Source organism: Pantherophis guttatus, chromosome 6, assembly GCF_059756535.1.
Source record: "Pantherophis guttatus breed Tessera chromosome 6, ASM5975653v1, whole genome shotgun sequence".
Classification (NCBI taxonomy): domain Eukaryota; kingdom Metazoa; phylum Chordata; class Lepidosauria; order Squamata; family Colubridae; genus Pantherophis; species Pantherophis guttatus.
Window position 1 is genome coordinate 33,471,518 of NC_142068.1, and position 144,179 is coordinate 33,615,696.

At 36.7% G+C, this 144,179-nt stretch overlaps 4 protein-coding genes across 5 annotated transcripts; all 4 read left to right on the forward strand.

Annotated features, from left to right (window-relative positions):
- The first annotated feature begins 4,233 nt into the window (after positions 1-4,233).
- Positions 4,234-35,107, forward strand: SERPINE2 (serpin family E member 2). The gene is made up of 9 exons (XM_034439406.3): positions 4,234-4,287; positions 21,615-21,889; positions 23,340-23,567; positions 24,056-24,253; positions 25,444-25,642; positions 25,730-25,830; positions 27,402-27,488; positions 28,515-28,598; positions 32,658-35,107. The coding sequence occupies exons 2-9, from the start codon at positions 21,634-21,636 to the stop codon at positions 32,693-32,695; spliced, it is 1,191 nt and encodes a 396-aa protein (XP_034295297.2). The 5' UTR covers positions 4,234-4,287; positions 21,615-21,633; the 3' UTR covers positions 32,696-35,107.
- A 5,436-nt stretch (positions 35,108-40,543) lies between these two features.
- Positions 40,544-68,925, forward strand: WDFY1 (WD repeat and FYVE domain containing 1). The gene is made up of 12 exons (XM_034439407.2): positions 40,544-41,003; positions 44,138-44,205; positions 44,361-44,434; positions 46,634-46,688; positions 47,702-47,852; positions 50,003-50,115; positions 54,888-55,014; positions 56,640-56,745; positions 57,413-57,514; positions 58,103-58,233; positions 63,816-63,924; positions 66,438-68,925. Exons 1-12 carry the CDS (start codon positions 40,867-40,869, stop codon positions 66,495-66,497), a joined length of 1,233 nt encoding a protein of 410 aa, XP_034295298.1. The 5' UTR covers positions 40,544-40,866; the 3' UTR covers positions 66,498-68,925.
- A 3,012-nt stretch (positions 68,926-71,937) lies between these two features.
- On the forward strand, positions 71,938-89,976 carry AP1S3 (adaptor related protein complex 1 subunit sigma 3). Of its 2 annotated transcripts, none has more exons than XM_034439408.2 (5): positions 71,938-72,065; positions 83,405-83,583; positions 84,904-85,012; positions 86,223-86,360; positions 89,541-89,976. In XM_034439408.2, the coding sequence occupies exons 1-5, from the start codon at positions 72,063-72,065 to the stop codon at positions 89,574-89,576; spliced, it is 465 nt and encodes a 154-aa protein (XP_034295299.1). In that variant the 5' UTR covers positions 71,938-72,062; the 3' UTR covers positions 89,577-89,976. The 2 variants fall into 2 exon arrangements, with proteins under 2 accessions (XP_034295299.1, XP_087728797.1); XM_087872671.1 differs by lacking the exon at positions 71,938-72,065 and adding an exon at positions 72,068-72,684.
- A 37,048-nt stretch (positions 89,977-127,024) lies between these two features.
- On the forward strand, positions 127,025-133,831 carry SCG2 (secretogranin II). Its single transcript, XM_034439409.2, has 2 exons — positions 127,025-127,162; positions 131,352-133,831. Exon 2 carries the CDS (start codon positions 131,366-131,368, stop codon positions 133,172-133,174), a length of 1,809 nt encoding a protein of 602 aa, XP_034295300.1. The 5' UTR covers positions 127,025-127,162; positions 131,352-131,365; the 3' UTR covers positions 133,175-133,831.
- The last annotated feature ends 10,348 nt before the right edge of the window (positions 133,832-144,179 follow it).

The following is a 144,179-nucleotide window of genomic DNA, read 5'->3' on the forward strand; positions in this document are numbered from 1 at the left end:
GGATACATTTAGCAATTTTATCAGTATTTCTTATTAGTCTCCCATCCAAATACTAACCAAATCTAAACCTGCTTTGTTGCTGAGATCAACTAAGGTTGATTAGAAAGAAGTTACAAGGAAACTGATGACCCCTAACAAGCCTAACCCTAACCCATTGCACAGAAAGGAACAGCAAACTCAGAGGATAAATCCTAATGGGCTTCCGGTCAGGGAATGAAATGAACCTTAGTGCACGACTGACATTGCTGGTCCCTGAGATTAGCTTTGATGTGGTAGAATACATACCTTGCACTCAGCATGTCCTAAATTTAATATCAGGCATTTTCAGCTAATTGTCAAAATAAGGTACTTGAAATTCTAAAGCAGCACGGCCGCTTAATGTAGATAAAGTAAAGGTTATAAGACAATTCCTGTGTTTCTAAAAATGCAGCTATTGGCTTTCACTTATTAACTTAAACATTGCAATACTGAATCAAATTGAGCCAACAAATGATTTGATATTTCAAAGCAACACAAATAAGCAGAGCTTCATACAACCAATATGTAGATGATGTCCTCAGGGTAACTAAACATTCTGAAAAGCCTCTTTTGGTATGTTCCCAACTGAGAGTTCCTTTACTCCCACATCGGAACAAATTTCTTTGGGGGTTTTCATGACAGTTGTTCCTGAACAATTGGCATTGATTGACTTCAGTTCCTGCTTTAAAATAGAAGAAACTCAACAATTCTGTAGTACCTCACAGCTGATAAATATCCAGTCTCTATTTCTGCTCAGTAAAGTGCAGTTTAACACAGAAAAAATTACATCTCGCCAGATCTTAAAATGTCAACCAAAACTCTTTTGTTGCTGATGTAAATGCAGGTAGGAAAGATTGCAGGGTCTTTTCGCCAATAACATTTTTGTCCAACGGTAATTTTTTTTTTAATTTTCTTCGTTGTTCCCTTTTATACCAAAAGGTTAAGCTAATGCCACCTCATTGCTGCACTTCTTGAATTTAAAGACATACTGGCCAAATGACTGACTCTAGAATAGGATTCTGCCCTTCAATGGGGTGTTTTGCTTTAACAAAGGGGTGAACAAAGCAACCTTATAAAGCTGCTCTATGATTCACGGGGCTCTAACTTTTAACAGAAAAATGACACATTCATTGCCTGTCCTTCCTTGCTTTACTTTTCTTCATTATTTGCAAAGGCTGCATGCAAGGCTCTTAGGGCTGTTCTAAATAATGGAGAACATGATAAGGAGGCTGCAAAACATCTCCTCAAGAAGGAACATGTTGCTTCTTCATCTCAACAAAAACAAAATCAAAGTCACCTTATCCTGGATATATATGAATGATATCAAAAAAGTATATAAAACCAATCCAAAAGATGTGCCTCTTGGCAACAATGCAGAAGCAGCTCCAAACCTGCACAGCATTAACTGGGTTTGAGAGCTAAGTTGATTTTTTTCTGGCTCTGCATGGCTAATTTGATGCCAGAGCGAAGCTAATTTTTCCCCCCTTTTGCAGTATTGCAATTCTGCTGACCTTGTTGATGGTTTATTCTCCTCTTGGTAGGAACTCTTGAATCACCCTATGTCTGGGTGTCAAGGCAACCATTATCATTGGGGCTCAGGACCCTCATTCTGGTGACTGGTGGTAGCATTGTTTCTTCCCCCCACTCCTCTTTCCAGCTGCCATAGCAGTTGGCAACTATGGTTACAATACAGAGAGAAGTGCTTGATTACTAAAATGCTGACATGCTATTTTTTTCATTTGTTGCAGATTTCAAGCTCTTCATAGCAACCTTTCTGGGCAAGGGAAGCAGTGGAGTGGCTGGTTGAGCGTGTCTGAAAAAATGTACGCAACATGGGTGCAGGGAATACAAGTACTGTGTCGTGGAGGTCTTAGAGGCCTTATACACATTGCATTACGTGGTTCATTTTAAGTGAGCAACGATGGTTACTTGTTGCATTAATGAATTGCAACTAGCTTGGGAATCCTGTAGTTAGCAACTCTTTCCTTCTGTTTTGCATACCAGAATCACAGGAATCACAGTCTCTGTTAAGGCTCAGCTTCAAGCAATATACTTTAAATTCTGCTTGGTAAGAACAAATGAAAATTCAAGCTGTAATTTTAGGTCTAATAATGAATTCAAGTAACGAGATTTTTTATTTATTTATTTGTTGTATTTGTTGTGGGAAGCAACGACTCTTGATCACTTCTTTCAACAGATAGAAGGTGGGATTGAATTTTCCAGTCCAACACATATAGCAATGCAATGCAGTATGCACAGAAGTGTAGAAATTTTACTTTTCTCAATTACCTTCCCTTGGAAGGATTTTCAGAGGGTTACCTATTAATATTTGATAGAGGACTCAGATTTGTAGTGGATGAGGCTAGAGTCAAAAATGGGTAGTCTCTATTTCTATTATGACAATCTTATTTGCCTTGTCTAGCTAAACTCGAATAACCAATTATGACATATGCATGACACACACATGACCTTTATTTGTATTTGTATTTGTATTTATTAGATTTATATACCGCCCTTCTCCCGAAGGACTCAGGGCGGTGAACAGCCAGATAAAACACATAACAATATATAAAATTTAAAAACAATTTAAAACATATTAAATGAATTTGGCCCTTACGCATTAAAATATCCCCCTTTTTAAAAAACGAATTAAAATTAGCAATTAAAAGAGTTAGGCCAGCCCAGCTTGTTGGAATAAAAAAGTCTTAAGGGCGCAGCGGAAAATGCGTACATCTGGAATCCTCCATATCTCCGGGGGGAGTTCGTTCCAAAGGGCAGGTGCCCCCACAGAGAAGGGGGCCGCCAGCCAACACTGCTTGACCGACGGCACCCTGAGGAGCCCCTCTCTGTGGGAGCGTACTGGCCGGTGGGAGGCTATCGGTGGCAGAAGACGGTCTCATAAATACCCAGGTCCTAAGCCATGGAGCGCTCTAAAGGTGGTAACCAATACCTTGAAGCGCACTTGGAAGACCACCGGAAGCCAGTGCAGCTCGCGCAGGAGAGGTGTTACATGGGAGCTCCATGACGCTCCCATAACCACCCGCGCGGCTGCATTCTGGACCAGTTGAAGCCTCCGGGTGCTCTTCAAGGGGAGCCCCATGTAGAGAGCATTACAGTAGTCCAGGCGAGAAGTGACGAGGGCATGAGTGACCGTGCATAAGGAGTCCCGATCCAGAAAGGGACGCAACTGGCGAATCAGGCGGACCTGATAAAAAGCCACCTTTGCGTGGCTTAGCGCGCTTGCATGCATCACACCTTCCTGGCTTATTTTGTTTCTGCTTAGTATGACTGCAGCTGTTCCCTGTATACCCAAACAACATTATTCATACACACAAGGGAAGTTTATCTCTCATATGCCTAGTTCTACTTTCATTAGGTATGTTTACCAATTGCGGAGTCAACCCAACCCAACCAAAACCTCAACAGGAAAACCTTTTAACCGTTACTGAGCAGCTGGCCAAGTTATGCTGCTGGGGAGAAAAGGGAAATCGGGAGAGCATGGAAGAAACGGCGTATCTTGCATCTTGGACGGGTGTAGGACGTAACGACAGCATTGTGTGGCTGTAGGGCCATTCATTTAAAACATCGTTAAGATCACTTGAGGTTTTGGGTGTTTTGTTTTGTTTTTAAAGATACGGGTGCTATCTCTTTATTTTTTCAAAGGTATAGTTGCTATCGGTGAAAGCAAACTATAATTACTTCTCAAACCCATCCTGAAAACCGGGCGAGGCAAGAATTCCGCCTGTAAGCGAAACAGAGCAGAGCCACACCAACAAGAGCTAAGTGGCTCTGGCGCCGGCGCCCAAAGCCGCCCTCTTGCTTTCTCTCTTGGGTGGAAGTGGGGGGGGGGGAGGCGGCGAAGGGAGAGCCAACGGCGGCCGTGCTTTCGGGACGGGGAGGGCTGCTGGCTTGGAAAGGGAATCGGGACCAGCGAGATTTTTTTTTCCCCTCCTCCTTTTTCTTTTTTCTTTTTCTCCCCCCCCCTCCCCCCTTTTTCGTTTTTTGGCGGCGCGATCTGGTGCGGAAGAAAGTGAAAGCCTGGAACGCGGCGGAGAAAGTCGAGCGGAGGAGGCGGAGGTTGCGGAGAGGGGCGAGGGAGAGCGAGGACGAGAAGTGGGCGCCGCCTGGTCGCTTCTGCGCGCTCTCGAGCTCGACCGCGGCGGGATAAATGCCGGATTCGGGGCGGCTCGCTTTAGTCGCTGAGCCGAGCGGTGGGAGGACGAGGCGGAGCTGCAGCAGCTTTTTTTTCTCCGGCCGCTTAGAGGCGAGGTAGGTCTCAAGCGGGAGCGTTTTGCCTTTTCCAGGGATGAGTCTCCGGGGAAGCGAGTTTCCAAAGCGCGCGCCTTTTTTCCTCCCTCTCCTCCCTTCTTTTGTTTCTTCCTCTGGCTCTAAGGGGATTTCTCTCCTCCCTCCGGCTTCCATATGGGCGGGATTGGCCTGCTTCCTTTCCCTTTCTTCCTTTCCACCCCACCCTCCCTGGGGTCTCCCCAAAGGCCCCCCACCCGCGCACTCACCGCTCTTCTTTGCCCCGGCTGCCCGTAGCTGGGAAGAGAGGCTGGTTCAAATTCTTGCCTGCCGGATGACAACTCTGAGTCTGTTAAGACTGGCCGCCAGCACAAATGGGCCGAAAATGTAATGGTGGGGACAAAATTTGAGTTTGCGGAACATAATCACTCTTGGGTTTGAAAAGTTTTTTTTTGTGTGTGTGCGCGCACCGAAGTGTGTTTCTCACGCACTTTGGGGAGTTAAATTTGCAGTTTTCGAACAAGGCAGTGAGCCTCCCTCTGATGGAACAGAGGGGGATGTTGGCTACTGCGAACCGTTTGAGGCTGGTAAGCAAGAAGGCAAGCAAGTAATTCTTAATTTCGGCCCAGGGCCAGCATAAAAGCAAGGATAAAAACAAAGCAAAACGATTTATACAACAGCACAGAAAACGCTCTGTGTTCTGATTACTTTCTGCCTATGGGTGTAACGTACTATTTTAATTCTAAACTAACAACACGTAGAATTTGAGCTAAGAAGTAAAGGTAAAGGTTCCCCTCGCACATATGTGCTAGTCGTTCCCGACTCTATCTCCGTCTCAAAGCCAAAGAGCCAATGCTGTCTGAAGACCAGTGGTCATTTGGCCGGCATGACTAAACGCCAAAGGCGCCCGAAACGCTGTTACCTTCCCACTGAAGGTGGTCCCTCTTTTTCTACTTGAATTTTTTACGTGCTAGGTTGGCAGAAGCTGGGACAAGTAAGGGGAACTCACCCTGTTACGCGGCACTAGAGATTCGAACCTCTGAACTGCCAACCTTTCGATGGACAAGCTCTTAGCAATTTGAGCTAAGAATAATTTAAAAATGAATAGTAAAATCCTGGTATTTTTTATACTGGAGACTTTGTCCGATCCATAGACAGAGCTAAATGGCAGGAGTCTGGAAAATATTATCCTTGGAAGTTGTTAGTTCCTGCCTAGATTTAGTAGCTGTATGGAAGAATTTAGCAGCAGCCAAAGAAATAGATCTGTCTGGTCCAAGAGGAAGATTTGCATGTAAAAAGCATCTCTGTGTGCAGGGGGATTTGTTATATCAGGGCAAATAAGAGGAACCCTGGAATCCCTGTATGTATATCCAGCAGCATCTACATCACAAAGACACAATCAGAAACCACAGGATATTTACTTATATACCACATAGACAGAATATACCTGCCATCAAGTACAGGGAAAGCAGAGCATTAACCCTTAAACATTAAATTACTAAGTGATTTAGTGCAATTACCTGTAGTTCAAAACTTCCTCAACTTGGAAACAAATGGAATTTATATATCCCGCAGGTCTGAGTGAAGAAGATCAACTTAAGAAAACCTCTGGATAGTTGATACTGATCTAGTTGTTTTTCTGTGTCCAATGGGTTCTGGGTACCTTTTTAGTATGCTTTTAATCTAGGAATAGGAGAACTTCCTCAGAGACTCAATACACTTGTAGCTTTTCAAGTAGATCCCTTCTCCATATTGCATTAAAATGATCTGTCAGAGAGGTCAAGTCTATGAGCAGAAATTTACCTATAGTCAATAAATGAAAAGCTGAATATTTATTTCAATCTTATTTACACCGGTCTTCTGGAGAACTACATTTGAGACACCGGGTGGAAATTTGAATGATACTTTGTAGAATTTTAGATATCAGTTTTTGAGTAGTTCCCATAGGGCCTAGCTGAGAACCATTGAGGCGCTGAGAGCACATCTGGGCATAGAATAACTTTAAAGCATCAAGGATTAGTATGGCATCCCTTGATCAATGGAAAATTTGATATGGCTGCATTCTAGACTACATGGTCTGAATGAGCCCTTCTCTCATCAGAGACTTGAAAAGTGCTTCTAAGAGGTATTTGAAAATATTGGTTTGCTCAACTTTGTGATCATTTAACAAGAATACTAGGACTTTCTCTTTGTTACACAATTATTCCTAATTCTTCAATAAATGTTTCTGGCCAGTCCAACAATTTTGTTTTCAGATGTTTGGTGTACAGATGATCTTTTATAAACTAATTGGATGGTCATTCAATTTTCTTCCCACTGTTATAGTGTTTATTATTGCTGTGCCCCAATGTTCTGGGACTTTTGCAATAAAAAAGGGTGACTGATACTGGGTCTACCATTCTAAGTTCTTACAGTTCTGCTATTAGGTTATCATTGCTTGGGGCGTTTTATGGTTTAGATTGCTAAACTTATTTTTTTAATTTCTGGAGTTGTTACTGGTAGCTATCGGGAAGAGATATTCAGATCAATTTGATTTGGCTTTTTATTTATGTGTTAAGAGAACTAAAATATGTCTCTCGGATCTTAAATGGAGTTGTAAAAATGGGGCAAAGTGGATGTTTTAATGATGGAGTTGCCAGAGTGGAGTGGAGTTTCCTGCTTGAGTGGCTACTATCAGAAAGTTCTGACCGTTTCCCTTGTCTTCCCATAAAGCAATTGCTTATAATGCCTTCTCTGCATTCTTACATTGCTAATAGGACATGGCTGCAGAGTATTCCTGATATTTATTAAAAAGCCAAATCAAGCCTTCCTTTGCTTCCAGGCAATGTAAATCAAACTAGCAATTTGATTGAAATACCTTTTGGGACTGAGGATGATCCAGGAATAGGCTGGAGTCACTGAAGTAGATTAGAGCAGTGGCAAATAATTGACTCACCTGAACTGTTAGTTCTTATAATTTTGATGTGCTGACTCAGAATTTCAGATTTTAGTATGTGTTTCTTCCTGTTATGATAATCAACTTAATCCAAGTAGAGTAGAGTCCATTTTATTCCATAGTTACAAGGCTTAGGACAAGAAATTTGTCAGGTACCTGGAAGATTAAAATTCCCAGGAAATGATCACTGTCAGGCCAGCTCAGTATGTAAGAGCTCTGTATGAAGGGTATTGTAGTTTATGAAACTCCATAATCTATTAGGAAAGGTCTCAATGCCAGTCCTGTGGGAAAATTCTGTGAGATAGTCAGTGGGTATTGAGCAAGTCACCAAGGTTAGATTCAGTTTGTAGAAAACTTAAAACAAGCAGAGCCTACAGCATCTTTGGACTGATGAAGAACTGGGGTCAGTAATTGCTGTCAATGCATCCGATTTGGCAACTGGGAAAATATATAGCTTTATTCAATTGCAACAGGTAACAAATGAATATAAGCAGAGACCTATTGGATTGAATGGCTGGCCCATCTAATCCATCTGTCTGTTCTCAGAGTGGCCAACCAAACTGTACAAGGAAACCCACAAATCTCCCAACAAAAGGTCTTTACAGGTAGCCATGGTGACATCAAGGCTTTCTTTCCTGTGACTTTCAGGAATTGGTCCAACCCCTTTTTTTTTTTAAGCCAGCCAGGCTGATAGCTCTACATCTCATGGTAGCAGATTCCAAAGTTTAATTATATGTTGTTTTAAAAAATTTTTGTTCTTCCAGGATTCAATTTTATTGGTTGAACTCAATTCTACTAATCCGGGAAGGGGAAATTAACTTCTCAGCTATTTTATCCATACCATACAAACTTTTGTACTCTTTAACTCTCTCATTCATTAATTTCTATATTTAAAAAAATCTCAAATTTTACACTTTTTCCTCTTAGGGAGGTTGCTCTAGCCTCCTTGGTCATCTTTGTTGAAGTCTGAACCCTCTATAATTCAGCAAATTTATCTAAGTCCACAAACAAATCTAATCAATCAATCAATCAATCAATCAATCTCCACCATATCCTTTTTGAAACGCAGTGACAGAAATGCCCACAATATTCCAGCTGTGACCTAACAATTCATTAGATAGAAATAAACTGTATTCACAAGTAATGCTGAACCATAATTTGGTTAATCACTATGAAAATATAGAAATATGATTGTATTGATCATATACACCAGAACATAACCTGTGTACCAAATCTTGGTGTTGCCATTGGATTTATTAGATGTCATCTGTATGTTTTGCCTTTTCACAATTTGATCCTGTGCATCTCTTCACTTTGCTAAATCAGAACACTCTTGAAAATAAATGCAGATTATTAGTTTCCACAATAATGTTTGCAATCTCATCTTCCAGTGTGTATTTACTTGCCCTGTTCCATTTTTATTACATTTCTGCAATTGGGAAGAACTTAACCTGATCTGGTAGCAAGAGTTTGCTTATTTCTTCATCTGAATACCCCTGTGATTTGTTGTAAGTGAGGAACATCAAGGGTCTATGCAGGCTCATGTGGGACACAGGTTATGATATCAGCATCCTAAAAGTCACAATTCCTATTCCTATTGCAACAATGAATCTCCCACATTGCAGCAATTCTTCCTGGCTCGGATTTAGTCATGCTGAGTGCTGGTTTTTTAATAGCAGAGCAATAGCATTTAGGCATATCTATCCCTTCCCAGTGCTTTACAGCTCTCTCTAAGTAGTTTACAGAGTCAGCATATTGCTCCCAACAATCTGGATCCTCATTTTACCAACCTCAGAAGGATGGAAGTCTGAGTCAACCTTGAGCTGGTCAGGATCAAAGGAATCGAACTCTTGGCAGTAAGCAGAGTTACCCTGCAATACTGCATTCTAACCACTGTGATACCACAGACTTTCTCCAAATGACTCCAATTTCTAGTAGAAATCCTATTGCGTACTTAAAGTTGTTTTAATAAATTAATGAATAAAGCTATTACATGGTAGACTTGGTTTCTCTCAATCCCTCTAACAACACCTCTAAACACAGAGTAGTTTTCTTGGTATTGGACTTTCTTAAGATACATTTAGAATAAAGCAGATGTTTGTAGCCTTAATATTATTATGTCTCTGGAAGTTCCATGTGGTACTTAGTATCACAGAATGAAAAATGCGTTGTAATTATATGTCCCGTGATGGAGAACCTATGGCATGCGAGCCGTTTCCCCAGTTCAGCTCCGCTGTGCATGTGAGTGGGCCTCCCTCTGGCCAGCTGGTTTTGGGTCTCTGCCATGCATGCATGTGCGGGGTGCATGCACGTGCAGGGTGCATGTGGGGGAGCGTGCACATGTGCGGGGGCAGGGCACGTGCGGGGGCTGCACATGCATGGGGGGCACATGTGCATGGGCAGGGCACATGCAGGGAGCCATGCACACACGCACAGGGAATGCATGCACATTGCATTTTGGGGGTTCAGGCGCACATGCTTTGGCCACTTAGTCCAGAAAAGGTTAGCCATCACTGATATAGTCTAATCTGTTTATATAAGCATCTTTGTATGATTTTAAAACATCTTAAAAAGACATGTTAAAAATTACTATTTGCATAGAATGCTAAGTAATTGGAAAATTGTTTATTTGCAAATAGTTTTATCGGTTGTAGTGTTTGAGTTTGATAATAAGCATTGTACTACTGAATCTAAGTATATGTTGGGAAAGTTATCAACTTGAGAGAATAGAAAACAATGCTTGAATACTAATACCTGAAGTTTGAAATATTTGTATTTAGTTTCTAAAAAAACATGCCAATAATTTGTGTGTGCTTCTCAAACAGAAAAACACAAGCTAATTACATTGTGGTTAAGAATTTAAGCTTACCTAAAATGTAATACTTGAAAACAACATCTTGAAGGCACAGCAAATGCTGACACATGTCAATGTGGGTTGAATGCATTTTTCTTAATCAGGTATGGGAGTACATTTGTGCCAAATGGAGTCACTTTTTTTTTCTACTTGTCTCTTTAGATTTCTCACCTGTACTGAACTGAGTGACTTTTCTGTCAGTGGGAATTTAAACAATCGGAAATGGGATGAACCTTTTGTTCACTCCATTCTGGAAGTGGAATGTCTATCCTAGTTAAAGCTTGCCAAAGCATTTGGCTCTCTAATGAGTAGTTGCTGTCAACATCCTTTCAGAAACTGCTCGGAATTAAGAATTAGGTCAGTGACAAAATACATGCTCTGGAAACAGAACATTTCTCCCCAAAAGAGGTTTACAGTCCATCTGAATAATTCAAGATAATATGAACAAATGATAGGCATGAATTAAAACAAGTAAAATTTATTTACAATTTGTTCAAAACTTTGTGTATATTTTGGCCCCAAAATAAAGATTTAAGCAAATTTGTTGAACTTTATAGGTTCTTTGTCATACCCCTTGTATTTGTGGACAGTAATGTATTAACTTTGGTAGCCTAACAGAAGTCTGGGTGAATGTTTTGAAAGTTTCAGTAATTTTAAATGAATAAATACATTGGAATACCTTGAGAACTAAAAATGTAGCCTTTATAAAATGTAAAGTATTATGCACAGTATTATTCTAACTTCTGGATTTAACTCTGTACTCAATTTTAATTAAGTATATTACATTGTAGGTAACTGTGTCTTATAAAACATAAACCTATAGTCTTGATGTGCCAAACACAAAGTTCTGTAGGTATTATCTTAGTGATAATCAATGAATTCTTACAAGTAGCAAATAGATTACTACAGCATATTAATTAAATAAGTATGGTATTCTTACTAGTTAATTCTAAATTATCATTAACAGATCACTGCCAAAAAAGCAGAGTATTTCATAGGATAGTGCATAATTAAATAGATGAATATATGTGTCCCAGGATAATGTTGCAGGATCCAATTTGGGTCGGTTAACAGGACCAAGGTTTAGTCTTCTGAGCTGTTAGACAGCCACATATAAATATCACACAGAATAGTCCAAAGGACACACTCTGCCAGAGAGAAATTCCCTGAGGATAGTCTTCAGCACAAGTCTGAAAGCTCGGAAGACTAAATCTCTGGTTCTGGTGATCAACCCAGACTGGATCCTGCAACAATTAAACAGCGTGATGATAGTGGAACGTGTTTGAGGAAATGAAGACTTAAGTGATTAATATTTCTGAATATGTAAAAGGGATATAATTTGTGCTACAACAGCAATGCTGTATATGGTAAAGTACAATTTAGGTTGGCACCTTTTTTTTCTCTTCCTAAAAAAAACATGTTGAGATGTCTGTATTACCTGTGACTACAAGTTAACCCCATCCTGATGTTCTGCTCCATATCTTAAAAATACTGGCCCAAGTTGTCCATGATTATGCTGGCTCAGGATGATGATAGCCCTTCTGAAGAATAGTAGAGAGGACTGGTCTGATTGGATTTTTTTTTGTAAGCAGTAAATGAGCACTTTAGAATATTTTGGATAAAGTAATTTATCACTAATTAACCAGAACAGTGGAATTTGTTCTAGTAAATGGAGAAACAATAATTTTTATTTTAAAAGATTCTAAGTATTTAATACGTGTCTTCATCTGCAAGTAAGTGCACCCTCTGCTGTCTATAAATTGAATAAAAGAAGAAATCTTAGCTCTTCTGATCTGTTCTGACTTTTGTCTATTTCAAGGCCAATTACAATGAGTAGAGAGAAAAGCTGATAACTTCCAGGGAGAGAGGGGAGATTGTTACCCACCCAAAACAGAAGAAAAACATAAAGTAAGTCTGTAGAAAGTGCATGTAAAGGTTTCAGACGGCTGTAAAAAAAAGAGGAAGAGGAACACAATCAGACTTGCAAGATAATGTTCCAACAACAATCCCAATAAAAGGAATCTATAGTCTTCCATGAAGTTTACAGTATTTCTTGATCTACTCTATTCCTATCAAGGAATATTTTTATAGCAATCTTGTATGAGTTCTAAATTTAAATTAATTAACGTTAAATTAATAAAAAGCCTAAACTTTAAAGTTACACAAAATAAAATATATTAAAAAATAAAAGATGAAGTGCAAAATTTATTTTATAGGTAATAATGTATAAAAAAGAATTATGCATAAAAGTAGAAACCAACACCTCAGGACACAGATTTTGTTTCATTTTCTTCCACATTCTCTTCTTTCTTTCTTTCTTTCTTTCTTTCTTTCTTTCTTTCTTTCTTTCTTTCTTTCTTTCTTTCTTTCCTTCCTTCCTTCCTTCCTTCCTTCCTTCCTTCCTTCCTTCCCTTTCTTTCTCTTCTCCCTCCCTCCCTCCCTCTCTCTCTCTTTCTCTTTAACAAATACTTTATCTCTCTGCAGAAGAGGAGAGGCTTCTAGGATCTGATTTTGTATGTACCTCAGAACATTTCTATTGCTGATATGTGTATTGTGTATTAAAAATGTTTGTAGTCTCCTTGAGCAAGATGCATGTCTGTGTTTGCAGCTAACAGTTTACTGAGTAGGGAGTACAGTATTTTCATTTCACTCAGCATACAATGTAAAAATAAATAAGATCTTATCTATTATCAGGTATAAGTATGATTGAGCCTGGGAAACTAGCATATTGGTGAACCTGGTGAGTTGCATTGAATTGAGCTGTTGACTTTTCGTGCAGTTGTGCACACTACTGAAGTTATCCTACACATTTGCTAAGAGTAAACTTAAGAAACTCCCACATTATATACTCAGTTTTTAATATTTGATCTTACTATGGAGTCTTTGCTTATTAATCCTCTTGCTGAATTCCAACAAGCAGCTAATATACTTGAAAATGTAGTTTTACTACTATATGTGAGAAGGTACATCAAAAGTCTATGTCAGAAAGGATGAACTGATGCCACATGCAATTTCTTTCGTTTACAAGATGTTCTACAGATGGCAGCTCCCACCGGCACGCTTGGCTAAAATGTTTCCAAATTTGTCCCCAATGTGTTGAAAATGAAAGTCGCAAAAGGGGTCATATTATCACCTCTGGTGGTCTTGTAGAAGGGCGCAACATTACTGGCAAGATATCAAGACAATGATTGAAGAAATAACCAAACAGAAGATCGAAATGAAACCGGAATTCTTCTTCTTATTTGGAATGATCACACCACAATATACTAAAGAGATAAAATATCTTATTATTCATGTTTTGACAGCGGCACGTATAGCGTACGCTCAAAACTGGAAATCCGAACAATTACCAACAGAAGAAAAAATAATTGCGAAAATAACAGAATGTGCAGAAACAGACAGACTTACAAAGGAATTACAAGAGAAAGATGATACCGATTACTATTTAGTCTGGCAAAGATGGTACTCCTGGGTAGAGGGAAAGAAAGGACTAATAAAATAATGCTTTTTAAACAGTTAGAAGGATTTCTAGAAAGTTATATAAATGTAATTGATATTTTCATACAGAACAAAATCTAAAAATAGAGTATAAACTTAAGACTTAGATATGCATAAAGGTGTAAATAAGTAAATATAAATATGTACAGTGAAAAACAGGTGAAATAGAAAACAACCACCGATGCAACAGCTTCCAGAAGTCAGTCAGTGGACTGAGTTAGTGTTGGTTTGTTTTTGTTATTTTGGTTTTTTTTTCCTTTTTTGTATTGTCTTAATGCATTCATGTCTGTATGTATTTTTGTTACATGTTTTTGTTTAACTTATAAAACCTTAATTAAAAAAAAAAGTAAGGGAAAGGTTTTGGGAAACTTGTCCTTACCTGCTGACTTTGCATAGAGTAGGCTGGCATCACCAAAGTTAGCAAGAGCCAGGACCAGGATAGGTTTGCAGTCTCCCAATGGCCAGTGGATTGGGGCAAAGGTCCAGCCCACAGTCTGGGTTTCAATGGCCAAGGATGGATGGCATCCATCCTTGGCCCAAATGTATCTGAGCTTTTACCGTTGCTGTCCTGTTTTGGGGTTTGCAAAACTTTCTGCTCCTTGTCTGCTTCCTTTATGGACCTATTTGGATGGTGGGCCTCCCAGGCTTCCCTCATCCATGAGGACCTCATGTTCACTTAATGACCCCTGGATTCCTCAATTTTTATTATTACAGTCTTAGACCAGAAACAAATAAAAGCACTTAGTATATATACATATATACTTAAGAATTCTAGTATAAAATAATAAATGACAACTAAATCTATAATAAAATCCAGTGTCCATTATACATGGTCTGACTATACAATAGTTGCAATCCCTAAACTGTGTGGCCCATTGCGGGTTCAACACTAAAAGGGAAATGACTAAGCAGTGCAAGAATTAGCCACAATTGTTATATACATCGCTATGGTGAAGAAGACACGTATTTGCGACAAATCCCCAGTGCTGCTGCGCAGAATCTGGCCACCTGTACTTTAGTTATGGACTGTTCATCCTTAAGTAGCCACTGAAGATAGGTAATGTTGGAGTGGCCAGGATACCTTGCAGTTATTGGCAAAATATATTTTTTCCTAATCTCCATATAAAAGGAACATCTAAGGAGCATGTGACTTACAGTCTATACCTTTCCTGAGCCACATGGACAGAGTTTTTCCCTGAATGGTATTCTTTTATACTTGCCATACAGAATGGCCGATGGAAGTGGATGGCACTGTGCAAGTGCAAATGCTTTTTGGTGGTTTTCTGATTCCAACTGACTAAGATAGCTGGCAGGAGCAACAGCACATCTAGTGGCATCTGGAGCCAGAAACAACGGAGCTTTCCCTAAGTCCGTCTGCCCCTCGATGTCATCCACCCTTTGTCGCAAGGTTTGTCTTGCTAGATCATAGTCCACTCAAGATGTATTAAAGCTGGGGAGAAACCTAATTTGGCAAGGTTGGACTCAACAGCCTTAATCCATGATGAAGAGAATTTGTCTTGGAGGATTAATGGAGCAAGACCTTGTGGAAAGAACTTAAGCTTTAAGCTTTAACTAAAACTTAAGCTTTAGCCAGAGATTTAAGGATGCTATATAGATTCTTGCTTCGACTTTTATCAATCTCTCCAGGCGCAGAAGTGCATTTGAGACACAACGTGGCATCTGAAGAATTGATCTAATGAATTTGGATTGAACTATTTCTAATGATGTAAAACATGAAGCTGACAGTCTGAGCAAGGTCCCTAAAGGAGCTGAGCTAGTGACTGGCCACAAAAAGCTTAATAGCAGCAGGGACATAGTTTCCTCCCTATGTGCGGAAAAAATTAAGAATGGTGCTCGCTGATCTTTGGCCCAAGGCAGCTGCATATTCTCCATGTGCTTTTCTTGAACCATTGGCCTGAATGACCACCCCCAGGTATTTTGAAGGCGGTTAGCTGCTCTATTTTGTGGCCATTTAGATACCATGAATAAAGTTTTGGCCTTTTTGCAAAGGCCATGATCTTTGTTTTCTCATAATTTATGTCCAGTTTATTGTAATTACAGTACTGGAGAAGGGCTTGCAAGGCTCTTTTAAGGCCTACTGGTGTCCTGGAAAGAATCACAGCATTATCTGCATGGAGCAGGAGGGCGATGCTTCGGTCACCTATTTTTTGGGGGGATGATTTGGTTTGTTTAGCCATTTTACCATGTCATTTATGTAAAGTTGAAAAGCAGGGAGGCCAAAATGCACCCCTGCTTAACCCCCCTTTGAGTTTCAACTGACTTTGAGAGGAACCCTTGCATATTACACCTCACCTTAAGGGACGTTTTAGTTTGTAGGGCGCATAATAGATGAAGAAGCCTGAGATCAATTGAGGTAGCTTCCAGCTTCTCCCATAGCTCAGTCCTAGTAACTGTATCAAAGGCTGCATTGAGAGCTATAAAACTGGCATATAATGATATGGGTCTATTTGAGATGCATTTTTCAATCAGGTGAAGAACTAAGCACTGATCGGTGGATCCCTGGGTTCCTGTAACAGTGGTAATCAGGTAGAGCAGGGGGTAGGGATAATGAAGAAGGCTATCTCACTTAATGGTTGTGACTACTTGTAATGGCCAGGCTCCGTTATCGTCATAGGTTGAGAGTGACCTGTATTTCACTTTTTAAAAAATGTTCTTCTTCCTATATCTCATACTTTATCATACTTTATCATTCAGTCCTAATTAGCAAATGTCTCTTAATAGCTGTGAGAAATAGTAATCTGTATTTTAATCTAATTTTTTTTAAAAAAAATGAATTTGTATGTATTGCCTTCTTTAAGAAATAAAGCCAGAGAAATTTCTCCCCACTTACAAACAAATCCTTAAAGCCTCATCACTCAGTCCTGATCAAAAGGAAATCCTGCTAACAGCTACCAGAAACCACAAAATACACATTTTAACTTTGATTAAGCTCACTTTGAAGATCACTTTTAAAAAACTTTGATCCCATCAACAAATATCCTACAACTCCTAATCATTTTCTACATCTCCTTTCAGGAAGAGCTTCTTTTTTGTTTTCTCTCAAAAACGGTTTCCTTGTTTTCACATATTCTTTTTGTAAATCCAGGATAAGAAAGCTTTCCAAGCCACTCTTCTGATTTATTATTTGTATAATTATTAAGGTACCATCTGGTTTTATCTGTAAATCCATTTTTTTGGCATCTTTTTCCATAGCACTCTTATACTTGGCATTTTAAAGTCTATCTTCAGATCCACAGTATCTTTTTCATGTTATTTTTGTAATTTAAACTCCAATTTGAATCCTCATTCAAATCAATCTCAGCCTCCGTTTTATCCAACAAAAATCTGTTAGTCTTCCATGTACAGCCAGCTATGCTGGCTGGAGAATTCTGGGAGTTGAAGTCCACAAGTCTTAAAGCTGCCAAGCTTGAAGATCCCTCTTCTACAGTCAATAATATAGTGCTCCATTGTATTAATTGGTCTTTTCTCCTTTAATTATAATTTAAGTATAATTGTTTCTCCCTCCAGGACAGCCTTCAAATCTGCTCTTATCATCTGTTTATTTTTCCAATCAACAAAACTTTCCCACGGGAGAATTTCTGACAATTAAATTTAGAAACTTCATTAATTATTATATACATTTTTAAACAGCCCACAAAAAATATTCTTTCAAGTTCATCTAGCGTCTTGACTTTTCAAAATCAACATTTTAATTTCCCCTTTGTTGTTTCTCCAAAAATAAAGCTTTTCTTTTTAATGCTTAAAGTTACATGGTACTTCTTTCATCGGGAGTGGAGGGGTGGGGAAAGAGAGTTTTTTCCAAGCAACATAATGAAACCTGCCCTTTGGAAGGTTCTTAACTTCAATTAATAAGCAGCTTCCTAAAATAGTTAAGAAAAAAAATAAGTGAAGCCAGTGACTTTTTGAAAGGTGCTGAACTATACTTTAGGCACAATGATTCCGCCACTCCCACCCCAACAATTGGAACTCTTAAACTTGCTGGTAATTTGCTGATCCTTGACTGAATAAATAAATATTTGAACCTGTTGGAAATTGTTATTTTATTATCTCCTTGCAAGCGATTACGTATGGAGCAAATTTTTGGGTGATCCATGTCATCTCTTTAATCCGGACACGAGTACCGAGAAGCTGATCCACTCACTGGGTCTTAATTTCACCAGTTGTTGGCTCTGTAAAAGGCAGAGCTGTGTTCAGTTCGCCATTGCTCTCCCTGGAAATCCTTCCACCGTACATATTTGATCTGGGCATTCTTTCTTATTTTTCGTAACTTAGATGTAAATTATTCTTACTTTAACAATTAGAATTGTTTGTATCTTCTGGGGATGAGATTTGTTGGACCAGGATTAATTTGAAAACTGCTCTGTTATCTTGTTGTTAATTGCTAATAGATTTCATTCTGGTTCAAGTAGAGTTCATCCTTTTGACAGATCTGTATTACTTTAAAATATTAAGCAATGTTTCACAAATTTACTTCTCCTTGATGTAAGATCATTAACTCAGCCATGCATAAGTACTGTTTAGCTCTGCTTATTAATCGACCCTGAGAAGGAATAGATAGAATTTTAATGAAAGCCATGTTTTATTATAAATGTAGGCAACTTTTCTAAAAGATAAATTTTTAAGATTAAATATTCTTGACTATGTCCTATTTAGGTGCTTATGTGAAACAAATTGTTGCATTGCCATCTAGTCCTGGAAAGCAGCTGTCCATTTATAGTACAATATGTTCCAGAACCTTCTTTAACCTGCTGCTTCAGTGTTGGATTATATTTCTCATCATCCCAGGCTGAGTGAAGGTGTTTCATTGTACATTTGAATTGTTTTATTATTTTGTGTGTATTTCACCTACTATAAGCTGTCCCAGCATAATCTGGTTCTTTTACACATCATACACATTTTAAAAATAAAAGGAATTAGGAATTTTAAATTTTAGAATAAGAAAACAATTCCTAGAATATTTTTATGGCTGTTATATAACTATTTGTGAAAGGCATTTAGAAATTGCTGCCTTATTAACAGTAGCCTTTTAAATAGAAAAGCTGATCCATGGGCTTCTACGAAAGCTTACTGTAAATGTTGAAATCTTTTCTCAATAAGCTATGAACCAATTTTATTTTTTTCCAGCCCAACAGAATGTGGACTGAAATTTTGTTAAAACTTGGTAGTTTTATCTCTCAGTAAGTGAACTCTATGAAAGAACATATTGGGGCAAATTTGATAAGGCAGGATAAAGAGTTTGAAAATGGACCAGATCATTGTGGGGGCTGTGGAGAAAAACACTGCTTCCCCCATCCATCCTTATATGAGAGGCGTTTGGGCAGCTGCTTAAAATGTTTGCAGCTGCTCCTTTCTAAACCCTCCCACCTGCAAGACATGTGACTCAGAGCAGACCATATGCAGCCTGTCCCCTGCTTCCCAGTGCACACTATTATGTAAACTCACTGAGATGCAACACAAAGGAAAAGAAGAAATACTATCACAGGTGCAACACATTTTCCCCTCACACAAGAAACTACAGATGCTTTTGTGGCCATTGCAGATAGAGGGATTGAAAAGCGCTCTAAAAGACATGCTCTGTGTGCTTATCCTGTTTTCTTTATTTTTTTTCCAACCAAATGAATTTTGGGAAGAAATTATCCAAAAGGCATTAGAATGCTGTCTAACTGCCTATGTATGCTGCCATTATCTCCATTGTAAACTCTCCTTTTCAAACATATGATCCAGAATGAAGCATGCACCGTCGCTCCCCGTGATTCCCAAGGTACACTTAATGTACAAACACATAGATGCAACTGGAAGACAGAGAAGGAACATATCCATATACACAGTAACATACATATACCATCTTCACATACAATGACATGTATGCACATCGTGATTAGTCTCCTGAGATAAAATTGCATGCTCAAACATCTCTTGTTACTTCATTAGTTTGAATGGTAGAACTCATAGATGCCTTTTGATTGATCAGGCATAACTGATGATAAGGTTGGAAACAGTTCTAGAAGCCATGCTCTGCATACTTGAATTTTCTTTTTTAACTTTGGAGAACTGGATATTGCTTTAGAAATGCCTACCTACCATCTTTTAAGGAAATATTAGCATATGCACTGAAAAAGAAATAAAGCATTATTGTTTTGTATAGCATGAGCTTGCTTTAGACAAATGTCGCTCTCCACAGGAGATGGTTAATTCAAAAATGTGAAAAGGAAATAAAATCTGAGCAGCATTTCAATAGTATAGTGTTCCGTTGTATTAATGGGCATAAGCTTGTAATATTATTTATTTCATAATAAGTTATATAGCAAGTTTAAGTTAAATTAATAATCTAAATACATAATTGTATTTGAATTACATTGTGTAAAATTGTCGAGCAATGTTCACTGAAATGCAAATGACAAAGCAGGAAAGCAAGAGCTAAACTGTGAAGTCTTCACAGTTCTTCCTATTATATCTATTCTGCTAAAGGAATTGTGAACTAGTTAATTGAATAATGATTCCAGCTTATTAAAAAGCTGTGATTTTTTTTCTAGATGAACTAAAAACCTGTATTTACTGAAAAAAGAGTACTTTTTGAACCCCTTCTGATCAAATGTATTGGCGGCTTTCTAATTTCTAGATTGTTTTATTCCTTTAAAATTAAAATATAAGGATGAAAAAGTACATATTATAGCTAAAGGAGGTGCTTTTTGGAACATGTTAGTATCAAGAAAGCATTTGTTTTTAAAGTATTAAGACAGCTATGTCCCTTGCGACACTTGTGCTCTATGTTAAAAACTATCTCTGCCTTTATTGAGTAATCCTGATTTTTCATCGACTTCCAGGTCCTAATCAAAGTCCTAGCCCTTTAATTCCAGTACATCACTTACATCAGGAATTTTCCTATAAAAATTGACTCCATCCATTTGATCCAATTATCCTGAGAGTTCCTGCTTAGAAACCTTCCTTATGTAATTAATGGGAGTTAGTCAAAGGTAATAGGCCTTGTCCATGATAGCCACTGTACTATTGCACAAGGTCACCAAAGAGATTCAAACAGTGCCTTACCTACTCACTTTCTGGAAGTTTGTAACTATTGGGATGATATTGTACAGCAATATTTTCTCAACCTCAAAAACTTTCCCACCCAGCATGCCATCTGGAAAATCCAGGGAGTTGAAGTCGACACATCTTAAAGTTGCTGAGATTGAGAAAATAGTGTTGTAGAGTGACTGCCAGTGAAAGAAATTTCTGTGGGGAATAAGTGTCAGAGCAGTTTTGCAAATGAAGTGTTTGCCTTAACATATCAGAGAGAGGGGAGCTTTGTTTGCACAGCATTTAGATTATCCTCTTAGAATACTCAAGGTGTTATCTCTATTAGGATACTTATAGAAATTTTTATGCCTACTAAAGCATGATGTGAGTGAAAAAGCCTTTAAACAAAAGATCTTAAGTTTTTTCCTGCTCTAAATTATTCATTTTGTTTCAATTTCTTAACATCTCCTGTTCTGAGAACATATACAAATGGATGCCTGTCCTTGATCAGTGTTGCTTATTGACTGCAAAATCAAATTTTATCCTTTGAACAATACCCAGAAAAGCAAGAGAAGAAGATTAAAGAATGTACAGTGTTTATGTAACCAATGTCCCTAAAGATAACCCACCATGTTTCCAGTGCATTCAGGCTAAAGGGATGAAAGTGCTTCAACATTTGATTTATTCTGTATCGAGTCTTGAAGTTCAGAAATAAAATAAGATTTTCTCAGATTTTATTCTAGGCAGCAAAAAATGAGTAGAATTAAGATACGATTAAATTAATAGACAAATTATGACCTCAGAACTGTAAAAATGCTTTTCCTAATAAAGGATGTTCTTAGAAGCAAGTATAAAAAGTTGCATACTTTAAAATATATTCTGATTAACTGTATTGTTAAATGTATTGTTCAGCATGGGATCATAGTACTATGGGCCATAGTAGTTAGGAGTTTTAGAAGAAGTATCTGCACACCAGACTCACATGCTTCGTGTAATTTCATGTCATATACATTCTTTGTTCTTTTTCAGGTTATTCTAGATTGGAACCATGTATTGGCATTTTCCTCTCCTCTTTGCTGCCTTGACATCAACCTATGTGTGCTTTCCTCAAAACCATTTGTCACTAGAGGAATTGGGATCGGACATTGGAATCCAAGTTTTCAATCAGCTGGTCAAAACCAGAGCTGGTGATAATGTTGTGGTTTCTCCGCATGGAATTGCATCAGTACTTGGGATGCTTCAGCTAGGAGCTGACGGCAAGACAAAGAAGCAGCTGACTACAGTGATGAGATACAGTGTAAACGGTCAGTGGTTTTGATCTATTATTTCAAGATATGGGCTTTTTGTATTGATTTCTGAAATAAATTCATCTTTGCCATAACTCTTCCATAAGCACGCAAAGAAATCTGTAGGAAAATAGTGGTTACTGTTGCGCAGTACATTAAGCAGTTATCATGTCCTAATGCATACTAAGTAGATGACAGTGAAGCATTATCTCTCATACCAGAAGGCATTCTTGGCTCCAGTGTTTGGCACAAATGCTAAGCACAGTAAATCTAACAAAAACTGATTTCTTGATTCCAGAATAAGCAGGATTGAATTTCATTGCCAAAAGCACAAAATGCCACCTGCCTCTTGCTCCTGATGTAGGATGCATACATATCCGTGTGAGCATTTGCATGATATTTATAAAATATTATTGTGCTTCTGGCAATTTAACAGTATCATCTGCCTGTTGGAGAGAGGAGGGGAGCAGTTGTCATATCAAACTTTACAGAGTTCTACTTTTCTAAGTTCCACATCCTTGTTGTTTTTGCGATCCAGAAACTTTCCCTTTAATGTTTTGCATTGCAGCTTAACAAGAAGACCACCAGCTTGTTACCGATTGCTTCAATGACTAATAACTATGTAGTGATCTTTTTGTTTACTAAATGCCCTTTTCAAACTTGAGGACTTTATTACCTAATGAAATATGTGAGCAGAGAAATAAAACAATGGTTTAAGTACTCCAACATACACACTCACTCACACACACACACACACACACATAGTGATTTTCCCTCCATTTCTCCTGCAGATCCAATCTGTTCAGTGTATTTGATTATGTGGGACAGAGGCTTCAATCCCTTAAAAGACTGTAGCTTTAGTTATCACATTTGTATCAGATTAATCCACTGTTTAAGGATTCTAGATTGTGAGTTCTAATTCCACTTTAGGCATGAAAGCCAACTGGGTGACTTTGGGCCAATCAACTCAACCCACCTCACAGGGTCATTGTTGTGGGGGGAAAGAGAAGGAAAAAAAGATTATGTATGTTCACTGCCTTGAGTTATTTATAAAGTAATAAAGGTGGGATAAAAGAAAAATCTAAATAAATAAAATTCTAGTAAAAAAAAATCAAGTTAGATTCTGAAAACCAAGCATGCTCTTAATTGACTTCTCTAACCCAAATAATTATTGGTTTTATATATCTCCCTTATTCATTTATGTTCATTTAGTTCATTTATAAAATAATTCATTTTATAATTGTTTTGGTTTCATTTTAAAATAAAACCAAAACAATCGTACAATAAAACAGATCAGGAGCAAAATCTCATATAAAGAGAAGTGAAAACTTGAGTGATATGACTGTGCCACATAATCTTCTAATGATGGTGAGCAAACTATAAATGAGAAGGCCTTTTAGCCACTGAATGCTTCTAATTGTTAAATGTGTGTCTGTATTTATACTCACTTCATTTGTCTTTCAATTAGGAGTTGGTAAAGTATTGAAGAAGATAAACAAAGCTATTGTCTCAAGGAAGAATAAGGATATTGTTAAAATTGCAAATATAGTTTTTGCGAACAGCGGGCTGAAAATGGAAGCATCTTTTGTTTCTAGAAACAATGAAGTGTTTCAGTGCCCTGTCAAAAATATAAATTTCAAAGATCCGAATGCTGCTTCCGACGCTATGAACCAGTGGGTCAAAAATAAAACTGAGGGTATGTGATAATTTTCTTTTTCTCACTCTCCTGTTTCTTCTCTACTTTAACTTGTCTCTTTTCCCCAATGCTAACATTTTGGTTTCGAGCATTGTGAAGTGCAGTGGTGGGAGCCTATGGGTTTAATAACCGGTTCACTGAGTGCGCATGCGCAGTTTTGACAAGAGTCACCTTCTGCATTCCAGCTGGTGAGGAAAACAGCTGACGCACGCCAAACCACTCTGCCATGCCAATCAGTTGGGCTTTGAAAACAGAAATATAGGCGAATATAACACACGAGTGGATGGGTGGGCCCACTCAGAGCTAATGGTTTGCCTGAACCGGTGCGAACTGGTAGAATCCCACCACTGGTGTAGTGGCATAAGAATATAGTTCACCATGTGATTCCTCTTAAGTTGCTTCAGTTTTTACTTAATATAATAGCATGTTAAAATATGTCCTTTATTTTCTACTTTTGAATTGAGGTTGGGTTTTGTCTTTTTGTTTAGGTATGATCGACAGTGTCCTAACCGCAGATGATATTGACAGTGCTCTGACCAGACTAGTAGTGATAAATGCAGTATATTTTAAGGGATTATGGAGGTCCCGATTTCAACCTGAAAACACAAAAAAGCGAACATTCAATGAAGGTGATGGAAAGACTTACCAAGTGCCTATGCTGGCTCAGTTGTCAGTTTTCCGATGTGGTACGTTTAATAACATTTTAAAATTCTGAAATTTACCCTCCTTTACAATTCTATAAACTAAGATTAAGTAAAAATTTTAGTGGGACAGTGCAGATCATTTAGAAAAGAGTTTCACAAATCTACCCAAGAAAGTGTTCCTCAAAAAATCAAGGTAATCACATATTTTAAGCTTACACATCCATTTGGAGTCTTCTCTTATCTCCTCAGCATCTTTGAACATTACAAAGACACTGGCTTTGTTATGAAACATGTATCCCCGACATCAATTCCTGTATACATTGTCATGAAAGAATGGAGAATGTATAAGTTATTATTTTCAGTAGGGGATCTAGTGCTAAAGCTTTTTCCAACTGCATAGTCATTGGCTATATACAAGTAGATCAAAACTTTTGACTAAAGTCATACTAAACATTATAATAATACAGGTAGTCCTCAACTTACAACAGTTAATTTAGTGACTGTTCAAGGGTACAACCATTTGTGACACCTGCAACCATTGCAGCATCCCTGTGGTAATGTGATCAAGATCCAGACACCTAGTAACTGAGTCATATTTATGACGGTTGCTGTGTCTTGGGGTCATGTGATTACCTTTTATGACCTTCTGACAAGTAAAGTCAATGGGAAAGCCAGATTCACTTAACAATCCTGTTACAACTGCAGTGGTTCAGTTAACAACTGTGGCAAGAAAGGTGGTAAATTGGAGCAAAGTTCACTTGACAAATGTCTCACTTAGCAACAGAAATTGTGGGCTCAATTGTGGTCGTAAGTCGAAGACTACCTCTAGTCTAATTCTGTAAATATCTGGGTTCTTCCTGGTGGTAGCTTTAGTTTCTGATCATGTAGGCCAATTTGAAGAGTAAATTGGCCTTGATTAGCATAGTTGGCATGTTAGTCTGTGGTACTGAAACCAATTAAACAGTCTGACACTGCTGATTTAAAATGTCCCAATTAGGTTCTCTTAGGCTTGAGTCAAGAAAATGGTTTCCTCCTCCATTCCATTCTTAGATTTTACCATCTGCATTTCATGTCCATTTAATTTTGTCAAAATACAAAGAATTTTTGTATAAAAGTAGTATTTATATTGGTCCCCCTCCTCTACCCACACCTGTAGGCTGACTGAGAATAACACTACATGATTCCAATCCGTATATGTTTTAAGGTATTTTTATTTATTTCCTGTTTTATAGGCACAACAAGCACTCCTAATGACTTGTGGTATAATACTATAGAATTGCCATATCACGGTGAAAGTATCAGCATGTTGATTGCTTTGCCTGCACAAAGTTCAACTCCCTTGTCGGCTATTATTCCTCACATTAGCACAAAAACGATACAGAGCTGGATGACAACTATGGTTCAAAAGAGGGTACAGGTCATTTTGCCCAAGTATGTAATTTTTTCTTATTTTAATGGAAAAAAATACGATTGCTAGTTTTACAAGCAGTCTCATTACATTTGATATGGCTCCCCTAGGTTTACAGCAGAAGCAGAAACAGATTTAAAAGAACCTCTCAAGGAGCTTGGCATTCGAGATATGTTTGTTCAATCAAAGGCAAACTTTGCAAAAATAACAAGTGAGTCACCATCTATTGCTCTTGTTTATGCCTTCGGGAATTACAGATAAATAGAACATTGATGCTTTGACTTTATACATATTCTTGAAAATGAACTTGAAAAGGAAACCTAGGGTGCTACATTATTTCCCATCACATAGGTCTCCATATGTTGAACCACAGCCTTTATTTTTATTGATTATTGGTTGTGCTGATTGGGGCTAGTGAGAATTACAGTTCAAGAGTCTGAAGAATATTAGGCTACATAAGACTGGTGTATGGTCAGAGGTGTATGTTTTTTCTATGTTCTGTGTTTGGTTTATATCAGTAATGTGGAAAATCTGATTTATAAAAAGAGAAAACATGCTAGTTTTGTATACCTGACTCTTTAGACAAAAAATTAGGCAACCTCATTTTAGCCTAGTTCAGCCCTGAGATCCATTCATTTATTATCTATCAAATTTATATAACTGCTCATCTCACCTATTGGTGGTACATAATAATTATGAGGCAAAATTGTTTCTCAACAGTGCATGAACCCATAAAGTCGGGTTGAATGAACTATGGTTGGAAAGCTGATACTGATTTCTGCTACATGCATATATTTCTTTAATTCTGGTTATGAAACTATGTCAAAATTGTAGTTATGTAACATATTGATTATGATAGTTCTGAATGGTAATGGTAAATAGAAGCTGTGGTGGTGCAATATTAGAATGTAGTATGGCAGGCTAACTCTGCCTACTGCCAGTTTGATCCTGATAAAGGAGAATATTTGTAGCTCAGGATTGTCATGAGGGATCTCTTTATTGATAGGTAACACTAGGTAACACTGATGATGTTACCTAGTTTGAGTGATAAAACATCTCCAAGAAAAATAAGCAAGCTGAGGGAGCACCAAGGACCCCTCAGTTCGATCCTCACCGGTTCAAAGTTGATTCAGCCTTCTGTCCTTCCAATGAAGATAAAATGAGGAACCAGTTTGTTGGGAGCAATAGGCTGACTCTGTAAACTTCTCAGAGAATGCTGTAAAGCAGCAGTCCTCAACCTTTCCAGCAGTGGCTGTCATGGGGAGGGATGATTTCGCTTGTGCGCCTGCCACTTGCACAAATGGAGCTTCATGCACTCACTCACCGCTTGCATGGACCGGTTCAAATTAAATAAAAATAAAATAAATTGAATAATTTTAAAAAAAAATAATTCATTCTGCCTGGAACTTGGATCCATTCATACATACTTCGAGTGTTTGAGTAAACAAATATACGGTAGTAAGTGGTTAATACCGCTTGATCACTGGTGCATGTAATTGCTTTGTCTTGCCCTACAATAAAATGTTTTAATGTTTTAATTTGTACTGATTCATATCACATGAATATTATCATTTGAACTTTTTATTAGATAAAAAGATAACAATATCTGTAATAAATAAAATCAGAACCACATGTGAAATATTTCGATATCAATGGAAGTCACATGTATGAAATCAGATTTTCGTTAACTTCTGTTGCTCTGGGATTTCTTATAATTGAAAATGAAATTGCTTTTTGAAGGAATGATACATTCACACATGTATGTTATGATTGACCCCATAGGATCAGAAAACATTTATGTATCTCAGCTCTTGCAAAAAGCAAAAATAGAAGTAACTGAAGATGGAACCAAAGCTTCTGCAGCAACAAGTAAGTATTTGTTTGATCTAAATCACCAAAAAGTTCTACAAATACTGAAATAGCATTAAAAAGCTATATTTTAATCCATTCCAAAAAGCTCCCCTCACTTTTTTAAAAGCCTGGTGAATTTATTCTTATATAAAGCAAAAATTAATAAAGAGGCATTTGGAATTTGGCCTGAACAATGTAATATAGCATATTATTTCCTAAATATTACAATCAGACCAAAATACAATTTAAGGATTCCGTGTTTAATTCTGCCAACAAAAGAAACTTCACTGGATCCTAGCCAACAATTCTGATTTAAATTGTTCTCCACAGAGCTGTGATATAACCATGTATGCAGATCTGAGCACTAAAATATAGTAATTTAGAACTTAATACTGTATTTCGTAACATCTCTACTTGTAATACTTTTTAAAGTAATGATGTATATTGATTTAGAAAACATTTTGCTGTCTAACTTGGCAGAGGTAACTTAATTATACGTACAAACAAAATAGTCGGTATATTATACTGAAATCTTAAATGTTACATATTTGCTTCATACTTACAAAAACATTGGTTGTACTTATATAATCTTTTTATATAATATAATCTTTTTAAAATATGCATTGTTAAAAGATCTGTATTCAGTATCAAAAGCATGTATGACACTGTCCTGTTTTTCCTGTTAAAATTTTCATGTTCTTCCTTGGAGCCTTTTGGAATACATGAATTTTATCCATTTATAATTAAATATTGATATTTGAATTTGAATTTGAATATGGCCCTTAGAACACTGTACAAAATTAAACAAATGTGACTGGCGGGGGGGGGGGAACTGTTTTTGCTAAAACTAGACCATTTACATTATTCTCTTTGTTGATAAGATCTGTTTTAACTGAGAAAAAAATAATTTATTTTTTAAAAAGTATTTTTCTAACTCATTGGATTTTTTTTATCTAACTTGTAAAAAGATAAATTAAGTTCATATGGTAGTGATTCAGAGCAAAGAGCAAGTAATCATTCATATTTTTGTTCTGTTTTGTCTAGCTGCAATTGTAACAGCTCGGTCATCACCTCCTTGGTTTGTAGTGGATCGACCATTTTTATTCTTCATACGGCACAACCCTACAGGTAATTCTATGTCACACATTTTTTATATATTAGCTAAATTCAGACAGCATTCCTCCATAGAGAGACCTGAAGCTCAAAAACATTTCAGACTTGCTTCCGTGTCTTTCAAAATAAGGTTCCCAAACTCCCTTTTTCTTTATTGTTAATAAGAAATGTCTTTTCTTGACAGCAACAGAATAATCTGCAGCTGTGCAGGATTTAAACACTTAGGGGTTGTTGCCAGGAACAAATAGATTCTGTGTTTCATTAGTGTATTTCTTAGCTAATCTACATATTATGATGCATGCTTTGAAATAAAATGCCAACTCTTTGCTGAGTTCTGGCATCAATTCCCAGATATGGGCAGCTTAGGACATCAAAGGCACATTATGCAACTCTGAAGATGCACAGTGGCCAATTGTCAACCACACATCTCAGAGCTTTGATCCATTTCTCATTGATATTCTAAACTAAACATAAGCCAGCTGCTAGGGAAGCCACCGTTTTCCCCTCCAAATATGATTCGGAAGGGGACTCAAATAAAAGTACATTTTAACAATAATCACAAAAAATACATTCAGTGGTTTATCGTTCTTTCTTCCCCTCTCCCACAAATTCATATACAGTAAAGAGTTAAAGTTAAACAAATTAACTTTATTAACAAATAAAGTTAAATCTGCTTTAAAGTAGTATTTTAATTATGATATGATTAGACATACTTAGGAACATACTGTACTTATTCAGTGACAGAAAATTTGTGAACTCTTTAGAGCTATCCATACTCTGCAATAGTCTGATCTACAAAGCAATGAGTTTCATCTTAATCCTCTTAATAGATATATTTGGGTTAAACAGACACCACAAAAAACTGGAGTGTGATGTCTGAATTGAATGAAGTGAATATCCGATGTCTTTGTTGAAAAAAGTATATGATTTAGTTGACCTGATCAAAATAAATGAGAACCACTCTGAGACCACATTGTGTAAACCAGGGCTGTCAAACTCGTGGTGTCATGTCATCACATGATGTATCGTGACTTTTTGCCCCTTCGCTAAACCAGGGGTGGGTGTGGCAAACACGTGATGCATCCGGCCCGTGGACTGTGAGTTTGACACCCCTGATGTAAACCACAGTTGTTGGACATTTCAGTGTCACTCTATTGTTTTCAGAGTTCTTTGTGATGTACTTTTGAGTGGCTAATCATGGAAGTCCTTGGATCTCTATACCTCACACATATATTCTACAGATGTGTGAGACAGAGAGAATTAATGAATGGAGGAATTAGAAATTAATTGTGGCTCTTTATATACAGTAGATCCACCATAGAACATATTTACTGCCTTGTTGCTTTGCTTCTACCTTGGAGAAAAAATACTCTCCTCCCATTCTTTGTGCCCTTAAAATCTATCTATTTATTAATACTACCTTTGCATTAATCAAGACAAATAGAAAACTGTTCAATAGTTAATTATCTTTATTAGTATTACCATTATCAGGATATTGAAGATGAGTTTGCAATGCTTTTAGTTCTTGTCATTCCTGTTTATTTATCACCAGTATATTCAGTTCTCGTTAATATGCAATTAACAAGAGCCTTGGTAGTACAGTGATCTAAGAGTAGTAGTAAGAGCCTTGGTAGTACAGTGGTCTAAGGCACCCTGTTATTAAGCTGGTTATTAAGACCAGATGCCTGCAATTACTGCAAGTTCAAATCTCACCAAGGCTCAAGGTTGACTCAGCCTTCCATCCTTTCTAAGGTAGGTAAATTGAGGACCCAGTTGTGGGGGCAATAAGCTGACTTTGTATAAATATACAAAAGAATGAAGGCTATTGCTTAGCGCATTGTAAGCCACCCTGAGTCTCCGGAGAAGGGCGGCATATAAATCAAATTTTTTTTTAAAAAAACAAGTCCTTAATAAATCTGCAAGGTTTATTTATTAGGAAGTTGTTGTGAAATGTAATTTGCCAGCAGGAAGGAAAGACCATGAAGCATTAAGAATGTGTTTAGATATGAACAAACTAGCATCATAGTACAGTTTAAAGAGTGAAGAAAGCAAAAGAGACAAAACACCTAAAACTTGGATAATAAATCGGTGATAGTAAGATAACCAGATGGCCATATTATTACCCACAAAACTTCATACATTTGGGAAGTGAAGATACAAAAAAAAGAGAGGTTAATATAATTAATATAATATAATAAATATTATAATATAATATAATATAATATAATATAATATAATATAATATAATATAATATAATATAATATAATATAATATAATATAATATAATATAATATAATATGTAGTCACATTCCTGGAGTGCAGTTGTGATAGGACTGATTTTGTGCTATTAAGTCAGCTTAAACTCCCAGTAACCATGTATATTTTTCTGATGACAGTCTGTTATTAACCTGGTCCCAGAATTACAACAGAACACCCTTTAGTTAATCATACAACTAAACTGGTTTTTTATCTCTTTAAGTCTAGGCTTCTGCTCTCATATTGTCCTAGCTTTTGCTCTCTTCATTCATAGTCATTTTTTTTCTTGTTCCAACTGTTCCATTGTTGGAACTGATTCCCTATGAAGTGTCCACCCTTAACATGAAACTGAAGTGAGGCATAGCAGCCTCCTACCTATAGTTGTGTTCTTATTTACAGACTGTTTCTTTAGCCATTTTATTATTGTGAGCAAACTAAACTAATCCATCTACTTTGTACATTTCTATACTAATGCTGCATGTATTTAGTAAATCTCAATAAAAGAACAAGGCATAGAAAAAGACTAAAAATAAATTACCCTATTAATGTAACACTAAAAGTGTACTGTAAATCCAGTTTATCTAGTGGTTAAGGAACTGGGCTATAAAGCAAGAGATTGTGAGTTCAAGTGCCAACTTGGCCATGAACACTAGCTGGGTGACCTTCAGCCAGTCACTCTTTCTTAGCCTAACCCACATCACAGGGTTGTTGTGGGGAAAATAGGAGGAAAGTGTGTTGGTGAATATGCTTCAAATTATTTATAAAAATAATAAAGGTGGAATATATAAATACATAAATAATAAAGTCAAATTTGAGAAATACATTCCTGCAACATTAGCATAAATGAGATGTTTGATCATTCTTAATCATAGCTTTGCATTCTGATATATTTAAAATAAAGACATTGAAAGGTACATTTTCCATTGGTTTTAGACAAATATTGAAGAGATTTTCAGCAACTAAGTTAACATAATAAATCTAAACATTAAAAAGATATTTAAGCCCTCAAGTAACTTATTAAAAACATTTAAACGTAGTAAGAAGTAGAGCGGCCATTTCCCATCTGCAAATATTTATGAGAAATTAAAGATTCATTTGTCAGCTATTTTCTTAATGGTCTTATTTTTTTTTCCCATGGTGAGCAGACACAAACGTTTAATGAATTTCCATGCCCTTGCAAAACATTTAGAAAAATATGTCCCTGATTTTGACATAAGCACAATTTTAAAAATTATCAAGAGTCATTAAAAAATAGACTCTTACTGGGATATTTGTTTTTAAATAAATTGTTCATTGAATTAAAAATATTTTACATGGTTTAAGGGCTTTTTTAATGAAATAAACTTAATAACAGATTGAAGTATTACAGTATTACAAGTATTATAAGTATTACAGACCTGTGGTGTCACAGTGGTTAGAATGCAGTACTGCAGGCTAACTCACTGCTCACTCCAGGAGTTCAATTCTAAGCAGCTCAAGGTTGACTCAGCCTTCCATTCTTCCAAGGTCAGTAAAATGAGGACCCAGATTGTTGGGGGCAATATGTCGACTCTGTAAACAGCTTAGAGAGATTTGTAAAGCACTGTGAAGCAGGCTTTAAGTCTAAGTGCTACTTGAATCTGCTTACAGTCAAATCGTAACGTTTCAAACACTTTGTAGACCTATGAAAATGTAACTGCTAACTGCTATCTAGTAGTTATATATTAATCAGTAACTTTAGAAATTGCTGTTTAGATAAAAACTTTGTCTTAAGGGTTTGTAACAACATTTTGTATATGTGAATTAATACAATTTCTGCAATAACATTTCTTGCTCAGGTGCTGTTTTGTTTATGGGACAAATCACCAAACCTTGAATAAAAGAAGAGATTCTTTCCTTCTGAAGAAAACTAAAGATTGATGCCTTTGTACGGTTTAAATATTTTTGTATCCCGTTTTTCAGCTATGAACTAGCTGTGGAAATGTTGGTCATCTAGTTTTTGAAAAAGAACCTTAAGTAGCTGGAATTCTTTATGGAAGAATAAAATGCCTTTTTGAAAACATTGTAAAGTTCCTTAAAACTACTGATTAGCTCTCTGTGCTAACAACTTTTGAAAATTTGTTGTTCTATTTCATATTGTCTTTAAACCCAGTTGAAATTAAAGGGACAAGTCTGATTTTGGTTTGCTTATGCCTTTCTACTACTACAGTTCAGTAGTTGGGTGAGGCATTTGCCATTAGAAAGCAATTGAAAGCTTTAGCATTTTTTTTTATTTTAGTTTGTGCATGTTGCTAAGATTTAAACAACTAATGTCCCAATTAATGCCTTTGCATTGGTGTAATGTCAACTTGTCATTGGTAGTATACACTTTCTATAGATTTAAATTTTATATTTTTTGTACAAAGGAAAATAAAATCATAATGAACAGTTGAATCTAGTGCAAGAGTCAAAATGATATCGGAGGGAAACAATTACTCACAATTCAGAATGTTGAAAGTAAACTGTTACTATGCTAAAATTTCCATGTGATAAAATAATTCCTGTAAGGAACGACCTGCATTTTGGAATACTTCTGTTAAGTAAATTTTCAAAATGTTCCATTCTGTCTGCATTTTAGTAATTCATTGTATTGTATTGGACAATAAGGGTGTGATGGCTCAGCGGTCAAAGATCCTGAACTTGTCAATTGGAAAGCTGACAGCCCAGGTTCAAGCTTCTAGAGCTGCACAACAGTGAGTTCCTGTGCTCCTGCCCACCTAGCAGTTTGAAAGCATGCAAATGTGAGTAGATTAATAGGTACCACATCAATAGGAAGATAACAACATTCCATGCACCTTTGGTATATATAGCCATGCTGGCAACATGACCACAGAAAATGTCTTCAGGCAATGCTGGTTCCTTCAGCCAAGAAACAGAGATAAGCACCATGCCCTAGAGTAGGATGCAATTAGACAGAGAAACCTTTACCTTTTTATTAGAGAATAATGTCATGTCAAGTATATTCCTGAAATATATTTGCATGCTACAAATATTTTAAACCAATATCTTCAGATATAGGAGAAACTGTCCATTATTGAAATAGCCCTAAAATCATTTTTAAAATATTAAAATTATTTTCCCCAACAATATAATTACCCTGGATAAAGCTCTGTTTTTTCCTTATGTCATGGAAAGAAGGTTACAACTTTTTCATCTATTGGAAAGTATTTTAATTGTTCCAGATAACATGTGCTTTGTATGTCCTTCTGATATGCTTCTCTTAAAAGATAATTTTGGTACAATTCAATGGAAGATTTTTGTAACAGCTTCCACATGGATATGTAGAATATTTTTCAGTGTCAGGCATAAATACTCCAGAAAGCTGAATGCGGAAAAAATGTAATACTGTGTATAAGCATGGACATCACTATTGGTTGTTAAATCAGTTGATTTTTCTAAAATGTATTCTATTCAACCCTATGATTTTTTAGGAACTCAATTGAAAAAAAAATGAATTAAAAGAAAAATCACATTCTGCCAATTTTCTACCATTAGAGTTTAAAAATGGTTCTATTGCCTGAAAATAACTGAAAACTTCTGTGTTAAATTGATGAATTTTATCTGTAGCATTAAAAAAATTATGTTCAGTGTAACTTTTATTTAACAATATTTATATATCACTTTATTGCAAGACTCTAATGATTCACAATAATTGAATAGTTCATAAAACCATTGTTACCTTAAAATTACCAAATACAAAAAATTCTACATAGACCAAATATAGCAGCTACAGTTCTTATCAAAGTATTATCTAGAATCCCAAGAAAGATACTGTAATAGTTTCATCTCTTTTGGAATACAAGGAAAGGGCAATCCCAATTTTTCCTTAGGGACCAAGGGAAAAGCGAGCCCACATCCTAAACCATCTGGGGAGAGAAAATCAGGAGCATACACACAAGGCAGGATAATTCTACTTTGAGGAGCCAATCCTGTAAAAATCGAGATCTTCAGCCATAGAGATGAAGCTGCTGGTACAGATTACTATATCATATGCTTGCTTACATGAAGTATTTTATATGTTTCTGATTGTCTTTATTGCTGCTTCACACTTTTCCTAATACTCATTAAACAAATGTTAGATCCAAAGCTATACAAATTTATTAGCAAATTGTGACATGATAAAGAATTAGACAATTACTTTCAAGATTTTTCTTGACCCTATTTTATGTCTGTGTTGAGTGTAGTAATTGATGGACTTTATTTACTCTTTGGGATAAGGTTTGGCAATAAAAATATTTGTGGAATGGAACCTGGAAACCAAATATTGTCTGCTTCCTTATAATTGCTGAAAAAATTCCAGTTGCTTTTGAAAATAAGAATTGTACATTAAAGTTAAAATTTACTTGATTAGAAGACTAACTCTTTCTACAAACACATAGAAAAGTGTCAGGAGCAGCTGTATAGTTTTATGCATTTGAGAACAAACTACAACTTGAGTTGCAGAATATTTGTCTTGGAAGGCTCAGTATCGTTATTCCTGGCAATTGTGAAAATGTACTATTCTGCTTTTGGATTTTCTGAATGCTTGCATATCTTTGCCAGTGAATCTTACCGGGGGCCCATGTGTGTTATAAAAGAAATGTGAAAAAAGAACACCAAAGTTTGGTGCTTTTTTCAAGTGTGCAAAAATAGAGAATATCCAGAAAGGGGTAATATCGTGTAGTATTCTCTCCTTAAGTCATCTTTTTTTTTCGTAATGATTCTTAGGAGAATTTAAAGTTGAGTTTGCTTTAATCTTCAGCAATTAATTGGACAAGTTCTAAAAACAGAAATATATCAAATCTACATTCAGACAATTCAGCCATCAGCAGACACACAGAAATAAACAATATCTATATAACTTTCAAATGAAACAATCAAAAGAGAAACAAAAAAAAAAACCTTAAACACCTCACCAGCAATCAACACAGAGAGATTAAGCACAACTCTTCTCTATTCACAGCAATGAACAGATTAATACCAAATGAACACCAGACCAACAATCAAGAAGCAAACAATACCACAATTAAGAAACTATCAACTCCAGACAAACAAGCTAACAGTAAATAACAGTCCAATCAAGGAACCACCAGCTCTCTTTCCACCAAGGATAGGGCAAGCCATTAGTATATAACATGAGAGCAAATCCTACTCCCTTACTAGCACTGACAATGTTACCAAGTTTCATAATGAAACATCTGCAAGGAAACAACCAGGTTCAAAGAGTCCACAAAAATGTATCTAGTAATAAAATTGGTCAAAAAGATTTTATATACCATTTCATTATTACAATATGACCAATTACATTCTCTTAAAAAAAAGAAATAAAGAAACAGTTGTATTAATTAATGCTTAAAATTTATATAATCACCCTTTCAATTGTTTATGCTAATAATTTACATTAGTATTTGGATTTAACAGAAGCTAATTAAGTGTTATGATGTATCAGTATCAAGGCCATTAATTTACAATGTGGTATTCTAAAACCATCTGTTTTTTATTATTTATTTCTATTGCCTTTAATAACAAAAAAGTTCTTTAATAAAAAAAAAGCCTGACATGTTTCTTTTACTTTTTTGCTAAAAGTACCTTTTTTATTGCATATGTTTGAGAATGATTATCTCCTGCTTATAAAGTTTAAAAATCATTCCTTCAAGAGGGCACAACTGTCCTACTGGTTGAATAACTTGTTTTCATACAGTACTGTAAAGCCAAAATAAAGTTTCAGCACCATCTTGTGGACAGATCACTACTCTAACAATGCAAAGAAATTTATGTTGCAGTATATTGTTGTCATTTCTACTCCAGGTAATCCTCTATTTACAACCATTTGTTTAGTGACTGTTCAAAATTACAGTGGCACTGAAAAAAGTGACTTATGACATTTTTCGTAACTATAATTATTATAGCACCCCCATGGTCACGTGACCAAAATTCAGATCCTTGACAACTGCTTCATACCAGTGGTGAAATCTAAAATTTGTTACTACCGGTTTTGTGGGCGTGGCTTGGTGGGGGTGGTGGTAATGTGAGTGGGTGGGCGTGGCCATTTTTTTTTTTACTTTTAAAACCATTTTTTCTACAACCTCTTTGGCGAAGAGGTTGTAAAAAAATGCTTTCAAAAGGTTCTGATGATCCCAGCTGAGCTGCCTGATCGTCAGAAACTTTTTTTCTTTTAAATGCCTCTGACGATCAGGTAACTCAGCTTGGATCGTCAGAGGCATTTAAAGAAAAAAAAGGGGGGGTTTCTTTTAAAAGCCTTTGAGGATCCCAGCTGAGCCACACAATCATCATAGGCTTTTTTTTTTAACTTTTAAAAGCATTTTTTCGGCCAAAGAGGTTGTAGAAAAAAATGCTTTTAAAAGTAAAAAAAAAGCCTCTGATGATTGTGTGGCTCAGCTCGGCATGGGGGGGTGCAGGGTTTTTTGCTACCGGTTCTCCGAACCATCAGCCTCCATCGCTACCGGATCGGGTGATCCGGTCCGAACCAGGAGCATTTCACCCCTGCTTCATACTAATGACAGTTGCAATTCCTGAGGTTATCTGATCACCTTTTGCAACCTTTTGACAAGCTAAGTCAATGGAGAAGCTAGATTCACTTAACAACTATGTTAATAACTTAACAACTGCAGTGATTCACTTAACAACTGCAGCAAGAAAGATAGTAAAATGGGGCATAATTCATTTAACAACTATCTCGCTTTATTGTTAAACAGAAATGTTGGACTCAATTGTGATCATAAGTTGAGAACTACTGTATTGAATTAATTGAACATCATTACAAATAATTACAAACATTAGAGTAAACACATTAGAGTTGATGTCTGTATAAAAAGATAAACACTTTATTTGTTTTACTTGAGCGTGCTATAATAGACTGGAAAAGTTAGCACTGAAATATTGTATTTGATATTAATTGCTATGATTTATGCACAAGTATTCTGACAGAAAACAGTGGAAAAGATAATAATGAAGGAAAGGCAATATGTTTTACTACTTTTCAAATATATGAGCGGTGTCTCAAACATAAAACACTTCTGTCCCAGAAGTAAATAAATACAATCAAAAGAAAAGAGAATTTGATTAAAGAGTAAATGAATTTTCCCTTCATTTCACAAGCAAACAAGGAGTGGGCATCTATTAGTGATGTTGTCATGGATCTCCTGTATTGGTAATGGCTGGCATTAGTAATGCTAAGTATAACTATCTTGCTGAAGTAAATTTGGCAGTGATTAGTTGAAGACAACTTGGGAACCTGCTGTACATTGCTTTGAGTTTTTCTCATTGTTACCTTACTTCCACCACCTGAAAGAACTACACAGCTAACCTTTCCCTTGGACTAAAAAAATCTAATCTTTGTTATACAATACAAATACAATCGTGTACAATATAATTCCTACGCAAAATAGTCTCTGAGGAAAATATTGCTTTTCACGAATGAAGGCGAATATACGTGTCCCAGGATAATATTGCTTCTCTTTATCCAGTTTTCTTCTACTACTTTTTGGGGGCTAGATTTTAAAATAACATTTTTTTCCTTGAAAAGGCTTGAGGGAAGTTCCACTGTGTAAATTTCCTTGGGAGAGCTAGGTTTGGCTCAGAGCCCTTTCTGCTCCTAGCTGGCTCAGTAAATGTGGGAAGGGTTTGTCCTGTAACTTCAAAGGCATATATTATTTTGCCCTCCCATTCTACAATAAAACTTTTGATGAAATCATTCCTTCTTTCCCTACTTAGATATGAACGCAACTGCCAATCAGCAAAGGAAAATATATTTTCCCCATCTGGTAACAGGCTCACTTTCACACATTGTTCAGCAGCTTCCTTTCCCAGTGCAGTTCTTCAACTCCCAACTGCTTTGCAATATAAATAAAGTTTTGCCAGCACAATTTTTTTTAATGTATACCTAATGATGGTTTTCATTAAATGCCCACATTACATTAAAGCGCACCAACAGAAATACAATAAAGTTTCAGTAATTCAAATTCATCATATTTAAATTAGGGATGATTAGGAAAAGTTCTCAGGAAAAGTTTAACAATGTGTTATTTAAATGTCTAAAATCTAAACATATTTTAAAATACATTTTAAAAATACATTTTAAAAATATTTTTTAAAAAATATATTTTTAAAAAAGCATAAATGATTCTTGATAATCATTTCAAAATTATTTTCTTTGTTAGGAAAAAATAATTTTGAAACTTTCTGTAAGATTTGTTCGTACTAAAGATTTGCTTATGATTAAAAAACAGAAGGCAACACAGGGCTCATCCGTAAGTTGGAACATATACTGATAGAGGTTTATTTATTATTTCAATTTCAAGGCCGCCTAACTCTGTGGTGACTCTGGCAGTTTACAGATAAAATTTTAAAGAAAATAAATACTATCAGTAGGAAAAAGAGTATATCCAATAAAAACTCAAAAAAAAAAAAAGAGCCAATAACCCTGAGGGCATGGGAAAACAAGCGGATCTTATGTGATTTACAAAAGATCACAAAAGACCTCAGGGGCAGCGGGAGGAAGACTATGGATATCATTACAAAGGGCTAGGAGTTTACAAAGGGCTTAGAAGGACAGGAAAGCCTGGAGAAACTTGCCCATGGGGTCAAGACTTTACAACTAACAACAACAACAAAAAAAAAGAAGTTTTCAGAAAAAGCCTGCTTCCTAGATCCCATAAAATGACCCTGCGTAACAAATGGGACCTGGAGTGTGTCTATTCTACCTGATCAGACAGGCAGGAATATATGAGGACACACAGTGGCGTAAGTATCAGGACTTTTGCTACGCATGGCTTTATAAGTGAAAACCAACTCCTTGAATTGCAGTCAAATGGCAACCAAGTACCGCTCCAAGGCAGCAGAAACACATGCCATGTATTGTGACACACCCATTACTATCCCTGCCACTGCATTCTGGACCAGTTAGAGTTTCTGGATAGTCTAAGGACGGCAGCCCCATGTAGAGCACTTCGCAGCAATCCAACTGAGAGGTAACCAAGTGACCGCCTGAAGAGCTGTGTATTAAAGCCCTTCAATTACTTGTTAGTAAGTACCAGCGTTTTCTGACCTTTTTTGGGGGGGGGTCTTTACTCCTCAGTATCCCCAGTAAAATATTTTTTGTCTTTTGTAGGCTGAGCTGGCTGGGAAATTCTGGGAGTTGAAGTCCACATATCTTCAAGCCGCTAAGGTTTATTCTACAGTCCAGGGGTCCCCAAACTTGGCAGGTTTAAGACTTGTGGACTTCAATTAATACAATGGAACACTATTTTATTTATTTAGTTCAATTTCTATGCCACCTTTCTCCAGAGACTCAGGGCGGCTTACAATGCATTTAAAAAAACCATTTTTTTTTAATTAAAAAAAAACACTATATTATTGACTATGGAACAGAGGTCTTCAAACTTGGCAGGTTTAAGACTTGTGGACTTCAATTAATACAATGGAACATTATATTATTGACTATAGAACAGAGATCTTCAAACTTGGCAGCTTTAAGACTTTGGACTTCAACTCCCAGAATTCTCCAGCCAGCATAGCTGGCTGGAGAATTCTAGGAGTTGAAGTCCACAAGTCTTAAAGCTGCCAAATTTGAAGATCTCTGTTCTGCACAAAAGGATTTTTTCCTGACAGCACATGCGGAAACGGTATAAAGACATTTGATCTATACCTCCTCCCATGTCTCTAACCCGATTATGAATTTCCGCCTACAAAACTGTTCAAATGAGCGACCTTCCGGCCGCGCTGGCCTTACCCTCCCCCCCCCACTTCCCCCATCTTATTTCTCCACCCAGCAGCGCCCCGCGGTTGCCTCCGTTATCCCCGGTCAATCTCGCCTTTCCTCTCCCCCCCCCACACACCCCCTCCCATCTCCGACTGCTTCCGGGGGCGGCGCTATTTCGGTCATTACGGAAAATGGCTGGCCGCTGAAGTCTTTCTTGGAGGCGCCGCTATTCCCACGATTAAGGGCCCCGCTTTCTTCAGGGCGGCTGCTCGGACTTTTTTTGCCGACCGCGGCCTGCTGTTGGCGAGATGGCGGCCGAGATTCACTCGCGGCCTCAGAGCAGCCGGCCGGTGCTGCTGAGCAAGATCGAGGGGCATCAGGACGCCGTCAGTGCCGCGCTCGTCATCCCCAAAGAGGACGGCATCATTACGGCCAGCGAGGACAGGTGAGGAAGGGGCGGCGGGGAGGGGAGGAAAGGCGCTTTTTCCGATAAGGGTCGCGCTGGGGTCGGCCGCCGCCGCCGCCGCTTCTTTCCGCCTTTCCCTCTCCGAGGAACGGGCGGGAAAACAACAACAACAAGAAGAAGAAACAACAACAACTCTCAGTCTTGTGCAAATTTTTAAGACCCCTGAGCTGGTTTTGGGGTCTTTGCTCCGAAGGGACCTTCCCTCTCCTGCGAAGCGGCATGCGACACACCCCCTTTTGGGGGGAAACGGACCATCCATCCATCCCACTTAGAGCCATTGCTCCCTTCCCATCTGGGTGGACTACCAGTCCCATCATCCTCCGCCAGCACAACCAAAGGAACATGTGGGGAATCGGGGGTTTACCAGGCATAGAAGTATTTAGGGCAAGAGGAAAAAAGCAAAGAAAAGGGAGGTTTCTTTTTCAGACAATTGAAAACACCTTCAACGGGCCGTATTTCATTGTTCCCGGCAGAGTTTGTTTCTTTGTTTATTTATTTATTTGTCAAGGACTATTAGGTAATGTATAAACATAGATTTGATACATAAAATAGGTACAAATAGAGGAAACATGGTAGGCACCCTGTAAAGTTTAGTTTACTTTATTGTCATTGCACATGGTACAACGAAATGAAATGCCGTCTACAGTGTAGATTATAACTATAAAAATAAAAACACAAAACATACTTCCTTTACATTCTATATGATTGAAATTGAAAACCCTATATTGCACTATACCGTGATAGATACAAATAGAGGAAACATGGTAGACACTCTGTAAAGTAAAGTTACTTTATTGTCATTGCACATGGTACAACGAAATTAAATGCCATCTACAGTGTACATTATAACTATAAAAATAAAAACACAAACATACATCCTTCTACATTCTATATAATTGAAATTAAAAACCTGATATTGCACTATACCATAGAATTCAATATGGTTATTTCCCTAGGATAGAAGCTGAAACACAGAGCAATGCTGGTCTGATGGGCTCCTATTATAAGTGGGAGCGAACTAATAGAGTTGCTTCTTTGCCATCATCCCCAAAGGGGGGGAAAAAGAGTTGGTCTTTAACTCTTTACTATCCCCAGACAGTGTTACTTACTTGATGGGAGTCGTAAACTGGTCTTGTGCTGCATCTATAGGATGGGAAGAAGGAGAGAAAGTTTGGCGTTAGTTATCACTCTGCCACTGAAGTATGTTCTTAGTACAATTTGCAAAACTTGAAAAACATCTGTATTGCAGAATGGTGCATTTTGATAGCATGTCAAGGAAAAGCTTTCTCTAAAACATTGAAAACATTCCACATGCATATTTTTTCCTATATTTTTGTCTCTTTAACATTGACTATAGGAAGAAAATACTAAGAAATAACAATGCGGTCTGGAGTAATATTTTCCAGGTTACTGCATAATGTGTGGTAAACTTTGCGATGAAAATATGCTTACAAAGCTATTCATAATACTTAGAATGATACTAACTGGAGTTTGCTTTATAATTAACTGTTATATTCCTTATTCCTGATTCTTAAATCAGAAAAGTTCTATTTTTATTAGAACTCCACATAACAAAAGGATATTTAATCTTTTTTCTCAGCCATGATTTTATTGTGCAGCTGGATTTATTTAAGCAGAATCTTATTTTGATTTAGTAGGGGCAGTATTAAAAACAGACCTTGTCTTGGAATGCTTGGCTGCCTCTTCTGTAAGATATAGGTTATCTTATAACAATATCTATTGACACTGGTTTGGGTAGCTATTAAAACTTGTTTTAATTTGTATGCAAAATACTTTGAGTTTACATGATCTGAAAAATTGTTCTTTAGATGTTTCTTTGAATGGTTCTTAAACATATGCATTTAAAATTCACAATAAAATTATAATTTTTAAGTAGCTAATAGAGTATTAGATATTATAGAGAAATTATCCTACAGAGTTCTTAAATAATTGGATAATGATCTTCTTCCTCAGACCAAAGAGTTAATTGTTAGTAGTTCCCCTTCAGGGAATACTACATCAGTTGTATTAATTACACTGAAGCTAGGGGAATAATGTGTATTTTTTTCAATGTGGATGAACTATGCTGGTGCCTTACTGTTTCAGTTCTTACTTCAAATAGGAATTGGAACCATGGAAGATTAAATTGGTTTTCATTACTAATGTTCATTGTTCGGTACTACAGAAACAGGTCAAGCACTGTGAGGTATAACACAATTTAAGGGTCCCCCTCCGAACATGTATATATCATTTCATTTGTCAGCTGAATGCTGAGGTGTAATTAATCACTATGTGTAAACTCTCAGTAGGTTAACTACTAGTTCATCTATTTACAAGCCTTTTAGAAGTTTATCTTCCAAAACGATCTTTGTAGCTTAGTCTTTGCTGTCAAGTGAACTTTGTTTTTATTATTGCTTTGATTCTTTTAATTTCTATATGCAGTAACAGCAATGCAAAAAAAAGTAAACCTGTGGCATTCCAGAAGACAATAGACTATAGCTCACAGCATTTCTCACCATTGATCATGCTGGTTGAGGCTATTGGGAAATCAAATCAACATTTAGAGAATCACAATGGCCAAACACTGACATGGAATATTAGGAATTGTATCTGTCTGTGCCCTTCTACTAGAGAAACAGAAATGGCAGCTCAAATGTTCTACAACCCTCTTATCTGCCCAAACTTTGAGATAACATCATACATTAATAGATTTGATGGGCAAGTGCGAGCTATAGTAGGGCAACAGGTATTAGAATGTCCTGATGTGAGCAAGAATTGATCACCATTTATCTCTCTTGCCCATTGCATTCAATATGTCATGTATTATTTTGTATTATGTGATGTCTTTTAATTGTACTCATCTCCCAGTTGCTTATGTGAGATGAGTGGCTATATAAATTTAAATTAATAACAAGGTGGGATTTAACATTTGCCATGTTCTCTCTTGCTATCAGAAATGTTATATTCCAGTAACTATACATATTCAAAATTCATTTGTCAAAACAATTTGGTATCAGAATAGTTTTTCCTACTGCATATCTTTTTTGGAAAACCAAATAGACTGACTGGGATAATAATTTTCCTAACATTTCTCCCCATATTTATATTTACAGGACGATTAGAGTATGGCTGAAGAGAGACAGTGGACAGTATTGGCCCAGCATCTACCATACAATGTCATGTAAGTGCACTTAGATTAGATTTTAATGAATTAGAATCAGAATTTTTATGATTTCACATTTGGTTATGTAAAACCATTTCTTTGCTATTGCTTTGATAGACAGAAATTCAATTCAGTATAATACTGACTTTACAAATCAACATTTCTTTGGGCAGCTCCTTGTTCAACTATGGCTTATCATCACGACAGCAGACGAATATTTGTAGGCCAAGATAATGGAGCTATTATGGTAAGCATTAATTTTTAATTGACTATACATTTAACTGCTGCTAAAATATTCACATTGCACATCAATATCTAGTATTCATCAATCCTAAGCTTTCAATGCAAATGTGTACAAATAAACTTTGATAATCATTGTTCAAGAACATTTTTTGAGATTCCCGCAATAACACATTATAGAATAGTGTGCTGATTTTGTGTAAATTAATTTGATGGCATCAGTAGCTCTAGAGCTAATTTACATGGCCTGTACTTGGTTTTCTGTTTAATGAAACATCCCTGAAGTTTTCCAGTAGAATCTAGAAAGTAGTTTTCTTTGAGGAGAATGCAGCTTTTAGTAATTTCATATTCAAATCTATGTATTAATATTGTAATAATTGTAAGGCCTTTCAGGATATTTTCTTAATTTCATAATTGAGTTTACAGCCTGATATTTGTGATTTCCCATCTAGACACTAACCAAGTTCAACCTTACTTAGCTTTGTAATATCACCCAAGGTTAGTTTGATGTCAAGTCTGTCTTATAGAGAGTAGTGTAATTTTTCACATGTCAGTTATTGTGCTGCGGGAGGCTATCAGGAAAAGAGTTAGATTAAAATTCTTTTCTTTGACATCTATTTCTGAAAATAGAAAGAATTCAATCTTTCTGTTATTATCAATATGTTGAATAGAATGTTGGTAGATTTTCTTTCTTTGTACTTTGGCATCCATCTCTTTTTAGGAACAGAGGTACAAAAGCTTCTACTTCCCATTACAGGTATTTTTAATGAAACAGTATCCCAATTGTATCTTCAGTTCATTTGGTGTGAAGTATGAGGTGCATCTTAAGCTCTGCTGCTTACCTAGTGTTTGTTTTAATTTGGTAAACTATGGAAATCAGTCATATTTACAAGAAATTTAAAATTGACTTTGCAGAAGGGAAAAAAGGAAATATTGTTAGTATTTCAGACCATGAACTACACAGTTTTTATCAGCTTTTATCATTTCTTTTCTTTCCTGACTTTCATGGTGAAACTAACATTCGTAGTTAGAAAAAATATGAAACAAGTCTGTATAGGAAGTCAGAATGCAGGCAAGGTAATTACTGTACTTTTAGGAATATACGACACACTTTTTCCCCCCTAAAAGAGGGTAGAAATATTGGTGCATCTTATACACCGAATACAGCCATTTTTGGCCTCCTGAAGACCACCCCACGCATCACGTTTTTTGCAAAAACAGAGGCTTTGGGAGGCCTGCAGAGTGCTCCTGTGGGCTGGGGAGGACAAAAACGTCCTCATTTTTGCAAAAAACAAACCCATTTTTCGCAAAAAAAGGGCGCGCAGAGGATTTGGGAGGCCTGCAGAGTGCTCCAGGGGGCCGGGGAAGGCAAAAACGTTTTTTTTCTTGCTTACTTCTTAGTCTGAAAAATACGGTATTCTCCAAAGCTCTGAGATGAATACATCGACAGAGCAAAGCTAATGTATTTAAAACAAGCAAAAAGTTCTAACTTAGCCTAAGAGGCAGCCATTTTTTCTGCATGGATATTTTTTTTAAAAAGTGAAGTTTCAGCATATGATTTTAGACATGCTTTGGAAATTTGTAGGAAGAGATCCCATATTAACTGAAGAACAAAAGTGACTTAATTATTCCTCATTATGAAGTCACAATTTCAATGGAGAAAATGTTTCCTACACAAATTTTGTTTGTTTTAATAGTTTATTTATTTATTTTTTTATTTTAAAGCAGCATAAAACATCTTTATAGTAAAATCTTATGCACTTCTGGCTGGAAATAAACTTCATTGATTGCAGTGAGACTTTTCTTTATAAAAGGGTAGAGGATTTCATTCTCAAAGTAAAAAAAAAAGAATGAAATATTGCTATTTTAATATAAAGGCCTTTCAAACATATTTAGAGAGTAGAACCATAGTATCCAAATACCATAAGACACTCTGTAGTCTTCTTGCCAAAGAGCATCCAAGAAATTTCTACCAGAAGAGCCACTCAGAACAAGTTTTTATCCCAATAGCCGAACTCATCTCTGTTTCCTAAATGAAAGTAGTCCAAACTTTGACATTTTAATTGCAAGCTGACAGAGGCTGTTATTCTTTCAGTAGGTGTCAGTGATTCTTACATTTCTGTTTGTTTTTGGTTGTGAAGGTATTTTTTTCTGGCATCAACAGGATTTCTAGATCATGTATCTTACTGTTTGCTTATGATTTCAGGAATTTCACATCTCAGAAGACTTTAATAAGATGAATTTTGTCAGGACTTATCCAGGTAATGAGACATATTTCTGCACATATGAGTAGCCTTCAATAATTTATATGGAATATTGATTTAATTTTAATTCACATGGATATTTTCATAAAATAAGTATTAAGTATATATATGAACCAACATTGGTTGAAGGATATGAACTATAACTGTAGAACCTAAAGTCAATGTAACTTTTATAATCCTGTAAACAATTCTCATATTCTTATGAAGGAGAATTTTTGTAGCACAGGATTGATTTTATCTAGTTTGGGTAATGAAATGTCTGCAAGTAAACAGTCAAAATCAGAGAACACAAAGGACCCACATTCTCTTATTCTATTTTCTTTCCTGTTACCAAATCACCTGCACAGCAAAATATCCTAAACATGTGTCAGGGCAGAATTCATGCAATTCTCATTTTGGCTTCATATGAAGGGAAATGAATTCCAGAACATTACTTTGTTTCCCCTACACGTAGTAGTAGTGATGGTGGTGATAGTAGTAGTAGTAGTAGTATATGCATATTTGTGTGCATATGTGCATGCACCCACAGATGAAACCGAACAATATGTTGCTCCATTCATAAACTCTTTTAACTGAAATGCCAACATAATATAAGACAATCCTGTTTGCAACTAAGCCATAGGTAAGAATGTGGCCTTGAGATAAGCCTTATATTAAAATAACATGACAGCTTTTATATAAAAATCGTTGGCTTTTCCCAAAACAAGAATTGTCTGATTTCAAACTAATTTTATAATGTCTTTTTCATAATGTTCTCTCTTCTTCTTGGTTTAATTATGCAATGTGGTGTAATTACAGTTAGGAATTCTCATCTATGCTTCTCTTTTGCATTAATGAAGGGTAATGTTTCATTTCCGTTTGAAGGAAATGAGTAGTGAGAGGAAAAAAATTAAATGAATTAATGCCTGGCGAATACTAAAGAAAGAGAACCAAATCTAGGCTTGATTACGTCAGTTCCATTTCATGTATAAATATTTTTGTGTCTGTGTTATAATTTCTTGTCTGTACAGCACACCAGAACAGAGTGTCAGCAATCACTTTTTGCTTGGAAGCAGAATGGGTGATTAGCACTGGCCATGATAAATCTGTCAGCTGGATGTGTACCAGAAGTGGAAATATGTTGGGAAGACACTATTTCACTTCCTGGGCATCTTGCCTACAGTATCCTTCAAAGTAGCTGTATCATAGCAGATGTGCAATTTCTTAAAGTTTGTTTAACCAGTCATAATGTTTTGCCGCATTTGTAATTCATGCTGTTTCTCTGTCAAGAAACTAATCACCTTTAAAAGTTTTTGCTATTACTGTAAATTGTAAAAGTATTATAAATGTTAGAGTATTAGCATAAGGAAATGCTGGAATTTGAGACTAACACATTATTTGCCACTTATGCTAAATAGACTTTTGATAAGTGGTAGGTGATACCTTTCTCAAATGATTTTGAGTAGAGGAATGCTTTCTATTAACTAGCCAACATTTCTTACTATTCCACATCCATTTTATTTAAATAAATGGATTGATGATATCACGGGACGGCTGTTGCTGATTCTACCAAGTCATCTTTATCTTCCTTTCTCAGCCCTAGCTGTTGCAGAAAAGAGCTGAAGAAAACTGATTTTGGAAGACAAAGAAGAACCTTCCATTGAAATGACTGAATAATACAACATTTAGTCAAGAAAATTGGGGACCTGTTTGTTGGGTGCTACATACTTGCTGTAGTTATTTTAATTAGTTATTTCAGTTGTGTGTGTGTGTGTGTGTGTGTGTGTGTGTGTGTGTGTGTGTGTATAGGCATAGGCTTTAGCAAAAATTAGTGTAATAATTGCCTTTTCTCTATGATATTCAAGCCTGTGAGCCCTTTTTTGCATCACCTGAAATAGTTCATAGCCAGACATTATTGTTTCAGAATGATGTCAAAAACTATTAGCATGGTTGCTAATCAGTTGGTTAAGGCAAGTTAAACAAATCTGATGTGTTCCAATATGGACAAATACATACATACATATACACACATATACACATACCGTATTTTTTGGAGTATAAGACGCACAAAAGAGGATGGAAGTCTTGGTGCATCTTATACACCGAATACAGCCATTTTTGATCTCCCGAAGCCCCGCCCCGCTCATCCCATTTTTGCAAAAAATGGGTCTGTCTTTTGCAAAAACAGTGTTTTTGCCCTCCCCCAAGCCCCAGGGGCACTCTGCAGGCCTCCCAAACCCTCTGCGTGCCCCGTTTTTTGCAAAAATGGGCCCGTTTTTGTGAAAAATGGGGTGCCCAGAGGGTTTGGAAGCCTGCAGAGTGTTCCTGGGGGCTGGGGAGGGAAAAAACCTTTTTTTTTCTTACTTACCTCTTCGAAATCTTGGTGCGTATTATACAACGGTGCGTCTTATAGTCCAAAAAACACGATATATATATATATATATATATATATATATATATATATATATATATATATATAAAAATAAATAAAGGCTGGGCAACAAGCTGACTTAAATGCATACGTTCTTGGTCTAGTCATGTTATGATCTATCCAATTTTATTTGGATTTATTTTGATTCATTAGATATATTGATCGGCCTGTAATGCTTGTTTGGGAAACCAGAAAGTTTTTAAATTACTTTTAATAAGAATAGGGCTAATGTGAGAAAATAAATGTGTAAAGAATTTTTAATATGATAGAAGATTGCTTTTCATGAAAATTTATTAGATTTATAGAATGGAAAAAGAGATGACTGTATAAGAGATGGTAACAAAATAAGTATATAGATTTAATTACATAATCAGTAAATATGGATTTTAGCTGAGAGGAAAGACATTTCTTAGGTGTGCTGTGAATCAGGATTTTTCCTCAGTCTTATCTGCCCCCACTTAGGCTGTATGCTCACTTGTATTTCTTCTTTCAATTCTCATCATGCTGTTTTTGCTGATATTCCACCTCCTGTATAGAAAGACTACTATTACCTACAGTACATGAGTGCAATTTTATATTTCTCTCTTTGTCTTTCTTCTGTCTTGTTTACAGGTGAACATTAAGCTGGACCTATGAAAACAAATTCTATCAGTGAAAAATATGCATGTTTTAGACCAGTTAACTGACAGTGATTTTTAGACAGCCATAATATTTTATTTATTTATTTATTTCAAAATAAAAGTAGACTCACTAATTCTTATCTGAGATTCTAAATGGACAGGTCTGGTTGCAGGTTACTAACTACTTTCAAGAAAATTAAAATACTTTTTATGGTCAGTCTTTTGCCTTCTGGAAATACTGAGACTTGAAAACATACTCCTTGACTTGGGATTGTATTAAGATATGACTTTGAAACCCAGCATGCCTTTATTGGAGACTACTCTGGACAGATTACTTTGTTGAAGTTAGAACAGACCACAAGTTCGGTGATCACAACTCTCAAGGGTCATGAAGGTAACTTGTTTTTCAATTGAATGAGGCTCGAATCTTTCTTTTTTTATATAAAATGAAACATTAGAGATGCAACTTGATCCTTAATGTTGGAGTGAGATATCCACTATTCTCCCTCAGTCAAATTATTGCCTCAGCTTGAAATTTTGTTCAGGTTAATGGAGGCTGATTCAAAAAATTTTAGTATTTGGCAATCATAACCCCATATCCAGTACATTTTTCCAGTATAGCATCAGGTCCATAACAGTGCATTCTAATGTTCAAGAGAAAGATTATCAAAAGATGAATAATGGTGGCCATACTTTCTCCATCTAGTATGTGGGTGGCATAGCTCATGCTGATCAAGGCAGTTGTCTCTTTATAATATCAAATGTACATTCCAAATGGGTTAAACATCATTCTGGTACTTAATCATGAAGATTTATAAAACTCTTTAAAAACTGCAGTATTTTCTCATAGTAATTATTGAAATTGTTAGTGGGCCCCCATGAGGAAATATAGCTTGAAATTTTAATTAAATATTTATTTTAATGTTTGATCAGGTTTTTAAAAAAAATTTTAAAAGCAATAAAATCTAACCAAGTCTAAAATGAGTATTTTATTGAACAACTTCAATAAAATCCTAATATACATAAACACATTGATATTAAAATGTTTTACATGTTTGCATAAAGCAAAGCAATGAATTAGCTCTCCTGTAAATTAGACATACAATCTTGAATCTTTAAAAACTTCTTACTAGATTTTATGCACTTGTTTTTCAAAGTAGGCAATAAATTTTGAATTACAACTTTGAAATGAATTTTCTTTCAAATGAAGGCAAAAAGGTGTGTGCCAGGATAATGTCTGGGTCAGTCATTGGGACCAGAGATTTAAGTCTTCCAACTTTCAGACTCATGCTAGACCCATCTTCAGAGAACTTCTCTTTTCCAGAATGGTAGAGAGAAGTTCCTTGAGGATGGGCTCCAGCAGAAATCCAAAAGCTCAGAAGGCCAAAAAACTGATCCTGATGACGACCCACATTGAATTCTTTTTAGATACAATTATGTCTTTTTTAATGTGTTTATCCTATAATATTTTTATCCAGTAATTATTAAAACAAATTCTTCAAATACATTTGTACAATGTTAAGTAATATTTTGATTATTTTTCACCCATTGGATAACCTTCTAAACTTGATACATGGACTTTATTCCCACTGCATATTTGTCAAGAATACTCAAATTAGGTTATTCATTATTATTTTTTTCCATTAATATTCTAAAATTCATCCTGAATCAGCTTGCAACTTTGAGTGGATTGTATCTTATACAATTATTATTTTTACTTAATTCATCAGATAGGATTTCCCCCTTTATCAGCCATTTTCTGACTTTCTTCAACACATTTAGCACATACTATTGTTTTTAGTAGCATTTCAGGCAGTTTCAAGGCAACTAAATCAAATACTGTTTTAAAACATGGCAAAATTTTGAATTTGATCTGAAGGTGAAAGAGCCTTCTTGGTTTTTACCACTAAGCCTTCTCCACTGTGTCTTGACCAATCTTTACAAGCAATCCTATGTTAGCAGTAATGAAGTCTGCATGTAATAAATGGATAAATGATGGAGATCGATCTGAGTCCAGTTGCGGTCATATTACCATTATCGGTTAAACTGAAACACAATACCCCAACTCATTCCTAATAATGATGTTCTCATACAAATCAAATTCAACTAAGAAATTCTTTTAGAGGCAGCATAATCCCAACCAGAACTGATTACATGTTGTTTGGCTTTCCACCAACAGTACTATTATCATGCCTGAATTATATTTTACTTTCCTAAAATTATCTATATTTTTTTCATTAGCTTCCCTGAATGATGTAGATAGAAACAAGATTACTTTTGTGTATCCCCATACTGATGACACTGTACCTAAGCCTGCTGTGGAATTCCATCAGTTGCTAATCCATACTAAAAACACACACAACCCTGTGAACTTTTATCTTCTTTGTAAAGAAAATGTTTTTCTTTATACAATTCATTACCATATTCAAACATTGATCCAAAATATCCGATTACTTATGTCAGATAAAAAGAGTATTCATATGTAATTGAAAAACATTGTTTTCTCCAAAAACAATTCTCATATTAATTTTTATTCAGTTAACTCTCCATTTTATCTTTGCTAACCTAACTGAGCTTCCTCTTGCAGCTCCCTACACCTTTTTTTAATGCTGGCTATCCCACAACAAAACAATTTGTTCTAGCTGGTGTTCTCTTATCCAGGGTTACCTGTTCTGCAACACACAAATACTTACTATACCATCCCAAACTTTATCTCATAACATACATATACATAAATCCAGCCAATTATGGTTTATTTTGGAACAATGTTTGTCAAGCCATGTCTCTATGTGTACGTGAATCCAGCCTTAGAACATTTACTTATTTTTCCCACAATCAAAGACTTGGATCTTTCAGCCATTCACTTACCACTCTGTAGTGACTTTTTTAAAGTTCTACATTTTAGTGGGATAGCAAATTTTTCCTTGAAGATCCAGAGAGGATGAAAGATACTTACAGGGGCTATGCGAACTGGAGTTAAGAAATCATGTGATTCTAAGTAATATTGAGCTGTATGATTACTGAGATAACTGCTCAAAAATTTACAAAACTAAATTTATAACAAGAATATTACTATTGGACAAGAAATATAAACCAATTTTGAACTGAACATTTTTAATTAAAAAGTTAAATGTCCAAAGAAAGCCAAAGTCTGCTTTCCATTATTTCAGAATACAGAACACAAAATAAATGGTTTAAATTACAGGACGGCAAATTTTGGTTGAATGTCAGAAAAAATTTATTTACAGTAGGAGCAGTTTGAGGTCACAATCACCAGTTAAGAGAAATAGGGGGCTATGTTCAAATGAAGCTAGATAGTATCTGTCTAGGATGCTTTACTTTGGATTCCTGCACTGAATGGCCAACCTCTTCCAGTTTAATTATCACTTCACTCTAAACTTTTCTTGTGTTTGAACTATATAAACACTAGATGTCAGACTTTCAAGTATTGAGTCTCAGCCTGTTTTCATGATAACTAATGTATTAATTTTTTATGTCAACTAGTCACCCAATTTTTACTGTATTATTAAATCCTAAATAAAGAGATTTTCTAATTTCTGGAGAATATTATTTCTTAAGACTGATACATAATACAGGAAGAGATTTACAAAGGATTCAGAAAATTTCTGGCATTCTTAAAAGGATTTCTTCCCCATCTCTTCTTTAACACCTTTTCTATTGTTTTCTTTTATTCATCTAATGCTAATCATCTTTATCAGATTTTTATTGCCATACACTGACATGTACCTTCTTGGGACAGTTAAATTTTTCTGCTCAGGTGGGATGAGCCACTACTTAGCACACAGAGATTGCAGAAGACTTGACTAAGGCAATCTACCAGTAAAATGCTATTCAGATACAGCTTCTGGTGTCAAATGTTGAGGCTCAACTACCCGGTACTGTGTTGCTGCACTGGCTGCTTTTCCTCTAAGGAGTTGGGAATACTTTATTTATAGTTTCCAGGTGCACTTCTGTCCAGGCCCTTGTTTCAGTTAAATCCTAGATGTGCAAACCAAGATCATATAATAATTTTCAAAATCCTTGGTACCTACTGGGTATCTTTTTTGAGTTGAGAGTCATGTGGAATGTTATCGTAAGCACTAATATAGGTTTAACAAATTTATAATTTAGAAAATGTAAATGTTCCCTTAACATAAGAAATAACCTTCCCAGTTTCTGAGTTTTCCCACATAATGCTTTGATAGATGAATATACTTTTATTTGTCTTATAGACACCCAGTTTGGTTAAAATGTATTAATTAGAACATTTATTTGTTTCTTTATACATAGTATACCTTGCTTTCCCCCCCCATGAGGCATAAGATAGTTTATATGGGTCTCTAGTTGTTAATTTCATAACAATTCTGTAGGGTTGATTATAGCAAATTGAAATGACTTCTGAATGACTTCATTTTAAATCACCTAATGATTTAATTAACACTAAGATTTTAAAGTTGAGTTTTCTTTATTTTAATTTGGCTCTCTAACCAACACAGCACTTGCTTCACTGTCTAACATTCTTCAGTTTATTAAAAAAGATAGGGGAAGGAATGAATCTTTGATAAGGCAACCATTGATCTTGCGTATGAAGGCACACTTCAACTTCTACCAACTTCTACTATTTCAATCCATTTGAAATGGATTGAGAGAAATTGTATCTTTGAGAAGTCTCCTTCTGCATTTTAGTTGATTTTTGGTTTTTTTTTTAATGGATATGCATGTTGCCACAAATGAACATTTGTGAAAGTCTATAATGTTAAAACATTCTATAATGTTTTAACTATAGAATTTTCAGTCATTTTCATTTTACCAGGAAGTAAACAATTTTTCCCATGACTACACTTAATTTGAAATTCAAAAATACTAAAATAGCTTAAGTTTAGCAGTTGAAGAAGATCGAGATCTCTGTTTTCTGTGAAGAATTCATTTTAAAAAATGTCCCCAAGATAAAAATACAATTTCAACATCGGCCTTTTTCTAATCAGGAAAGGAAAAAAATTCTCCACTTTGTGCTCTTTTCCTTTCAGCTGTTTCATTTTGCTACAATAAAAGTATCCTTTTAAGAGACAGATTGCCATAGGATTTCTGTTTTTATAAGTTCATCCAGCAAGTGTAATAGTCAACATTTCACCCTTCCCTTCTCTCCACCCTCACCCCATATATTAGGAAGTATTTCTTCTTTGTGGTGGGATCCTGTTCAGCGACTACTCTTCTCTGGAGCATCTGATAACAGCATAATCATGTGGGACATTGGTGGAAGAAGAGGTCGGACCCTACTTCTTCAAGGTCATCAGTATGTAGCCATTTTGTTTCCTAACGTGTATTAATTCTGATTAGCCTTTTGTATTACATAGGGATGAAAGATTTTATTTGGTTCTCTTTTCTGTCAGAGAAATCAACTAAGAATTTTGTATATTACTGTTTCTAAATGTGTTATTGCAGTATGCTGTTTTGATAATCTTCAAAAGCACATGAAGTTTGAGTAAAGATTTGAAATCTGATGCTTTAGATCTTTGTTTGTTTCTTAGTTTTACCTAGTTGTATCTTACACCTTAGTGCAGACACGTAGCATGCTGATAGAAAAGCATGAGACATATGCAAATAAATTGCAATGATCCAGAAAAATGCAGTAGATTTTTTCTGCAATTAAGGCATTTGCTGGTAGATGATACATGACAAAGACTTTTTATTATTTGTTAATTCCCCAAGTGTCAATAAAGGCTCTTGCTTCATTAGAGTCCTCTATCATTAAGAAACAGTGCAGTGCTAATGACCATCTTTTGCTCCCCCAAAAGACTAAATTTTGGAATTCTGTTTATGAAAAACCCTTCTTTTACAAAACACATTATCACCATTTATTAAATACTTCATTCTTGCAAATGTAACAGTACATTAACAAACATTTAAGATACGCAGCCACTTAATACTTTAACTCATGTATGAATAAAAAGTGTCTCCACTAAACAGGAGGAAAAAAAAGATTTTGTCTTGTTGAGGAAGGCAAAAAGATTAAAAGATCAAAATACTTTATCAAAAATTGCAGAATTTGAGCCAATATCTGCTTTACTGGATTAGTAAAATAATTTAGCAGCTGAAATTTGCACCAAGAGTTACAAAACTTTATTCCTCAAAATCTATTCTGACCTTTAGTAAGGTAAAGGTAAGGTTCCCCTTGCACACATGTGCTAGTCGTTCTTGACAGGGGGTTGCTCATCTCAGTTTCAAAGCTGAAGAGCCAGCGCTGTCCGAAGACGTCTTCGTGGTCATGTGGCCGGCATGACTAAACACCAAAGGCGCACGGAACGCTGTTACCTTCCCACCAAAGGTGGTCCCTATTTTTCTACTTGTGTTTTTTACGTACTTTCGAACTGCTAGGTTGGTAGAAGCTGGGACAAGTAACAGGAGCTCATCCCATTATGCGACACTAGGGATTTGAACCACTGAACTGCCGTCATTTCAATCGACAAACTCAGTGTCTTAGCTACTGAGCCACCGTGTCCCTTCAACCTTTAGTACCTGGTTATAATTAACCCTGAAATATCTGGAAAGATGACAGCAATACCTTTTTTAACCTGGCTTTTTCCAAGTATGCTAGACTATAGCTTCCATATCTATTATGCATTTTGACTGGGGAGCTGACGTTTATAGTCTGCTATTTTTGGTAGCAATATGTTTGGAAAGACTGTTGTACATGTAAAGCTACAATCTACACAATATAAAATTGACATTCAGGTTTCATATGCAAATTAATAGTAATATTTTTTTAAAATCCAGGTATGCAGTTTGATATTTGAAAACGTTCTTAGCAAACATCCCCACTCAAAAAAAACCCCACAAGATTCAAATGGTTTCAAGTCAAACATGCAAAATGTGAATATTATATAATTTATCTAGCTGATTTTTTTTTTTTCTTTACAGTGACAAGGTGCAGGCTGTCTGTTACCTCCAGCTCACACGACAACTGGTTTCTTGTTCTGCAGATGGAGGGATCACAGTCTGGAATATGGATATTAGTAGAGAAGAGGTAGGAACAAAACTAAAACTTTTTATTTGTTTATATCAAAAGGACAGGTAATATCCCCTAATTATAACATTCCTGTATTCTGTTAGCTCACAGCTAATTAGTCAAATTTGGCAATTAACCAGGAAAGGCATACTGTAGTGATAATTTTGGAAAATAAAGTGGGAATGAGAAAAATGACTCAAGTATACTGTCCTTTGGGGAAGCAAGTTTTATAAAGCACTCTGACTTCCAAGGATACTGCTGTAATTGCCTTTATCTGTGAAGAGCCTTGATAGTACAGTGGTCTGCGCACCCTGTTATTAACACAGCTGCCTGCAATTTACTGCTGGTTCGAATCTCTCCAAGGCTCAAGGTTGACTCAGCCTTCCATCCTTTCTAAGGTAGGTGAAATGAGGACCCAGTTTGTGGGGGCAATAAGATGACTTTGTATAAATATACAAAAGTATGAAGGCTATTGCTTAACGCATTGTAAGCCGCCCTGACTCTCTGGAGAAGAAAACATATAAATAAATAAACAAAAACAAAAAAACTGTACGCTTTATCTATTTCTAATTGTATCTAAACAAAAAAGGTATACTTTAATTCCACTTACATTTTTAAAGCCGGGAAGTTCTTTATTTTTTCAGAATGACATACTTAAGTGTTTCTGACAACTCTTTTTTTCCAGGCCCCACAGTGGTTAGAAAGTGATTCTTGTCAGAAATGTGAACAGCCATTTTTCTGGAATATAAAGCAGATGTGGGATACAAAAACTCTGGGTCTGAGGCAGGTAAGAAACCAGCAGTGTTTTATTTATAACTATATGAAAGCTAAAGAAGTTAATAATTAGGATGTATTTTTTTTGAAATAGTTCTTGGCTCCCATGCATACTTCCTTGTCATCTTTCATGGCCTTTCAGAGCAACATAGCTCTTCTGGATTTTAAGTTAACCTTTCTCCAACCTAGATATATTGGAAGTTTCAGAAGTCTCAACAAGTAGGGCTTCATCGTGCTAGTGGAAGCACTAAAAACTGCACTCCTGAATGGGATAAATTAGGTAATTTCTTTATGCATCTGTGCACAAATTAGTGGTCTGTATTAGATTTGCCTAGATCAGGTTATGTGCAGATCTGTAATGTTCATTATGATTTTGCTTATTAACTGAGATTTTTATCTGGAATAGATTTAGGCTGCTGTCTTTAGGAGATCAACCAGGATAGGCCTACAGAGATATTAGGCTTCTTTGATGAAAGTTCACTGAATGCACAGTTGAAGTCATTTGGCTGAAAACATGAGAATTTGATTGCTTCCTTCTTAATATTTGGCTTAATTTGGAATATATTTCTGATTGCTTCTCATTTTCATTTCCATTATCCAGCATCACTGTAGGAAATGTGGTCAAGCAGTATGTGGCAAATGCAGCACGAAACGCTCCAGCTATCCCATAATGGGCTTTGAATTCCAAGTCCGGGTTTGTGACTCTTGTTTTGAGTCTATCAAAGATGAAGAGTGAGTACTATAGCTTAGAAGACTATGACTTACTGCCCTTTAGTTTTAAGTCTGAGATTTGAGGCCAAAATAGTACATATGTTAGATAGGAACTATAGATATCATTCCTTTCATAAGATTTTTTTTATTCATTTTCTTTAAAGTTAACATATGTAGAAAATAAAATCAGTTGCACAGTTACGTTTTACTATCTGCTAGTTCATTTCTAGTAATATATCCAGTACTATTATAATACAACAAAGGAAAAATAGATTTTCTTAATTTCTTTCCAAGAACTATTATTTATTTGTAAACATAGTCCTAGAGAAATAACCATACGTCAAATATACCATAGGAAGAGTCATCTCCATTCACAATGATTTCTAATCCAAAACTGGAATAATAAAACCAGTTATAACGAGATGGATGGGATGCTTTCCCAAAGAATGGAAGATGTAATTTAAAGGTTTTGTTCCCACAGTCTCTATAGATGAAAGTCCTTTAGGTTATAACCAGGGGTGGGTTCTACTTACCTTTACTACCGGTTCACAGCGGGGCCGCATGCTCCCGTGCATGCGCAGAAGCGTTTTGATGATGTCGGGGTCGGTGGACGCAGCCTCCTGCCGGTTTTACTACCGGTTCTATAGAACAGGTGCAAACTGGGGCAACCCACCACTGGTTATAACCCATTCTCCCAGTTCTTACTGAACAGGCAGAAACCATTATGAATAGGTGATCTGACATTATCTGAGTCCCAAACCACGTAAGAGCTTATAAATAACAATCAGCAGCTCAAACTGCTTTCAGTTCATTAATGAATTCAAATCCTGTAGAAAAATGGCTTTTTTTCTAGAAGCAGATCTTAGTTTCTAGGGACAAATCCAAAATTTGATAATATACCAACCTTAATGCAGGGATTGTTAGAAACAAAATTTGTATTTTAAAAAGTTATTTCTGTCATTTCCATTTAGCAAAAGTGAAGGATGAGAAATTTATCAAATTCATATCATAAAATGATAATTTCTACTTCACTGAGTTACAAATGTTCAATCTTCATCATTATTTTGAAGTTATAATATATGTACATATTTTTCAGAATTCCATTAATTGCATTCAAGTTTGCTTTGGATAAGCACGCATAAATCCAAACTATATTGTTCTTTCCATTTTTACAAAGGTATTTTACTATTTAAATAGCTGTTTTGCAGTAGTAGCTCAATTAAAGAAAAAGATGAAGGAATTGAATGCTGTTTTGTTGTAGTTCCAGTACTTTTAGTGTCACATACATTACACTTTCTTTTTCATAATGAGTGTTATACTCCAGCCTGAATCAAAATTAAAACTTTCATTGTTTCGGTCTTGCTTTTTATCCTTTCACGCGTTGACATATTTGTATTGATAAGATGGCTAAAACAAGCATTCTTCTATATCAGGAGGGAGATATTTTTCACAAGCTCTTTATAAATTATCTGTTTTGCAAGCTTCTGTTTTTTTTCTGGCAATCTTCTAATCTAGGAGGAAAACAGCAGAGAGAAAAAATAGGGGACAGAGCAGAAAGAAAGAAATGATCAAAGTTCATGGCATCATTGAAATTGTAGGACCAATCATTATAAAGATTAGGTCCCAGATTATCATTTGCTAAATAAACAGATAATGAGTCAAGAAGCTTGGAGTGTTCATTCATCAGTCAAGATGTACGTGCTATTTACTTTGCCTTGACCCATCCTAGGTGTAGTCCCAAATCCTTGAGCCCTTTAATGATTTCTCATGAAATCTACACCTAGTTTATATTCTAGATATGACTTGCCATTCTTTCATGGCTGTGTGCCTTGCTTCCTGCCTATTAACTTTCAGCCTAGTGATTTGGGGTCTAGAGTTTGATGTAGGTTTAATTAATTACTAGGCAAAAAACGTGATTGGTTTTTAACTTGTTTTTATGTTACTTTTGACTCTAGTAACTGTTTGGACATGTCCATGCAGTTTTTGTAGCAACATTTCAGAACTGGTTTTCTATTGGCTTATTTTCTACCTCTCTTTTTTCCCCTTCTGTACAATTATGTCCAATTCAGAGAGGCTGCCTGGACAGATCCCTGCAGTTCTCTTGGCAAGGTTTTTCAGAAATGGTTTGTCATTACCTAGGACTGAAAGAAAGTGACTGGTTCAATGTCACCTGGCTGGCTTCAAACTAGCTTTAACCAAATAGTTGGAAGCTCTAGGACCTCTAATAATACTTTTGCTCATATCAGCTTTGGCTAGATAGCCAGGATATTAGATGGTAGTTTTTATATAGCAACATTAAAAAAAATATATTTACAAATTACATAGAATGATCTGGGAGAAAACTTATATGGCTACTAAAAGTCAATCCTGACTTGATGGTGTACAATCAGTCAGTCAGTCAATCAATCAATCAATCAATCAACATAGAAGCAAAGTCCTTGTGTTCTTCTTTCTTCTTTCTTCTTGATACATGATTATCAATCTGTGGGACAGATGATTTATAAAACACTCTAGCTCTGTTTCTTCTATTTTTCCTGTCGAATGTTTCAGTTTCACTGCTGCATTCTGTTTCTTTAACCGCCAACCTTCTTTTGGTTTATGTAGTTAAACCTTAATTTCCCAAGCGAAACTGAGAATCAATGTACAGACTTTCCCAAGCACCAGTTTGAATTCCTGATTGAGTAATACTGGTTCTATTTCTCCATCTTTTTTTTTTTTTTACTTTTTTGCTGTGTTCCTGTTTTCTGTTTGTGATAGCACAATTACCTATGATAACAAAAATCTTTCTTCACCCCATGTTGCCACATTGTCAGTCTATAAGTAAATAGACTTGAGATGTCATTAAGTAGTCTGGTTTCCCCTTGAGCCAGTACTCTATAGTTTCAAGTCAAAATCTGTAATGCTTTGTCATGCATTAACTTGGAGGTAAGGTCATCAGACCTATTATGAGTATCAGGGGAAGTATGTTACGTGACCGTTGAACATGTAAAGCTTTCTAAGTAGTTTCAGGCAAATATTTATCTTCCATTGTTAACTTTGCCATTTGCATTTTGTTTCCTGAGTTCCTTCATACCTGCTACCAGTAATTTTCGACATAGTTTATCTCCAAAAAAGGAATTTTTTGCCCCTTCCAAAGTACTCTGATTTTTATTTTTACCTTTGATTGCAGATATCCTTGTTTTTCCTAATCACACATTGATAGTAATTTTATTTTTAAAATATATAATTAAAAATATAAAACTAATATAAACTAAGAGAGAATAAAACATATAAAGTTGGAAAATTGAAAAGAAAAATTAAAAGTATGGTAAATAAAAATAAAATAAATTAATTAATTATTATTAATAATAATAATAATAATAATAATAATAATAATAATAATAATAATAATAATAATTCACTGGAAATTGTGCCAGAAGTTTGGATTTGAGTACAGCAAAAACCACTGGGAACATCAGGTTGAGAAAGTTTTAGAGAATGAGAAACTCAAGATCTTGTGGGACTTTAGGCTTCAGACTGACAGGCACTTGGTCCACAACACACCTGACATAACAATAGTTGAAAAGAAAAAAGTATGGTTCATTGACATTGCAATACCTGGTGATGCACGAATTGAAGATAAGCAGCAAGAAAAAATCACAAAGTACCGGGACTTACAAATTGAAGTTGAGCAACTGTGGAAAAAGAAATCGTGTGTTGTCCTGATTGTAATTGGAGCCCTCGGAGCAACACCCAAAGGGCTACCCCACTATTTAGAAATTCTAAATTTGCCGGACTTGAACATTTTGACTCTACAAAAAACCACCTTACTCGGAACAGCTTACATCCTCCGACGATACCTTAACAGTTCCTAGGTCCTTGGTTAGGACTCGAGCTGCTGAGCTATTAACCAGCCTCAAAGGCTGTGAATCTCACTAAAGATTAACCAATAAATAATAATAATTATTATTATTATTATTATTATTATTATTATTATTATTATTATTATTATTATTTTATTTCTATACCACCCTTCTCCCGAAGGACTCAGGGCAGTGTACAGCCTATTAAAAACACAAAAATATACAGACATCAATTAAAAATAATTAAAATTATTAAATAATTTCGGCCCAAATTAAAACCCAAAAATTTAAAACACCCAATTTAAAATCATTTACATTGATAGCCCGGCCTGGTGGAACAGCAGGGTCTTGAGGGCACAGCGAAATACACGGAGGTCGGAGATCTTGTGCAATTCCAGGGGCAGTTCATTCCACAGGAGCTCCCACAGAGAAGGCCCTCCCCCTGGGTGTCACCAGCCGACATACCTTGGCCGATGGTACCCTGAGGAGCCCCTTTCTGTGGGAGTGGACTGGCCGGTGGGAGGCTACTGATGGCAGAAGTCGGTCTCGAATGTACCCGGGTCCTAAACCATGGAGCGCTTTAAAGGTGGTGACCAACACCTTTAATCGCACCCGGAAGACCACTGGGAGCCAGTGCAGCTTGCGCAGGAGAGGTGTCACATGGGCACAATGAGTCGCGCCCATAACCACCTGGGCGGCCACATTCTGGACCAGTTGGAGCCTCCGAGTGCTCTTCAAGGGGAGCCCCATGTAGAGAGCATTACAGTAGTATAAATACAGTAGTAATAGACAGTACAGTAGTAAAGAAATGATTCCTTCCTTTATCACAGCAAGTGTCAACAATTTTAGTAACTCATCATCAAATACAACAAGTGATCTCTTTTTCACATCCTTCCCCAAAAATCATGAGGTTTGTTGAATTAGTATTATTTTGTACCAGCTCATGGATGGATAACAAAATAACTCAGCTATAGAAACAATGCAATAGTAGGGAAGTACCCCTTAAATTAAAGGTTAAAATCAGTGCTAGGAGGAAAGCATGTTAACTAATCATTTTTTTCTTGCAACAGTGTGAATTCTGTATGGAAAACACTATGCTTTCCTGTCATAATATTGTTAATTTGTTAATATCTTTAATATCTGTCCAATTTAAGCAAAGAACATGCCTGCTTTAATTCTTTCCCATTGCTTAACTGCTCTCCCTTGTAAGAATACTGAATGCTATCTATTTCCTAAAGCAGCAGGTCAGAGCATCCATTCCTGAAACAGAAAAATCAGTGTTAATTAGATAGATCTTCTGTGTTTGCATTATAACTTCAAAATGATGTTTTAAATTAGTTCTTGCCTCTGTGTGTGTATTTGTTTATGTAAGCGTGTGCACAATATTGCCAACGTGTTAGAACAGAGTCTTCAGCAAATATAAATGGCCTGGCATGTAGATTTGTTAGTATCTTAATGTTGAGATTTGATTGTTATTTTTCTAAATCCTTTATTACATGCTTGCATAGTTCAGATTCAACATGATCTTTCATTAAATGGCTGATTCTTCAAATATAATTATGAGGTAGATGGGCAGTTTCTAAATTTGATATTTAAATAAATAAAATAATTCAAATGATTAAATTGGTCTTGAGCTCGACATATTTGTTTTTAAGAAGCCTTACTTTGCATCGGTGTTTTTTTATTGCTGTCTTTTGATCCCTGAATTAAATAGATCTGAAAAGTTGCTGTAACTTAAATCCACTTTTCTCTCTCTTCCAGTCGCACTTCCTTGGCAACTTTTCATGAAGGAAAACACAACATATGCCATATGTCCATGGATATTTCAAGAGGACTTATGGTGACATGTGGAAGTGATCGTGTAGTAAAGGTAAGCTATTCTTTTGTTAATTACATAAAATACATTTCATACTAGCTGTGCTTTATCGTCCTCCAGTGCTCTTTATCTTAATTTTCAAGAACAGCAAATGGAAGGAAGGAAAGAGGGAAAATAATCTTTATGTTTAGGTTGGAAGGTTACATATGTTCTCAAGTTGAAGCCTGGGTTTTTTTCGTCATTTCTAAATCCAACCACTTTCAGGCTACACACTGTAAGAAAACAATTGTAAAATTTCATTTTAGAACATTTGTATATATTAAGTATATATTTGTATATGTTAAGAATGCACTCTTTGAGTGGCATGGTGGCTAGAGATGAAGATGCTCGCTTCGCACTAGGGAGGCTGACAGTTCCATCCTAGGCAGCGACAGATGTGTCGCGCACCTCGGTCGCTCGGGGAGACATGCAACTTGCTCTCCTCCCCAAGACACTGGCCTAGCCCGGCTGTGGCCAGCGCTACTGCTGTTGCAGTAGCCTCCTCCTCCTAGAGCTCATTACGATGCAGAGTATTGGTCTCAGCCGGGCAGGCCACTGTCCAGTGAGAGTGAGAGCAAATCGCACGTCTCCCCGAGGGACTGAGGTGCGCGCAGGACCAACAAGGGCAAGAAGAAGCAGCCGCAAGATAAGGCAAGTACAGGGGCACTTCGCTCCCTCCCTGGAAAAGTGTTTCTGTTCAGCTTAAGATAATCATATCAAAAGCCATTAATGTTACAAGAAATAACTTTATAGACTCCAAAGGATTTACACAGCAACAATATAAGATGATGGGCAGATCCCAAGGAAGTATTGATCAGTAAATAATTTGGGCAACACAATAGTACTGTTAAATCAAGTTGTACAAATAAACTAAACTTTCATTGAGAAAACTGAAATCAGAAAACTTAAAACCTAGTACAACTACCGTAAGTAAACATTTACCTGTCTTTAACTGAGTGACAATTCCATGAATCTGAAGTTTTTAACCCAACTTTATTTGTACTTCCTTTCTGTTTTCTGAAAATTACCAGATTTAATCTGAAAGGATAATAATTTTCCTTCTCACTACGCAGGATGTATATTTATTTCTGTTGGAAAATTTTTTTCCTCACTTTCAATAGAACAGAGACTTTTTTACATATATCGGTTGAAGACAAGCTCATTTTTCATGTTTGAAAAAAAAATGTTGATTGTCTGTTTTGCGGGGAGAGGTTGGAAGGAGATTTACGCTCACAAAATCATAGTAATAAATTTTTATTAAAATAATAAAACAGAAGATGATTTGGTTCTAGGAACCAAAAATATGGAAAGTTTTTTTGGTTCCTAGAACCATTATTAGATATTATTTTAAAAAACAAGGAAGAAAGGGAATAAAACAAAAGCCTTAAATATTAACTAAATGTAACAGCCTGTGAATTTTATTGCTCATATATAGTCTTAAAACAGTGCAGTAAAACATGGACTTTTGACTTTTTTTGGGGGAGTGGGTGAATATGGCTGTTACATGTTTTTTATAATATGAAACGTCTGCCTGCATTTGATAAATGATATTAAATTTCTAATAATTTAAAAGTCCTTCTGCCAAGCTTTTATAAATTTGGGAGGAAGTAGAGAAAGTTTCATTTAAACACAATGCTTGACGCATTGTAAGCTGCCCTGAGTCTCCGGAGAAGGACGGCATATAAATCAAATTAAAAAAAAAAAAAAACCCACATCTTGTTGGCAATTGGAGGATGGACTGCATTTATATGGCAGCATGGTGAAGCTGATGCACATTAGTGATTATCCTGTCTGCTATCACCATCAATTTTATGGCATTGGGGAATGTCAGGATTATAGAAGGGTGGATTGTTTCATATTCTCCTCATTCACTCTATTTTCTTTCCCTATTTAGGTATTTTATGAACATTGGGTAAAAACAGAGCTGTTTTAATACATAGCATATATCTTTTATGGCTTATGAAACACCACATTTTTCTACACAACCTGAGCTTGAAATTTGAATTTATGTTCCACAATCAGAGTCAATACAGATTGCCTTACAAATAAAGGCAAATATATGTGTTCCAGGATAATGTTGCATGATCCAATCTGAGTTGGTCGCCAGAATCAGAGATTTAGTCTTCTAAGTTTTCGTACTTGTGCTGGACCCCACATATTCTGGTGAGAGAGAAGTTCTCTGAAGATGGGCTCCAGCAAGAGTTTAAAAGCTCTGAAAATTAAACTTCTGGTCCCGGTGACCAACACAGCTAATCATAGTTTAGCTATATACATTGCATATTGCTTATTTGCTGAGATATTCTATTTCCTATTTTATTCTACTGTAATGAGCTATCTTTGAGTCCCTTATAGAAGTATACACATGAGAGAAGGTAAGATTTAAATGTTTTGAAGTGGCAAAGTTGTCTTGACCTACACTTACATAATGTAGCTATCATCATGCAAAATATATAATAAACATTTAGAAATTTTAAAAATGCTTGTTCAGAATGTGCATCATGTGTTTTTTTTATATCTCATTTTTTTAGATTTGGGACATGACACCAGTAGTGGGTTGTAGCCTTGCAACTGGATATACTTCCCGTTGATCTGCATTTTTCAGAAAAGTATACTGTATGCATCAAATGGATATATTCCTTCTCATATTACTGCCACACGTGCCAGCTGCTTGATTTTGAGAATATCATTTTCCTAAGATGGACATTTTTGTTTCGTGGGACAGAATCCTTGTTTAGAGTTTACGAAGAATGGTGGAAGGTACCAGGTACAAGTTGATAGCCTGTGGAATGAACACTAGGAAGATTTACATACAACAAAATATCCGGCCTAGGAAGACCTCTCATAGCTTGATTTACTTGTAGCATTCAGTGTGCTTTCTCTGCTGAAATGATATTGTACTGTGGCTAAGGGTTAAAATGAGTACAGTATACTGTAGTGACAACAAAACATTCAAAATAGCAGTAACGTATTCTTTGTAAACTGTCCCTGTAGACTAGTTTTGTCTTATGAATAGTCACTGTGAAAAATGACTCACAGATTTTGAATATAACTTTGCCAGCAGGAGGGGGGAAAATTCCTTCTCAGCAGCATTGCAATAGGAGCGGGAGTATTGATAGTGTTTTGGACTGTTTTGTTTCTCTGTTACATTTAATGTTGTTCCAGTTTTAAATTGTCTACTGAGGAAGGGGTGGGTAGATTGTTGGCAAAACACTAAAATGGTTTCAGTAATGGCTGAAGCTAAATGAGGGATTGAAATCATACTTTTTGTATGTAGTAAAATGGTACAGTTGAGGCTTGGTGAAATAGACAGTAAAGGTTTGTTGAACAGAAACCCAATTAGTGATGTACAGGTATCAAGTTTCTCTAAAGCCAGTTCCAAATCAGATTTTTAATTCAATTTCAGCAATAACTAGCATTGTACCAGAAAAGCTTGCATGCGGACTGCTGCAAGTAAAAATGGTAGGAATAGGTAAATTTAATAGATAGATAGATAGATAGATAGATAGATAGATAGATAGATAGATAGATAGATAGAATAATGGGGGGAACTGTGTACATTAAAATTTGTCATTTTGAAAATGAAAGTATCTTGTTATAATACAGAATTTTAACGAGAAATTTCAGGTTGCTGCTCTTTTCATGTTGAAGGTTAAATTGTGTGACTAAATGTAGCTTTATAAAATGTGGTGTAGAATCATCAACATCAATGAAGTTAAATGCTAATTAAAACGTATGGGAAACATTCATTTCAATGTGTTGCACAAATAGACTGTTCAATCTGCCCTCAAATTAAAACAATTGTTTTGTATGCAAATAGTGTAATTAGACACTTCTTTTAAGGGATATTTAAAAGTAAGTGAAAAAATTGCTTTTCCATCTTTCTCAAGGAAAATTGTTTTATGTTAATCATGAACCTATACCATCATGTTAAAATGTAAGCCTCAAAGAATCCTTTTTTAAAAAAGTCTTCCTTAGGGCAATACATATGAGGAATGCAATTATATAACCTGAGGGATTAGTGTTGGAAAGTCATATAAAATGGGTATAATCAATGCTATTGTTATTGAATTATTGCTCCTAAACCTCTTATTTGATACTAATTTTGATGAAGGAACAAAGATAAAAAAGAAAGGAAGAACCAAACATTTCAGCAATATCACTATACAAATAAGGTAAATCATTAAAAAATGGTTTTGTTAGAATGGTTACATTATTCTACTTATCTGCCTTATTATTCTGTATAAAAAGGAGAACTTTAACTTGTTTGAATTAAACCAGAATTAATAATTTCACCTCAGTGTCCTACCTACAATGAAATGTACATCTGGGTTAGGAAAAGCATCACCTTACACAAAAGCATTTGTAGTTTTCCTCTCAACCCTCTTAATATCCTCTTAAACTTGGGATAACCTGCTGTCGCCAGAGAACAATATTCTCAGGTCTCAATATTTCTACATATAGAGAAGGCCACTTACTGTTTTCACTTATTGTACAAATTGCACAAAAATACATTGAAAGATTTGGCAAATTTATTCCAGGACTGAAGAATATTTTGCTGATTGGGGATAAGGTAGATAGTAATATTAAAGTGGAAGAAACACAAAGAAATGTTGGCAAAACACTATATTGTTTTTATATCCAGTGTTGAAGTTCTTCTGATAAGATAGAGACCTGTAAAAACTCTTATTGCTTGCTTTGGAAATAAAATACTTTTGTTTGTGGGGAAGAGAATAAGGATCATGTTGTACATGGTAAGAAAATTGGCCCTGTATTCTAAATGTGCAATCATTCAGATTTGACTTATATACTATGTTTTCCCCCCCTGAATCCTTTCTTCATGGGGGAACCATGAAAAATACTAATGTATTTTTGTCTGATGACTGTATTCTCGTGAAACATTGTATCTTTCATTATCTGAAAAACTGTTATTACTGTTTGTTGTTATTACTCTTTTTTGTCTTAAAAAATGAAAAAAAAAAGGTTTGACTATTGTATAATAAAAATATTTCCTGTAAATTTTGCTTCTTTATTTATGACCTGTGGAGCCTTTACTGTACAGTATGTGTACCAAGTGTTCTACTAAATGAGTAACGGAAAAAAATAATTAAAGAAATTCAGAAATTGTAAAAATTTCCTAATTTAAGAAACTTATGTTATTCTGGAATTTGGATGAGACTTGAAAGTTGTATGATTAAGCAATGGCAGGAAATCAAGTCCTTCAAACTATTGGCTGACATCTGGGATACTTCCATGCTAGGCAAAAGGAATAGCAAGAATATCTATGTGTAGGTTCCATTTAACAATGAAAAAAAGGAGCTGATGAGGAAGAAAAATATATAGCGGATAATAAATTGCAGCCATAAAGGAGAACTTGGGAGACATGCAAATTGAAACCTGACAAGTCTAGAAGCACACAACCATTATAATAAATATTTATTAGATTTATAAGATTGCCAGCCAGAAATACTAGAGGCAGCTAGAGGATGTTCCCTCAAACAGAATTCGCAATAGCTCTTCATTCCTGTTTTTACCATACCTTTCACAGTTTTCCTATTAACCTAATCTGATCTCACAGGAACTTTGGAGGAGTGGTCAGAAGTCCATCCAAGGCTTTGTGAGGACAAATGCAGTCCTGTGCTTTAGACTGCATTCATCCTAATTTAAATTGACTCATTCTCTACACGGACAGCTGAATAGGAGTAGGAGGGAGTTTTTGTACAAATCGAAACAAGCATTTTCATTTGTTTTGGAATTAAATGGGACTATTTTCTTCCAGACAAAAAAGGTTTGAGAAGAAGAAAGGGACAAATATAAAGAATATAAGTGACTGGGCGAAGGCCCTAGGTAGATCAGGGCGGCTGTTCAGAGGGGAAGGTATACTGGGCCTTTGATAGTGGCCAAGGACAGGGAGGAAAGAAGACATTTGGAAGGTAGGGGTGGATTCATGGGAGTTGTGCTGCTGGGACATGGACAGTGATGACAGCTGAAAACAAGAAAGACATTGGGAAGATGGTAGGGAAAATAATGGGATACTGCACTGGGAGATGTTGAGGGAACTCCAAAACATAGGTGGCAAGATTTTTTTTCCCATTCCAAACCCATATCAGCAAACGTTCCAGGTTTGAGTTCTGCCAAACTCTAAAGCAACCAAACAGACTAAAAACAGGAGAATCTCCAGCTATGATTTTGTTTCAGGACAGAAGCAAAGTATTTTCCCCATCAGATGCGGTTCCCTAATAGATACTTCCTTTTAGATTATTATATGGCATGTAAGGAGTGGTTGGAATTTATGGCCTGAATGACCCTCCCCCGCTTCAACTATTTGATTAGGAGCCTAAGTAAATAGAAAATTTGCCTGCCACAAAGCACCAGCTCCTTTTTATTTTTCAGAATGAATTTGGGCCCCAGAGTTATCACAGGCGTTCTTAAACAAAAATAAAACCGGTGGTTGAAATTCCATGCTTTGTCTGAAAATGGGTGCAACTAACTGAAAAGTATGCAGAGAGGGGTGGGGAGATAAGCTAAAATAGCTGTGCCCATTCTGTGAAATGGACTAATCTGACAAGTTTGTATGCTTTGTATTAAGTAGCAAATATTTTATTTAACCTCTCAAAGTTTCAAATGTGCCCACCAGCCAAAAGGTTGCTTAGTAATGCTGTAGTTTCAGCTATTTTTAAAATGAAAGGAATGAAAAAGAACACTTTCAAGTAGGAAATCCAGTTCAACTAGAATATCTGGATTTGTGACCAGTTTGTGGCATGGCTTTAAAAGCATAACATCTAATTTAAAGCAAAGCCTTTTACCTTAAGAGGCTTGGCCACATGGCATAAACCCAAATAAAATGTACTTGCTATTTTGCACTTATCAGATGGATTGTGCTTAAGGCCACACACAAACTGAACTAGCAAACCACTGATTGTTTATGTTACATAGAGTCTGTAACTGGACTCCCAATTGCAACAGTAATAAATATAATATAGCCACTCACTTAGATGTTTATCCTCACAAAATGAACTTAAAATATAAATATATTTCAGTTTCTGTCATTTCAGCCAGTATAGGTAAGAATAGAATAGAATAGAATAGAATAGAATAGAATAGAATAGAATAGAATAGAATAGAATTCAATTCTTTATTGGCCAAGTGTGATTGGAAACACAAGGAATTTGTCTTTGGTGCATATGCTCTCATGTACATAATCAAGGGACTAGATTCATACTCCTATAATTTAATAATTAAATTTCAGATTTAAAGCAATAATATTCAAGTGTCCATAACATATTATAGTTCTTTATTGGCAAAATCTGGACTTTTGAAATAATCCAAATATTTGTAGGATTGCATTTAGAAATTTCCTAGTTATGTGCCCGCCTTTTGTTCTTATGAAGCTGCTTCTAGAAATATTAATCTCCTCTTTAAAAAAAAAAAAAAGTCCCCATTTCTGGAATTTACCGAGATATGGCCAGCCAACAGCACAACGACGCCCACTAGTCCAGCAGATAACCTTCAGAAACATTCACGAAGTCATAACCTCCAGGAATTCATCCAGCTCTTTTATGAAGCTGGAACTCCTGTAGCCTAGAACTACCACAACAAGAAACTCAGGTTGTCAGTCTTTAAACCTTAAAGCAGATGTTCGTGGGGTATCAGGAAAAGACCCCTTTCCCAATGTCAGGAACAGGCCAGCCATCCGCAGGGTACCTGCACTTGCATTTCTCTCTTCCGCTTATCCACGCCCTGGAGCTAAATGGAGCCTATAAGTTCCTCCGGTCCAAGGACGTCCTTACATTTATGTTCCTCAGCGCCCTGAGAAAGTGAAAACCGCCCCACGGGCCCTTTGGGGTTCTCTCGGGGAAACCTGGCTCACGAACGGTGGCAGGCAGGCGCCGCTCCTCACAATTCCATTCACCGACTCTGGAGAGGGCGGAGCGCCCTCTCCCGCGTGCCCCCAAAGTGCCCGTGGGGCGGTTGCCCGAGTTACACGGGAGGCCGGGCAGGGGGGAGGAGGAGTCAAGAGCTTTCAGTTTAGGGCATGATGGGAAAGCGGAGCGAGCGACTGGAAAATCACCTGTGGCGCCGGGGGGAGGGGGGAGACCCGCATCGGGCGGGGTGGGGGGTGGACGAACCTCCGGGGAAGCGGGTCTGCGGCAGCCATGGTGAGTGGTGGGAAGCGCCTGGCGGGAGAGGGAGGAAGGAGAACCCGCGCGGGAGCTCCCAGGACAGAGGAGGGAATCTCACCTGTTGAAGTCAGGTGGAGCCGCAACCTTCCGAACGGAGCGGCGGGCGGGCAGGGCTCGCGGCTTACCTTTAACGTCCCGCAAACTCAGCAAGTTCCAGGGGCTGTTCCGTTCGAGTGGGCTCGCTGGGCTGGGATAGCGATCGATCCCATGGGAGGAATAAGACAAATTTTTTTAGGGAACTTGATTCGCCCATTGATCCCTCCGATTGCTTTTCATTGCCCTTCCTGTTCCTGCTTCTTTGTAGCGCGAAGGTTAATTCAATTCCCATTCTGGACGCTGCAGCAAAAATCAATAGAAGAGAAGGACGGGGCAAAAGTCGCTTATCTTTGAAAAGCCTCTCTTTGCCTGTTGCTTAATCAATATCAGGCTGGAAGGGGGAAAAAAAACAAAAGGAATCGTAGCCGACCTCGTTCAGTTTTAATTTCCTAAATTGACCACTGGCAGTATTTGCTAAGTAAATTTTAAGCTAACTCTCATTACATTACATTAGCTGGGTTGGCTGAGCAGCATCATTCATCACACAAAGCCAGAATTGGTGAGTTGGTGGGTTGGTTGGTAAATTGGTCGGTTGGTTGGAGATTATGAAAGTTATATAGCAAAGGAGAAGGACATCAAAAGTTTAGAAATACAGTAGGTTTGGGGAGGATCAACTCTACTTTGAGTCAGCAAATGATGATCAGGTATTTAGCTAAGCCATTCATCAACTCTAGCACAGGGAAGGGAAGATCATGAATGTAAAAAATATCTGTTCCAAGGTTTTAGACAAGGTTGTGTCTTAAAAAAAATCATTGTCTGTGGATCACTGTATTCTATGAACCCAACCAGTATACACTGTTTTGGTGTCATTCAAACTAAATTGATCTCCTCCTTTGAGAAAGTTGTTAGTGGAATAGATGATTGGTATGCTGCAGACATTCAAATCCCTAGTGCTGCGTAACGGGGTGAGCACCCGTTACTTGTCAGCTTCTGTCAACCTAGCAGTTCGAAAGCACATAAAAATGCAAGTAGAAAAAATAGGGACCAGCTTTGGTGGGAAGGTAACAGCGTTCCGTGCGCCTTTGGCGTTTAGTCATGCCGGCCACAGGACCACAGAGACATCTTCAGACAGTGCTGGCTCTTTGGCTTTGAAACAGAGATGAGCACCGCCCCCTAGAGTCAGGAACGACTAGCACATGTATGAGGGGAACCTTATGCTGCAGACATAATATGCCAAAACTTTCAAATACTCTGGCTCTCTTTCATAAAATGGTAAAATAAGAGCTAGATGTCACTATTGTTAAAAGATCTGCATTTGGCTGAATGACCATACTCTAAGAATGATTGTAATGGTTTCACTTAGTTGTGAGATTCCACAGAGCTCTGTCTTGTGCCTTGCTACATTTTTATCAGTGACTTGGATGAGGAAGCTAAATCAATGGTTAGGAGACCTAAAAGGTAGGACGGTTAATACTTAAGAGGAGAGAAGGAATTAAAAACAAAAAACCTAGACAATCTTTAATGAGTGTGATGAAGTAAATAAGATGGAGCTTAGTTGATAAATATAAACTTCTGCAACTGGATAGGCTAAAGTATAAGATGGGGAGACTTCACAGCAATTTATGTGAAAAGAATCTGATTCTTGTTGATCACAAATTTGATGTGTACCACTAGGGTGAATAGATGCTACAAAGGCAAAGGATACTTTAAGGTACATTTGCAGAACCTAATGTCCACATCATGGAAAGTAACTGTCCCAACTCTGCTCTTTCTTGATTAGATCCTATTGGAATACTTTGTACTGTTCTGGTTACAAATCAGTTTGGTCTAGTGGTTAAGGCACCAGGTTAAAAAGCAGGTTGTGAATTCAAGTCTCGCCGTAACCATGAAGGCCTGCTGGATGACCTGGGGGCAATCATTCTCTCTCACCCCATCTCACCCCACAGGGATGTTGTTGTGGGGGAAAACAGGAGGAGGAGGGTGTTTTTGATATGTTCACTGGCTTGTGTTTGGAAAAATAATAAATATGGAGTATAGATAAAAATAAAAAGAGCAATTATAAATTGGAGCAAATTTAGAAAAGGAGTATCACAATGGTGATTGATCTGAAAACCAAGCTATATAAAAAAAGTTTATAGATATGTTTAACATATAGAAGAGATACCCAAAGAAAAATATGGTAATCGTTTTCAGCTATATGAAGGACTGCCATTTGGAAGACAGCATGGGATTTATTTTCTATTGACCCAGTGGGCAGAACCAGAATCAATGATATAAGGAAGTATATTCAGACTACAAATGACTCGGCTTACAAGCTCTTGGTTAGTGGACTAGACTGTCACAGATTGTGTCAGTTTTTATTCACTGGAAATTTTTGAATATAGATTGTATGGTCATCTGTCATACAGGCTGTAATGGATTCTGCACTGAGTTTGGGGTTGAACTTGATGCTATCACCCACATGTGAAGTGGAGAATGTCAGTAAGCAATGGTTTGTGATACTTACAATGTCATTTTAATGTCAGCATTGACTCTACAAGGGGAAGCAGGAGTTTTGTTTCCAAGCAAATGAGGCTTGCCTTGACATAGTTATCCTGTTCATTCTATACCTTTGCTAGAGTTTTGTGTTCTGGGATTAATATATGAAGATGTCCAGAAATCTGTACTTCCTTAACTGATTTTATGTTGTTTGTTTGGTAATGTTAAGCAAAGGTTCATTTTGCTTCCCCAGAATGGACATAGGAAACTTGGTAAGACTAAGTATGGAAAGCAGTCAAGGAGAGAGAAGGGAAAAAAAGGGATGTTAAATATATGATGAGGTGACCAAGCGATTAGGATGGTTAACTACATTCTAAGTTCAACTCTGGTCAATGATCTCAATTCTTAGTCCAACTCTTGATTAAATTTAGTTCAACTCTTCAACTAAGTCTACTCAATTGGAAAGGGTTTGCCTCAAGGACAGGAAATGATGGATTTTGACCTTTGATTTGGATGTTGTAAATGTTTTTATTTGCATTGAGCTTGCTATATACAGTAGGGTTCACATACTTCATACAATTAAGAAGCCCAACTCTGTCTTTTTCTGAGATGTTCAGTGGTTGTGAAGAACAAACACAAGAGCCTAGGAAAAGACACAGCGGCTGTAAGCTGTTCCATGTACATCTCATTTCATATTTTGCTCTTCAAATTCCATTTTCTGCATAGCCTTAATAATTTTATTCTTTTTGGTCATTTTTGGGGGAAGAGGACAAAAAAAACGTATTTGAAAGTTTGAATGTACGTATTTGAAACATACGTACAGTATTTGAAACATATGTGAAAGCACACAACCATAAATGAGGAACAAAACATTACTCAGATTTAAAGCTTGGGAAGAAATGAATGGCACTTATACATTGTTCAAAAGACATCTGTCTTTTCGGTTTCGGTTCTTTCTAATGAACAGTGAAAGCTGTGAATAGGAACCACCCATACTAGATACAGTAAGAGGCCTGCCCAACCAGCTTGCTGATTATTTCAGTGTGGCAATTAAATCTGAAAAAAAGCAGTTCCACCCAAGCCAATTTTTCAATTCTAATTATATGTGTGAGAATGTGTTTTTAAGAAAGGGAACTGTTGATTTAGGATTTACTTAGATTTGCTTATTAATGTCACACATAGCATCTAGCACCTAGGCAAATATTTTCATCTATTAAGTGTTTTTCCTTCTAAACTAAGAACATAAGAGTTGTCTTGATGAATCAGATAAAACCCTGTAGACTAGCTTTTTGTTTTAATCAGGAACTGGCCAAGCTCTGCCTGAAAGTGTTTGCTTTCTCTCCCAATTGAAACACATAGCAATTGTCCCCAACCTGATCCCCTCCTGATATGATGGGCTACAACATGCTTTGGGGGATATTGGAAAGATTATGGCTGCAAGTTAACACTTCTGGAAAGGATCATTTCTTCAAAGTATGTTACAATTTGAAAGTAAAACATTTTTTAATACAGAATTTCAGGGGAAGGCTAGGAAAAAAATTTTTTTAAAAATTTACCACAGGCTATTAAGCATGTTATTTCTCCTTTTGCATATCACAGTCTGCCTTTTGATTATTAAAATAAATTTAAATTGACTAGATTTCAAAGTCCTTAACTCCAGGGAACAGATAATCTCTGTAGAAGGCTAACAGAATAAACAGCATGCCATATCTGTGGGTAAGGTGACACAGCATAATGCTAGCTGAATAAAACAGCAAAGATTGATGCTCCTAGATGTAATAATCCAGCAAAAGAAATCCCTATATTAGTGTCTTCAATTATTTGATCCCATTTATCATATAAAACAGTTGATTATCTGAATTCTCTCTTTCGTATCCATTAAGAGATTTTTATCCATCTATCAAAATATATGCTTGCAGAAAAGCTATTTTTTTCTTTTCCTAGGCATTAGTCTTACAGAAGTATAGTCTAGTTAGCCAGCAGTTAGCCAGTAGTGGCTAACCTTTTTGCTATCACGTGCGGGGGGGGTTGCACGTACATGTGACCACACCCATAATTCTATGTACACCACCCCTGCACATGCATGTGTGCCCCCCCAGGTCCCCCCGCTCCTGGCACGCGATGGCCCAGTAGGCCTGTTTTTCTCGCTCACCGGGCTCCAGAGCCTTTCTAGAAATCTGGGAAGGGCGAAAATGGACTCCCCCCCCGGACCTCCTCTGGAGGCCAAAAACGGCCCATTTGCCAACTTCTGGTAGGATTGGAAGACCTGTTTTTTGCTGTCCCCAGCCTCCAGGGCCTCCCTAGGAGTCTGGGGAGGGTGAAAATGGCCTGTTTGCTGGGACCGGAAGTTGGAAAACGGGCCGTTTTCGGCCTCTGGAGGACCTCCGGGGGGGGAGGCCGTTTTCGCCCTCCCCAGACTCCTAGAGAGGTTTTGGAACCAGGTGAGAGAGAACAACGGGCCTTCCCCATCACACCCCAAGGCTCTCCAGAGGCAGGAAACAGCCTGTTTCCCTATTTCTGGTGGGCCCAGAAGGCCTGAAAATCAGCTGGCCGGCACGCGCATGCGTGCCCAAGCTGAGCTCACGTGCCCACTGATATGGCTATGTGTGCCACCTGTGGCACGTGTGCTATAGGTTCACCATCATGGGTATAGTCCTTCCTCTTCTTTGATGCTGTGGCTGCTTTTGTTCCCAATCAAAGAGGCACTTTTCTTAAAAACTTTTAATACTTAATATTTTATTAGTGAACCTATCTTTTTAAGATGGATTATTTAATGAAAGAAGAGAATAGTTGTAGCTCAGGGTTAGATGGTGGGGTCCTTGGTGCTCTTTGAACTTGGTGGTTTTTTTGCAGGTGTTTCATTAGGTAAATCATCACTATGAGCAAGTCTGCAAGAAAACTACTAAACTCTATAAGCACCAAGGACTTCACATGGATTACTTAATTAGTCAAAAATAGGGGGAGAGCTGGCAACAAAGATCAACTAATTTTGATATGGATAATGCTTATCTGTGTATTAAGGAGGCACTGTTCTACTTGGCATCTTCTCAGATATAAAACATAGCATGATAGCTCTAGCAGCAAAAAAAATAAAAAATAAAAAAATATTGTTGAAGACACATTACAATTTCATTTACTTCTTATAGGGCTTCCCTTGATTATCCAAATGTAGTAGTCTGAATTTAAACAAGACAAACTTGCCTCTCCCATACTCTTCCCAATGGTCACTTACTTAAATCTGTGAACTGTTAGATACTCCTTTTAGAGGTTCAAGAGCTTCTAATGTTGACGTTCTTCTACTTAGTTTTCCATCTGTGTCTCCCTTTCTTCCTGCCAACTGCTCTTATTCTATCCCATCAAGGTGAAATTTTTGTCTCTGTTTCAGTTTTTTTTTTCCTTCGCTCATGCCTCTGTCAATTCTTTGTCACACATTTATGAATCAATAACTGCACCTTCTATGTGTAATTTGCTGTACCTTGCATACAATATACTTTTATCTTGTTTCCTGGTATTATAGCTTGATTTATTAACTAAACCTGCTTTGTACAAAGAAACACAATTTGAACTGGGGTCCTTTGAAGAGATTCCATTGTTTTCAGACTCAAAATTGAAAACAATTTTGAACTGAATCTGAACTCTTTGAAAGCCTTGTGAGTAATTCAGAAGGCTAGAGAAAGGTCAACGTAAAATCAAATACTCACATTCCTTCTTATTTTCCATACAGGGAAACTGAGTTACTGGTAGGACAATCTTCTGATCAGAAGAAAGAGTTTTCTAAGAGATCTCTAATTAGAATGGATAAAGAGAATGATGCTGAGTCATGTATTATGGGTTTTTTTTTCTTTCTCTGTTCCTTGTTATCTTCTTCTAATCTGCACAAGAACTCTTGTAGAGTTTGAAAGAAGCCAATCAAAGAAAGGGTTATTGTTTGTGACACATGTCCTGCTGATATACCCAGCTGAATTCTTTGTCTCTCAAAAATTGTGAAATATTCAGCATTTCTTACTAGGAAAAGTATTTTGAAGAAGGCATATCAACTCCATTCTGATTTGGTAATTCTTGGCAATCATGCCATTCTTGTCTGCCATGAATGCTTTTTCTTTCCCTTTTGTAAAAATAATAAGACAAGTAGGCACAATATTCTGTTTTATTTTAGAAAAAGCAGATTTTTTTTTTACCAAAACGAATTCTCTACAGTTTAACTTATCATAACTTAATATTCATCTTTGTGTGAATTATGGTTTCATTAAATTGGTGATTTTCTTTCTCATCCCCCCCCCCATTTAATTTTGAGGATAGGTTGCATTCTTGTTTTCAGTTGCATCTAACTCAAAAATCTTCATTATAATTCAAAATATTCGCTACAATTGACACTGAAAAGCAGAAGCTTGGCAAACTGGAATTTAAACAGCAAGGATGTTACAAACTTGTTTAAAACTGGATTGACATGAATACAGGCTCAGCCACCTTCATTACATCCTTTATATTCAAATGAAGGTTGGGTACATCAGCTGGATTTCGTAGATTAAATTTCACTGACAGCCACAAGGAGGGAAAATGAAATTTCATTTGTGTTTCCAACTCAATTGATAGTGCTTACCCCACAAATGAGCAATATAACATATGCCTGTGATGGCGAACCTATGGCACATGTGTCAGAAGTGGCATGCAGAGTCATCTCTCTGGGCACGTGAGCCATTGCCTGTTGGTCTTCCGGGTTCTGGCACACCGGCCAGCTGGTCTTCATGCATGTGGGAATGCCAGAAAATGGAAGAGCAGCCACCTGGAGAGCATGCATGCATTGGAAACTGAAAGATCTTCTTTCAGTCACCCGGCGTGCGCATGCACACCAGTCAGCTGGCCTTCGTGTGCACATGCCAGAAACTAGAAGACCAGGTGGCTAGTGCGCATGCGCGGGCCAGAAACCGGAAGCTGCCGCACTGGACAGCTGCTCTTCTGGTTTCCAGCATGCATGCACATGCTCCTGTCTCGGCACTCGGTGCTGAAAAGGTGCTGAAAAGGTTCGCCAACAGTGACATATGCTTTTTGTCATGTGGCCTTTTTCCAAACAAGGGACATCTCAACATTATGAGCTACCCTGTTTTCCCCAAAATAAGACATCCCCTGATAAAAGGCCCAATCGGGCTTTTGAGCGCATGGCAATAAGGCTAAGCGCTTAGTTCAAAAAAATATAAGACACAGTATTTTTATCAGAGCATAAAATAAATAGGACCTTATCTGTCGCAAAACAGAACAATTATACAAATATTTTTCTTCTTTTAAAAATGCTTAAAAGACCTATGAACTAGTAGTGACTGGAAGGGAAAAAACGAAATCTACTTTTTGTTATAATAAAACTATAACTATAGTAGCTGTAGTTTTTAGCTATTATAGCATCAATTGTGTCTTTTCTTTTACCTACGTATAGCATCAAAATGTTGTCAATAATTAATTCTCTTTCAATGCTGATAATGCAAATCTGTTGGCCAGAAACCTCATTGAGGTAAAAGGTAAAGGTTTCCTCACACATATGTGCTAGTTTTTCCCAATTCTAGGGGGCAGTGCTCATCTCTGTTTCAAAGCTGAAGAGCCAGCACTGCCCAAAGACAGCTCCGTGGTCTTGTGGCTGGCATGATTAAATGGCAAAGGCTTACCTTCCCACCAAAGGTCCCTATTTTTCTACTTGCATTTTTTACGTGCTTTCGAACTGCTAGGTTGACAGAAGTTGGGACAAGTAACAGGCGCTCACCCCATTACGCGGCACTAGGGATTCGAATGTCTGCAGCATACCAATCATCTATTACACTAACAACTTTCTCAAAGGAGAAGATCAATTTAATTTGAATGACATCAAAACAGTGTATACTGGTTAGCTCACCCCGTTACACGGCACTAGGGATTCGAAACACTGAACTGCCAACCTTTCGATCGACAAGCTCAGTGTCTTAGCCACTGAGCCACCACGCACCTCATTAAGATACAAAAGCCCAAATCAATTGATCAGAGGGTTACATTCTCTCTCTTGGTTATGTCATTGTCATAGAAAGACAGTGAGTGAAAGGCACAGTCTGTTCTCCTATTACATCTTTGAACTTTCATATTGGCCCTTCATATATACAAGCTGAACAAATACTGTAAAGTCTTGTTGAAATGGGAGAGCACTAAAATGACTCACTACTTAAACCAATAACACACCTTGTTTCAAAACCAGTAAACAGAGGCCCAGAATACAAGGCAAGGATAAAATTACTAAAGTTTCACTGGTTTATTGATAAAAACCTCATTTAGTTGTATTTTATGCTCACCTAGTAAATGCTAAATGAACCAAGATAGGAAGAATTGTTGTAAGACACTGATTAAATTCAGATGATACTTCCTCTATTGTTAACTCGCTTAATTGGCAGAGGGCAAGTATCATAGCAAGAGTTCGGGGGCAATGACAGATCAGTTCTTGAAATCATATTTGCGGATTCCAATTCTCCATTTTTTGTCAATTGTTCCTTGTGAAAGAAAAAGATCAGCATATGTGAAATATGAATATTATTGCTGCTGTTGTTAAATTATGTTTAAATTATTTTTAAAAATATAACTACCTTTTATTCTAAAATAATGGAGCAGTGTCCTAAATACAGACTTTAAAGTATCTAGAAATCTGAAGAATTAATATGTTCCAAATGACATATAAGCTTTCATATATACATCTTACAGATATGTGGATTTCAGTTCCTAGAATTCTTAGCAATTGTCATGCTAATTAATAAATCTGGGTGTTTCTATAATATGAAAAATAAATACATAAATAAAATATCAAGAGACAAAATCATCCACAGAAATAATGCTAGAAACAAAAATTAATCTAGCACCAGGGCAGATAAAGTTTTCTTCCCTTGTGACATTAAAATGTTTGAGAAGAGCCTCCCTAGTAGAATTGGGATATTTCTGGGTCTGATACAAAGAAAAGCATCCTTTGTGCTATCCACTTCATATTTTCAGGGTTAAAGCTACCATTTTGAATTAGCCTGAAAGCAAATAAGTGATCTCAGCATTGGTGAAATTTCACCTGGCTGAATCTGCTAACCATTTAATACCTAAATTCTGACTTGGTTGAAAGTCCCAGGTCATTTTCAGAACAGTATTCTGTAATAATAAAGTTGGGAATGTACTTAAGGAAGCACTAATAATGTCAGACATCCTATAACCCAAATCACATGTAGCTCAAGCCAGTCATAACTGGTGAAAGGCACTTCTGGCCACTAACAAACAAACTCGATCAAGCACTACCCTTAATCAGCTCTTGCTGTTTCATAGGACTGATGTCTGGTAATGTTTCAATTTCAATATCTGGGAATTAGGACTCAATAGTTTATCCGATTGAGATTCATCATCAATTTATAGATCCAAATTATTACTGAATTCAATAATGATATCTTCATCTTTTCAGCTTCACCTATGTCGAGGGACAAGAAAAATTAGAATTCAAGTAATCCGCATATTGGGAAAATCAATACATATCTACCCTAATTAATTCTTTGGTTCCATGATTCAAGGACTGCCTCTAATTTTGTCATTTTTCACTGTAGTTGCATCCACCTTAAATAATCATTGGTAATCCAACATTTCTACTCTATAAAGGTTGGGTTCTATATAAAATACATAGAACATAGTGGCAAGGTGCTGAACTTGGAGTCGCAAGAACTGTTTTCATAGTGTTGTGAAAGATATTGGGTGACCTTAAGCCCAGCCACTGAATAAAAAATGTGTTATAATTATAAGCTTACAATTGGGCAATCTGCTTATATGGTTACCATCTAGTTGGAAACGGGGATTAAAATGGGAATTCAAATAGATTGGAAGAAAGATTCACATTACAATATTATAATGGCAAGCATCATTTTAAAAAACAGATTTAATGGAAGGTGTTCTAATATTAATGATAGAAATAGCATTCTCCATCTCGTGAATAATGAACTGATGTTCAGACCCTCTTGAATCCCCAAACTTGTTGTTTTTAATAGTTTACCTAGGTGATGAATGATAGTCTTACTGATTTTAAAATACTGAGTTTGCAAAGTTGGCAAAGGGTCATTGGAACTAGAAAAATGTATTAACAGTCACTAGTTTTACATTGCAGCGTTTGTGTATTTTTCAGTGGGGTTATTTGATATGACTCCATTGTCATGGCAGAATTCAAAGTGGAAATAACCAAATGTAACTGAGCAAACACAAATCTTGGTACTACGTCACACCTTTGTTTTATTCAAATGCTGAAGACAGCTAGTTGGGTTTGGTTAAAGTTCACAGAAACTAAATTAGTTTATAATTCAAACATAGGTAAAATGTATTTTGTACTTGCTTTAGCTCTGATATTTTGTATATATTTTTGTTTAATTTGATTGTTGATGCTTTACCATTTCAACATAGTTGCACATTGATGTTATGATAATACACACTCCAGTACTGTGTTGTGCTGTGCTGTCATTCCTTCCATCGCTTTTCTTTGGCAGCTCAGTTCTTTTTTCAGTAAAAACTAAAGAAAGCATTATTAGTGAAAGGACTGACCATCTCAGATAGAAATTGTAGATGTTGAAGATGTAGATATTTGAAGACTATCAGGCCAGGGAAAAGAGGGTAAGTAGCAAAATGTATCCCCCCCCTTTTTTTTTACACTTTTGATTAGTAACAGGCAAAATTCTCTGTGGGATATATCTGCCCTGGTAACAAGCTGACTTTAGAAGAAAAGAAAAATTTGTGGCACTTTCTACACTTGTGTCCCTATAATCAACTTGTTTTCTTTATTCTAGATACATTTTATCTTGCTGTTCAGCCGACAAGGGAAATTAAGACTTCAGAAATGGTTTATTACACTTCCTGAAAAGGAAAAGAAAAAAGTCACCCGAGAAATTGTGCAGATTATTCTGGCTCGAAATCAAAAAATGAGCAGCTTTGTTGACTGGAAAGATCTCAAGCTTGTTTACAAAAGGTGTGGGAAGTTTTATAAATCAACTTTTTATATACAGCAGATCTTTCCATGTGTGATAAAAAAGGGAAGAGGAATACATGCTCTGTAAGTCAATGCTAGAGTGCTGATAAATAGCAATTCACTAGACTGGAGAACGACCACATGCGTTCAGTTTCATCTTCTTTAAAAATTTATTGTTTTTTGCGGAAAGAGAAAATTTATAGGAATTGTATCACTATACTGAAGAAAAATCGACATTCAGCGGCTCCTGATAGCTGAAGGAAGGGCTGGGTAACATTTTCAAGTCAGTGACAACACCCAAACAACCTAGTCCAGTGTTTCTCAACATCAACATGTTTAAGATGCATGGACTTCAACTCTGGTTGAAGAGCTGGCTGGGGAATTCTGGGAGTTGAAATTGCTGAGGCTGAAAAACACTGACCTGGCCAGCAGACAATTTTTTTTAACCTTAACCCTTGCTGATATGATAAAAAATATTAGCTTTCACAATCATTTGAGGACTATCAATTTTTCTGCTAAGCTTGTGCGATAAAATCTCAGGGTGATCTGGAGCTGCCCATGGAATACTCAAGAGCAAAGTCGGGGCTAATTAGGAAGACATTTAGACTTAGAATAACTTTATTGTCAGTTTGAATGTACACTAATGGGCATACATTAAGATGAAATTTCATTGCACACAGCTCTCAAAGGGTCTCCACCTCCAATATACTCTACATAAACGTGACAAAATAAATAAATAAATACAAAATTATGCATATACCCACATATATTATAGGACATGAAGAAACATAGATTGTTCTAACTTGCCTTAGCAGTCCATTTACTAAAGGTCACAAAACAGCATGTAAATTTTCATCATGACCTTGAAAGAGCTGAATAAAAGTATACTGGAATATGAATGTGGGATTTTTAAAAAGAGACAATTGCCCTTTCTTTTAATGAAGTAAATTGTTTACCTAAAAACAATTTACCTCTACCAAGATGCAAATATTTAAAATATTATTTTGGACTAATATTCATAAAGTATTAAGATATATTGAGGTATGTTAAGAAGTAAAAAATAGGTTGGCATACCACAGATCTTAGAGAAATAGGGTGAGATTTTATGACAGATTATTGTGCTGAATTTTAAACTTACTTCATGTCTACATAACTGATATGGTACCTCTTGTTTTCATAATCACTGATAAACACTTTTCAGGGTGCTTTTAAGACAAATTATTTTATGATATACTGAGCAAGTTAAATTGAAGAAAGAACAAAACTGATATTTAATATATACTAATGGTCATGTTTATTTCTCCTCATTTTATAATTTAGGTATGCTAGTTTGTATTTCTGTTGTGCAGTAGAAGAAGAAGACAATGAACTCCTGACCCTAGAAGTTGTCCATCGTTATGTAGAGCTATTGGACAGATATTTTGGCAATGTAAGCTTAATTCTTTATTATTATTCCATAAATAACTTTCTTTGGATCTATTCTGATAACAAGTTTAACATGATTGTACAAAATGGAAGTTTTTGATAGCATATTATACAGCCAATAGTTAGTTTTTACAGCATTATGGAAGACAATGTAACCAAAGCTTCAAAAGAACATCACTTCTTATCAACCTGCCTGTGTATCTGGAAGTATATTGTATCCTATCTTTTTTTTCTTGCACTTCAGTTCTTTTTTTTTAAAGTTTTTTATTTTTTAAGACAAACAAACATTTAATACATCAATCATCCCTCCCCTGTGACATCTCGGTGTTAACTTCTTCAATTCTTTTTATTCTTCTTGTTCCAACAGTTTCTTCTATCTTAATCATCATCCAAACCACTATAAAAGTTCAGTCCTATAACCATATTCTTGCCATTCAAATTTTTACACATAGTTATAAAATTAATCATTTATATATCTTGTCCAACCAACAATAGAAATAATTCCATATTCTAAAGTATTCTGATTCTTCCCTATCTTTGATCAACAAAGTTAATCGGTTCATTTCTGCCTATGTATCTGGAAGTATATTTATCCTATCTTTTTTTCTTGCACTTCAGTTCTTAATGTAATGTTCATCTCTATAAACATTCAATGTAGAATAGAGAGAATATCAGAATACTGAAGGGCTAACTCTTTTAAAGCTCTCCTTTCCCCTCCAGAAATTAATTTCTGTATACACTTCCAATTCATGCTAAAACAAATACATTGCATAATGTGTTTTCTTTTCATTTGGTTTATTATGCCAGCATATTACAGCTCCCATGAATGAATTTGAAGAAAGGTCAGCTTGTTTATAAAAAGACATAATAATATATGAAGAATATATAAGAATATAAGAAATAATAGCCAGTGCATATCCTTTAGATGGCTTTTTATAAAACCCAACTGTAGGATTTTATTTCTAGAAAAGTGTGAAAAGGATTGCAGTCTCTCAACAGTTAGGGATATAAAATGATCTTGAAATGTCACATAGTCCTTAATTATTTCAACTTGAAACCACCAGAATACATTTAATTTTATATACCCTTTGTTCCCTGGGTGTCCTAGAAGTGTATTTATTCACAAAACAGGGTTTTGATGGGTCTGAGTATATATTAACATATTCAGAAGCAGGATACTGACTCTAAATATTTATTTCTCTAATCCTTAACAGGTATGTGAATTGGATATTATTTTCAATTTTGAGAAAGCATATTTTATACTTGATGAATTTCTAATGGGCGGGGAAGTTCAAGAGACATCCAAAAAATCTGCGGTGAAAGCCATAGAAGATGGTGATATGTTACAAGAGGTAAGGCAGAAGAGAGAAAAAAACAAATCCCTCCCTTTCCTTTTCTTTAAAAAAAAATATTATTTTTCCTACTTATTGTTTAGGCCAGTGTTTCTCAACATGAACAACTTTAGGATGGGTAGCCTTCAGCTCCCAAAATTCTGTCTGGCTGGGGTATTCTGGGTGTTGAAGTCTACTCCTCTTAAAGTTGTGCAGGTTGAGAAACACTGATTTAGGCCATCAATCATACTCTAACAAGATGAAGAATATAAAAAAAAAATAGAACGCAGGGTTTTTTTTTAATTTATGAGACAAATAACAGATAATATCAAAGTCAGAATACTATATAAAAAGTTCAACTCCTAGTCACTTCATGATGTTCTTATAGTTTTCTTGTTCAAAATTCAGAAATGTTTTGTCATTGCCTTCAAGGATATTTTTTGATTTCCCATTCCACTTCATAAATGGATATTTCCTATTTAAGTTCTTACTAGCTTTTTAGTTTAGGGAAGGGGTCCCCAAACTTGGCAGCTTTACGACTTGTGGACTTCAACTCCCTGAACTCCCAGCATAGCTGGCTGAAAAATTCTGGGAGTTGAAATTTATGTTGAAGTTCAACTTGAAATTAACTGAACATGCAAATAATATTGGAGACTGTAATTCTAAAGTTAGAACCATAAGGAGGAAAATGTAGTTGAATTGTATGCCCAGGAAATCAAATAAAGCAGGAGAATGATGTAACAATTTCTGCCAATCCAGTTATTTATCACTAATACATTCTTCAATTTTACCAACTTATGTTAACATATAGGATGTACCAAAATACAGACCTCATAAACAATTTATTGTGTACATTACATTAAATATTTGAATTGGTTTCCATTTTCTTCTAACCATTTCCTTACTCTTTATGGATGATTAGTAAACATTCCTTAGTAACATTTTCTCTGAAAAATAATATTGTGATTGACTTATGCAACTTGACTTTTGGTACACTATGGTCATTATCAATGAAATTGATAATTCACTTTATTATATTATACCAGTTTATTGTTTGTATAAGGATGTAGAAAAGCTTATTTATATAAAAATGATATGGCCAGGGTCTGACTGTAGAACTGTGGTGGAATGTGGTCCAGATTCCTAATTCCTAGTTGTTCAACTAAAGTTGAACAAGAAAGCCAACTAGCTTCTCTGGTATGATCTTGAACATGTACCCACTATTTTCAAGGAGAACATCAGAATTCATTTGAAGTTCTGTACTTCACAGATCTAGGTGAACAATGGAGTGAATGAAAGATATTGTTAAAGATAAATAGGAAAACATACTATCAAAGATCAGAAAAAAGCACACTGGATGTCAGAATGAAGGTGGAGATTGCAAAGAAAAGAAAAGAAACCAAAGACAAGGAAGCCAAAGATCTCAAGGAAGAACTCAACACAACATTTCTAAGACATATTAGAAGGAACAATAAGCACTATTACAACAGTAAAGATGAAACAAAAAAAAAACAAAAAACCATGGAAAAATAAGAATAGTATTTCAAAAGTTTTCTTAACTCAGAAGGAGGTTTCAGCCTTGAATTGGCATGCTTAAAATGCCAATGGATGGAGAGAATTAATTCAAAGTATAGCGTTCAGACTTTCAGTATTCTGAAAGTCTGTACACTATATGTGTCAACTTCCACAAGATATCCTATATATTTATAAAAACCACTAATACTGGAAGTTAGATCAGTTATTTATTATCAAGTTTGAAAGCTATAGGAGTTGATGAAATATCTATTGAAATATGGCAAGCAACAGAAGAATCTATCAAATTTCTGACCAAAGGCCAGCTAATCAGGAGAAAGACCTGGTGGCCAGCGGCTTAGAAGAAGTGATTGCATATCAATACCAAACAGAAAAGGCTTAACAGAATGAGCAAGTATTCACACAATATACTTAATTATACCTGCTAGAAAAATAATGCTTAGGATCACCCAAAACAGATGACAGCCCTATATGGCAGCAGAAATGCCAGATATTTGACTGGCTTTAGAAAATCCCAAGGATTAAGAGAATTATTGCTGATGCCAGCTAGATAATCAAGAAAGTCAAATAATAATAATAATAATAAAAGTTCTACAAGTGCTTCATTGATTATAGAAATGCCTTCTTTTGTGTCAATCTTGTTATGGAATGTACAAAACACACACACACACACACACACAATTCTGTAAGATATCAAACATTAAAATGCATAGCCTACTCATCTAGTGTTTTCAAATACTTGCTTTCATGGCCAGAATTAAGTAAAAAGGGATTTAAAAAAGGCAGGACTATTTTTCCAATCTGTCCAACATGATCATTATAATTACTATCAGCTGTATAAATTAATACTTGGATACCCTACTTATTCCTAATAGCATGTACCTAATGATGTTATGGAAAAACAAGGTATCATTTGTGAAACAATCTTAAATCTCATTTGTTCAGCAACTGAGCTGAATACGTAACATAGTAAAATTAGTCTCGATGGGACATAAGCACATCATTGAGGCTGATTTGTGCACAAGTAATGCTAGGATTTAAAAAAAGTATGGGAATGATTTTATCGTGCTAAATACTTCCATAGAAGCATCTAAAACGAACCCAAATCAAACATTTTGTTGATTAAATACGTTGATAATCCATTTTTAATCCAGAGACAAGATTGAGATTCTCAGTGTTTAAAGAAAAGCTTAAGTTGCTAGGCTGCATAGAAATATAGAAAACTGACAGCAGTAAAAGACCTAATGGATTCATCAAGTCTGCCCTTTGAGTGTTTTTTTGTTTTGTGTTTAATTTATTCATTATTTTTAATTATTTTTTAATTTTTGCCAGATGATGGACATGTATTTATCTCAAGCATGATTGTAGGTTGTTGAAGGAAAACACTAGAATTATTTGATTGAAAGATTATTAACAAAATGTTTCATGTTCATAAGATTCATGATTTCAAAACTACTTATTTCATTTTTGTACTGAAAATAAATAATTTTAACATTCAGAATTAGCCGACGCTGGAAGATTAAGCTAGCCATTAATAATGTGATTTTTCTTTAGTTTAGCAAATTAGTTTCAGTTATCTGGTTTTGAATGGGTTGATTGTTCTTACATTATGAATTCTATGTGTAACTTCTGATAACTAATTTTTTTCTTGATTGTTCTTTGTTGCAGACAATGGAAGAATATATGAGCAAGCCTGCCTTTTAAATCAAAACTACAGAACCAGCTAAAGGGACCATGTAACATGGCATAACATCTCAAGTGCCAGATTTTGTTTAAAATACACATTGCCCAAGTTCTAAAAGTGATATGTTATCTATGCAACTGTCAAGATGAAGGTCAGCCACAGTGCTGTCAGTATAGCAGCACATGTATATTATACTTTATATGAATTTATTTTAATTTAATCTTTCTTGGCTGTCTAGATTGAAAGTTTTATGGCAACTCTTACTATCAACTTTTTACTTCTAAGAAATTGATACTAGAATCTTTGAAGGATATATTTATGACTCTGGACCAGTTTCTGATCAATTCAATATAATTTTGTAAAAACAAAAATTGTTTTGTGATTATTTCTTCTATATTAATAATAATACTTTTACAAAACATATGGTGTTGATAGATTTAATTTTTAACTTGTTTTGACAGCAAGTGTCCTGGACTGTAGATAATTTAATACATTATAGTCCTTTGTGTTGACGGTAAATCAATTTTTTACAAGATTGAATACAAATTTTTGCCAAGCATTCCTTAATCAGCATTTCTGCAAGCTGAAAGAGAGCAATTATATCCCAATTTAGATAATTTTTATCCTGGCTTTGAGCTTCTTCAGTGAAGCAATAAATTGAAATGGCTGAATTTTATCCTTACAGCTGTAGACCTACAAACATATAAATGCAGTTGCACAATGGCTAGAGGCTTCCTTGAGTTATTAGTTAATTTACTGCATCAGGGCCTTTAATAGATTTGGGAAGTATGGGGATTTCATTTTAGAGAACCCATTTTTCTAAGGTTTCCCATGGTAAAAAGTTGTCATGGAATATAACTACCAGGCAGATTGAAATCCCTTAAATACTGTAATCTAATTAGCTGGAGTGTACCAAGTACTATAGTCTGAGAAAATGGGTGCCATATAAATTTAACAAAACAAACAAAGAAAGAAACATTTTCCAAGAACATCTCCCTTTAATCCTGGACAATGAAGAGTGAAAAGCAACGTCTCTCAGGTTATCATCAGATTCTGATGGTGAAAGTCTAGAAAATACAAAACTGAAGAAAATGTTATAAAATTCTTGAGCATATGAGGAGCACTTCTGTAGACATGCAGTCATGCACATGATGTAAGAACTGTTTACTAAAATTCATTTTCAAAGGTCACAGTCCTCTAATTATGAGAAATAACTTGTTTGAGAAAAGAAAAACATAGGAGACTGAACTGATGCAAAAAAAATATGTTAAACGATAGATCCCTACCAATGCCATTAACAACATCTGATCTGAGAAAGAGAGAGAGGGAGGGAGGGAGGGGAGAGAGGGGAGAGGGAGGGAGGGGGAGAGAAGGAGGGAGGGAAGAAGAGGAAAAGAGAGGGAGGGAGGGGGAGAGAGGGAGAGGAGGGAGGAAGGAAGAGAGGGAGAGAGAGAGGGAGAGAGAGAGAGAGAGAGAGAGAGAGAGAGAACAGGATGTTCTGCATTTGTGTTTTGTCCTTCAATTGATTTTTTTGGAGAGGACAGATGAAAATTAATCAGTAACAAAAAAGAATAACTATTCATCTACTCCTGGGATGAGAACGCACTGATTCCACATATTTTTCACATTGATGCTATTAGCTAAGAAAAATGCCTCAAGAGGCACATAAAACTCTCTGTTTTAGGATTCAGTCCATTTAGACTGTGTGCTCTGAGGCAAAATGCCTTTCAAAAGGTGTCCTGGTGTATGTATTGTGCGTGTATGTGTGTCTCTGTGCGCGCGCATGTAACAAGAAATACCCCCTTCCCCACAACACACAAATTTTTATAACAATGAACGTTGGTACTTATTTTTCTTAAAATGGAAACAAACTGAAAGAAAACATATAGATTGAAGTGTTGACTGAACACTTATAGGACTCATCAGAAGAGGAAACAGGAAGTCATCTATTATCCTTTCAACCATACATTTATTGGCCTTCACTGGGTTTTTTCACTCTTCCCATCATTGCCTTCTCAAGTCCTTTTCTGCTGAAACCTTCCATATGCCTAAGAATATGTTAGTGGGATGTAGTTCCTGCATTACTGACAATTTGTCTCTTGAAAAATTATTCATAAGACACAACTTTAATCACATTTTGTACATTTTCTATTGGGTTCACATGTATACATGTATGTGTCATGCCAAGAATATCAGATATATACAGTATTTGATCATATCTTTTCTTTAAAATCCTGCTGTATCAATTTTAGCTATATCTTGTCCATGATTCTGTTTTCATAACAGGTAACCAGATGACTATGAAAAAATCACAAGCAGAATATGGCAGTGACTCTTTTTTCTTAGTTGGGTTTCTCAGCAGTTATTCTTCAAGAAATACCTGTTAACAATAGAGGTAAAACATGACCACTTGAAGTAATGTCACTGATAGTTTGCTCCATGAATTTGGATAACTCCCTTTTACAGCCAGATAATTTGACATCCTGTTGTAACAAAGTCAGAATTTAACAAAAGTCAGAATTTTTACTCAGTATTTTATGAAGTACTTTTTTGGCGTCAATGTCATTCAATTTAATTAGCTCAATATGAGTTTTCCCTTTTCTTTTCTTTTCTTTCTTTCCTTCCTTCCTTCCTTCCTTCCTTCCTTCCTTCCTTCCTTCCTTCCGTCTTTCTTTCTTTCTTTCTTTCTTTCTTTCTTTCTTTCTTTCTTTCATCTATCTATCTATCTATCTATCTATCTATCTATCTATCTATCTATCTATCATCCATTTATCTATCTCCATAGTATCAGATTAGTATTGAAGGCATTCAAGTTCAAATTTCCATTCAATCATGATCCGTTTCACAGAATTGTCAAGAGGATAAAAATACTATGAAACACAATGTATATTATTTGATTTGCTAGGTCAAGAATTGACAAGTGGCTTTATGCGGTGCTAAAACTAATTTACAAAGTCCTTTATAAGTAATTGTTCAAAGTTCTACAAGGATAGTCTGCCTCTTTCCTCACAATCTTCTTTGTGGAGAGAAAAGATTGGCAACCATCAAAAAAAAGGCAAACGGTTTTTAGAAGAAGACAAAATAGGATTCCAGATCCACTAATGGAAGATAAATAAGTGACATTGAAAGGGATTGAAAATGCCTTTCACAGAAGCCTGGGTCACACCTTAAGCCAATAGGGAACAACCTGAGACTCCAGAGCCCTGTTATCACTTTTTGAAGTGCCTTCTCATCCCAAATGTCAAAAATCTGCCTGTTATTTCCTGACATTTTGAGATGAGAAATACAGTGTAGCATAAGCTTTTAAATAGCACAATTTTGTTTTAAAGAGTGAAGAAACATTGCATCAAAATTTCTGCAAAAGCCATTGAGAAGGAATTGCCTCTTTCCATTCTGCATCCTCATTCCACCCAGTATGATCCTGATCCTTTCCAAAATTATGGAATATGGGTATTGTCATCAATTATACATCAATGGCTTAATGGATTTTATTTGGCAATGTCATGTTATGGAACTATAGCCATTGTTACCTAAATATACCACTTAAATCTAATATACCACTTGTCATGGTGTGTGAATCTAGGCAATTGTGGCTTATTCAGTAGCTTGGTTAAGCAAACGTGACTTACTCAGTATATACCCTTTATTATTTGAGTGACATTTTTACTTTGGACCAGTCTCTTTCTTTCAGTCCATCTCACAGATGTGATATTATAGGGAAAACAGATGGAAGCATTGGGTATGTTCATTTCCTTGGATTAACAAAAAGTAAAGGCAGGATGAATCAAAGAAGAAAACAGAAAAGGACAGAAACACACTGGGATTGGTTTGATTTGTTTTGCTTTGAAAAATAGTTGTAAATGTTTCCTAGTCCATGCATCTCCATGGGACCAACATGTTTGCTAATTGCCTGAAATAAATCAGGTTTTTCTGCTTTTTTTTTTGGCTGGGCTGATTCAAATGTTGGAGGGGGGGAGAAGAATGTTCAAAATCTTACACAACTGATTTTAGTTTGAAAGCAAATGTATACTGGAACAATCCTTATCTCTTCTCTACCAAGCTGCAGCACTGACCTCTTCCTAGCTATGGCCAGGCATCTACCACTCACAACTGGGAAGGCAACTCATTAGTTCCCAGGTAGCAAGAAAACAGCTTTCCTTAAAGGAATTATCTCACGCTGCAACAGGCAAACTGGTGTCAAGTTTTATATTCTTTTTAATCTACACAACATTGTATTTGAAGGACAGAAATATAACTTGCAGGGCATAAGAATTCTTTTTTTACTCCTTTAGTTTTGTTATCTTTTCCTGGTGCTGCCTGGAACAGCTTTCTTTAGAGCAGGGATGTCAAACTGGATTTCTTCAAGGGTGAAGTACTACCTAAGGGAATTGTTGTTTATTTTGTTATTTGTCTAACAAATAAACTAGTTATTTTGCAAAGACTAAAAAAGAAATTTGAATGGAGCATTTATTTAGGTGTGTATAATTTTATATTATTGATCATCATAACTGTCAGGCAGACATTTAGTTATTTTATTTTGGTATTCATACAATCACAAAGATGCCTAATTTACTTTGGTATATTTTACTATTGGCAACTATATTACAAGTAGTACATGATTTACCAATCAAACTGAGACCAGAATGCTCACTGCTAAGCAAATGAATCATGTGGTCATTAAAAAAGAAATTAAAATGGCTTCCTCCATTGACTTTGCTTGTTGGAAGCCAACAAATGCCAATCACATGATTCAAGGACACTGCAATTGTTGTATAAACATACTAGTTGCCAAATGTGCAAATTTTGATCATGTGACCATGGGAATGTGGCAATGGCTATAAGCATAAGAACTGGTTATAAGCCACATTTTCAGTGCCATTTTAACTTTGTATAGTCACTAAATGATTGATTGTAAGTCAAGGACTACCTATACATATTTCAATATTCTCTAATGTGATGATTGACTACAATTAATCACATTAAATATATTTGAAGGAGCCAAGTAATCTATTCTGTCAGTTTTTTAATATCAAACTTAATGGAATTAAGATCAACAGTGGCATTGTGTCCCTTAGAGGTAGAACTCTAACCTCACAATCAGGAGGTTGTGAGTTCAATCCTAGCTAGCAACAGATATTTTTTTCTCTCTGGCGCAAAGAGAAAATATCTGCTGTGAACTCCATGTAGGCATCAGGAAGGGCATCCAGTCAATAAACAGTCAGCTCCTTCAGTCACCCTGACTCCACTTTATAGTTGTTAAAAGGGAAAAAAAGTGGAATTTAGACCAAAGTATTGGCAACTAAGTTATAGTTAAAAGTTATAATACTATTGTAAACATCCTTACTGTTTCATATCCTGGCTTGGAAGGAGTCCCTAAACCAGAATTTTCCAGTTCAATCTTCACAGAAGACTATAGATTAATGATCTAGGATACTAACATCAAAGTAGGCACTTCCTGTTAATTTTCAGGAAGCATGTTCCTCTACTTTCAGCCATTTGAGGTCAGAAAACAGACTCCACAAGAAATACTGGAACTCTATTGATATTGGCTAGAGCAGTGATGGCTAACCTTTTTGCTGTCATGTGTCAAAAGTGGGAGTGTGGGAGGTTGCGTGCATGCATGCCCACACCCATAATTTAATGCGTCTCACCCCCCTGTGCATGCACGTGTGACCCCCCACGCTCCCTCCACTTTTGGCACGTGATGGCATGGTGGGCCCGGTAGGCCCATTTTTTGCCCTCCCCAGGCTCCAGAGGCTTTCTAGGAGCCTAGAAAGGGTGAAAACAGCTTTCCCCATCCCCCGGAGGCCCTCCGGAGGCCAGAAACAGCACATTTCCAAACATCCGGTGGGCCCGGAAGGCCGGAAAATCAGGTGGCTGGCACACGGATATGAGCTGGAGCTGAGCTAGGGCAACGCTCGTGTGCCCACAGATATGGCTCCATGTACCACATGTGGCATGCATGCCATAGGCTCGCCATCATGGGCTAGAATATAATAGCTTGCAAATGCTGCAGCATCTTTTCTTTCCTTATATCAAGGACAGTCAAGGCAGGGTTACTTTAAGTTTTTTTCTAGGCTACATTCATTTTTGCTATTACCAGCTTATTCCTTCTCCAAGGCCATCTTTTATTTTTCTTTTGAGACAAGATTTAATTTGTTTTTATACTCTTTAAAACTGTATAACTATTACATAGAAATTGCTGGACAATGGAAATAATTTGTATGCTCTTAACAGAGTTCTATAATCCTTTAACATTGGAAATGTAAATTTATGATCCCCAAAATTCAGTAGATTGAAGCTCTGAAGTTACTTGTGATTTTTTAAAAAAAGTTGCTTAGAAATAAATATTATGTACTGTATGGATGATTAAAACACATGTATCTTGTATTAAAGTGGTTGTGTAATATTTCATACATCTATATACACACATGAAAATCCATTCTTGTTATATTTTTACATTTCTTTCTATTGTTTTATTTTCTGTTTTTGTTGGTTTTGTAGTAGTTGTGGTTCTGTTTAAAAGGCTTTTTAAATGTAACATATACTTTTGATTTTCTTAATTTCTTATATGAAACCTACTACCTGCACCTTTCCTTTTCTGAAGCTTCAGCTATCCAAAAAATTGGGCAAACCAGCATACTCAGTATAGTACTTTTTAGAATTTGGGGAAGGGGCTAATACTGGATCTTAGACCAATGTTTCTCAACTTGGTCAACTTTAATGTGTATGGATTTTAATTTACCATAATTCTGGGAGCTCAAGCCCACATGTATTATTATTTTTTAAATTCATATTGTATGTTTAAATACATATAATACATACAATTAAGTATATAAATACAATTCTGTAAAAATTGGGCTGATAAAATTTTTGCTGTTAAGAATAATTTCATAATCACAGGTATAATAATAATTTCAAAAACAGGTATAATAATTCAATCAATGGTAAAAAGCTTGTGGTTGCACTTCATTAACTGGCATTTCACTCAAAAGAGAATCAAACTTTTCTCTACTCTGTAGTAATACAATGCAACAATATGCATATCTCACAGACAAAAGAAAATCTCAGTAATAGCTCTAATCTAAAAACTACCCAAATCATAATAATCAGAACCTGTCTGTATATATCACTATACACCAGTGGTGAAATCCAATTTTTTTTACTACCAGTTCTGTGGGTGTGGCTTGGTGGGCATGGTGTGGCTTGGTGGGCGTGGCTTGGTGGGCATGGCAGGGGAAGGATACTGCAAAATCTCCATTCTCACCCCAGCCAATGGTGGTATTTGCCAATTCTCTGAACTACTCGTATTTTCCGTTACTGGTTCTCCGAACCAATAAAAATTTCCGGTACTGGTTCTCCAGAACCTGTCAGAACCTGCTGGATTTCACCCCTGCTATACACTATCCAATCTCACTGTCCCTTCACTGTGCGTTTCCCTCTAATACATTTTAAAAGAAGGCAGCAAGGCTGAGGTGGCTTTCCCAAAAGTTCTGGGAAACTTGTGACAGGGTCACAAGAAAGTGACCCTGTTTTTTCTGTCTATTGCAGTATTAAACATTTAACAACAACAACCAAAAACAGGCTGCTCTGCTTTCTTTCCTGCTTTCCTGAATCTTTGTTCCATGCACAGATTTGGTAAAGGTGAGTCCCATCATATCCAAAAAGGTGTCACTGATTATCATTGGTTGAGAGCCACTGAACTAACATCTAGGCCAGCCTTTTGGAAAAGATTATATTGTGTAGAATGGGTACATCTGAACTGATAAAGAGAGAGTCCTATGTTCCAATCTATACAAAGTCGCCCTTAGACATAATGGAGAAGGAAAACCCTGTCAGCCTGTCACGTAGTCACCATGGTATACAATCTGCATTTGTGGTGATAACCTGAGGCTGGGAAAAGAGCTGGAAGAAAAGAAAACACCAATAAGGTTTTCACAAATACACGGAGTCTCTCAGCTGGACAAGTTGAAAAGAGCTAAGCAGCTGCAGGAAGTTGTTACTTTTGGACAGAAAATAGAAGGGGGGAAAAATGAATGAGACTGAGTGCAACAGAGTGGTCAATGCCTGGAATTCTCTACCTGACTCCATTGTTACACCCTCAAACCCTCACAGCTTCAACCTTAAACTGTCTACCATGGACCCCATTCCTAAGAGGGGGTGAGTACATAAGCTCACTAGCATGCCTACCGTCCCTGTCAGACGTGGGCTTCAGCAGGTCCTGACCAGTTCTGGAAAACCAGTAGTGGAGTATTTCGGAGAACCGGTAGTAAAAAATTCTGACTGGCCCTGCCCACATCTATTCTCTGCATCCCAAATCCCAGCTGATCGGGAGGGAATGGGGATTTTGTGGTAACCTTCCCCTGGAGTGGGGTGGGAATGGAGATTTTACAGTATCCTTCCCCTGCCACGCCCACCAAGCCATGCCACACCCACAAAGCCACGCCCACAGAACCAGTAGTAAAAAATTTTGAAACCCACCTACTGTCCCCATTTATTTGTATTCATTTACCTCGTTCATTTCTATGTTCATATTCATACCTGCTATTTGTACATTTGACAAACTAATAAAATAAAAATAAATAAATAAAATGAGTGCTGAACAGATGCAATTTCCAGGGTGATTCAAAATCAATGAAGAATGTGAGGAGGACAATGATGCAATCCAGGACCTGTCTACTTGGTTGGACATTTAGAGGGAAAAAATGATCCAAAATTACTGAAAGCAGAGATAGGGATGTCAGAAAGGTGCTTTTTTCAAGAGGCAACTGGACTTCTCCCGGATCCCATTCCCACCCTATCAGCCCTCGTGTTAGCGAGGCCAGCTTCGGTTGCAGCCAGGTCGAGCCAGTGTCTCAGGGTGGAGAGCAGGTTGCCCATCTCCCCAAGCAACTGGAGCATGCTTGTTCTGACCTAGGCTTCCCCAGCAGCACGAAGCCAAGTCCTCATCCCGATAAACCTCTTTTATTTAATTTACAATGAATTCCTCTACAGCAAAGTCTTTCCTCTCCCACAGTCTTTCAAGATAGTTCACAATTACTGACCTTTATCAGGCTTGGAACGTGGCCAGGACGATATCTTTCAGATGCCACAATATTTGGCAAGAATTCAGTAATGAACTAATTGTCTCCTGCAAACTCCACTTCCCTTTCGCTCCTCCTTTATTCCCTCTGGGAGGGGGCATTCATCGTCCACCTGTGGCCTTACTCCCAAGTCGACCCTTGTTCTTTAGCTGTTCCCTACGTCCAGCAACTCTGCACATGTGCACATTGGGGACAGGCTCCAGCTGTTTGTCTGCCTCACTGATGTCTGACTCCGAAGGCAACTGATAACTGGCATACGGGCCTAGCCCCCTCTCTGCCTCCAATGCAGAGCCTTCATCAGAGCCTTCCCCAGACTCCAGGACTGGCCCATGTTCCTCCCCAACCTCCTCACTGTCTGAATCTGCTGCCAACTCTGCTGGCGGGCCACAACAATGCCCAGCACAAACAAGGGCCAGCAGAGAAAGCTCCAGCAAGAGTGAGGCGCTGGAAAATCAGCCCCGCCGTCGCCCTTACCTTCTCAGACTAGAGAAGTTGTGACTGTGAGGGAAGGGCAAGGGGCAGGGCCAGCCTGTGATGGAACAGGGAGCTGCAGCAGAGGGCCCAAACTACCGCATTTATTTATTTATTTATTTATTTATTTATTTATTTATTTATTTATTTATTTATTTATTTATTAAATTTATATACCGCCCTATTCCTAAGGGACTCAGGGCGGTGAACAGCGAACGATAAAAATACATGTAATACAAACGTTAATAATAAAAAACCAATTAAAATATACTAAACATTCTGGTCCTAGATAATTCAAGACATCCTAGTTTAAAATAAAATCAAAAAGCAATATAAAGGGAAAGATAGGCCAGGCCGGCCTGCTGAAACAGGAATGTTTTGAGGGCACGGCGGAAAGTGCGCAGATCCGGAATCTTCTGTATCTCTGGGGGGAGCTCGTTCCAGATGGTGGGTGCCCTCACAGAAAAGGCTCTCCCCCTGGGGGCCGCCAGTCGACATTGTTTGGCTGACGGCACCCTGAGAAGCCCCTCTCTATGGGAGCGTACTGGGCGGTGAGAGGCTATTGGTGGCAGAAGGCGGTCTCGTAAGTACCCCGGTCCTAAGCCATGGAGCGCTCTAAAGGTGGTAACTAAGACCTTGAAGCGCACCCGGAAGACCACAGGGAGCCAGTGCAGCTTGCGCAGGAGGGGAGCCACATGGGAGCGCCATGCCATAACTACCCGCGCGGCCACATTCTGGACCAGCTGGAGCCTCCGGGTGCTCTTCAAGGGGAGCCCCATGTAGAGAGCATTACAGTAGTCCAGGCGTGAAGTGATGAGGGCATGAGTGACCGTTTTTAATGAGTCCCGATCCAGAAAGGGACGCAACTGGCGAATCAGGCGAACCTGATAAAAAGACCTCCTGGCCACAGCCGTCAAGTGTTCTTCTAAAGACAGCCGTGAGTCCAAGAGGACGCCTAAGTTGCGAACCCTCTCCGTGGGGGGCAATGACTCATCCCAATAGTCAGTGATGGCACCAATTGACTATATCGGGACGTCGGAAACCACAGCCACTCGGTCTTGGATGGGTTGAGCCTGAATCTGTTCCATCCAGATCCGTACAGCCTCCAGGCACTGGGACATCACTTTAAGGGCATCATTGGGGTGGTCCGGGGTGGAGATGTATAGCTGACTATCATCACCATACTGATGATACTTCACCCCAAGACCATGGATGATCTCACCCAGCGGCTTCACATAAATGTTGAACAGAAGGGGTGAGAGAACCGACCCCTGTGGCACCCCACATACAAGGGGCCTCGGGGTCGACCTCTGCCCCCCTGTCAACACAGACTGCGACCGATCAGATAGAAAGGAGGAGAACCACTGCAACACGGTGCCTCCCACCCCTAACTCTTCCAACTGGTGCAGCATGATACCATGGTCGATGGTATCAAAAGCTGCTGAGAGGTCTAATAGGACCAGGATAGAGGAGCAACCCCTGTCCCGGGCCCTCCAGAGATCATCTACCAATGCGACCAATGCCGTTTCCGTGCTGTATCCAGGCCTGAAGCCCGACTGGAACGGATCTAGATAAGCCGATTCATCCAAGTACTGAGGAAGCTGTCGCGCTACCACACTCTCAACAACCTTCGCAATGAAGCGAAGGTTGGAGACTGGACGGTAATTAGCCAACACTGCTGGGTCCAGAGAAGGCTTCTTGAGGAGAGGCCTCACCACCGCCTCCTTCAAGGCAGCAGGGAAGACACCCTCTCTCAAGGAAGCATTTATAATCCCCTGGAGCCAGCCTCGTGTAACCTCCCGAGAGGCCAGCACCAGCCAGGAGGGACACGGGTCCAATAAACATGTGGCCGCGCTTAGTCTGCCCAGTATCTTGTCCACGTTTTCCAGAGTCACAGAATCAAACTCTTCCCAGATAATATTCTCAAGACTTGCCTCCATCCTCCCTCCCGAATCTACCCAGTCAGAGTCCAAATTTTCCCGAATCTGAGCGATTTTGTCATACAGATATTGTACAAAGTCCTCGGCTCTACCCTCCAAGGGGTCCTTCCGCGCTTCCTGGTGGAGCAGGGAGCGGGTCACCCTAAACAGGGCGGCCGGGCGATTATCTGATGACGCAATAAGAGCGGAAAAATAGTTACACTTTGCCGCTTTTTATTGCCACCAGGTAGGTCTTAATATGAGACCTTACCAGTGTTCGGTCAGATTCAGAACGGCTGACCCTCCAACTGCTCTCCAGGCGTCTTTTCCGGCGTTTCATCTCCCTCAGCTCCTTGGTGAACCAGGGAGCCAGGTGAGATCGACGCCGGGTCAGAGGCCGCAAAGGCACGACCCGGTCCAAAGCTCCAGCGGCCGCCCTATCCCAGACAGCCACTAGGTCTTCAGTCGAGCCGTGTGCCAGAGCCTCAGGAAATGGCCCAAGCTCCGTCTGGAACCTATCCGGGTCCATCAGGCGCCTGGGGCGGAACCACCTCATCGGTTCCGCCTCCCTGCGGCGGGGTGTGGCGGTTCGAAGGTCAAAGCGAAGGAGGGAGTGATCTGACCATGACAAGGGCTCGATCGCTATATCCCCTATCTCGAGACCACTCAGCCACTGACCAGAGACAAAAACCAGGTCCAGCGTGTTTCCCCCCGTGTGAGTAGGGCCATCAACTAACTGGGTCAGGTCCATGGCCGTCATGGAAGCCATGAACTCCTGAGCCACCTCAGACACCTCACCGACGGATGGCAGGTTGAAATCCCCCATGACCATAAGTCTAGGGGTATCAATCGCCACCGCGGCTATAACGTTGAGTAGTTCAGGCAAGGCCGCTGCCACGTGGCAGGGAGCCAGGTACGTAACCAGCAGGCCCATCTGCACCCCATGACCCCACTTCACAAGGAGGGACTCACATCCGGCCGTCTGAGGAACAGTGGCCTCCCTCGGACTAAGACCCTCTTTAATGATAACTGCCACCCCCCGCCCCTTCCCTGTGACCTTGGCTGATGAAATGCCCAGAAACCGGGTGGGCACATCTCTATGAGAGGGACTCCCCCCTCCTGGCCCAACCAGGTCTCCGTAATACCCACCAGGTCCGCTCCCCCCTCCTGAACAAGATCACAAATGAGGGGGGCTTTATTTACCACAGACCTGGCATTGCATAGCATCAGCCGAAGGCCCAGGACCTGAGGGTCTGTGCCACCTGGGGAACGAGAAGAGCATTGGGGGCCGGAGCGTGCCACCGCTTGAAGACAGCGAGCGCGCACTCCCGCAACTTGATGTGGCCCCCTACTCCCGCCATATCTGCCCCTCCCTACAGTACTGATGTAATGTCTATCAACAGCACAAGTTCTAACCCTCTCCTTGGCCCCAGATTCTGCATCTCCTCCGCCGTGCTCTTCAGATGGACTAGACCCCGTCCCTCGCGGGTTAATCCCTGAACCCATACAACCCACCCCCCTCCCGGGAGGCTCCCCAGCCTCATTATTTACATTGGAAACCACCCTCCTCCCAGATCCCCTTAAAATAGAATTTGAAAAACTATCTAAAAAACCCCAAAGCTTCCGGTTCTTAGCATACCACCTCTCGGGGTTCCAAAACCCGTCCTTGAGGGCAGCCCTAGATAACTGGGAGGGCCAAACTTGCGAGAGGGGGGAATCTCGCAGTGTTAGGAGTTCTGTTATTGAATACATCGGAGGTGAGATAGAATTGGAGGCGATGAAAGGCCATTTTCTTCTTAAGGTGTTAAAGATGGTTTAAAACAGATGGTTAAGACAAAAAGGGTAAAGTAGATAATTGTACAAGGAAGCTAATATAATAGAACATCGGAATACCATCTCCCTCTTACAATGATGGATAATAATAATAATTTATTACAAATAAATTGTTCAAGACTCTCGATGTCTATGCTTCCTCCCTTTCTGATACCAGCAAAAATCCGAAGATAAGGTTGAAAAAAGCAAAAGTGGAGCATCCAGGTGGAAGAGATGAAATCAAATAATCAGGATAATTAGGATAGTCAAGGAGGAAAAGATATTTTAAAAAGGCTATAAGTTGATCGAAACAGCTGCAAGTTTGTTTGTTTTTTTGTTTTTTTTTCGCTGAATGGCCAAACTAGGCCTAGGTCTAGTAAGGGGGGGGGAGAAGCAGACAGGGGAAGATCAAAAAATGTCTTCAGTTCTCAGCCCCCACCACTACCATGCTCTTTCAGATAGGGCCATTCAGGTGATTAAGTTGAATTCAGGTGATTAAGTGAATGTCCAGGCCCCCTCCCCATTACATCGAGGGGGGGTAACTGCTTGCAGCAAAGCCCTCTCCATTGTCTAGAGAGGGCATCCTCATAGCCTAGCCTCCCGGTGTTGCTGCTGCTGTTGCTGTCAACATCGTAGTTGCAAGTGTCATTTTAGTCGGCTCCGCCTCCGTATCCATGGCTGCCGCCCCGCGTCGCCGCCCGCAGCGCCCAGTACGCTGCAAATCAAGTTTACAGCAGCCCAGGGACCGCCGCTGGCGCTGCCTGCGCCACCACCGCCACAGCAACATCGCTGACCGTTGCTTCAACCGTTCCAGCCCCGCAGCCGTTTGATTTATGACAGTCAGCTGGGCCTCGGTTTCAACGTTCGCCGCCGTTTACCGCCCGCCGCGCCATCCCTAACTATCTCCACGGCGGCTGGGTGTTCTTCCGGCTCCATCTACGGCTCAATCGAGCCGGCTATGCTTCAGCTTGCTGGGCGGGGGTTGTAAGATGGTCAGCTGCCCCCCCAACACCCTCGAAAATGCCGGACATCGCCCCTTCGTCCTTGGCATTCAATAAAGAGTCGCCATATTGGTCTGCTACCCGGAATGTTACATGAATGTTAGCATGAGGCTCTGGAGCCGTGGGTTGCCGACACCGGTTCTAACCTTATATTGTGCACTATAGAAATGTACTAGATATTGATAGAAAAGCTGTTAGGTGAAAAAGCAGGCTTCAAAAGTATGATTACTGCTCTGTACCATTAGCTAGCTAGTTAACTGGAAACAACCTTAACTTTACAGAAACCTATAGCCAAACATTAATACTAAAAAGCTAAACATATGCTATTAATTTCGTGAATTTCTACCTTGTTATGGGAGTTCTCTAAGAGAAAAATAGAAGAGTTACTCATGTCTTCACACCAGAAAGATATGGCTGGAGTTTTCCATCACCAATTTCCCAACCAGTCAAAAATTAGTTTTGGCCAAACTTCTGTTCATGTTATAGCAGATGCTGAGATTCTTGGACCATGATACTTGGTTTTAAATTCTCTTTTGTTTTCATAGCTTTGACGTCATGCCAAAATGAGTCACTGCTCTTAATAGGGCAGCAAACAGAAGCTCCTAGCTTGTTTGCAGCATCTGCTCTGTTAGTCATTCATGAAAACCTTGCCTAAAGCTTGGAAGAAAAAAACAATTAAGATTCTATTTTCATCATAAGATATCATATTTAGCTGAAAACTGAATATGGACAGAGGAATTACCAAGAACAATGCCTTTGCACTATTATAAATAACTTTCAAGAATGACATATGGCATAACAAAACATTACCTAACTTAGAAAAGTTGTGGTTCAATATAATCCTCTTGATCTATTCATTTGACACTTTTCCACAAGCAAAACTAGGCTCAATGCCCAAGCCTTTCTCACCTGAATCTTCCAATTTATGCTGACTTCTATCTTCTATAAACTCAAGCCAATGAAGTCAATGGAAATTGAAATTAAACAGAATATTTGGAAAGCATCAAACGTAGGAAAAATGCCTGAAGATTTTCAAAGAAATAGGGGAGCAGTTCAGCAAAATCTTCAAAGTTTATAGACAGAACTCCAAAGTACTCAGCGGTGAAATCTGGCCGGATCTATCTGGCTCGCATGAACTGGTAGGGCTGGCAGCGGGAGCCTCCGCCTACCCACCGGGACATCATTACATCCTGTTTTTGATCCTCTGCGCATGCACAAAAGGCTCTGTGCATGCACAGAAAAGGTGTGCACTCACTACGCTCGTGCGTGAGCACGCACGCTCACATTCCTGAAATGGTAGCGAAGATAAGTGCATTTCACCGCTGAAAGTACTGTAGGAAAAATGTATCTCAATCTTTATAACAACAAATGAAAATTAAAGTATATAAAACAAATCACTAACATATATGCAATTCAACTGAATTTATACATATCATTTATGGAGGTTACATAATTACTATGACAGTACAATTTAGAGAAAAATGTTAATTCTTCAGAACCTAATTATTAAAAATAGCGATCTAAAGTTTGATTTGTTCCATTTATTAACTTTGAATATATGGTCACTACTTAGCATTTATATGCTAATAGTATCAGTGTCAGGGAGTTTTAGCAATAACTGCTCAATTTTTTAATGAAATCACTGGATCTTGTATACATTTCACTGGTTATTTGTCAAATAAATACATAAGAATGGTTGTTATGAGGAAAATTCATGTCCCTAGGTCTTATTTTGATTCTCATAAGTATAATATTATTACTCTAGTTTACATTAAACCAAAAGAAGAGAGATTGCTTTTTACTCCATATAGACTAAAGGGAACTTGAGATACTTTGGGGACAAAGGAAGAGATAAAGGCCCCATTGTCCTCCCAATGTTGTTAGACTGCAGCTACCATCACCTTAAAAATCTCCTATGTAAACTGGAGATTATGAAGTTCAACAATACTGGAAAATTGATAAATTCCCTATCTTAGGGCATGTATATTTTTAAAATTAAATCTGTGTTTTTATAAATGTTATAGCCTGTTTCAGTTAAAAAGCTTTCTAGAGATTGATTATATGAGTTCTGTGGATCTATAGTTTCTCTATTTCCCTGCATTTCATAATATCTGAGACTATAGGTTTTATTTTCTGAGTGGCCTACGTTAGAAGATCAAGACCACGTCTTAGATAAGAAGACGTGCTGGACTACATCTTATCTGCATTTTGAAAACATAGCCTGCATGGTAAGCTTATGGTTCAATGTGTTGTGGAAACTCAGGAAATTGGATTAACTGAATAAATCATGAGTGCCCTAAAAGTGGGTTCACCAATCATGTGCACAGACAGTGATTATTATTTTTCTTTTCTCCATTCTTGTTGGCAGTTTTCTTAGAATTGTTCTCATCTATTGCTTGGTCTTTTTGGATATCCTCTTTATTCATATCCCATCTTCCATCCAAAGGCAATAAATGTCATCAGAAATAGTCCATCTATAGACTATTTTTTTTGGTCCCCCTTGACCAAAAAATGACACGGTGTCTGAAACAGCTGCACAGCACCATTTTACAGTAAATTTCATCTTTTCTTAAAGCTAAATTTCATTATTTAGAAAACGCAATCAAAACGGAATCTTGTTACTTAGGCTTTTAAACTAAGAGGGTAAATGCATTTTGAAGCACTCAAACTTAAATGACTCATTTCCTTCAGCAAGATTGAGTCAGAACTTTACAACCACAGGGGAATGAACTTGTCCCTTCACTGAGGATATTTCAATATAATTTTTTTCTGCTCCTTATTTCACCTTCAGTTGCATTGAGATAAATGAGCTACCTTTATCTGTGACCATCTGAACAAAAGGTAGTTGAGGTACATTTGCTTCATATTGAGGCACTAGTTCAAAACTGATCTTTACTCACCTAGGAGAAGAAATGTAATTGAGTAGATAAGAAGAATAAAAACATATTTACTCCTGTTTTTCATGAAGTAAATATTTTAAAGTTTTATGACAACATTAAACCTCATGCTGGTACTTGATATTTAATAGTAATTATTTTTTGTTTCGTAAGATGAGAATTCTATATAAAACCTAAGTTATCTAACAGTTATCTTACAGTTTCCCCACCATACTCATTTAATTTGATAGAAAACAACTCACCATTGGAGAAGACTCTATGTCAGGAGTGTCAAACTCAGGTCGTCACGGCATTGTCACATGACGTATCAGGACTTCTCCCCCCTTGCTAAACCGGGTGTGGGCGTGGCCAGCGCGTGACGCATTCAGCCCACGGGCTGGGAGTTTGACAGCCCTGGTATATGTGATTCTCCCTCTCTCTCTCTCTCTCTCTCTCTCTCTCTCTCTCTCTCTCTCTCTCTCTCTCTCTCTCTCTCTCACACACACACACACACACACACACACACACACACGGAGAGAGAGAGGGAGAAGGAGTGTGTGTCTTCTTGGTTTTAATGCAGATTCTGAATTGTGTTTTAGTTGTATTTTAGTTAAAAACAGCCTCTGGGATTTGAACACGCTCTGTCTTTTATAATACAATTATTTTTGTGCTTATCTGTATTCTCCCAGGCTTCCCACTTTTTCATTAATTCCCAAGAGTTTCTCTTGTGGACTTTTTCATAATATGAAGTATGAACAGTCAAGGATGCTACAGTAGGTTGAAAAGATTCATTAACAGAAAAAGTCAACAACACAAACTGCTTTTAATGGACATTCTGAAAAATGAGATAGAAAAACAAATGCCTTTGCAATGCAGGTGAATCTCTTTCACCTGAATAAGGACTAAATTCTAAAGTGGGGGAGATCTTGAGGGTTTCTTTTTAAAAGTGAATAACAGAAGAAACATAAAGAAAATCTCATTTTTTCAAAGAATTTGGATGACTAGCACCAATTCAAAATCCTAACTTTATAAGAGAATATCTGTGGCCCAAAGTTGAACTGTGGATTTCTTGGTGCATTCTAAGCTTGGCTGTTTGCTTGCAGATGTTTCAATACCCAAACAGGTATAACATCATGCCCCGACTAATGATGTTACCTAGTTGAGTAATATCTGCAAACAAGCTTAGAGTGTACCAAATATTTCTAGCTTTAAACAAATCATAGTGCTAGATTTTGCATGTTTTCCCCATTTCAAGCAAGTGATGGACCAGCAATTCATAAGGTAATATTCTGCCAGATTTCTGGACAAAGACTGAGCACAACTAATGTCAAGTGAGCCCTCAGCCCTGGCAGTTCACTGCATTACTTTGGACCACTCACCTCCTCTAACCCAACCTACCTCAAAGGGTTGTTGTTGTAGGAAGAAATTAAAGAAAGAAATGCTGCATACTCCACCTTGATCTCCTTGAGGAAAGGCAGAAAATAAAAGTAATAAAATAAGCAAGCAAGAAAATCTATGTTTAGTTGTTTAGTTTTGGATAATACACTGTACAAGGCAAAAAGCAGATCCTAGCAGCACTAATTCACTTTATCCTCAGAGATTTCTGTTGCCAAGCAATTTCTGCGTTGCTTTTCCACAGGTGCCTCATAAGCTGACACATTTGATTTAAAGAGCATAAAATATTCAACCATATTAAATGTGACTGTGGGGGTCACAGAACTCACATCCCTCCCCCAAAGTGCAGTAAATTATAATTGCTGTGATGAAGTAGTAAAGCTGCTTTAAAAATTACAGAAATAGATTTTGACTGGAAGATCTCCTCATCCTTTATTATACAAATATCATATCTAGCTTTCTGGAGTCACACCATTCAGTTTTCATTGTTCTCTTCTACCATTTCAATTCTGCCCCACAGTATTTATCAAATGAAGGTATTTACTTGATTAATTTCCTTTTCATTATTTTACCAAGGTAATATGCCCTGAACAAAGCCACTGCTGGGTTACGTTATCATATCATAGCTAGAAAGAGCCTTGGTAGTACAGGGGTTTAAGGCACCCTGTTATTAAGCTGGTTATTAAGACCAGCTGCCTGCAATTCCTGCAGGGTTCGAATCTCGCCAAGGCTCAAGGTTGACTCAGCCTTCCATCCTTTCTAAGGTAGGTGAAATGAGGACCCAGTTTGTGGGGGCAATAAGCTGACTTTGTATAAATATACAAAAGGATGAAGGCTATGGCTTAACACATTGTAAGCCGCCCTGAGTCTTCGGAGAAGGGCGGCATATAAATCAAATTAAAAAAAAAAAAAGATGGGAAATTGGATCTGAAAATTAGTTAGGGAAAGGAGAGAAAAAACCTTCCTAAATGAAGTAAAAGACATGCATATGTCTATGGGGCAGGGGATATTACAGGGGATGTACCGGTAAGTATGATTGCTTCCTCTTAGAGGGGCAAACCATATATCCCATCCCAAATCAAGTCAGAGGATCCTTTACAATAATCATTAAGACAATTATAATTTTTCAGGGAACACAAACATGTGCAATAAAATGAGCTCTGCAAGTAGAAATCAACAAGAAATCTGGATCCAAAGTAGAGTGAATTTACCATTCAAACAATTAATCCCCAGATCGAGGACCAAGGTAAATGAATTCTTACACATATGTACTATGTGTACATGTGTACACATATGTACACATATGTACTAAAAGTTAAGAGTAAGTTTATTAACACTTGGTTAAGTATTGAAGGCTTACATACTGCATGTTTTCAAGCAGACAAATAAGGTAGATTGACCAGTCCTTTGGGGAAAAAAATCTTTCAGCCATCTAATTTCAGAAAGCTGAAATTCAAATGCTGAATTGCAGCAATCAGGGTATTGCCTTAGAGATATATTACAATTGTATGCATATTGTACTGCAATGGATAACACACATACTCACACATCCAACAATCTGAAAGTTATAACATTACAGGTTATCTGACACTCAAGAAATGATATATGTGGCCTTACTAAGGTACCAAAATCATAGTGTCCTGTTAATAGTTATTTGCAAAAAAATACTGACAATTTAAAGCTGTGTATTTTTATTTCCATCTCTCTTGCTGGTGGAAGAGCTATAATGGTAATAAAATTAGGGGAAATTGTAGGATAGAAACAAGGTTTGGGAGGCTCTATTCTACCTGTTCCATTTACACAGGTATTACATACATGATTAAACTGTTGATCCATGTATTATTCTATTCGGGAAGCATAGAATTTTCCATTGTGATCTGTTCACCGAAGCAACAAGAAAGAAATGCCAGGATGACAAGTACTGTATTTTTACAACATGCCCTATGTTGAAGAAGAAATTTCAGCCAATATCCCCTCTGCTGAATTTCCCATTTCTGCATTATTACTAAGAAAAATCTCTCATATTACTTCCATGGTTTTGATTTCTTCGGATACATCTTATATGACTTTTTTGAGGGGGGGAGGGTAGAAGCAAACAAGAGAAATAAAACGTATAGTCAGTTATTATTATTATTATTATTATTATTATTATTATTATTATTATTTATTCGAATTTCTATACCGCCCTTCTCCTTTCGGACTCAGGGCGGTGAACAGCCAAAATAAAAACATTTATACATAAATATGATTAAAAATAGATTTAAAATAATTAAATTTGGCCCATAGTTTAAAATTTATCAATTTAAAATCCATATCAAAATTTAAAACCAACCATAAAATCATAAAATCAAGAGAGACCAGCTAACTGAAAGAGATGAGTTTTTAGGGCCCGACGAAAGGTCCAGAGGTCAGAGATCACTCGTATCTCTGGGGGTAGATTGTTCCAAAGGGTAGGTGCCACCACAGAGAAGGCTCTCCTCCTGGGGGTCGCCAGCCGGCATTGTCTAGCCGACGGCACCCTGAGGAGGCCCTCTCTGTGGGAGCGAACTGGCCGGTGGGAGGCAATTGGTGGCAGAAGGCGGTCCCGTAAGTACCCCGGCCCTAAGCCAGGAGCGCTTTAAAGGTGGTCACCAACACCTTGAAGCGCACCCGGAAGTCCACCGGAAGCCAATGCAGCTCGTGCAGGAGAGGAGTCACATGGGAGCGCCCAGTCGCTCCCATAATCCCCCGCGCGGCCGCATTCTGCACCAGTTGGAGCTCCGGGTGCACCCCAAGGGGAGCCCCATGTAGAGAGCGTTACAATAATCCAGACGAGAAGTGACGAGTGCTTGAGTGACTGTGCGTAGGGAGTCCCGATCCAGAAAGTGGCGCAACTGGCATATCAGGCGAACCTGATAAAAAGCCCCCCTGGCCACAGCCGTCAGATGCCCTTCTAAGGACAGCCGTGCATCCAGGAGGACGCCCAAGTTGCGGGCCCTTTCCGTGGGGGCCAATGATTCACCCCCAATAACCAGCGATGGCGTCAGCTGGCTATACCGGGACGCCGGCAGCCACAGCCACTCGGTCTTGGAAGGGTTGAGTCGAAGCCTGTTTCTCCCCATCCAGATCCGCACGGCCTCCAGGCACTGGGACATCACTTCCAAGGCATCGTTGGGATGGTCTGGGGTGGAGATGTACAGCTGAATATCATCAGCGTACTGATGGAACTCCACCCCAAAACCACGGATGATCTCACCCAGCGGCTTCACATAAATGTTGAACAGGAGGGGCGAGAGGACCGACCCTTGTGGCACCCCACAAACAAGGCACCTCGGGGTCGACCGCTGCCCCCCTGTCAACACGGATTGCGACCGGTCGGAGAGATAGGAGGAGAACCACCGCAAAACGGTGCCCCCCACTCCCAGTCCCTCCAGCCGGCGCAACATGATACCATGGTCGATGGTATCAAAAGCCACTGAGAGGTCTAACAGGACCAGGATAGAGGAGTAACCCCTATCCCGAGCCCTCCAGAGATCATCCACCAACGCGACCAATGCCGTTTCCGTGCTGTACCCAGGTCTGAAACCGGACTGGAGCGGATCCAAATAGACAGCTTCATCCAGGTACTGTGGAAGCTGTCGCGCCACCACACTCTCAACAACCTTCGCAATAAAGCGAAGGTTGGAGACTGGACGATAGTTAGCCAAAACAGCCGGATCCAGGGATGGCTTCTTGAGGAGAGGCCTCACCACCGCCTCTTTCAAGGCGGCCGGCAGGACACCCTCACTCAAAGAAGCGTTGATAATTCCCTGGAGCCAGCCTCGTGTAACCTCCCAGGAAGCCAGCACCAACCAGGAGGGACACAGGTCCAATAAACATGTGGTGGCGTTCAGCCGTCCCAAGATCCTGTCCACGTCCTCGGGAGCCACAGGATCGAACTCCTCCCAGATAACATTCTCAAGGCCTGCCTCAGTCATCGTCTGAACTAACCCAGTCTAAACTAAACTGAACTGAACTAACCCAGTCTGAACTAACTCAGTCTCGTCTGAACTAACCCAGTCAGTGGCCAAGTTTTCCCGAATCTGAGTTATTTTATCATCCAGATACTGTACAAAATCCTCAGCTCGGCCCTGCAAGGGGTCCTCCCGCGCTCCCAGATGGAGAAGGGAGCGGGTCACCCTGAACAGGGCGGCTGGGCGGTTATCTGATGACGCGATAAGAGCGGCAAAATAGCTAGATTTCGCCGCTTTTATTGCCACTAGGTAGGTCTTAATATGAGACCTTACCAGTGTCAAGTCGGATTCGGAACGACTGGCCCTCCAACCGCTCTCTAGGCGTCTTTTCCAGCGCTTCATCTCTCTCAGCTCCTCGGAGAACCAAGGAGCTAAGTGAGTTCAGTGCCGGGTCAGAGTTCTTGATATCTTTAGAATGTGTTATCAAATAAACTTGCTAATACTAATAAGAACTATTATTTATGATTTCTATGACATTTTTGATATATGAAGCTTCTTATTCCTATTATTCACTTTCACAAGACCCGTTGAGGTAGGCCAATATGATTTGAAATTGACAGAGGCAAAGGAAAAGACAAAGGAAAACAAGTCCAAGGCTATCCAATGAGTCATTTGTCTTTCCTGTGAAATTTTCCTTTACAGAAGGCTTATAAACAACATTGGAATGCTTTCACAAAACAGAAAAAAGAAAAAAAAACAGGGAGAGGAAGAGGAGAATGTTTCATTGACCTGTTTGAAAGAACAGCATTATAATGATAAATAAATGTACAAATACATAAAAAGAATGTATTATTTATAAATTGTATTTATAATAAAGAGTATGACTAAGCTGTATTTTAATAACCCATGGAGATTACTTCCTCTAAAGAAGGAAGTGAATCATGCAAGGTAGACAAGTCATCATCTAATAAGATAAAACTGGACAGGTTTGAGGTAATTTCACTGAATGTCAGCAAAGTTTGTTACCGTAACTTAACCAATTAAAATAGAATGAAAATGTCATATCAACCACTCATCCTTATGTAGGTTTATTATATATATTTCTATGTTAGCTCCAGCATGTTAAGAATAAATGTGTGTATGTCATACAATTTAAAAGAAATATAAATATTGCAAAGCAGCTAAATATATTCAAGAAACTCATCTATATTACATCATCAACAGATGGTCCAAACTAACACAAGCTGATAAGTAATTCACTTAGAACACCAGATAAAGTCTCAAGGTAATAAATTTCGTATGTTGCTTTCTTGATTTACTTTAACTTCCACTGCTGTTCTCTAAGAACACAATAGCAAATGATAATCAGGATAATATATGCATTGTATTCCCAATGAGTTTGGCAACAATTTAGCTCTGTTTGTCAAAACATCTAATTTTTATTTTTATAATTATTTGATGGGCTTCCATCTGTTTCTTGTTTCCAACCTTGTTAATGTGCTCAGTTTAGGGGAATACAATGATATTCTTCAAGGCTTAAATAAATATGATGTTTATTAAAAATGTCCTTTATATCATAAAAGGTCTTCAAATAATATGGAACGCTATTCTTTTCACCAACTCCAAAATATTTACTCATCTACTAACATAAACTAGAGCCTCAAGAGCCATCAATCCACTCCCCAGCTTCCCATATTAGTGCACTACATGCTCACCGTTGGATAAGCAGCCTATCTCTTAACTTTCACCTCTGGGTAGGTCTTTTTTTCTCTCTTCCATCTCACACTCCATGGGGGGAGGAATCACTTCCTCTTATAACCTTTCTCAGACACCATCCTGCCATCACAAATGGTGTGCACTTGGTCTCTGGTAACTCCCACCTGCTGCTCTCCTCCAGTTCAGCCCTGTATATTCTTATTTCTTCTCTTCTTTTCTGCTCTCTTATATATAGGACTTTTTTCTAGAAGATATCCAAATATACTTTGGACTATTATCGTTAGCTGCATTAGATAGATCAGATCAGGAAATCAACTCCACAAAAAGGCTAAATCTACTTTTACTGGGAGTTGCTACATTAACAGAAGTTTGTAAGTCTAATTGTCCTGCATACCTTCCCTTCTTAAACTACAGTGATTCAGGACAGCAACTGCACGCCTGAGGTATTTCCAAATATTATGTTCCTGTTCTAGGTTTAAACAGCATTTTATACACTTTTGTTCATGAAACCACTCCTGTATCTTTCTGTTAAACTCGTTTTTCATATTCTCTACGGTACAATTATGAAAAGTGGTTCCTCACCAGTAATCATCTTTATGACCCCATGTATAATGGCAGATAGTGTCATAATAGCTCCACAGCTATGGAAAATCTGTCCCCACGATTATTGCTTTCCAACCTAAAAAATTGTCATATCACCTGAAAAACAATCTGGCCTAAGAGCTATTATCAGTAAACATTCTTTTGCTGTTTCACTAATTCTTGTCAACTTGCAAGCAGTTAAATATCCTTCATATTTTCTGTTTTCCCTCTTCAAAAACTATTCTAATGCATTCAACTTCATACCCATCACTTCATTTCTCAGCTGCTTCAATCACTGTCTTCAAGTTTTCAGTTAGCAATTTCCATACTTCAAAAACAGCCCCCACCCAAATGTATATAACACAAGTACTATACTAACTTGGGCATGGTTTCAAATACACTGAATCTGAGCCAGAAACAAGTCAGTTCAGTTGTATATCACTGCTGATATTATGCGATCAGAGGCATCTGTAATTGCTTTCAAATTGCTGCAAAATCCATATAAAGAAACTTTTAGGCAAGCTCTTCCCAAATGATGTTCTTTAAACATTTTAGATTTAAATTTCCAGTCTTTCAGTATATAGGAAAATACATTGAGCAACTGGAAAGTATTTTATAAAAGTTATATTGGAATGTGAGCATTTCAGCTTTAAGTATGAGGAGGATTTTAGAACTGAGGGAACCAGTACAAATATTGAGATTCTTTTGATGAAGAAAACTTCAAGAATTGCCATTAGAAGATCAAGTCAGTTTCCTACAAATTGGGTCAATCTATTTTCCAAAGCACCTGAAGGCAAGACAAGAAACAATGGATGGAAATGAATCAAGGAGAGATCCAATCTAGTACTAATAAGAAATTTCCTGTCAGTGAGAATAATCAACTAGTCAATCAACAGCTTTCCTTCAGAAATTGTGGCTGCTCCATCATTGGAGGCTTTTAAGAAGAGACTGGACAACCACTTGTCAGAAATAGTATAGAGTCTCCTGCGTGAGCAGAGGATTGGACTAGGAGATCTCCAACAATCCTTCCAACTCTGTTATTCTGTTATTCTTTTTCTGTTATAACTTCCATTATCTTAGTTACTATCTAAATAGGTGCCAGACTGCCAGACAGAACAGATGACTAGAAGCAGGAAGAGTCTTATTACACTTAAAAATCAAAACAAAGAGGCAAAAGCAGTTGAATTGATTCTGAAAATAGTCCCACTTGCTTTCTAGTTTTAAATTCTGTTCAAAACAAATAATCAAATGAGCACTCCAGGCAAACCTTCTGTTTCTTTGAGGCTTTCCTGACACAAACAGTTTGGCTACATTCCTTTCTATGCAAGCCCCCCCCTCCGCCCCCCAAAAATTAGCATATGTTCTCTTATTTTGCAAATGCTGCAAAGATTTTTTCCTTCTTTTTATTAGTCAAAAAAGGATGCTTAAACCATATTGCAAACCTCTGACAAAATTTTATTGAATATACAGTAAATGGAATATGCCTTCCATTTCTGAATAAGCCATGAACATCTCTCTTTAGCTGAAGCCATAGATCATTAATTTCTTTTACTAAGTGGAAAGATCATTTGTAAAGAGAACAAATTTCTGGGGAAATCTAGAAAAGTTCCCAAGACCATTTCATTGTAGAATGTAGTCCTTCCCCTACTTCCAGAAAAACACTATAATATTTAGACTGGATAAAAGAAATGTATGATATAGCATGTAAATGTACAAATCAATAAGGAAGATTTACTAGTCCTTTAAAATGCACATGTATTCCTTCAGTAAGGAAACAGATAAATTACCTCCCTTCCTGACACCAGCTTTTATCGTGGTGCCATAGTGGTGCAGTGGTTAGAATGCAGTATTGCAGGCTACTTCTACTGACTGCCAATTGCCAGCAGTTTGGCAGTTCAAATCTCACCGGCTCAAGGTTCCCTCAGCCTGCCATCCTCCGACGTCAGTAAAATGAGGACCCAGATTGTTGGGGGGCAATATGCTGACTCTGTAAACCTTTGAGGGAGGGCTGTAAAGCACTGTGAAGCAGTATATACTGTAAGTCTAAGTGCTATTGTGTTTGCTATTTTATAGTTAATAATTGTGTCATTATTCTTGATATATCCTTTCCCCCCACAAAACTGTTCATAGATCCTTAATTTAAAAAAGAAGAGGTAATAATTGGGCATATGCAATTTTCAAATCTTAAACTCACTGATATTCCTGTATCTATAGGAATTAAATGGAATCTGGTTCTTATATTTATAAGAAAATAGGCAACTTTTAAAAAATATTATCAACCAATCAATTTGTATATTGCTTCGATCACCAAAGTAATTATATGTGGCTTACATCACTTCTACAAGTGTAAAAGTAACAAAAATAAGAAAACCAGACAATAATATATAGCACAGTGGGAAGGATAATATAATATAAAAGAACCAGGAATAAACAAGGGACTAAATCATTGTATCACATCCCGGGACGTGCAAGCAGAAGCAACCTCAGGGCCATATAACCACTGAGGGATATTGTTCTTCAGATGAGGTATACTTACCAAGACAGAGTGTCTCCTTTGGCCCACAAGGTCAGTGTTTTACAGTGGAATCTGGACTATGCCAACTCTTTCGGATTTTACTGGTTGTGCAGAAATCATGATAGAAAGATGGTCTCCTATGTAACAAAGTCCTAATTCATATGAGATTTTAATGAGAAAGCCAACACCTAGAATTACACTGGAATCTCATTGATAGAAAGTGCAGCTTGCAGAATAGATATATCTGTGTAGAGATATGCTAGTATCCTAATACCATTTTCTTGATTTTCTGGATACAGAAATGAAACGCAACATAGAATGTAACAGAACAGTAACCATATAGCAATGGCAGCAGGTTGCTACCATTATATTTTCTCTGCCTTTGCCCTTTCCTAAGTATTCATGTTCCTTGCCAGATGCTATGGGAAAACTTAAGGCTTGCTGCTTCAGCATATGGGCAGCAGAATGAGTGATGATCAGGAAGAGTGGTGTATGTTGTCCTTTGTATATACACTTGGGTTCACTGGGTTGCAACTGGTAACCCTATCAAAATGGGTTTTTTAAAAAATATGCATGTCCTCTGCTCCAAGTATTACTCCCTTATCTGACTCTTCACTGAGTATCTCAGGAGTTTAAGCTGAAATTACTTCTATTCCACTGTGCATCCTTTTCAAACTCAAAGCTTCCTTCTCCTGAAGAGATTACTGACTGAATAATAAAACAGTTCTACCTCGCAATTCATTTTAATTCATATCAGAAAGCAATTTAAGTTGAAAAAAATAACTTTCACATTGGATGACATTCTGTTTGTCGTACTAATTAAGCAAAGTTGGAATGGAGTGAGATGTTCTTTAATTTCATGTCACTGGCTCATACCGGTAATTGTCATTTTGTGAAGCAATATTCATACTTAGATATCAGTAATAAGTGTCAAAGAAAATTATTTTTCCCCCAATGTCAGAGTGAGGGATAAATACACAGATTTGTTGGATGGAAGATAAGCTTAGAAAATTTTCGTACATAGAAGGCCACTTTCCAGAGTTTGCCATCTAAGGCCTAACCAGTTTTCTTCCCATCATCTGCAAAGCAAAAATTCCTTTACACTTGAAGAATAAGACTGGTTGAAACACTCTGAAATAAATGTGGCAGAAGTGCGTCTCTTTTGACCCCATGCTGCTAATTAAAAGGATAAGAACACGAGGCCCAAAGTCCAAAGGTTAAGCAACATGTTTAAAACACAGTTACATTAGTCACACATAAGATAAGTGCAAGAAGCCATGTCGTATTCAACAGTATACAATACTGACCCAATTTTATCCAGTCTCCAACCCTTAGTAAGGTTGCTGAAAAGAAGGTTGGTCTGTAGCTTCAGAAGCTCTAGATAGTGGTTCTCAACCTTCCTAATGCCGCGACCCTTTAATATAGTTCCTCATGTGGTGGTGACCCCCAACCATAAAATTATTCCTAAAACCACTGAAAATATGTGTTTTCCGATGGTCTTAGGCGACCCCTGTGAAAGGATCATTCGACCCCCAAAGGGGTCCCGACCCACAGGTTGAGAACCACTGCTCTAGATAAAGCATTATTTGGACCCCTTTCAGTTGGGTTTCAGGTTGGGATATAATACAGAGACAGCATTGATCATATTTGTTGATGACCAGGGACAGAATGGTTCTTGAATGTCTTAGCAGGTTTCAATACTATTGATCATAGCATACTTTTGGCCAGGATCCTTCTAACCTGATAATCCTTCTATCTGTGGTGCAGTGGTATTTTTCTACTTTCTTTCAGGAAGCTTTCAGTCAGTGAGCACAGGAGCACAGGTTGAATCAAAAAGTCTTGATTTGTGGGGTGTCACAGAACAAATAAGCAAAGTTAGAACTCATAGGAAGGGAAAGATAACCGATTTGATTTACTTTCTAGGCTGCTTCACCAGTTTAGGGTGGATTCATAGATTTAAAAATAACAGTATTATGAATATATAAATACACAGACATATTTATGGATTAATGAATCCTTTTCTTTAGATCTATCTCTGTTCCAAAATAATTATTTTCTAAATTTGGGGGGTGGGATATCATTCACCTAGTAATAATTCCATTATTATGTCTCTTGTCAAAAATTAATACAAATTAAAAATATGATGATGAGTCTCATGGAAGCCCAGGATATGGATTAGAATATGTCCAGATGTCCCAGAAATGGATATTTTAAATATATATAAAATTATATGTTATACAGTAGCTTACATTGTATCCCATTATATTATAAACATCTGATAGCTTCCCAATTACCCAATTAGAGATTTATTCATTAGCCTTTAGGCAGAAGTAAAATTAATATGAGAAAGCTTCTACTTCCAGAATTTGAACCAGAAAATGAAATCCTATTTCATCTTGGAACTGATTTGAAGGCTCTGCTGATTACTGTTGTTTCATATTTCTTCACTGGTAGAGGGTGCACTTTACATGCATAATAGCCAAATCTCCCTAATATCTTGATTTAAAATTGGGAAAATGCCTATCTGAACTTCTGGAGACCTATTGTCATCCAGGACTAACAAAAAGTGAGGTATATGGACAAAACATACATCTTTAACAATGCTAGGAATTTGCTAGGAGTACTAAAGAAGTTAAAACTAAGTACCAAGAATTTGGATCAGTAGTAAGAAACCACAGCATTGGTCAAGAATAAGAGCCTGTAAACAGGTGGAGTTTGAAATAAAATAGCTGTGTCAGGCACCTTAAGTCAATGAAGGAAACTAATAATAGTGACCTACAGACAAGGGATGTGTCATCACATGAAATAAAATGTAGTAGTATCTGCTGGTTCTTGCTGCATTTTGGTACTGGTAAAAAACTCTCATGCCCTCAACTCTCATGCCCTTTAACTGTATGAAAGTGATATTTCTTAATTGTCACTATCATCATGCACCTCAACAACATAGCTTTCTCCCTCTTTCCTCTCAGTCAGTCAACCAGTTTTTGAATCAAATGTATAGCTTTTCCATCCCCAATTAACCTCAAAATTTGACAAACTTCTCACATTAGGATAACCACAGAAAGTTATTCTTCTAGGTTACTTATTTCTACTATAACTGGCAGTGTTCTTCATGTGTCTTATAGCTATAATGATAAAAAAAGAAACCACAAATACTTTTCTACTATATATAAATCAGTGGTGGAATTCAATTTTTTTTACTACCGGTTCTATGAACGTGGCTTGGTGGGCGTGGCAGGGGAAGGATACTGCAAAATCTCCATTTCCTTCCCACTCCTGGGGGAAGGATACTGCAAAATCTCCATTCCCACCCCACTCCTGGGGAAGGATATTGCAAAATCTCCATTCTCACCCCACTCTGGGGCCAGCCAGAGGTGGTATTTGCCAGTTCTCTGGACTACCAAAATTTCCACTACCAGTTCTCCAGAACTTGTCAGAACCTGCTGAAGAGCACCCCTGATATAAGTGCAGAGAATTTACATAAAATTATATTTAGCAGATGCTATTTAAGTAGCAGTTACTTGGCCCTGTTCTAACTCTTGTCAAATAAAAAGTGAAGATGAAAGATTGAGATCCCACATGCTATTTCTGCACTACCTACATTAGTGAGTCTTCTAAACTTATTAATACAGCCTCACTACTTAGTGTATGTTTAGTAGGTTTTCTCTATACAATCTATGGCCAGAATGTTTTTGCTTCTGTGAAGAAAATCAAATGGGTATAAATCAAGCAGAAGCAAGGAGGTGGACTCTACCGAAACTGATTCCAATTCTCCATGACTTGATTGGTTGCTTTGCAAGGCTATAAATCAGATTGATTTGTGGTATCTGACAGAAGTGCAGTGAGCAGGCTTGAAACACAACTACCTGTCATTCTGACACTGCAAAGTTTGATGAATATCATAGCACAGAAGGTTATGAATTAATGAAGTTTTCTCTAAAGAAACAAGAAACAAGAAGTGCATAAAAATATCCTAGCAAGAGGAATGTCTTATATTAATCTGAATCATCTTGTACATCTAAAAGTAATTGAACAAATAAAATGAATTCTTAGCCCTTCGTTTTGGATTACTGATTTTGAATTTATTTGTAAGCATTCAATTGTGCAGAATCACAACTCATATTCAGATTAAGTAGTGTAACTTGTCTTAATAAAATAAACAGATGAATGAGAAATTTAAAAAGACAGCTGTAGTTGGCATATTATTTCTGTCAACCAGGACTATTGAGCATGATCTAATCCATATTATATTTTCTCAAGACCTCTTGTCAGCTCCAATCATCCATGTTAGTACTGATTCTTGTATTTCCTCCTCCAAATAACTATGCACATAGATTTTTTTGTTATTTTTTTTTTTGGTATGTATTCATTTAAGTTATTGTCTGGTTAGATGTACAGTATCTGCCAATTGGCTATGTATCAGTCTGGAGCAATAGAGCCATTTTTTCCAATGTTTAACATAATTCCCATTGAAGAACAGTGAGAACTTACTTTGTAATATCTTCCAAAGCTTACTTTCTGTTTTTTAAATGTAGTCACTTTTCTGAGCAGCTTTTCTTAAATTTAAATGCAATAAAGTTGTTTTATTTATAATTAGAAGAATTATAATTATAATTGAAAGGGATCCGTACATCTCTACAATAGAATCATGCTACACATCTTACTAAGATATTTGACTGTTAACAAGAGATTCCATTGTGCCTGGCAGAAGGGATCTAGTAGGATGAGAGAAGAAAAGAAACAACTCCTCAGCTAGTGATGACATTCCACCTTCTAATCAATTGATTGGGCACTATTTTATTGAGGAATGGGATTACTTGGCAACCTAGTCTAATGTGAGTTAGATTATATATATATAATATATATATATATATATATATATATATATATATATATATATATATATATATATGTCTTTGGTTATTCGGGTCTTCTCCCACGTAAAATTGGAAGTGTCTTGGCGACGTTTCGACGAAGTCTCATTCGTCATCTTCAGGCTGGTGTTCTCAGCTTCGTGCTCCTGGAAGCACGAAGCCGAGAACACCAGCCTGAAGATGACGAATGAGACTTCATCGAAACGTCGCCAAGACACTTCCAATTTTACGTGGGAGAAGACCCGAATAACCAAAGACCTACATACAAACACCCGCGAAAACCTGAGAAAACATATATATATATATATATATGTGTGTGTGTGTGTGTGTGTGTGTGTGTGTGTGTGTGTGTGTGTAGTTAATATTTCGGGTTTCTTCCCGTGTAATTGTGGATATATCCCTAAAAGGGTAGAAGCGACGTTTCGACAGAATCCCATCTGCCATCATCAGGCTTATGTCAGCAGTCATTTTGCACTAACTGCCGTTGGTATTTCAAATCTGGTGCTGGTATTCTGGATGACGAATCTTAACACCATATATAAAACATAGACCAAACAATCAAAAAAATCCCAACCAAATCATATTCAAACCAGCCACAAAGATGAAGCCCTGCCACCTAGTGGAGAAAAACCGACCATACACCCGAAGCCAAGCCAATAAACACATACTGGGACTCCCAACCAATCAGAATGAAAAGGTGGAGCCATCCCAGAATACCAGCACCAGATTTGAAATACCAACGGCAGTTAGTTCAAAATGACTGCTGACATAAGCCTGATGATGGCAGATGGGATTCTGTCGAAACGTCGCTTCTACCCTTTTAGGGATATATCCACAATTACATGGGAAGAAACCCGAAATGTTAACTATACACACATACATACCCGTGAAAACTTACATAAACACACACACACACACACACACACACACACACACACACACACACGCATATTCTTTCTAGCCAGGTTTTACCTACGTAAGCTAAGATGTTCTACTGCCCTGGTTCTGTGAAATCTCATTCACAAGTTTCTGGGCTTTTTGTTTCTTGCTGACAAACAGCAACTCTGTCCTGCTCTTTGCTCTGTGCTGTTTCAACTCTGTGCTGTTTCTTGCTGACAAACAGAGTTGCTGTTTGTCAGCAAGAAACAAAAAGCCCAGAAACTTATGAATGAGATTTCACAGAACCAGGGCAGTAGAACATCTTAGCTTACGTAGGTAAAACCTGGCTAGAAAGTATATGCACATAAAAGAATACGAAAAAGAAAAAGAAATACACACACACACACACACACACATTGTATGTATGTATGTATAGATGTAGATGATGTAGATATAGATGTATGAAATCATATAGATCTATTTCAAGCTATTTAGCTCTCATCACCTAGCCATACCCTTACTTCGATTCGAACTTGGCTAGCTGATGGGAGCTAAATAGCTTGAAATAGATTTATACTTGTCTCCCTTTATACCAATATAAATTTGGTATAAAATGGTTTGTCGTGAATGCGACTGCCTGAGGGCTCCTGGATTGGAGCTGAAAGGTGAAAGGGAAGCAGTATGCTCCCTCCCATATTGGGGTAGACCAGGTGTCTCGACAGAAAAACACTTTATATATACATGAATGAGAATTCTATTTTATTCTATATATATAATACAAATTGAATGTGAAATCATATCAGAGTATTAGTCAGTAACCATAATTCAACCCATCATCCACATAACCATGAATGATCAGAAGCTTCCATTGGCTAAAATAACAATGATGCCTGACTAGCAGCAAATGGATGCACAGAACTAGATAGCCCAGTTGACTTGTGGAGGTTGAATACAGTCAGAAAAGCCCAAATTTTTAATAACTACAGCTCTTTGAAGTAGAATTTGTAGTATTTAGCTATTCACAAGTACTTCTCAAACGTCTCCTAAAATGTTAAAAGAGACTAAATGGCAAATTAAGTATGTGAACATATGTGGACCTATCTATAGCTATATAATTACATATATCAATCTAAGGAATTTTCTTTTCAATTCTGAAGTACTAAAAATAAATGTTATTTGGTTATGAAGAAATGACAGCACAAAATCGTTCCTCCATTCATTCACATTTAGTGCTTTACTTTATTCCCTATATCCTCTCTACAATATGACTCAGACTTTCTCATTATCTTTTTTCTCACACACACATATCACACATACAGGAAGACTCAAACACTGCTGTCTGACTCAGAGCTGCCACTGAAATCCCAATTCCTTGATCCAGTAAGAAGACTTCTGCAATTCTTTGGGAGATACATAAAATTTGCTCAAAACATATTTGCAAACTCTGTATTAATAGTTTTGTATTTGGGTACTTATTTTGCCATCATCTTGCCAAAAAATAAAAATAAAAATAAAAATTCAAATTAGATTAAAATTAAAGGTTGGGGAAATGACATGTTTAAAAACACTAATTTTAAAAAAGAACAGCCCCAAGATGGTTTATGTTGCTTTCAAATTGAAGTTGCTGATTTAGTGCCTTGAACACCTTATCCAGAGCACTGTTTATATACTGAAAATACTAATACTTGGGATGCTAGTGCTCCTTTTACTCAGGCCATCAATTATTGCAACTGATAATGTGCAACTGACCATTTTAAAAATCTTTTTTTTAAAGAAGAAAGAAGGACCATACCTCAGAGGTATAACACAAATGACTTGTAACTGTGGAGAGTTTCTAAAAGTCAATGTAGACTACAGTATTTTCCCCAACTGGGTACACTCTGGATGTGTTAGATTTCAGTTCCAATAATTTCCTACCAGTATGTGCTTTGAATTTTCATTGTTTTTATTATTCTTCATACTTTAAAAAATTAAGAATATATACTATTTTTTACTTCATGCAAATTATTTTGAATATTTTGTTCTGAAAAGTGTGAATATATGTATGTTAGATCTCTAGCATTGGGTAATGGGTAATTATTACTTAAACTTTTGTAAAATATCTCAGGCTAACATAGTATTTTTCCAGATAATTGGGGAGAGAAAGAAAGTATTGAACATAGGGGCAATAAACATGCTGGCTGTTTATTCAGGTTTTTCTCAACTATAGAATCAGTTCCAAAATATTAAATAAATAAATAATAAGCAAAACAAAATTATTTGTTTCCTCTTATCAATTGCCTATTGACCAGAAACAACCATCACAACAAGAATGGGTAATTCATAATTCCATATCAGATTCCATTTTGAAGAGGAAATGGAGGAGTATCCATGACAACATAGCAACAAAACAGCTGATTTTTATTTTTATTTTATTTTAGCAAAAAAAAGTAATCCTAATAATAGAGCTCGACAAAATACATCTACTGCCATTTTAAAATCTCAACCCATCTAAAAAATCCACAAATAATGGATCACACATATTTGTTCTACTCACACCATGTAATCTCCAGCTCACTGGACCACATTCGCAGTAGCAGAAAAAATAACATTAAAATATGGCCTCTGCCAGCAAAACAGATGACTTACTACTACACCATAGCTATGTAATATTAAAGCAAAGCAATATCCAGGATCACATTCCTTTCACCCATGCATGTAAATAGTTGCTACCATGCACTTTTATGAGAAATATAAAAGACAATATACTTGGCTCCCATTGTGATATCTTATTGCTGTCCTTTCCACATTTTTCCTTGAAAATATGTTTTTCTTACTGCTGTAGTTCTATTTTGTTTATACAGGATCACTTGATAGTCAGTATGGAAATTGGCTATTTAAATCTAAAATTCATACCAATAATGCTTATAACATATATCAAAACAGAAAACATATACTGTTAGTTTGTTCAGAATTAGCATCATACAAAGAAATTGCTTTGTGTTGAATTCTAAGAAAAAGAATCTGAAGTTAATTTCATATGGGATGAATATCAAGTTGAATAGAAGCAATGGTGGGATTCAAATAATTTAACAACCGGTTCTCTGCCCTACTGATTTTTTCCATCAACCAGTTTGCCAACTGCTCAGAAAGTTAACAACCGGTTCTCCCAAAGTGGTGCGAACTGGCTGAATCCCACCACTGAATAGAAGTTATGTATTTTTCTGGATAACAGGTTCCATTGTCAAATTTCTTTTATGTTGGGAAGTTTTTTCCTAATACTCAAGCAGAATCTGCTTTCTGATAAGTTAAATACACAGTATATTCTGCACTTAGGAATGAGAGAAATCTTCACTTCTTTCTTATAAACCATGTTTAGATAATCACTTTTCATCTAAAGCAGGGATTGGCAGTTGGTACTTCTAGATGTTTCAAACCAAAAATTAATTAACTTGGCCATGGGATCACTAAGAGGCAAAAGGCTGCTACTTCGATGATCCAAAATAGTATTCCAATAATACGTTATGGTGGCAAATCCCTGTAATGAATAACTACCGGAAAATAAGACAGATTCCTGAATCTGCGGTCTTCATGCAAGATTATGTTTATGTTTGGCTTTTTCACATAAACATCTCTCAATAAAATTAGAGCTGCTACAGATGGAAGCTTAAAATTTATAGTTTGTTGCAATGATATTAGCAGACATATCATTATAATTACATAGTGAAAAATAATTAGGTTCATTGTTTTCATCATGTCTGTATGTCTCTGTGTGTTTCATTATAATTTCATTACAGACTTTAAGAAAAACTCCTCCAAAACAAATCAAATGAATGTAATAGAAAGCAGCCATAGTAATCAAATCCTTTTCTTGCATTTGTTTTTCCTAAAGCCTTTCCTAAAGTCTTTCCTAAAGACTTACCAAATAGAACCTGCTGCAAAGGACAGGGTTATAATTTTAAAAAACCTAATAATTTGTATTCTGTACTAAATGTGATCATATATCACCATTCTGTCACATTTTTCCCCCTGATTATTCTCAAGCTTTCATACTTTCAGCTGCATCATTTGAAACCTACAAAGTGCAAGTGGAAATCCTTCTACTACAACAATTTTCTAAATATTTGGGAGTCCTGAATTCTTGCCTCTTTCCTCTCAGGAGGTCCAGATCAAGGTTACTTCCTGCAGGTTCCTGTCAAGGAATAGGAGACAGGGAAATATACAAACTGCTGACCAGACTCGTTATTTTTAAAAGGTTTTCAGGAGCTGCTTAATTGCAAAGAAGAATGCAGTTTTCCCTAGAGGAAGACAGGTGGCGTAAACATACAAAGGAAATCTCCTTCTTCCTTCAAATAGTGAAGCCAAACGACGCTTTTTCTGTAATGTTCTTTCTCAAAAGGAAAGTCGTTTTTTGTTTTTTCCCCCAACCGGGTGGGGTGACGTCAGTCTGTCAGTAAGAGTCAGGTGATGTACACTATAAGCGGAGGGAGCTCTCCTGGTGCTGAAAACAGTCTGTAAACTCGGAGCGAATGGATATAGTCAATATCATGATTTAGATTGCCTCAGACACAGGTAAGAATATATGCTTTCTCTTTTAATCGACAAATCAAAGGAAAGAGTCAATGTATATGTTCTCTGTAGGCAGCTTCCCAGCAGGGAATAAGGTAGAAGCAGCAAATTACCTAGTCAGAAAACGTATGAAATTGAAACCTGATGCACTTCACTTAGCAGCACAGAAACAGGGTGTTAATTGTACATGTTAAATATATTTTTCATACCTTCTGATTTAACTATATTTCAAAAATAATAAGAAACCAGACCAATGAGAATGTTGATAATTATACCTGAGAGTTATTAAAACCCTTATATAGGAAATTTGAGGATTTTTAATCGTTTAGTTCAGAAATGTGTATTTATAAAGATTCATTTTTAGTCAGTGTTAGTGCAACTAAATCTAAGAAATAAGTCACTATATTTTAAAACATAATGCTGCTAACACTCTGTTCTTCCATGTAAGATAAAATTTCTAATATTCTAATTTGGATAAAAGTAAAAATTTATAAATGTATGGTTAAATGTAGGTCTTTATGGATAAAATAGATATACTGGATCTCTGCATAATTCCTACTGAATATTCAGAAAAGAGTATATTCTATTGAATATATTAAAACCTAAAAGCTTCAGTCCATTGACTATATTAACAGTTTTACGATTCTGTTCAAGGATATTATTTACGTCTATACAAAAGTAATGGAAACTAGAGGATTTTCTAATAAGCAGTTATTTGGAGATATTGGAATTGAATTTGGAATTCAAATGTAGTAAAGTAGAAAATAATACAGCTACTATTGAGTAGAGTGGAAAGTCCTTAAATATTTTCTTTTTATATTTATCCATTTAATTGAAAGATGGCACTTTTAGCATAAAAATATACCAACTGAAGCATACAATAAGATAAAAGAAAACTATTTTAAATACTGTAAAATTTTGATGCATTTTGCTCATTGTTCATGTCTGGAACTTAACATTATTTTACCTTGCAATAAATCTTTATTACTAAGCACAATTGTAGTTCAGAGTGACTGCCAGAGTACAGAATAAAGACAAGAATTTTGTTTTTATATATTGTTTAAAATATATAGAAACAATCCAAAGCAACTAAAAATCAATTCAACAATTTTAAAATGGTGCTATTAACTTGTTAATATTCCAGTCAACTATAGTGAAATCCAGACAACCTCACTAAAATCACTAGGATTTAAGTATATCAATTAAGTCCTACAGATTTCTCTATATTTAACTACCATTAAAATTGGATTCCATACAATCATTCACATTTTGTCTTTCTTTATCTGCTTTACTCTATCTGCTATTTCATTTATATTTCTTCCACAGGCTTTCATTGGTCATTAGAACATAAAAGCTATTTGACTAAAGCCATTCAAGCATTTGGACTGCAATATTTATTGCAAAGTAAGAAAAACTATCCTCTTTTAAGGACCTTGGCAAAGAAAGAATCCCCCCTCCTATTTTGAAATGATATTGAATAGAGTCTTAAGAATTAACAAATTATTAACTAGCATTTTTATTAATCTAAATTCTTACTTTGGGCATTGTTGGATAAAAAATTAAGCAATTCTGTTATAGTATTTTAATTAGCTCAATATGTAAAATCATGCTATGCTGTGCTGCAAACCAGTCTATATTGCTTGAATGGCATAATTAGCCTTGTGTGTTTACTCAGAACAGAGTAAGATAAAAGCATTACTGAATTTTTTTCCTCCAGCTCATGAACCACTATTATGTCAACGGGATATTTTAAAGTGTAAAAGGGACGAGGAAAAATGAGTGGACTGGAAAAAAAGTTGAATCAAGCTGATACCATTGTATGTCCATTCTGGATTTAATTTTTCTCTGGTCTATTTATTGCAATTTCTCTCTAAAATCTTAGAATTTCTTTCAGCAAGATTTAAATAAACAGGATTTCTGTCCTTTTAGCCCAGTAACCCAGAAACAATAACGGTTTTTATATAATGTTCAATCCACTATTTACTTACTACTTTTTCCCATAGATGATACAGCCAAATGTTATAGAGGTAACATTTATAACTCTGAATAAATAAATATCTTGGATCAATCATTTTATAATTAGAATGGTTAAATCCCATGTGGACTGTGTACTATTCTTTTTGTAAACAGGATTTAAAAAAAATAATTCCCACTATTAACATAACCCTATTAACATAAATATGAAATACTTATTTACCAATGCAAATGGCCATAGGCTAGCAAATGGTTTATTCAAGCCAGAAGGATTTAGTGTTCTATTCAGAATTTCCCTGTCTGAATAGAACACTAGGCTTACTTAAATGCATTTGAGACAAAAATATATTTTTTATTAACAGCATATATGTGATGAAATATTAGGGAAGCACATTTAGCCACTAAGTCTGACTGATATTTGCTAATCTTTCTTTGTGAAATGTTCTTCTGTTAAAGTTAAAACAATAAAATATATTGCAAAATTTCAAAATAAATTATCTTAGAAGTCTATTCTTTATTTTTATTAATGTCTGATTATTTTTTTTACTTTGAGGTTCTATTTTCTGATTGCAATGTTTTGGAATGAGTAAATCAATAAACTGAGATGTTCTGTGAAACTGTAGATAGGAAAACCTACATTTGTCAATATTTGATATAATATTTTATGGACATATTTATACTTTAATTAAGCAATTACCTTGTTCTCTTAGTTTATGCACTAGATAAATCTGGTTGCAATTTCAGGCACATCTAAACATTATAAAAACACAATCCAGGCTAGCAATTAAAATCTATATTCTTTGTCAAGGGAAAAAGCTGGCTTGACTATCAACATTGCTTTAATTTTGCACTTGGGAGTATGTTATAAATATTTAGTGACAGAGATAGAGATTCATTTTCCATAAAATATTTATTTCCATTTGTTATATTCATTGTGTTTATTTACTAACACTACTTATCAACTGGTCAAATTATATGACTATACTTTATTAATAAGTCTGAGCTTATTATTTTATTATTTGCAGAGTGATCACAATAGATTTATTTTTATTGATTGATGGTAACCATTTTAGATTAGTGGACACATTTGGAATTCTGAAAATTTGCTATGAATACTCCCACAAAATGGCTGCTAGAAGGGCTGGGCTTCTTCATTTAAAGGAAAACAAATGCTATGGAAGGATATAATCAGTTAGAATCTATAATTATCAGAATCTTGCCATATCCTTCAGGTCTCCCAAACGCAAGGGGACCTTACTACTCTGACTTAGTTTGTTCCTTTTCTAGGCTAGTAAGTACACTTTTAGACAAACACTGAAATTTAAGACACCTATTGGGCCCAGAAAAAAATATTGCAACTAAAAATAATGATAGTGGATGATCCTCAATTTAGCAAAATGTCAGCTTCCTTTTTTCAACTAAAAGTAAAAAAGTAATAAAAAAATATAAGATCAGGTGGTTCAGAAAGCCTTGCAAATATTAAGGCAAATGTTCACAGATACCTTGATGGCCCATGAACCATTTTTGGTAACTAATTCTAGATTCTGAAAATGTTTTGTCCAAAAGTATTAAGTTGATAACAGTACATAATATAAGGAATTTAAGGTTCTGTCTAGGAAATCAATAGTATTGTTTAATAAATAAGAGCTGTCCTACGTAGATTATAATTTAAAAATTAGAGATAGGCTTCATGATTATTGAGGTATTTAAAACTGTTTCCTCAAACAATAAGGGAAACAGAGCAATTTGTAGAAGGAGTAGCAGAACCTGGGGTGGAGTTAAAAGAGGGATTAGCCTAGAATCCCTACATAGACACAAGCAGACTAAATCCAAGCCCCCTTGAATTCTGTGGATCCTTATCTAATACCAAGCAGGAGGTAACCATTAGTTGAGAATATTTGTGTGCATAGGCTATTTAGCAATAAATCAGTTTAATTGGACCTTCATGTGTAGACCTAGTCTTTCACGCCTGATACTAAATTACAAGGAATAACTTCTATGCAAAAATAGTTAGTTGTAACTATTTGTATAGAGTATGGTTAATTATGTTTCATTTTTATGATCTCTGAACATAACTAAATAAATAATATAATTCAACTTGAAGTAATTTATAAGTTACTTTAGTCTAGAACTATTATTGCTGTCCATACTTGACCATATAAGATATTTAAAATGTACCTCTCTGTGTTAATTTTCAATTTTTTCCCTTTATTTTAAGGAAACATTTCAAAAATGGCTGATAAAATCTCCTGGCTTGGAATACTTTTGCTTCTTGCCCAAGTTTTTCTGCTGATCTCTTATGCCAATGCCGCTTCATTTCAAAGTTTTCAAAACATTCAAAATGATCCAGACTATCTAATGAAAAACCTACAAAGGTTTCCAAGCCCAGATATGATCAAAGCTCTGGAATACATAGAAAGTCTAAGAAAACAAACCAGCAATATAGAAACAAGTCCAGATTATAATTCCTTTCAAAATGCTCCATTTGTTCTACAGTCAAAAGAAAGCAAAAACCAACACTATTTACCTGACAACCAAAGGGAGACCTTCCCGGAAGATGATTCCCAGTGGGTTAAGACAATGTTGGAAACCATAAGACAAAGAGAGAAAGAATCAAAAGTTGTCTCAAAAGAAAATAAACTTAATCCCCTGAATTCAGACAATATCTTTCTGGATGGAATAATGGATGATTATGATGATCGTACTTGGCCTGCACCAACACATAAAAATTTTAAGGTTCCACATACCTACTTTGAAGAAAATTCAAGAGATAGTCCTTATAAAAGAACAAATGAAATAGTGGAAGAACAATACACACCCCAAAGTCTTGCCACATTAGAATCTGTATTTCAGGAGCTAGGGAAAATGATGGCACCTCATAATCTGAACAAAGAAAGGTTTAATGAGGAACAAAAGCTATACGCTGATGAGGAAGATGACGCTTTTAAAGGAAATAACATTGCTTATGAAGATGTGGTTGGAGGAGAGGACTGGAATCCAATAGAGGAAAAAGTGGAAAGTCAAACTCAAGAAGAAATAAGAGATAGTAAAGAAGAAATTGAGAAAAATGAAGAGATAAATGATGAAATAAAGAGAGCAGGTACCCTGGAAGATGACCTGAAAAAAGAGAATAAAAATCAAGTCCTGGAAGATGTTTCACAGTTGATGGATTATTATTTGAAAAAGATGATGAATAGACCAGGAGGTAATATATTGGGAATCAACCAAAATGAAGACAAAAGGGCAGTCAAATACTTTGAAAAACAGCTTGATCCTCAAGCAGTTTATCAGTTGATAGAAATTTCGAGAAATTTACAGATCCCACCTGAGGATTTAATTGAAATGTTGAGATCTGGAGATACACATCAGAATGAAAAGGAACAAGAACCAGAACTGGTTGAAGATATTGATGAAATCCCTGAGATTAATTTAGAAAAGTCAGATTTATTCAAAAATAAGCTTAACTCCTTACATGGTTATCAAAAGCAAAGATTTAATGTTCTGCCAGATAATCTGCCAGAAGACATGAATGTTGAAGATATTATCAATCTTTTAGGGATGGAAAATGTTGGCAATCAAAAACCTCCTTATCCTGGACATCAAATAAATCAAGAAAATGGATTGCCAAAATGGTACCTGCCTGCAAGATCTGATCAAAACTTACTTTCCAAAGTGGCCTGGCTCAACCGTTTAGAAAGGCAAATGAAACAAGAATCATTGAATGGAAAAGAAGAAGAGTTGTCAGACTATTTAGCCAAGATGTTGACAAAGTATCCTGAAGCTATCAATACAGGTCTGAAAAAAGAAATTCCACTTGCAGTTTCATCTGAACGTGACCATCTAGACCAAATAGGAAGTCATGAACCAGATAAATTCACTTTATTCAGCAAAAGGCTGCCAATGGCTAAAGAGAATGATGACACTCAGAACAGACCATATATGGATGAAGAGATGCTAGCAAAAGTTCTGGAATATCTAAACCAGGAAAAGTCTGAAAAGGGGAGAGAACATATTACCAAAAGGGCAATGGAAAACATGTAGTTGTTTAAATATTATTTCTCCTTGTTGGATTAAATTATACCCCAATTCAGTTGTGATTTACTTTTCTTTAAGAATTTGAGGCATGTTCAGGCATTATACCTAGCTGCTTTTTGCCCACAAGAATTCTGGCACCCCCTTTTTCATGAGTAATATTACTTGTATGAAAGAAGAGCTCATGGGCCTCAACTATAGCTGCTCCTGTAGTCTCTGCATGTGGTTTTGAACATCAGCAATTGCAGGAACTTCCACAGGTGAGATCTGTGAGCTCCTAGCAAATGCTCTATACTGCTTGTGAAAATGATTGTGCCCAGATGACTCCTTCAGGTGCAAAAGTAGTAGTGGTTTTGTGTCTCAGTTGGTCACCGTGATGGATGATTTGGCACTGAACAGTCTGTATAAACTCCTATGAGCTGTTCTGTGGTTTGTGAGTATCTCTAAATGTTTGAAATCTTGATCAAATAACAAATTGCTTCAATTTTTTTAAGAAACAAGTTTATGAAATAAAAACTGTCAAACAGTAAATCTTGAGACATCTTGATCAAAGCAGATTGGCCACCAAAATAGGGGTTTTTTAAATGAATTGAAATATTTTGTTATTGTCTGTAGTGTTTTTTTGTGAAGTACCAAATAAAAAATAAAGCATTCATATACATATAATATATATATATATATAGTTTTATTTACAAAGCTTTTTCTATTCTGTGTTTTAAGGTCAATGAATAAATATTATTTCTGGACAATAGACTGTGTTTTGTTTTGAGTGAATTGAACTGTTTATTTTCAAAATTAGCTTAAGTAAAATAATTGTGCTTTAAAGAATAATCATTTTAATTTTCCAGATAGCAAGCAACTACACGTTTAATGATGTTACTGAAGGCACTTTCTCAAAATCCTCTCACAAACACATTACCAATAGAACACAATGTTTTATAAATTAACAATAGTCGGTAGAAACACTTTTATCTGAGGATAACTAACTGAAGAAGGAAAGAAATCCATAATTCATCTTTAAGCCTGTCTTTCCGTTTCCATTACATTATAGTTATAATTATGTTGTGTGGAATAAAATATCAACTCTAAAACTCATTTGTATATATTGTATCAAGGGAAGATATTTGAAGACTATAAATTAAATTGACATCTTGACTAATTATAAATAATACACTGAGTTAGAACCAAACGATTTTTTTCATTCTTTTGTCCTAGAAAAATCAAATTAGTCATCTCTGATTTAAGTTTCATTGTTCATCTTCCAAAAGACACAAAAGTGCAATAGTCATTAACTCAGATTATTTAAAAGGGTGATTAGGCAAACTGGGTAGCAACATATCAATTAGCATTAAATGGCAGAGCAAAAGATATTTCTTCTATTTTGTTTATTGACTACACAGGGAGAAAATAAAAATTAGGATGATATATTTGATGGAACTTCAGTCTATTTTAGAGGGCTTTTATTTTTTTTAATAATTAGAATACTTAAAATCAACTGTCATCAATTCTTTGTTGGCACTGCAAAACAAATCAACCCACAAACTCTATGAGTATTTGATGAGGAATTCAGGGTAGGGAATTCAGGATAAAATGGCATGCCAAGTGTATACATTTATTTCTGCATAGTTTATGGATGAGGTTCATAAAATAGAGCGGAGGACATTCTTGTCTGTTATTACTATACCATCCTTGCTTTCCTCTAGTGAATTGAGGACAAGGTGTTTTATGCAATGAAGATGTATAAGAAAACAATTCCAGTGTGTGACTTAAATATAGCCCATATTCTCTGCCAGCCTTTCTCCATTTGTTTATCTCTAGCTGACTTCAGGTTCCACAATTTTCCAGCAGTATTTTATTGAGCATTATGGGTGTGGCAGTGCAACACATCTGGAGAATGTCTGCAGAGGGAGGCTAATTGATGTAGTGTATATCAGCACTACTTATGCTCTCAGTCTACTCTCAGAATGGAGATGACCACAATTGCAAAAGCTCCATTCCCTCCACCATCAGTCTCCAGATTTCTATTACTAAGGCATAACAGGTTTGTAGTTAAATTACTATACTGTGGCTGGACTGTTATTTTTTTCAGAAAAACTGTAATGTCATTTCAGGAAGAAAGAACTGGAGTTGGGAAAGAGATATTTTAACCCAGATCTAAGGCTTTCATGATGTTCCAGTTATTCTTTAGAATCTCCAGCCAGAATGGTTAATGTTAAAAGAGATTCTTATAGTTCAGCAATTTCTGAAAAGCCAAAAATAGATTTGGCCATTTTTGGTTTTCCAATAGTTGCTGAACTACAAACTTTTCCACCAATATTTTTCTCCAACCTTACCTGTGGTCTAATATTGCTCCCTTATAATGTACCTAGTGGGTGGGAGAAGAATGCTATCATTAGCATTAATGCTTATCATTAGCATTAATGCTTATCATTAGCATTAAGAGCATGGTGGCTCAATGGTTAGAATACAGTATTGCAGGCTAATTCTGCCAACTGCCAAACAGTTCGATCCTGAGCAGCTCAATCTTGAGCGACTCAGCCTTCAATCCTTCCCAGATCAGTAAAACGAGTACCCAGATTGTTGGGGCAATATGCTGACTCTGTAAATTGCTTAGAGAGGGCTGTAAAATACTATGAATATAGTATATAAGTCTAAGTGCTAATGTTATTGATACTTTTCTTTCCTCACATAGCTGTATTTCAATAAAACAAAACAGGTTTAGCAATTCAAGTAATGGGTAGTTTGAGTCAAACCCTTCCATACAATAATGACTCTTTAAGGAAGAAAGTTAAATAGGGCTAAAATAAAATATATCTCTGATCTTGATTACCCATTGCAATTTTTAAAGGTAGCATGGAGAGTTGTAAGTAACAGTCAGCATACAATACCTGATTAAAGCCAACCATTTATATAATTACCCAGTCAGTCTAGTATCTTAGCTAAAATAGAAACATATTGCAAAACTAAACCCAAACAACATACAATGTGATTAAATTTAAATTAAACCTCATAAGCATTTATCTCTTCCCATTGTGATTTCTAGCTTGGGTAATGAGCTAAGCTGCTCCAATATGCAGTGCGAGAGTGTTTCTCTTTTTGTAGCCTTCAGAGGAAGATCAGCTGATGTTCTCTTTATTGTGAACCTGATGGATGGCATCTGCTCTGTTAAAGACAAATCTTCTAGACTAATTAATCTGAAACTTCATGAAGCCCTTCATAAAATATACTTATGGATTTTGATGTTTAATTCCAGACTGCAACAGTTACAAAATGTCTACTGTTGTGCTGTAACCTTAAAGTTTACAAAGTATTTATTGTAAAATAGAGATTTTTTTATATATAATTCTGAATTTCTGTGATAACTTCCCAGAAGACATAACTTCTCTTTTTTGTAATCCCTTCTCTTCCTGCCCTCAGCCTTCATGCCCTGAAATTAGCTGAAACTCTTCAAAGGGCAAAACCCAACAGTATCTATAGATAACATCATGCAGTTTGTAGAGATTAAACAGAAAGAATCCACAAAAACTACATTATCTTCTTTAATGAATTGCCAATTGTAGAAGCACCCCCTAATTAACATCAATGAAAACTGTTTGGTGCCACAGTAGGAATCACCAGTTCTCTTTAGGAGAAACTACTGTTGTACCCAATCAGCTATAAATTGAAATCCTCTGATCACCTCTAAAATGATATGTAGTAATTTTAGATGTAATATAGATATAAAGTAATTTATATCATTACCTACAATGTTAATGGTATCTATTATGTGTCTATTTCTGACAAGGAATTAGCAAACTTCAAAAAAAATGTTTGTAAACTACTTTTGTGCATCAAAGAGGTAGGGAATCAATTATGATGTAATGATATAAGAGCTATGTTGATATAAGGATTACTTCAGTTCTATTATATTCTAGATAATGAGAGGACAGAGGGTGGAGCTCTAGGAATTCCTTAATTGGTTCTGACCTCATTTCTCCAATATGTAGCTACACTGGCTCATAGTCATTAAATGCGGGTGAATTACCATTTCATACAACTCTTCAATCTCGTCCCAAATATTTACATGAAAAATGCCACAACTGCCCACTCTTTTCCATGTTTGTGCTTATCTGTATTTGTCTGTACAGTTTATAAAAGTTTTATTTCATTTTATTTATTTTTATTTTTATTCTCTCTCAGCACTCTTCTTGAAATGTTTATTCTTAGTTGCTGTGATTTGAATCACATGGAAATTCACCAGAACCCAATTTCTCTTCTAATCTCTTGTCTGCACTGCATATATTACCAGTAGCAGATAGAAGAAGCATATAGTACTGAAAGCAAGTACCTTTCCTACATTGTAATCCAGTGGGTGGACCACACAAGTGATGAGCGACGTGTTGCACTGTTGTGATGCCAAGCATATGACTGATATCCTTGTATCTGATGGATGGGGGTTGCACCAAGATGTTGCAACATATGTCTCATCACTTGCGAGAAACTGTGATTTGTACCAAATGCTTATTAAATTTAGTTGCCAAATCTGGAAGGGATTGGAATAAAGAATTAATATACAGATTTAAGAGTTGATTAAAGAAAGAGATAAAATATCTTGTCTTCTTTTCAAACTTTTATTTATATTTATATTTTTAGTTAAGCAGCAACGTTAACCAAAGTAATCTAAGCTAGAAATAATCTTAAATTTCTGATTATTTCAAGGAAAAAATATTTCAAGGACAATTATATTCCAACAGAAAATTTCTTTTTAACTCTTTCCCCCAATCTAATTGCAAATGCAGAACAAAAATTTGTCCTGTAAAGTAACCATAGAGATGAGATTCTATACTATTCTTTTATTAAAGAGAACAAATAAAATAGTGAACAAAGATGGGAAATATTTCCATTTGGATGGCTTCATTAAATAGGTGAACTGTTTTTTGAAAATGTGCAAAAACAACAACAACAAACCCTTAGGAACTGAAGTACAAAAATCTGGAGAGAATGATTTGCATCTCTTTTCTGTCGCTTTGTGGTTGTCTATATTTTTGCAGCCTGGACCAGGTGGCTTTATTCTTCTCCACCTGAAACCCAATTTTAAAAATATTATCGGCTATATAAGATTCAAAGCTTATTGGCATAGCTTTCATAATTACTTACTTTGAATCTAAAAGCCAGACATGGGTAAATGAATCTGGGTTTCATCAAAGTGCTTTATAATTTAATTTGTAGGATATAGAATGTCCAGGAGAATATAATTAATTATCTCTGCTTAATGAAACTGTCCTTATATATTTCAAAAAATACTATGGTGGTAGGAAAAAAAGTGACTTATGACCGTTTTTCACACTTATGATCATTGCTGCAACCCCATGGTCACATGATCAAAATTCAATTGCTTGGCAACTGGATCATATTTATGAGGGCTGCAATGTTCTGGGATCATGTTACCACCTTTTGTGACCTTTTGACAAGCAAAATCAATAGGCAATCCATATTCACTTAACTAACTTATGTTAAAACTAACTTATCAAATGCAATGATTCACTTAACAACTGTGGCAAGAAAAGTTGCAAAATGGGCCAAACTTACTTAACAAATGTTTCACTTAGCAATTTAAATTTTGGGCTCTATTATGGTCGTAACTCAAAGATTACGTGTCTTTGTCATTAAATTGACAGTATGCAAGTACATGTTATTTAACTAAATAATTACAGTAGCAAGTGTATAAGTGGTGATTATGAATATGGAATATGGAAGGAGGTGTTTAAACTTTCTTCTTCTCTACAGTCTTAGATCTAATCAGAGATCCCATGCTTCTTTTCAAAACTGCAAGTAAAGTTCCTCTCAACACTAATATGAACCTTTCACCTATTTCAAATTACCAGCAAGCATGAGAGTATTCTGCTGGGAATTACTGCATCAATGTACCTAAACATCCTTCCATCACTATATGGTCCAGTTCATTTCAACAAAAGTACTTAAATAACAAGCTACTTGAAAAACATCATATATGATGACATACAATGAACGTGTAGGAGTGGTCTAAATTACAATATTTAATTACAATATGTTTCCTTTTTGATGTGTTGGATATAACATTTCAGGTGGTCTCCCACACTTGGCTTACTTTTCAAAGCTTGAAATATTGACTGGCACCATCCACCTCATAATCTTCTCTTAATGGTATAGATCTATTCATTTAGTCATTTGTTGATTGCCACCCACTCCCAAAGACTATAGACAGCTCACAATGTCAACTTCTAAAACAATGTTCCAGATGATAGATAGATAGATAGATAGATAGATAGATAGATAGATAGATAGATAGATAGATAGTTATATATGGTAGGTAGGTAGGTAGGTATGGAATGAAGGTGAGTAGGTATGGAATGAAGGTGGTTAGGTAGGAAGGTAGGTAGGTAGGTAGGTAGGTAGGTAGGTAGATAGATAGATAGATAGATAGATAGATAGATAGATAGATAGATAGATAGATAGAGATAAGTCTATAGAACTTCATCATCTTTTTTTCCTGAAACCCAAGAGAAAATAGGTTGACCAAATCTCTGCCAGGAGGAAGTTCCAAAAAAGTGAGGACAGATGAAAGCACTCAGTTAACAAACCTGCAAAGATAGGACCTGAAAGAAGTGATCTTATTTGATCTGATTGGAAAGGCAGATAAACACAGAAGAAGGAAATCCCTCAGATAACCCAGTCCAGAGCTGTATAGGACCTTAAAGGTGATGTCTAGCATTTTGAATCATACCCATAAACCAACTGGCAGCCAACACAGCTCATGAAAGATATATTAAGACATTTCCAAATATATTAAGAGATATCCATCATTCTGTACTAGTCATAGCTATCAAAAGTTCTTCAAGGGCAGCCTCATGTAGACCATGTTAGAGTAGACAAAACAAGAGATGAACAGGGCATTATTCTGTGTGAACAGGTTTTTCTATTCCACAGGTGGACACAACTGGCACAAAAGGTACATCTTAACAAAAATTGTCACAGGGACTATGAGTCTATATGAACTTCCACACGGCAGAACAATTTGAGTGGATGAATATCATTGAGAATCAAAAAGGAATTGTCTCTGGAACTATAAGACTCACATCTGTAAAGCCACTAAAGAAGACAGCATGGTTCAATGAATGAATCTATCACCTATTCACTCACTCAACTATGTCTTGTTTTTCATTCAAAACATCTAGTGGAACTTTTCCTATTGATTGAATTGGTGACAAAATAAATGTACATTTTAAATATTATTCTATAATCTGATTCTATGTTGCATATATTTCAGTTATTTTTCATACTATATAGATAAAATCAAATTCTCAATTTTCTATATATTTGATTGCTAGTGTCTGCAAAAGGTTGGTGCCACTGAAGAAAGTTTATGACACGAAGTGATATGAAGAGTCTAGCTCTGTGGTTTCATGTTTGTGTTTGCTCATTCACTCAAGGAAATTATTGCTTGAGAATGGTTTGTGAAACAAATAAGCAAAAGACCCATTGTGTGGGGATCAACATGAGATCTTAACCAATTCTATAAATATGACAAGCATAACACAGTACAATTTACAATCTACTTTGTTTTCTCAGTTGGAAGTAAGCTGCAAAATGCAGTTCTGTTCATGGTTTTTAGATTTGACTTTAAAATTGAATGGGTTAAATAATTCATATGCAGATGATAGATCAGCTATAAATGTGTCTGATTAAATGTCTTTAATGTTCCTTAAAGACGATCCTTTTAAATAATATAGATATTCTACATTTGCAAAGTAAAGGAGTTATAGGAAGGACACTTTCTGCCCAGAATGGGACAAATTGCTGTGACCAACCTGCTATGGTCAACTTGCTGCAGGACAATTCACCCCAGACAATTCCATGCAGGATAACTCAAAGCAATAAATGTTATCTGCCACTGTTTCTTCGACACTATTTCCATTTTTGTCAATGGAAATAATGTCAAAGAAACAGTGAAAGATAACATTTATTGCTTTGAATTATGCTGTGTGTAATTTGTCCACAGAGAGTAGTCCTACAGTGACTTAGCCATGGTGAGTTATCCTAGACCCCTTTCTACCTTCCAAACTGACACCTTTATGCACAGGGCACAGGAAAATCTGTTTCCAATCTAGACTATTATGAATTACTATATTATTACATCAACATAACTAGTCAGAAGGCCTTTTGCACATCTGGTTTAGTTTGGGCTTTCTGGATCACAGTGGGAAAGAGAAATTTACTTGAGTAATTGAAAAAGCCATTGCAATTCTCAAAACTCACCACTGCACTTCTCCAGAATTAATAAAGAAAAGTATTTCAGTTAAATTCCAGATTTACTGATCTTAATTTTGTTAGACTGCAATCCTTGCTCAGTTGCAGAGAGAAATATAGAATTTTGCTGCATGAATCTTACAAAATATTTTAAAATACAATGAATTTTGAAGACATTTCAGATCAATTATCACAGCTGATTGTATGAGCCAGTATGGTATTTTCTGTTAACCTGCAGTTTCAGAGGTGGTTCTTCAAAAGACAACTGGACTTTCTTGGGGTCTTTTTTCTTTGAAAACATTTTGCTTGTCACCCAAGAAGCTTCTTCAGTCCTGAACTGAAAAGCAAAGAAAAAAAACAACTCTGACCTAGATGTTTGAGAATCTCCATAAGCATGTTAATTTGCAGGCATACATAATCTGTTTGCTACAAGCCTGCTACTGTCAACAACAATTCTGTTTTTATATTACTACTGTTTAGACTTTACAAGGTGAATGAACAATTCTAGCCATCATCTTAGTTATCCTAATCATTGCATATTTCTGTCAAGTGACAATTCAAGAGAAGTATATTTACAGTAGGTCATTAAGAGAGCTGTAATGATCAATCCAATACAGAGAGAAGTTATGAATTGGTGACTAATTCAGATGCTTCTGAAATAATACAGCAATTGCTTTTGTGGTCTCCTGTTGACTGATGAGAAAGACCACTCTCCAGTCCTTTTATGTTTTTTTCATTCAATCTTTTTATGGTAATTCAATCTGTGCTGCATTCTATGCAATTTATCCCATCTCCAGTGAAATCCTATTAAAGTTGCATCCCTTTGCTGATGCATGCAATTGATATATACTACATAAAGCATATAATCTTACCACAGTTATCATATATAAGAACAATTTCCATAACTTTTTTCCAGCTGTTTGACCCTCATCCCAAAACAAAATTTGATTTTCAATTCTGTGTTAACCTTTAAAATCTTCTGCCTTAGTGTTTGTGTCCAAACATTTCTGGCTTTTTAACACATTCACCAAAGATGACAAAATTTCCTTTTAATTAAAGAATGGATATGTTTGTCCTTCCATACAAAGACTAAAGATTATCCTTATCCTCCTGGACAATTTGCTCTTTTTGCTTACATGAGTCAGATCCCATGTATCTCTGTTTGTAAGCAGCCTAGAGTCACCTCTAGGACAGCTGGGTGGCATATAAATTGAATAAACAAATAATATAAATCTGCAGTTCTTCTCATATTTAAATTTGTCTTTATAACAATATTTGGCATAAATTATATAATTCAGAGAATAACATATACAGTATTTTAAATCTCTGTGTAAATCACAGCTTTCACATGAGCCATCCTAAAATCAAAATATATTTCTTAACAAATAAAAGCACATCCAACCCCACCACTTCACAATGGCAAGAGAATATGGAATCGAACAGGTTTCTAACTTGTTTTATCTAATCTGGTGTCTTCTAGGCAGCCATGCTGATTAGGTTTTAGTAGGATTTGTGGCTCACCACAAATAAGAATGCCAACTTTGGAAGGTGCCACAGAGGATCCCTGATCTTAGCTATGTTCCACAGAGCAGCACTTTGAAAATGAACATCCTCATCTTTGAGCCCTATTTTAGAATCCCGATTGAAACTTATAAGAAAATTATTACATTTTCCAGGCATGCTGTCTACACTCAGTAACATGTGCAAATATATGACATAGATGTAACAAAGAGGTTGTATGGAATTTAATATCAGTCTCAGAAAAAAAATGATTTAAACATGCTAATATCTCTAGATATTATGTGCTAATATCTCTAGAGAAAACTTGTTCAAATTGCAATGGTAATCCATTGATTTATGTGCATAGTCCATTAAAAATCAAATCCTTATTACAAAACAAAATAAGAATATTGTCCATGTTCTTAGAAAATGTGGTTTTTGAGCTATAGTCAGTTTTGTAAGAAGGACTTAATATACTATACATTTCACAAGTTCTGTTACATAGGAACCTTTGCATATGCCACCTCTTCTTGGCATGGATATCATAAAAATATTGTTGTACAGTTGTAGATATGGCATTCATTAATTGGTAGTGGCCTATGCTCTTAAATGAGCATCTGTCACTTCAAAGCTGACACAAACAACAATTTTCTGCAGCCCTAGAATGACTTCTGATTTCATACCATAAACTGCTAATTGCTTTCATGCCAAAAAATAGTGGTGTACCTTTTTTTTTTTTTGTCTAAAAGACAGGAAAATGATAAAACTGGTACAAAGTAGTGCTAAGGCTTTTTTAAAAACCACTTTAAAATATGGATTAGAAAAAAACTAACCCCACCCCTCAAACACCCAAAGAGCCCAAGGAAATACTCATTTTTCCCAATAGAACTACATAGGTTCACATTAATTCTATTCACAGTGGTTCCTAGATAGAATAGAATAGAATAGATTAGAATAGAATAGAATAGAATAGAATAGAATAGAATAGAATAGAATAGAATAGAATAGAATAGAATAGAATAGAATAGAATAGAATAGAATTCTTTATTGACCAAGTGTGATTGGACACACAAGGAACTTGTCTTTGGTGCATATGCTCTCAGTATACATAAAAAGACAAGATACACTTGTCAAGAATCACAATACACAGAATCCAGTGACAGTCATACGGTACAATAAGCAATCAAATCATACTAGGAAACAATCAATATCAATATAAATTGCAAGGATACAAGCAACAAAGTTACAA

Coding starts and splice junctions, on each gene's coding strand:
- SERPINE2 (XM_034439406.3), top strand. CDS start 21,634: ATGTATTGGCATTTTCCTCTCCTCTTTGCTGCCTTGACATCAACCTAT. Junction 23,568..24,055: donor GGTCAAAAATAAAACTGAGG/GTATGTGATAAT, acceptor CTTTTTGTTTAG/GTATGATCGACAGTGTCCTA. Junction 24,254..25,443: donor GTTGTCAGTTTTCCGATGTG/GTACGTTTAATA, acceptor CCTGTTTTATAG/GCACAACAAGCACTCCTAAT.
- WDFY1 (XM_034439407.2), top strand. CDS start 40,867: ATGGCGGCCGAGATTCACTCGCGGCCTCAGAGCAGCCGGCCGGTGCTG. Junction 47,853..50,002: donor TCCTGGGCATCTTGCCTACA/GTATCCTTCAAA, acceptor GATTGTATTAAG/ATATGACTTTGAAACCCAGC. Junction 58,234..63,815: donor GAGTCTATCAAAGATGAAGA/GTGAGTACTATA, acceptor TCTCTCTTCCAG/TCGCACTTCCTTGGCAACTT.
- AP1S3 (XM_034439408.2), top strand. Junction 83,584..84,903: donor CTCAAGCTTGTTTACAAAAG/GTGTGGGAAGTT, acceptor TTTATAATTTAG/GTATGCTAGTTTGTATTTCT. Junction 86,361..89,540: donor ATGGTGATATGTTACAAGAG/GTAAGGCAGAAG, acceptor TCTTTGTTGCAG/ACAATGGAAGAATATATGAG.
- SCG2 (XM_034439409.2), top strand. CDS start 131,366: ATGGCTGATAAAATCTCCTGGCTTGGAATACTTTTGCTTCTTGCCCAA.